Below are 144,179 nucleotides of genomic sequence, written 5' to 3'. Positions count from 1 at the left end.
CATACTGCTATCCGCCTCAGGCCCAGAAGCCACTGTATTTACCCAGTGTGCTGTTATGGAGATATAACGTCCCTGACCATGCTTACTGGTCCACGTATCCATAGTGAGGTGCATCTTGCCACAGATGGCGTTGCGCAGGTTGTGCTCAGGTTGGGTACGTTTATGCCTCGCTTCAGGCTCTGATTGCGCAGACCACTCGTGTCTTGTCGTCAGCACATTGTCTGAAAAACTGCCATGCCAAGGAACTCCTTGGAGCTGCATTTGGTGTGCTCGGTCCCTTGCTGCGGTGGGCAGCAGCAGGTGTACTGTCTAGGGGACAGCCACTCCGCTTTTGCACCCTGCTCCCTCATCTGCTGTGCTGGTGGCTCTGTGCGACCAGCGCCTCTTCCTTCGAACGACACAGGTCACTCGCATGACCTTGATTCCATGTGGGGGAGAGGACCTTATCGTCCACCACATCATCTTCCACACAGTCTTCACCCCTGCCCCCCTTGTCAGTCTGCACACTTTTGAAAGCCCCAGCAGTTGTCACCTGTGTTTCGTCATCATCCGAGACGTGCTGCGATGGTCCTCCCATGTACTCATCTTGAAACATAAGTGATTGGGCATCGGTGCACTCAATCTCTTCCACTTCTGAGGCAGGGATAGGTGGATGGCCCTGGGAAACCCTGCTAACAGAGTCATCAAAAAGCAGAAGAGACTGCGGCATGATTTGGGGCTCAGACTGCTTGGCTGATTTGCAAGGGAATGAGGTGAAAGACTGATTGACATCGGCTGCAGGTGCCAACTCTGATCTTTCAGCAGGAGACTGGGTTGGAGACAATGTGAAGGAACTGGAGGCACTGTCAGCAACCCAATCTACTATCGCCTGTACTTGTTCTGGCCTCACCATTCATAGAGCCGCATTAGGCCCGACAAAATACCGCTGAAGGTTCTGTCGCCTACTTGCACCTGAGGAAGGTGTTTCACTTGTGTGTGTAGCTGGCACAGATCAACCACGTCCTCTCCCTGCAACATGAACTCCACCAGCAGCACCACGACCAGGGCTACGTCCCTTATTTGATGCTCTCCTCATATTTCTTTAGGATCTTGCCCAAAATTGGTATGTTTTTAATAACAGAATAGTACAACAGTATCTAATGTGTGTATCTCACAATGACATATGCAGCAAAGGCTGCAAAATTAAGATTTTTGCCCTAAATTTAATAGCAGAATAGAACAACAGTATCTAAAGGGTGTATCTCACAATGACATATGCAGCAAAGGCTGCAAAATTAAGATTTTTGCCCTAAATGGGTGTTTTTTTATACCAGAATAGCACAGCAGCATCTAAAGCGTGTATCTCACACGTACAGATGCAGACAAGGCCGCAAATTAAGTTTTTGCCAAAAGTGGGTGTTTATTTAATACCAGAATAGCACAGCAGTATGTAAAGGGTGTATCTCACAATGACAGATGCAGCAAAGGCTGCAAAATTTAGATTTTTGACCTAAATGGGTGTTTTTTTAATACCAGAATATGACAGCAGTATATAACGTTTGAATTTCACACGTACAGATGCAGACAAGGCCGCAAATTAAGTATTTTGCCCTAAATGGGTGTTTTTTAAAAGCCAGAAAATTATAGCTGTATTTCTAGCTTAAATTGTACACTGACTAATGCTGCAGAGGCCCAAGATGGAGGTTATTGCCCAAAATGGGTGTTTTTTTAATAACAGAATATGACAGCAGTATATAGCGCTTGAATTGCACACGTACAGATGCAGCAAGGGCTGTAAAATTTAGTATTTTGGCCAAAAAGGGTGTTTTTTAAAACCCAGAAAATTATAGCTGTATTTCTAGCTTAAATTGCACACTGACTAATGCGGCAGAGGCCCCAGATGGAGGGTATTGCCAAAAAATGGGTGTTTCTTAAAACCCAGAAAATTATTCAAGTATTCTAAGCTGGTTTTAACAATAACAGATGCAGCAAAGGCTGCAATATTAAGTACTTTGCCAAAAAAGGGTGTTTTTTTTAATAACAGAAAATGACAGCAGTATACAACGCTTGAATTTCAAACGTACAGATGCAGCAAGGGCTGTAAAATTGAGTATTTTGCCCACAAAGGGTGTTTTTTAAAACCCAGAAAATTATAGTTGTATTTCTAGTTTAAATTGCACACTGACTAATGCGGCAGAGGCCCCAGATGGAGGTTATTGCCAAAAATGGGTGTTTTTTAAAACCAGATTATTATTGCAGTATTTCAAGCTTGGATTTCAATGTCACAAAAGTACATATGCAGTGCTGGTGCACTGAGCTTGCATAAAATGGCTGTCGCCGCCCACCTAACTAACAGATGGATATAAGTTATTTTTCTCTGTCACTGGGCTCAAGGCAGGGTAAAAAGATTGTGCACTGCACCCACACAACTAAATCTATGTAGATCACTGAGTTCAATTGCAGTTCTGATTAAAGTTTCTTTCCTATACTCTCCCTCACAGCAGCAGCATCCTCTCCCTACACTAGTAACAGCAGACTGACGTGCAGCGCTATTTGTGACTCCAGCTTATATAGAGGCTGGGTCACATGCTGCACTGGCCAATCACAGCCATGCCAAAAAATCGCTGAACACCGAACCCAAACTTTTACTGAAATGTTCGGGTTCGAGGTCCAAAAATCCAAAAGTTCAGTACGAACCCGAACTTTACAGTTCGGGTTCTCTCAACCCTAGTTATAACGGAAAATAACTGAATTCATAAGATGAAATTCAAAACGTAAATCTTTAGAGGCATTCCGTTTTGATCTGTAATAATATAAGTCTATGTACAAGCATAATGGATCCGTCTGGTTTCCGTTATGCAGGACAGAAAACAAAGTCCTAACATGGTGTAATGGTTCTGCGCCATCACCAAAATTTTATTCTGCTGTATGATATTCATACTTCTTCCCATCTGTCCATTTTTTTTAAACAATTGTTTAAACTGCAGTTTTCATTGTGTGACAAGGTGCACACCACCATGGACACCTGGAACACCTGTTACAGGCAAGGACAGTACATGTTTTTTATATTTTGTACCCCAGCACCACAGCAAGACAGCCAGGTCCTATTGACACTTTCACATTTGTGTCGGCTGGTTACCACCTTATTCACTTATCCATCTCTTCCACATCCTCCTCCATAGACATCCTCCTTTCCCCAACAGCAGCAGGGCAGAGTGTTCCCAAACCCCCTCACTTCTATCATATATGTAAAGTGAAGCCTTGCCATGATGTGTTAGAGCTGATGAGCCTGGACAAGAATAGCCACACAGCCGATCACTTGCTAAAGTGCATCAAGCAACAAATGTCATGCTGGCCGTCTCTCCCCCAACCTAACTCCAACTGGACAAGGTGGTCAGTAACAATGTAAGGAACATCGTGGAAGCGCTGCATTTGAGGAAAATAACATGTTCCCTGCACGGTCCTCGGAATAAATTAAGTTATGCAATGGTTTTTAGAAAAATTACCATGGCTTGCAAAGGGTGCTGACCATTTACAGGAGACTGTCCTCACATTTCAGCCATTCTTATGTGGTGAGAAACTCCCTCCTGGATTTTCAGCAGCAAAAGGTCTGCCATTGCATAACTTGATCCGCAACATTCCAACTCACTAAAATTCCACTTTGCATATGCTAGAGCATTTGTACGAGCAGCATAAAGCAGTGCATGATTTCATCATGCACCAGACCAACTCATCAGGGAGCATGTGTTGTTTCAAAATCAGCAGTGGCAGCTCATTAGAGACGTCTGTTGTGTACTCAGGCCCTTTGAAGAGGCCACCAGATTTGTCAGTAGGGAAAACTGCGGCATTAACCTGATATTTTTCTTATAGCAGACACTCACACTGATGCAACAAGGGATGGTGGAAGAAGAAAATCTTGCATATCTTGCTGGCCACCCGATAGCCTGTTGGGGATCCATACAGATAAAGTCCCATGGAGGATGACCCTGACTATCAAAGCAAAATGTGGGAATGTTTTCCTGTTGCCAAAAGAGATCAAATTGCTTTATTATCAGGATACACTGTGTACACAACTTGCCACAGCTTTTGGTGAGCAGGTGTCTGTCCCCCACCAGACCACCAACCTCCCACTGACTCCACTACCACAAGCAGTAGAAGCCGCAGAAGCAGCCAGTTCAATATCATCAACATGATGGAGAATTTTTTTCATATGCCACGACAGGTTGATGCAAATTAGGAAACAGAGATGTACGGCCTGAACACAGAGGTTTATTTCTACCTGAACTCAGTTTTTTCTCCAGTGTATACAATGTTCCCTAACCTCATGGACTTCTGGGCAGGGAGACTGGAATAGTAGCCTGAACTGGCCCAGCATGCTTTCTCTGTCAGCTTTCATTGTCATTTAAACAATAGTCATGGCAGGGGTCATCCTGACTAGCAAAGGGACTAAGTTGTCCTCCGCCAGTGTCCAAAGCATTACTTTTGTCAAAATGAATGAGGCATTGATCTGTGCAGATTTATATTGCTCCGACTGAGGTAGATGAACAGATCTGCCATTGATGATGTGCCCCATCATGCCTGCCTGCCTACCATCATGTTCTGTACCATGTGGCCTCTGCTTCTGCCACCATCATGCCTCTGCGGCTATATGTCTGCCTACCATCATATTTCATACCATATGGCTCCTACTGCTGTTGCCATCATGCTATTGTTGCTGTCTGCCTGCCTACCATCATATTTCATATCATATCACTAATGCTACTGCTGCCGACAACCGCCATCATGCCACTGCTGCTGTTGGTCTGCCTACCATCATGTTACATACCAAATGGCTGCTGCTATAGCTTCCATTTCAGCTGCTTCTGCCCCTAGTAGCCCTAATATTACCCCTACACAGTTATTTTTGGATTTTCTTCTATTATGCCACTGCTGCTGGGTGCTTGCCTACCATTATGTTTTTACCGCATGGCTGCTGCTGCCACAGTTGGGGCGGCTACTCCCTGCTAATCCTCCTACTACCACTTCCATTACCCTACTGCCAATACCGTTACCATTACATATCTGCCACTACCTTGTCTGTCCCTTGCTGTGCTGCTACTGCTGCCTCTATTATTGAGGCCATTAATACCCTAACCTTTTCAAATCAACACTGTACCTCTGCTGCTCCCAATTAAAATGAAGAATTTTTCCAGGCTCATTCAGATCAAGTAACTTTTTTATTAGTGCATTGTAGTCATTATGCGCTAAAAATCTTTTTTTTTAATTGGTCTTTATTAAAAATATGGAGTCCTTTTCTCTGTAAAGAGCTGAGATGCTCTACTAGCAGAATTTGAATTTTCTCTCTGCTCCATCAGGCAGGGAGCTAATGGGCTCCTTATCTTTGCTCTCAGACCTTATAAACACTCATCAAAGCTCAATCCTTTTCTTACTGATAGGAATGTGGCTTAGGCCTCATTCACACTTCAGTGTGTGGTCAGTGATTTCCATCAGTTTGTGAGCCAAAACCAGAAGTGAAGCCTACACAGAGACAAGGCATAATGAAAAGATCTGCACCTGTTCTTTGGTTTCTACCTGCACCTGTTTTGGCTCATCAATCACTGATGGAAATCACTGACCAAACACTGAACTGTGAACAAGGCCTTAAATAAGTGTTTATGACCTCTTACTAATTTAGAGTTAAGGGGTATTATTAACGGCACAAAGTGAAAATGAAAGTAGGATACACATAGCTAGAAAAACTGTTAACCTTTTGTGATAGAACAGCTCAATATTTTTAATAAAGACCAATTTAAAAAATTATTTTTAAGCCCCAAATGAGTAAAATGCAATCATCAAAAAATTGTCCCCAAAGGTGTACATAGCCTTTAGGTTTTGGACATTTCTGCAAAATAAGCCATTGTTTCTTATGACATTAATATACAGTCAGGTTCATAAATATTGGGACATCGACACAATTCTAACATTTTTGGCTGTATACACCACCACAATGGATTTTAAATGAAATGAACAAGATGTGCTTTAACTGCAGGCTGTCAGCTTTAATTTGAGGGTATTTACATCCAAATCAGGTGAACGGTGTAGGAATTACAACAGTTTGCATATGTGCCTCCCACTTGATATGGGACCAAAAGTAATGGGACAGAATAATAATCATAAATCAAACTTTCACTTTTTAATACTTGGTTGCAAATCCTTTTCAGTCATTTACAGCCTGAAGTCTAGAACACATAGGGCCAGATTTATCATGACTCTGACGGCTCACTCCACTTTCACATATGGCTAAAGTCAATTTTAGCTAAGTCAGATTTATGATCGGCCCTTTAAGACTGTAATAAATGTGGTTTGACGGTAGCAGTTTATCCGTCAGTATGCAGCTTTACAAAAGTCGCACATCTTTACAAAAAAGTTGCACGTTTTTATAAAAAAGTCGCATGTTCTATTAAAAAGTCTCATAAGCTAAGCATGGTCCTCACTGGAGTGAAATTGCGACTTTTGTGCGACTTTTTTGCGACTTTTTAAATAGTCCCAATAGTAAATCTGTCTAGAGATTCATTTACATAAGAAAACACGCCCACTTTCAGAAAACTGGCGAGCATAGTGCAGAGCAGAAAAAAGTCGCAAATTTGTGCGCAGTTTTAGCGTTTGGGACTTTTTTTGGGACTTTTTCACTCCATTATTCTGACCTGAGCTAATGATAAATCTGGCCCATAGACATCAGACGCTGGGTTTCATCCCTGGTGATGCTCTGCCAGGCCTCTACTGCAACTGTCTTCAGTTCCTGCTTGTTCTTGGGGCATTTTCTCTTCAGTTTTGTCTTCAGCAAGTAAAATGCATGCTCAATCGGATTCAGGTCAGGTGATTGACTTGGCCACTGCATAACATTCCACTTCTTTCCTTTAAAAAACTCTTTGGTTGCTTTTGCAGTATGCTTTGGGTCATTGTCCATCTGCACTGTGAAGCCCCATCCAATGAGTTCTGAAGCATTTGGCTGAATATGAGCAGATAATAATGCCAGAAACACTTCAGAATTCATCCTGCTGCTTTTGTCAGCAGTCACATCATCAATTAATACAAGAGAACCAGTTCCATTGGCAGCCATACATGCCCACGCCATGACACTACCACCACCATGCTTCACTGATGATGTGGTATGCTTAGGATCATGAGCAGTTCCTTTCCTTCTCCATTCTTTTCTCTTCCCATCACTCTGGTATAAGTTGATCTTGGTCTCATCTATCCATAGGATGTTGTTCCAGAACTGTGAAGGCTTTTTTAGATGTCATTTGGCAAACTTTAATCTGGCCTTCCTGTTTTTGAGGCTCACCAATGGTTTACATCTTGTGGGGAACCATCTGTATTCACTCTGGTGAAGTCTTCTCTTGTTTGTTGACTTTGACACACATACACCTAACTCCTGGACAGTGTTCTTGATCTGGCCATCTGTTGTGAAGGGTGTTTTCTTCACCAGGGAAAGAATTCTTCAGTCATCCACCACAGTTGTTTTCCGTGGTCTTCCGGGTCTTTTGATGTTACTGAGCTCACCGGTGCATTCCTTCTTTTTAAGAATCTTCCAAACAGTTGTTTTGGCCACGCCTAATGTTTTTGCTATCTATATGATGGGTTTGCTTTGTTTTTTCAGCCTAATGATGGCTTGCTTCACTGATAGTGACAGCTCTTTGGATCTCATCTTGACAGTTGACAGCTACAGATTCCAAATGCAAATAGCACACTTGAAATGAACTCTGGACCTTTTATCTGCTCATTATAATTGGGATAATGAGGGAATAACACCCACCTGGCCATGGAACAGCTGAGAAGCCAATTGTCCCATTTCTTTTGTTTCCTTAACAAGTGGGAAGCACATATGCAAACTGTTGTAATTCCTAAACCGTTCACCTGATTTGGATGTGAATACCCTCAAATTAAAGCTGACAGTCTGCAGTTAAAGCACATCTTGTTTGTTTCATTTCAAATCCATTGTGGTGGTGTATAGAGCCAAAAATGTTACAATGGTGTCGCTGTCCCAATATTTATGGACCTGACTGTATGTGTGTGTATAAAATGAATGCACAGTGTGGGCAGGCCGCAGGGAAAGCAAGTAGGATGTTTGGCTGTATAGCTAGATGTAAAAACAGTAGGAAGAGAGAGATTGTGATCACACTGTATAGACGCTAATCCGTCTACATCTGGAATACTATATCCAGTTCTGGAGACCCCACCTACAAAAAGACAAAGATAAAATGGAACGGATGCAGAACCAAGCTACGAACATGGTGGAGGGTCTTAAAGGGATTGTCGAAGTTATTTTTATTGATGACCTATCCTAAGGATAGGTATTCCAATCAAAGTTGACGGCAGCATATCCATTGAAAGTTCTTTATTCATAATGGGTCCATAGAAAAATGTACAAAAAAAGCCAAAGTGCAACGTTTCGACTACATAGTAGTCTTTTTCAAGCAAAATATAGAGTGAACATTGAAAGTTTATAAAGTATATATAGCACCTCCCCTAATATTCCTATACCAATGAAGCGTGCAAATTCATCACTATAACACCCACATTATTAAAAATCACCAATCCAACACATTCACAAGGTGATTGTCATTACTACTGACCAACCTTAAGCGGTGCATAGAGTGTGACACCATGGAGCATGGCAACAAATGGATCAATCGCATCAAGTACATGGGTCTGGCGTCTCATCCAAGCGACTGCTCATGTCAATTCACAATCTCCACCTCCTGTATCCCGTTCATCCTTAGCAAGTGACGTATTAACGTCATGTGACTTACTCCTAGTCATGTGGCTAAACAGATCACGTTCAACAGACCTTACCATGCACGCCCAGCACGGGGAGCGTCTCCATTACCATGGAGACTATCCCAGCTATCCAGTGCAACAGAGGAACAAACCACCAAAGGTAGGTTGATCTGCAGTGCAATCTGGTATCTATGCTATCACAAGACAGCTACTGGCAACCTATGGGGTATAAAGTCATAAACAAACCGATATTGGATTAATAAGAGGTTACCCGCTCTACAGTTGCCATCTAACCAAATATTCCCGTGCACGATGGAGATCCAATATAGTCCATCCTCCACCTCCCAAGAAAATTAATAAAATTAAAAACAGTATATTAAAAACAACTCCATACATAAATCTCTGGCCTTATACTGGTAAGACATATGTCACCATTATTTAATACTGCTCACATTAAATTCAATATTCATCCCATGGGGCTGCAGTGATCTTAAAGAGGACCTTTGACCCTGTAAAACATTATATGCGAGTGCCTACAGTTGAGCTGACCCTGTAAAACATTATATGCAAGGGCCTGCAGTTGAACTGACCCTGTAAAACATTATATGCGAGGGCCTGCAGTTGAGCTGACCCTGTAAAACATTATATACGAGGGCATGCAGTTGAGCTGACCCTGTAAAACATTTTATGCAAAGGCCTGCTGCTGAGCTGACCCTGTAAAACATTATATGCAAGGGCCTGCAGTTGAGCTGACCCTGTAAAACATTATATGCGAGGGCCTGCAGTTGAATTCACCCTGTAAAACATTATATGCGAGGGCATGCAGTTGAGCTGACCCTGTAAAACATTATATGCGAGGGCCTGCAGTTTAGCTGACCCTGTAAAACATTTTATGCAAAGGCCTGCTGTTGAGCTGACTTTGTAAAACAGTAGGGGCCAGGGCCTGCTGGTGAGCTGACACTCTAAAACCTTATATGCGAGTGCATGCTGTACAGCTGATGCTCTAAAACATTATTTGCGAGTGCCTTTAGGTGAGCTGACGCTCTAAAACATTATTTTCAAGTGCATCTTGTTCAGCTGATGCTCTAAAGCATTATTTGCGAGTGCCTTCAGGTAAGCTGATGCTCTAAAACATTATATGCGAGTGCATGCTGTACAGCTGACGCTCTATACAACCTTATATGTGAGTGCATGCTGTTCAGCTGACCCTAAAAAAATAATTGAGTTGAGGGCCTGCAGTTATGCAGACCCTATTAAAAAAACTTGAGTGTAGGGAATATATACAATCTGGAGGAGGAGGAGAAGGAAGAGGAGGAGGAGGAGGAGAAAACAAGATTCAACCATATACTCTTTTTTTGTGGTGGAAAAGGTGCATGGGAATACACTACAGTAGATTGAGTACATTATAAATGATTGATTGAAATTGCCTTTATGTTCATCATCAGCTCAGCTCTCCTCTGGTGGAGTTGAGAAGTCAGGGGCAATCCAGGCCTTGTTCATTTTCATCTGAGTCAACCTGTCAGCATTGCCAGTGGACAAGCGGATACGCTTATCTGGTATTATGCAACTAGCAGCACTAAATACTTGCTCAGACAAAATGCTGGCAGCAGGGCAAGCCAGCACCTCCAAGGCGTAGAGCGCAAGTTCGAGCCACGTACTATGTATTCCTTCACCATCTTCCAAAACTTTTCCCTCCTTGTACCACTAGGCCCCGCTTTAGGGTGAGGTTGCTGGCGGGGTGTCATGAAAGTATCCCATGCCTTGGAGAGTGTTGCACTGTCTTTGTTAGAACTGTTGTGTGTTCCCCTTGTCTCCCTTCGTCGGTTGCCTAAGGAAGTACAGACTCTGCCGCTAGGATTGTAAGATGGAAAATTTGCGCTTGCATTCAAATGACTATGTTATGGACGTTTGGACGCTGCGCTGGGACAGGGAAGTGAATGTTGTTGCTGATGGTTCATGAGAAGGTCCAGGTGCAGGGTGAGGGATATCTGGGCCTGCGCCTTCGACAGGGGATTTGCTAGCAGTGCGTAACACAGGGGAAGAGGAGGAAGTAGTGTGACCCGCAGACCCAGATTGTGGACCCAGGCGTTCGGCCCACTTATTAGGGTGCTTGGATGCCATGTGGTGGATCATGCTGGTGGTGGTGAGGTTGCTAGTGTTCACGCCCTGGCTCATTTTGATACGGCACAGGTTGCAAACTACCACTCTTTTGTCATCTGCACTTTCATCAAAAAAGCTCCATACTGCGGAACACCTACCCCTTGACAAGGTAGATTTACGCATAGGAGTGCTCGGTGTAACAGTTGCGGGCCTGTGTGGTGTGTGCCGACTTCTCCGTTTTGCAACCCCACTGCCTCTTCCAGCCTGTCATGGTGCTGCGGATCCCTCCCCCTCTGTACTGATGTCCTTGCTCAGCTTTTCACCTTCCCATATGGGTCAGTGACCTTATCGTCAACCACCTCCTCTTCCACTTCCTCACTCTGCTTATTAACTGTGTCTCATCATCATCCACCTCATGAATGAATGATTACCATTCACCATCGTCATCTTCTTGAGACTGTGAAGGCTCAAGAGGTTGGGAATCAGGGCACAATTTCTCAGGTCCCTCTTCAAGCGTGCTGGGCGCAAGGGCCAAATGTAATAGTGGCGCTGGAAAGAGCTCCTCGGAATATCTGAGTGTGGGATCACTAGTTTGGCAAGCCTCTTCATGGTGGGAGGAAGGATGATCAGAGAGAGGATTCGGTTGACCAGACTCTTGGCTACACACAGACTGGACTTGGTCAAATAGAGGGTGGTGCTTAACCGACTTGAAGCATTATCTTCAGCAATCCAACCGACCAACGGTTCGCACTTGTCCGACTTGGATAGTGTTGTCCTGGACCGCTCAGCTAAGTTGGACATGAAGCTGGGTATGGTGTATTTTTTTTTTCTAGTGCACCGGCAGCAGGCACAGTTTCATTGCACCCAGGGCCACGGCCTCTGCGTGCACCATCAGTATCACGCCCACTTCCCCTTCCCTTAGTGCTCGCCTTCTTCATATTAATGGTTTTGTCACTAGATGTGGCGCAGAATGTTTTACAGTCCGCTAAAGACACAGTTTTCAGATGCAGTACAGTATATGTCACAAAAACCCACAGAATATGGACACTATATTAGGCCCAGATTAGTTAAATTTGCCCTAAAGAAATAGTTTTTGGATGGCGTACTGTATATGTCACAGAAAACAACACACTATGGACACTAGATTAGGCCCAGATTATTTAAATTTATGGCTAAAGAAACTGTTTTCGGATGGCGTACTGTATATGTCACAGAAAGCCACACACTATGGACACTAGATTAGGCCTAGATTATTGGAATGTGCCCTAAAGAAACAGTTTTCGGATGGTGTACTGTATATGTCACAGAAAACAACACACTATGGACACTAGATTAGGCCCAGATTATTGGAATTTACGATAAAGAAACAGTTTTCGGATGGAGTACTGTATATGTCACGGATGTGTATTACACGCACACACTACAGAGACAGTAGATGAGGACTGGCCCCTGATTATTAAAATTTACGCTAAAGAAATAGTTTTTAGATGGCGTACTGTATATGTCACAGAAAACAACACACTATGGACACTAGATTATGCCCAAATTATTGTAATTTACGCTAAAGAAACAGTTTTCGGATGGAGTACTGTATAGGTCACGTATGTGTATTATAGGCACACACTTCAGAGACAGTAGATGAGGACTGGCTCATGAATTTTTTAATTTACGCTAAAGAAGCAGTTTTCGGATGGAGTACTGTATATGTCACGGATGTACAAACCGGATTCCAAAAAAGTTGGAACACTAAACAAATTGTGAATAAAAACTGAATGCAATGATGTGGAGATGGCAAATGTCAATATTTTATTTGTAATAGAACGTAGATGACAGATCAAACGTTTAATCCGAGTAAATGTATCATTTTAAAGGGAAAATACATTGATTCAAAATTTCACGGTGTCAACAAATCCCCAAAAAGTTGGGACAAGTAGCAATAAGAGGCTGGAAAAAGTAAATTTGAGCATAACGAAGAGCTGGAAGACCAATTAACACTAATTAGGTCAATTGGCAACATGATTGGGTATAAAAAGAGCTTCTCAGAGTGGCAGTGTCTCTCAGAAGCCAAGATGGGTAGAGGATCACCAATTCCCACAATGTTGCGCAGAAAGATAGTGGAGCAATATCAGAAAGGTGTTACCCAGCGAAAAATTGCAAAGACTTTGCATCTATCATCATCAACTGTGCATAACATCATCCGAAGATTCAGAGAATCTGGAACAATCTCTGTGCGTAAGGGTCAAGGCCGTAAAACCATACTGGATGCCCGTGATCTCCGGGCCCTTAAACGACACTGCACCACAAACAGGAATGCTACTGTAAAGGAAATCACAGAATGGGCTCAGGAATACTTCCAGAAACCATTGTCAGTGAACACAATCCACCGTGCCATCCGCCGTTGCCAGCTGAAACTCTACAGTGCAAAGAAGAAGCCATTTCTAAGCAAGATCCACAAGCTCAGGCGTTTTCACTGGGCCAGGGATCATTTAAAATGGAGTGTGGCAAAATGGAAGACTGTTCTGTGGTCAGACGAGTCACGATTCGAAGTTATTTTTGGAAATTTGGGACGCCATGTCATCCGGACCAAAGAGGACAAGGACAACCCAAGTTGTTATCAACGCTCAGTTCAGAAGCCTGCATCTCTGATGGTATGGGGTTGCATGAGTGTGTGTGGCATGGGCAGCTTGCATGTCTGGAAAGGCACCATCAATGCAGAAAAATATATTCAGGTTCTAGAACAACATATGCTCCCATCCAGACATCATCTCTTTCAGGGAAGACCCTGCATTTTTCAACAAGATAATGCCAGACCACATTCTGCATCAATCACAACATCATGGTTGCATAGGAGAAGGATCCGGGTACTGAAATGGCCAGTCTGCAGTCCAGATCTTTCACCTATAGAGAAAATTTGGTGCATCATAAAGAGAAAGGTGCAACAAAGAAGGCCCAAGACGATTGAACAGTTAGAGGCCTGTATTAGACAAGAATGGGAGAGCATTCCTATTTCTAAACTTGAGAAACTGGTCTCCTCGGTCCCCAGACTTCTGTTGAGTGTTGTAAGAAGAAGGGGAGATGCCACACAGTGGTGAAAATGGCCTTGTCCCAACTTTTTGGGGATTTGTTGACACCATGAAATTCTGATTCAACATATTTTTCCCTTACAATGGTACATTTTCTCAGTTTAAACTTTTGTTCCGTGATTTATGTTCTATTCTGAATAAAATATTAGAAGTTGGCACCTCCACATCATTGCATTCAGTTTTTATTCACGATTTGTATAGTGTCCCAACTTTTTTGGAATCCGGTTTGTATATGGCTACGAGTGGTTTGAAGTTTCCGGGAGCTCATGTTCGTTTGAATAAAGAACTTAAAGATTACGTTAGAGTTTGGGAGGAATTTTTGGTTAATTTTAATGGAGCTAGTATTTGGCAGGGTGATTTTGTGGTGGCAGCGGAGTTAGGTCTGTTTACAGACGCATCAGGTTCATGGGGATATGGGGCGTTTCTAAACGGACAGTGGTCAGCGGGGTCGTGGCCAGAGTCCTGGAGAACAGCTGGGCTCACAGAATTTGGTTTTATTGGAGTTATTTCCAGTTGTAGTGTCTTTAGTAATTTGGGGTTGCGAGTTGGCTAACAAGAGGGTTTTATTACATACTGATAATAAAGGTGTGTTGTTTGCCGTAAATTGCTTGTCATCTAATAATAAATTAGTAGTTAAGTTGTTACAGGTTTTGGTTAGATGTTGCCTTGCTAGAAATATTTGGTTGAAGGCTAAGTATTTACCAAGTAAAGAAAATGTTATAGCTGATTCTCTTTCTCTTGCACAGTGGAAGGATTTTCAAGCGCTGGTTCCAGACGGGAGGAAAGAAGGCATCCCTTGTCCGTTCTACTTGTGGGAAATAATTTGGCATTGATGAGTGAACTCATTCGGAATTCGTTGGCACCTAATACGTGGAGTGGGTATGATTTAGCTTGAAATAAATGGTTGTTTTTTTGTAATGATAGGATTTTAGGAGTTTTTGAGGGAGATATAGGATCAGTGTTAGATTTTAGCTGTAGTTTAGTTAGGATGGGTTTGGTGTATTCTGCTATTCAGAAGACATTGGCTGGTATATCTTTCTTTTTTAAGTTGGTAGGTCTTGCTCCGATTAATAGTTCATTTATTGTGAAGCAGTTGTTGAAGGGTGTGAGGAAGGATACGTTTGTTGCTGATACGCGTAGGCCTGTTACTTTTGAGCTGTTAGGGAGGTTGGTGTCGGTGTTAAATCAGGTAGCGTCTTCGTTTTTTGAGTTTCGGCTGTTTAAATTGGCGTTTGTTTTAGCATTCTTTGGTGCTTTCAGGTTGAGTGAGTTAGTAGCAGCAAATACGCGGTTAGTTTCTCAGTTGCGTTTATCGGACGTTAAGCTAGCTGTTGATTCAGTTTTAATTTCAGTTTCTAAGTCAAAAACGGATCAGTTGGGGAAGGGTTGGGTTATTTCCTTGAATAGGTTGTGGAATCCGGAAGTTTGTCCCGTCCAGGCAGTTAAAGAATTTTTAATGGTTCGCCCAGTAGGCAGTAATTCTTTTTTGGTTCATGAGAATGGTTCTTCTTTATCCAAATTTCAGTTTAATGCAGTTTTTAAGAAATGTTTATGTCTGCTGGGTTTAGGTTCAGAGCGTTATTCATCCCATTCTTTTCGTATTGGAGCAGCTACGGAAGCTTCGCAAATGGGTTTGGATAAAGCTCTGATAAAAAGAATTGGTAGGTGGGATTCGGACTGTTATAGATTATATGTTAGACCTAATTTAGTGTGATGATTATAATTCTTTTTCAGATTCTGAGGAGATTAGAGTCTGGATTATGGGACATTCGTTCATTTTCTGGGCTGAAAGGAGATCTTCGGTTCGTAATTATTCCCAACAAGTCTTTTTTAATATCCCGTCTGTTTATTTATATTGGTTTGGTTTTAGAGGAATGAAATGGAGGCAGGTAGTTCCTATTTTAAAAGGGGAGTTACATTCACATCTTCCTCCGCAGGTGATTATTTTCCATGTAGGTGGGAATGATTTAGGTAGAAATAAAACGTTAGATTTATTAGCAGAAATAAAAAAAGATTTAGTTTATATTAGTGAGCTCATCATCCCAGGGGTGGTATTGATTTTTTCAGAAATTATCCCTCGTTTTTTGTGGAATAATCCTCGGCTGAGATTTTTGGATAAGATTCGTAGGAGGATAAATCGAGGCTTGGAGAAATTTATGCCAGTTGTAAATGGCTGGTCTCATCGTCATTTGGAGTTGGAGGGGTCAATTCGGGGGTTATATAGAGAGGATTTGGTTCATCTCTCGGATATTGGGCTCGATATTTTTATTAATGGTTTACAAGTAATGATTGAAAGGGCTGCGGTTTTGTTGGTGGGGGGGGCAAGTTTGGATGAATCCTCACTTGCCTGTTGGGGTTAGTCGCTCAGAATTCTGGGTGGACTTAAATTAATTCAGTAAATGGACTTTAATATTATTAAATATGGTTTTATATTGGTTTAAAGTGGTTGAGTTATGTAACCCCCAAGAATTTAATAAAGACCGTGGCCTTTTCATCCATTTGAAGTTTGTGTTGTATTATTAATTATTTAAAAGGTTATTGTTGAATATGGCACCATGATAGGGGCATGGCCTGAATAGGCTTTGCACCTCATGGTGCCATTGAAACATATGGTACTATTGGTTTTGGTTTTTCTGCCCCCCCCCCCTCCCTTTTCTCTTCCCTTTGTGTCTCTGATTATTTTCCTCAGGTGAAGTAAGCCAGTTGGATACCGGGCAGCTTCAGGATTGGTCAGTTTGGCTGAGGGGTCAGTGAGTATTATTGGTTAAATCTGTTGCTGTCCGGTTGCTGGGCCTTGTTCTATTTTTATCTAGGACCTGCATTTGTTAGCGGTGCGGTACGGCGGGAAAGCTACCTATTTAAGAAGGTATCGTACCTGTGGAGATCAGTCGCCGTGTCAAGAACAGAGAAGAGGCTTGTCCCGCCCGCCCTGAATTTTGTCGCGGTCTTTGTTTCATTTTAGGGGGGGGGGGGTTAGTCGCTCAGAATTCTGGGTGGACTTAAATTAATTCAGTAAATGGACTTTAATATTATTAAATATGGTTTTATATTGGTTTAAAGTGGTTGAGTTATGTAACCCCCAAGAATTTAATAAAGACCGCGGCCTTTTCATCCATTTGAAGTTTGTGTTGTATTATTCATTATTTAAAAGGTTATTGTTGAATATGGCACCATAAGAGAATAACAGTGAAACTCGCTGACAAGGGGGGAGCTGTAGTCATAATGGACACTGAGAATTATATTAGAGAGATACACAGACAATTAGATGATGGGGAGTTCTATGAAGTGCTGAGGATGCATCTGAAATTTGAGATTATGGATACAATAAGGGATATAATAGAGAAAGCTATTAATGAATCAATTATAAATAATGAATTGGGTGAATCTAAGATTCAGAAGAGTTTGGAGGATCTCCCAGGTAGACCCATAGTCTCTGGTAGGGGCTCCATCTTCAGCACCGTAGCCAAATTTCTTGATCGATTGCTCTGTAAGAATGCAAGAATGTAATTTACTCTTAAAATTATGAGAGATTGAATTACCTGAGTCTTTCTATTTGGTTTCTTTTGATGTAGTGTCATTATATACCTCTGTTGAACATGATAATGGATTGAGGGCAGTAGGTGTGATGCTCGCTGGTGCAGGGTTCTCTCCGGATGGTGCACGGTTTGTCCTCCAGCTCTTGGAGGTTGTACTCATGAGGAATTATTTCCTTTTTGGGGGCATTTTCTATCAACAGAAGTGGGGTACGGCAATGGGGTCCAATGTGGCCCCGACTTATGCTAACATCTATATGGTCGAAGTGGAGGACAGACTTGTGTACCAGCCCACATTTATGGAGAGGATCCTGTGCTGGTGGCGCTACATTGATGATATTTTCTTGATTTGGAGAGGCACAGATGATGAGTAGTGTTGGGTGTGAATATTCGTAATTTTGAATATTCTAGATTTTTTTTTCATCAGTAACCTCCCTTTTTGCTTGTGAGCCAATGCAAAGGCTGCAATGTCTTTGTCTGAGCTTAGCAACATCCCTAGCAACCAATAGGAAAGTTGCCTACCCGTTACTATATAAGAACCTCCCCAGCAGCCCTTGTATGCAGTATTTTGCAGATCTGAGAGAGACAGCAGTGTTTTTGCCATGCTCTCTGCTTTCCTGTGTCATTACATTAGATTGTTAGTTAGTTAGTTAGTTAATATATATAATACAGCTAGTTAGTGGGAGTGTAGGGTGTAGGTTAGATAGTAATATAGTGTAGCTGATAGGTTCTGCTGTCCATACATACATGCTACATACATATTGCTATATGTATGCATGTATGTATGCTACATACATACATGGTGCTGTGATGTCACAAGTTCAGAACAATACTTAGTGCTCCAATCACTAATAAGTAGTCAGACCTGTTAAAATGTGAAGTTGCACGTATTGCGCCTAAATATTCGCATCATTAGTGCCGATTTCGCAATCACAAATATATTGGAGCAGTCTATCTGCATATAAAGCTATTGTAATGTTCTGCTGTGCCAACCATTTTCTCCAGTCTCAGGAAACTTCTACTTTCGCACGCATTACAGGAATATTACATTGACGATTTTTCGCGATCAAGACAATAATCTCGAATTCGTGAATTCGCAAATATATGATGAATATTCTACCAAATATTTGTGAAATATCGCAAATTTGAATATTGCTCCTGTGGCTCATCACTAATGATGAGTATGAACTTTTCCATCAACATCTTAATGCTGGAATTCCCTGTCTGCAGTTCACCAAGGACAGTATCAGATATGGAATTACAATTCTTAGATGGTATAGTGTATATAGAAGATTGATGTATTAAAACGGATTTGTATCAGAAATCCACAGATAGGAACAATCTATTGAGGTATGACAGTAGTCACCCTCGATGTATGATTGAATCACTCCCATGGAGTCAGTTACTCAGGGTTAGGAGAGTTGTATCAGACAATCGAGTTGAGTAGATGTGTGTGAAGTTTATCAACAGAGGTTATCAACAGAGGTTACTACAAAGATCATATAATAAGGTGAAGGTCGTGGACAGGGAGGTCACTTTACAGATGAGCCAGGTAAAAAAGAATGATGTACGGAGGATTCCGTTTGTGTCCACATATGGGAAATATAGTGGTAAAATATCAAAGATACTGAAAAAGGAATGGCATATTCTACAAATAGGTTTACCATCTATAGGGGAATTTAAAGTACCCCCACTTATGGCATATAGAAGGAACACCAATCTACGTGATAGACTTGTGAAAACAGATATAGGGGATACATACTGTAGATGGATAAACAGTAGTGTTGATTGAGCATGCTCGGCTGAACAGCAGTTCGGCTCGAGCATCTTGATGCTCGGCACATGGCGGTATTCGGCCGAATACCACATGTGCATGAGCGCAATCCTCAAGTCTCCTCCCCACACGTTTCTTGGCTGCTACGCAGCCAATAAACGTGCAGGTGAGTATTGCCCTCACTGTAATGCCGTAGCCATGTTGGTTACTGGCATTACAGTGAATGGCTGGCCGTAACGGGTCATCGGGTGCTATACAGTCAGGGAGAGCTGTGCTCAGGAAGGGACAGACACTGTAGGGAGTGATATACAAATATTTTTAGTAGAAAAACTTTTCAGAGACCCAAAAGTCATTTTAAGGACTATTGTTGTGTGTGGAAGCAGCAATATATATTTTTTAGCGCAACCTGTGCTAAATTGCTAAAACTTTACAGACCCAAAAGTCCTTTTAAGGACTGTTGTGTGTGGCAGCAATATCTATTTTTAGATCCTACGCTAAATAGAATGCAATAGTTATGCCGCTGCAGACAGCGACATTAGCTGAGCCACATCTCCAGTGTAAAGTGCGAGCATCAAAAAAATATCTGACATCCAGAGTACTTTTTCCGTAGACGGTTTCCACCGCGGACAGTGACATTAGCTGTGCCACATCTCCTGTGTAAAGTGTGCACATCCCAAAAATATCTGTGACATCCAGTGTACTTTTTCCGTAGACGGTGTCCATTGCGGACAGTGACATTAGCTGCGCCACATCTCCAGTGTAAAGTGTGAGTATTCAAAAAATATATGTCATCCAGTGTACTTTTTCCGTAGACTGTATCCGCTGCAAACAGTGACATTAGCTGCACCAAATCTCTAGTGTAAAGTGTGCGCCTCCAAAAAATATCTGACATCCAGTGTACTTTTTCCGTAGACGGTGTCCACTGCGGAAAGTGTCATTAGACGCGCCACATCTCCTGTGTAAAGTGTGTGCATCCAAAAAATATCTGTTGCATACAGTGTACTTTGAAAATAGACTGTGTCTGCTTCTGACAGTGACATAACCAGTGCCAGATCTGCAGTGTAACGTGTGCGCTTAAAAAAAGTATCTGTAACATACACTGTACTTTTTCCGTAGATGGTGTCTGCTGCAGACAGTGACATTACCAGCGCCACATCTGCAGTGTAACGCGTGCGCAAATAATTTTTTTATCTGTGACATACAGTGTACTTTTTTGCATAGACGCTGTGGACAGTGACATTACCGGTGGTACGAGTACCTCTCCCGTATAACGTTTCCTCATCCCAAATACCTTTGACATTCCCTGTAATTTTTTATTATCTGCTGGTGACAGCATTGACATCGTCTGCGGGATATCTGCTGTGTGACGTTTCCACATTTCAAATACTTTTTTAAATTTGTTTGCGCATACACTTCCAAATCATACGCTACTGTACATGTGGCAGACTTACAATCATACACTCACCTAAAGAATTATTAGGAACACCTGTTCTATTTCTCATTAATGCAATTATCTAGTCAACCAATCACATGGCAGTTGCTTTAATGCATTTAGGGTTGTGGTCCTGGTCAAGACAATCTCCTGAACTTCAAACTGAATGTCAGAATGGGAAAGAAAGGTGATTTAAGCAATTTTGAGCGTGGCATGGTTGTTGGTGCCAGACGGGCCGGTCTGAGTATTTCACAATCTGCTCAGTTACTGGGATTTTCACGCACAACCATTTCTAGAGTTTACAAAGAATGGTGTGAAAAGGGAAAAACATCCAGTATGCGGCAGTCCTGTGGGCAAAAATGCCTTGTGGATGCTAGAGGTCAGAGGAGAATGGGCCGACTGATTCAAGCTGATAGAAGAGCAACGTTGACTGAAATAACCACTCGTTACAACCGAGGTATGCAGCAAAGCATTGGTGAAGCCACAACACGCACAACCTTGAGGCGGATGGGCTACAACAGCAGAAGACCCCACCGGGTACCACTCATCTCCACTACAAATAGGAAAAAGAGGCTACAATTTGCACGAGCTCACCAATATTGGACTGTTGAAGACTGGAAAAATGTTGCCTGGTCTGATGAGTCTCGATTTCTGTTGAGACATTCAAATGGAAGAGTCCGAAATTGGTCTAAACAGAATGAGAACATGTATCCATCATGCCTTGTTACCACTGTGCAGGCTGGTGGTGGTGGTGTAATTGTGTGGGGGATGTTTTCTGGGCACACTTTAGGCCCCTTAGTGCCAATTGGGCATCGTTAAAATGCCACGGGCTACCTGAGCATTGTTTCTGACCATGTCCATCCCTTCATGACCACCATGTACCCATCCTCTGATGGCTACTTCCAGCAGGATAATGCACCATGTCACAAAGCTCGAATCATTTCAAATTGGTTTCTTGAACATGACAATGAGTTCACTGTACTAAAATGGTCCCCACAGTCACCAGATCTCAACCCAATAGAGCATCTTTGGGATGTGGTGGAACGGGAGCTTCGTGCACTGGATGTGCATCCCTCAAATCTCCATCAACTGCAAGATGCTATCCTATCAATATGGGCCAACATTTCTAAAGAATGCTATCAGCACCTTGTTGAATCAATGCCACGTAGAATTAAGGCAGTTCTGAAGGCAAAAGGGGGTCCAACACCATATTAGTATGGTGTTCCTAATAATTCTTTAGGTGAGTGTATATACCATTTAATATGCAGAAGGCGAGCAGTAAGGGATGGGGAAGTGGCCGTGATGATAATGGTGCATGCAGAGGCCGTGGCCCTGGGCGCGGTGAAACTGTGCCTGATGCCAGAGCACAAGAAAAACAATCATCCACTATACCTAGCTTCATCTCCCAGTTTGCAGGGAGGGGCAAGACACCACTCTTGAAGTCAGACCAGTGCGACCAGGTGGTCGGTTGGATTGCAGCAGATAATGCTTCCAGTCGGTTAAGCACCACCCTGTCTTCCACCAAGTCCAGACTCAGTAGCCAAGAGTCTGCTCAACCCAATCCTCACCCTGATCCTCCTTCCTCCCACCATGGAGAGTCTGGGCAAACAAGTGATCCCACACTCAGATTTATTGAGGAGCTCTTTTCAGTGCCATTAATTGATTTTGCCCTCTCGCCAAGCATGCTTGAAGAGGGACAGATTTTGTGCCCTGATTCCCAAACTCTTGAGCATCTACAATCACAAGAAGATGACGGTGGGGAACGGCAATTACTGTTTAATGAGGTGGATGATGATGAGACACAGTTGCCAATAACTTAACGGCAATTACTGTCTCAAGAGGTTGATGAAGAGGATGAGACACAGTTGTCATTCACTGAGGTTGTGGTTAGGTCAATAAGTCAGGAGGATGAGCAGAATGAGGAAGTGGAAGAGGAGGTGGTGGACGATAAAGTCACAGACCCAAATTGGGAATGTGGAAAGCCGAGCAAGGACAGCAGTACAGAGGGGGAGGGATCTGCTGCACCACAACAGGCTGGAAGAGGCAGTGGGTTGGCAAAAGGGAGAAGGCGGGACACAACAAACAGGCCCGCAACTGTTCCACGGAGCACCCCGTGCGTAAATCTACCTTGCCAAGGGGTAGGGGCGGACGACAAAAGAATAGTAGTTTGCAACCTGTGCCGTACCAAAATGAGTCGGGGCGTGAACACTAGCAACCTCACCACCACCAGCATGATCCGCCACATGGCATCCAAGCACCATAAGTAGGATAAAAGCCTGGGTCCACAATCTGTGTCTGTGGGTCACACCACTGCCTCCTCTTCCCCTGTTATGTGCTGGCCAATCCCCGCTCTGCACCTGGACCTTCGCAAGCACCATCAGCGACCACATCCACTTCTGTGTCCAATGCAGCATCCAAATGTCCTTACCCCAGTCTTTGAACACAAGCGCAAATACCCAGACACCCACCCACAGGCCATAGCACTAAATATGCAGCTTTCAAAATTACTGGCCCAGGAAATGTTGCCATTTAGGCTTGTGGACACTGAGGCCTTCCGCAGCCTGATGTCGGCGGCTGTCCCTCGTTGCGAAATACCCAGCCGCCACTATTTTTCAAGGGGTACCGTGCCAGCCTTACACCAACATGTGTCCCGTAACATCACCCGTGCCCTGACCAACGCAGTTACTGGGAAGGTCCACTTAACCACGGACACATGGACAAGTGCATTCGGCCAGGGATGCTACATTTCCCTGACGGCACACTGGATGAACATTGTGGAGGCCGGGAGTGAGTCGTACCCTGGTATGGCACAGGTGCTACCGACGCCAAGGATTTCTGGCCTTACGCCATCAGGGTTTCAGCCAGCACCTACATTAGTAGCTCCAACCCCCACATCTCCACCTCCACCTCCTCCTCCACTTCCATCTCCGAATTATCCGCATGCAGCACCAGTCAGCCATTAGTCAGTAGCTTGAAGCGGTGTAGCACTGCAGTGGGGAAGCTGCAACAGGCCGCGCTGAAGCTGATATGCTTAAGGGACAAACAGCACACCGCCGCAGAGCTGTGACTTAGGATAAGAGACCAGACTAAGCTATAGCTCTCGCCACTCAACCTACAACCAGGCATGGTTGTATCTGATAATGGCCGTAACTTGGTGGCGGATTTGGAGCTCGGCAAGCTCACACACTTCCCATGCCTAACCCACGTGTTCAACCTTGTGGTTCAGCGGTTTCTCAAAACCTACCCCAATTTGCCTGAGCTACTGGTGAAGGTGCGCCGCGTGTGTGCACATTTCCGCAAGTCATCGACAGCTTCAGATGGTCTGTCAACGCTGCAGCAGCGCTTGAAATTGCCAGCTCACCGGCTGTTGTGCGATGTGAGCATGCGCTGGAACTCGATGTTCCACATGTTGGCCAGGCTTTGTGAGCAGCAGAGGGCAGTAGTGGAATACCAGCTGCAACATGGTCGTCGCCTTTCCAGTCAGCTTCCTCTATTCACAAGTGAGGAGTGGGCATGGATGTCTGACCTCTGTGAGGTTTTAAGGAACTTTGAGGAATCAACACAGATGGTGAGCGGCTATAAAGCTAATATCAGCGTAACCATCCCACTTCTGCTCACAATTAAGGATGACACTTTGCATGTGGAAGAGGTGAAAATGGGGAAGACATTACACAGGGTAATAGCCAGACCACCCTCAGTTCGTCTTCTCAGCGCGAATTGGACAATGAAGAGGAGGAGGAGCAGGAGACGGTTGCCTCCGCTACAGAGGGTAGTACCCATGGAAATTTAGATCCATCTGTTCTGCGTGGGTGGGCAGAAGAGGAGGAAGAGGATGAGGAGATTGAGAGTCATCCTCCTGATGATGACAGCGAAGTCTTGCCTGTTGGTTCATTATATAGATTTTTTTATGGAACTTCTATGTAAATTGTCGGGTTGTAATCAACTGTAATACACTGCAGGACGAAGGGCCATTTTGGTTACTTGTATTATTACTTTTTAATTGGTTGAATGATAAAGTATTCACACTGTGCGGCTTTTTCTCGCAAGAGCAAACACTATGGTGATTGCAGGGTTAACATGTCCCAGGAATACCCTCACAGTGTGTTTCCAATTGTATGTGTAATTGATGAACCAAACGAAGAGGTGTGCCTTTGTTGTGGCAACCTATGGGATCGGAGTTTCCTCCCTGGATTTTTGAGGAGGTGCACTCCAATTCCTTTATATTGTGGGGTCACACTTAGCATGGTGCTACGACTAAGGGTACTCACCCGAAACGCGTCAGCGACCATGCTGTGGACCCAGTGACTATGTCGGTTTTATGAACAATACCAATAAAGAAGAGCTGTAAGAGGACCTCCATTGTCTCCAGAACCTTTTTCTATTTTGTCTGCAGCCTGCTACGGGAACACTCCCCCAGGGCCACTGGAGCCGGGATTATATACCACACCAGGAAGGTGAGCTGGATTAAAAGTTTTTCCTATTTTCTCAAGTGTCGATTTCCGTGCTACGCCTGTGGTCACCCGAAGAGATGATATTACCTCTGGCTCTATAATCTATTTCTCTATTACGGACTGTCACTGATTATACACGTGCATACTTCTTACAATGGCCTTTTGCATCCTGCCTGACCGACAATCGAAGGCGGATTTAGTTTTTTCTGTTGAAGACCGGACTGGTTCCGGTGATCTGGACTTTAAAAGTACAATGCTTAATTTGGAACGGTTATTGAATCAAGAAACCCGTGTTTGGTGGGACTGTACTACCCTTACGAAATATAAAGAAAAAAACATGATCCCACGGGGTTTAAGAATTAAAAAAGTACCCACTACGGTCTTTTCAAATGATTTTGTACACAGATGGAACAATATTTTGTCGGACTGTTCGATTGAACTGATGAAATTTATTATAGACTTTGAAAATGAAAAGCTGATAACTTTGCAGCAGGAGATTCAATCTGCTAGAGAGTCTCTAGCTAAATACAGCAGCAGCAAGGAATATACCGTAATGGACGAAGATATGAAGTTATCCATCACCAAACTAGAAGATACTATCATGGACTATAAACATTCCAAATACCAACGTGATTTATATGACTACACCCATAATCAGGTTTATGAATGGGGGAGGAGGGATAATGTGTATTCTACACCTAAATCCATCCTAAAACCCCAAAAAAACCGCAAGCAAAAGAGATTACCTAGAAGGGTGTCCAGAGTTAGTTTCTCCTCTGATGCGGAGGGGTCTGAAACTTCACATGTGGCCAGCGAGTTGGAGCCGGGATCCGATGTCTCCGCCCTCCTCCCTGTATCTGATGAGGCTAGTAATTTTGCTTCCTACTATAAAAGGTCAAGAATAGTAAAAGATAAGGGAGATATGGTAAATGCCTCAAAAAACGCAGAGCCAGGGGCGGACGGAGACACCGGTCAGCGGCATCAAAGATCGACTCGCTTGCAGACCAAACAAAAATAAATTGTGAACAGCTGAGTGTTGTAAATTTATCCAGTGTTGTCCTGAGCAGTGAACAGAGGAATGTACTTTCACTTGGTCTTAATTTTGCACCAACTGGTCATTTTGACATGTTTTCTACCTTACTTGACATAAATAAATTTGTACGCAATATCACTGTATCCCGACACTTTTATGACATTCCATCTTCTCCTGATCCCCCACAGGACAACATACAATCCTATGAAGTAAATTCATTTAAAGATCTCCTGTTCAATGAACAGGTAGCACTGTGTTGTCTTGAGGGTCTCCAGGATGAACAGGGAATTAGAGATTTGCCCAAACCGGCCAGCAAATTTCGTACACGCAATGCCAAGTTTTATCCCGTTATGTCACGTACGCGCAGTATGGATGTCTTCCAGGAGGTCCTGGAGAAAGAATTAAGGAGAATTGAATTAGATAGTAACAAAACTAATAATTATAACAACCTTAATGCATCCCAAGCCCTTGCTCTTCAGCAATTACAACAATGTGACACTTTAGTTATTAAAATGGCAGACAAAGGGGGGGCGGTGGTCGTTATGGATAAGGCAATTTATGGTAAACAACTACGGGAGATGTTAGCGGACACATCCACATATAAGAAATTATTGCGAGATCCGCTGCAAGAATATATGGTTAGCTATATGTCACTGCTATCGAAAGGAAAGGAGTGTGGTGCTTTCGGTGACAGTGAATATAGATACCTAAACGTGGAGGTCCCTGTTACCCCCATTATGCACGCTTTACCTAAAATCCATAAGGGCGTCCACCCCCCCCCCCCCCTTCGTCCTATAGTCTCTGGTATGGGTTCCCTGACTGAGCGCCTGGGCAGTTGGCTGGACAATATTCTCCAGCCACTGGTCAGGCGCACTCCAGGGTTCTTGAAAGATACTTCAGATGTACTACGGGCTATGTACAGATTTGTGTGGACTGAGAACTACAGGTGGATCACAGCGGATGTGGTTTCTCTCTATCCCTCTATTCCCCACGGGGTTGCTCTACTGGCGTTGGAATATCATCTTCATCGATATACTGGACTCAGTTCCGGTTTTATAGATTTTATTTGTGAAGTCACTAAATATCTATTGACCCACAATTATTTTGTGTTTGATGGTGTGCACTACCTGCAGACCCGCGGAGTGTCAATGGGGGCCAAGTTCTCACCGTCTTTGGCCAATCTGACTATGTCCTATTGGGAAGAAAAGTACATTTATAGCCTGGATAATCCGTTTGGGCCTGGTTTGGTCTGGTACAGCAGATACATCGACGACATACTTATGGTGTGGGCGGGTGGTGTGTCTGCCGTCCCAGACCTCCAGGCCTACTTAAATAATAATGACTATAACTTACAATTCATCTGTTCAGTACATGAATCCCATACCAGTTTTTGGATTTGACACTCCGCGGGTGTCCGGGGGAAACGGTGCACACCCTCACATACAGAAAAGAGGTGTCTGGCAATTCAATCCTCAATGCAAAAAGTCATCATCCAATGCATACCATTAGAGCAATCCCCGTGGGTGAATTTATGCGTACAGCAAGAAATTGTAGTGACAAAGAGAAATTAGATGACGAGTTTGACAAGGTAGCTCAAAGATTAACAGAAAGGAACTATCTAACTTGGATGATTAAAAGGGGGAGAACAATTGCATCACTTAAAGACAGAGAGGAGATGTTGTTTGGCAAGCCAAAGTATAGGAGAAATAAAGGGGCCTCTGCTGGCGGTGTAGGAGCTTGCGGAGATAGTGAGCAGGATAGTATTCCTACCTGATCTCTGACATATAGCAGTGAATTTAATGCAATCAGTACGTCTATAAAAAAATGTTTGCCAATATTATTTGATGATAATATTCTATACCAAGCACTCAAATCTGGTTGCAGAATTGTCTCCAGAAGAGCTGCTACTCTGTCCTGCTCGCTGTCTCCGTCTCTTTATACTGCCAGCAGTACCAGAAAAGACGTTAAATCTAGTTGGCTGGGTTACCAAGGCTTCACTAAATGTGGAGGTAATCCCTGCAAGACTTGCAACTATGTTTTACCTACTAAAACATTTGACAATTCAACACACACAGTCAAATTTCCCATCCGCAGCTATATCAATTGCAATACGGAGGGTGTTGTCTATGTCATCAGATGTACCCATTGTGATCTGATGTACATAGGCAGCACGGCCCGTAAATTTAAGAGTCGCATCCTTGAACATTTGAACTACATTGGCAACCCAAACATCCTCAATATCTCAAATATAGCGAGGCACTTTATTCAAAAACATGCCCGCCGAGTGTCGTTTTTCCAAGCATTTGCTATTGAAAGAGTCTTGGCACCCAAAAGGGGTGGCGACCATCGGAAGAAAATTCTTCTCCGGGAGGCCTACTGGATTTTTAGACTTGGATCTAGGATTCCAGTAGGTCTCAATTTGAGAAAAGAACTGATGTATATTTATCATTGATGTATGGAGTACATGAATCGAGTGGAGATATATACTCACTAATGGTTCAACATGAAGGCTCAGCTTATGCGCACTAGGATATATTCTCCTCTTCAGCAGATAAGTTGATGTGGGACTTATAGTGTCTGACAGGATCGTGCATATCGGCTGAACACTGCTCAGGTCACTGGCTACACGGTGCGGCTTGGTCTTTTCCAATATGAGTCATATATAGCATGAATTTATTTGATGAACGTGGTGTCAGTAGGAATTTATCTATTTTTCCATGCTTTCTACATATAGACCATATAGCCCAAGAACACTGGATATGTCAATCTGCAAAGAGCACCTTAACATTAACCTATTTCCGCAGTTATTTATATTTTTATTTTTATTTTCATTTTTATTTTTATTTCTGTTTCTGTTTTCATTATATAGATTTTTTTATGGAACTTCTATGTAAATTGTCGGGTTGTAATCAACTGTAATACACTGCAGGACGAAGGGCCATTTTGGTTACTTGTATTATTACTTTTTAATTGGTTGAATGATAAAGTATTCACACTGTGCGGCTTTTTCTCGCAAGAGCAAACACTATGGTGATTGCAGGGTTAACATGTCCCAGGAATACCCTCACAGTGTGTTTCCAATTGTATGTGTAATTGATGAACCAAACGAAGAGGTGTGCCTTTGTTGTGGCAACCTATGGGATCGGAGTTTCCTCCCTGGATTTTTGAGGAGGTGCACTCCAATTCCTTTATATTGTGGGGTCACACTTAGCATGGTGCTACGACTAAGGGTACTCACCCGAAACGCGTCAGCGACCATGCCGTGGACCCAGTGACTATGTCGGTTTTATGAACAATACCAATAAAGAAGAGCTGTAAGAGGACCTCCATTGTCTCCAGAACCTTTTTCTATTTCGTCTTGCCTGTTGGTACTCTGCCACACATGGCTGACTTCATGTTAGGCTGCCTATCCCGCGACCCGCGCGTTATACGCATTTTGTCCAACATGGATTACTGGTTGCTCACCCTTCTCGACCCCCGCTACAAAGAGAACTTCACATCTCTCATTCCTCTGGTGGAGAGGATGAGCAAAATGGTGCAATACCAGAAGGTCCATGTTAAAAAATAGCTCCAAAAATTTCTATCTGACAATGTTGGCAATAGAGTCTGTAGTTCCTTGGGCAACCGATGAGGGGAGACAAGGGCAACAAACAGCAGTTGCAACAGAGGTAGGGCAACGCTCTCCAAAGCCTGGGACAGTTTCATGACACCCCGCCTGCACCCTCACCCTGATACGCAGCCTACTGTCACAAGGAGGGAAACATTTTGGAAGATGGTGAAGGAGTACATAGCAGACCATGTCAGCGTCCTCAATGATCCCTCAGTGCCTTACAACTACTGGGTGTCCAAGCTGGACACGTGGCACGAACTGGTGCTCTACGCCTTGGAGGTGCTGGCCTGCCCTGCCGCCAGCGTTTTGTCTGAGCGGGTATTTAGTGCTGCTGGTGGCATTATAATAGATAAGCATATCCGCCTGTCAACTGAAAATGCTGACAGGTTGACCCTTATAAAAATGAACAAGGCCTGGATTGACCATGACTTCTTGACTTCACAAAGGAGGAAAACTGATGAACATAAAGGCACTTTAAATATATTGTTTATAATGTACTGAATACACTGTATTCCCATGCACCCCTTCCACCACAAACAAGGTTATATGGTTGAATCTTCCTCATCCTCTTTCATCATATCAACATGCTTATTTGTCACATATAATTCTCTCACATAAATGCCCTAGCATATAATGTTTTACAGGGTCAGCTCACCTGCAGGCCCTCGCATATAACGTTTTTCAGGGTCAGCTCAACTGCAGGCCCTCGCATATAATTTTTTAGAGGGAAGCTGACCAGCAGGCCCTCATCTACAATATTTCACAGGGTCAGCTCACCTACAGACCCTTGCATATAATTTTTGAATTTTTTTTTAGTCAAAGCTGTTTTTATTGACAAATAACAATCATAATGTACATAATGGAAGAGCGGAACATCAATCAGTACATATACAGTAATGCATATAACCAACTGCACCAATTCACAATAATAATCTGAAAAATCTGTACTCTTAGGGCATAACCCTGACAACACAAGTAGGTGAACAAGTACAGTCAACTCAAGCAGTTCCATTCATTCCTCTATGTATGTATACATTTGCTGAGTGAACAAAGAAATAATACAACAAAAAAACGGAAAAAATTACTTAAAAGAAATAAATAAATCCTGCATACTTGACTCTCTCCTGTATAAACAAAGCACCATCAACTCCTAGATCAAAGGCTAGGCTAGAGGGTTCACTCCAATTTTCAGTTATATTGCGTTACATTTAGTGCAGTTCTAATGGCCCATCTCACTCTACAGTAACTCATTAAGACTCTCTAAGGTACTGTTCCTACTTTTGGTGTTAACATTATCTAGTCCCCTTCAAGCCTCTTATCTTTGGTATATTTAATCCATGGTCCCCAGACTTGCAGATATTTGTCTCTGATATGACATGACCATCCCACTAACTCCTCCATCCTACATATGTCATCCATTTTATCATGCCACATTTTAATTGACAGTGGGTCTTTATCCTTCCATTTTATAGGAATCAATAGCTTAGCAGCCGCTATCATATGCGTGGGTAGGTTCATTCTGCCCGGTCTGAAGACGCCCGAGGGTAGCCACATTAGAACTAACTCTGGTGTAAGCTTAAAATTTGTTAAGCAAATCTGGTTAATCAGCTTTTCAATATCCTCCCAGAACCTCCTCAGACTCGGACAGAACCACCAAATATGAGAAAGAGATCCCCTACCCTCTCCACACCTCCAGCAAAGGTCATCTAACCCTAACCCCTTCTGGAATAGCCATTCAGGAGTTCTGTACCATCTAGTGAGTATCTTCAGGGAATTTTCCTGGATCAAAATGCATTTTGAGAATCTGTGTGAATGAGTTAGAACAAATCTTCTGTCACTGTCATCTAACACACAATTCAGTTCTTTCTCCCAGGCTCCAACATATGATGGTAGACTACTATTCTTGTCTCTCAACAATTGCGTGTATATGAGTGATATGCATTTCGGGGGTGTTTTGGGGAGCAATATATATGTTTCTAACCACGTAGGGTCTGCTAGTGGAACAAGTCTGGACTTTTTGAACTTAGCACACGTGATTTCAAAATCTCTTTCCTGCAGAAAATCCCATTCTGCATTCTTTCCGCTACTAAGGGAGGCATAAAATTCTGACTGGCTGGGCAATTTCGCAAGGTCTCCTACTATTACTCCAGGTAAGGACTTCCAAATGGGACTAGCTTCAACGCGAGCTGTGTTTAGTATTTGGGGTAACATTCTGAGTGGCATCAAAGGTGACAGCTTCCCCCTTCCCATATTAAGCGCCCTTGTCTTGTTGCAAGCAAGGACAGTACTCTTTGTGATAATACTAAGCAGAGTGTCTTTATCTGTCTTTTTGAAAGGGAACCACAGCATATAGTCTGCCGTATTTCCCAATAAGGCAAGTTCCATCTCTACGTGCATGGGTGGGGGTGTAGGCTTAGTCAGGGCAATCCATCTCTCTAAGTGAATGGCTTGTATATACTGTTCTACATCAGGGAGTGAGATCCCACCTTGTTTTCGTCTTCTAGTAAGCAGCCCAAAGGGGAGTCTAGCTTTTTTGTTTGCCCAAATATATCTCCCAATCAGCAATCTAATTTTAGATATGTAATTAGCCGGCAAATATAATGGGAGAGATCGAAGGGTATACAACAGTTGAGGGAGGATATAGGCCGTGATCACATTTTTCCTCCCTAGCCAGGAAAGGAATGGTAAAGAGCTTTTTGTTAGGAAGTTTTCAATCTTTTTCAGCAGAGGAGGGAAGTTTAGACTGAACAACAATTTAGGGTCACTAGGTATATTTATACCCAAGTACTTAATAGAAGTTGAGGGCCATTTAAAGGGAGTCATATCTCTAAGTTTAGATTGCTGTGCCTGTGAAAGGGAGATCCCTAATGCTTCTGATTTGTCCATATTGATCTTAAAGTTGTTTAAATCCCCAAACTTTTGGAAGGTAACCATAACCTCTGCCATGGCTTCAACTGGGTCAGTTAGCATAAGAAGCAAATCATCGGCAAACGCCGCCATTTTATGGGTGAATGCACCCAAATGCAATCCTTTAATCCCCGGGTTTTGTCTAAATTTTAATAGCAAGGTCTCTAAGGTAAGTATAAAGAGAGTGGGGGAAAGCGGGCACCCCTGGCGTGTGCCATTACGTATTGGGAAGGCGTCCGACAGAGTTCCATTTACCATGATACGTGCTGATGGTGAAGAGTACAGAGAAAATATAGCACTAATAAACTGTTCAGGAAAACCGAATGCTTCTAAAGCGCTACGCATGTAAAGCCAACTGACTCTGTCGAACGCCTTCTCCGCGTCGGTACCTAGTAGTACCAATGGGGTCTTATTCTTTTTAGCATAACATACAGCATGGACTGCCCTACTAACATTATGCCTCCCTTGCTCCTCCCCCACAATCCCAGGCAGAAGCTTGGAGATTCTAACACTCAGCAATTTAGCCCACCACTTTAAATCAGTGTTAAGCAGGGAGATTGGTCTATAACTACCACCTCTTGATCCTTCCCCTCCTTATGGATCACTGTGATATGCGCTGCCTGAGCTTGTGGGGGTAGGGTCCCACCTCCTAATAGAGAATTGCATAAACAGACAAATTGGGGAATAAGTATATCTCTAAACTTTTTATAATACGCGATAGGGAACCCATCTGGGCCAGGACTCTTCCCCGATGGTATTGTGTCTAGAACTTTCGTCACCTCCTCTGCTGTAAAGGGTCTAAGTAACTCCATACTGTTCGCTTCTGAGATAGAAGGGATCTTAATTGAGCTTAGAAATTCCTTAATTTGTAAAGCCATATCTTGACCTGAGTTTTTATCTTTTAAGTTACATAAGGATTCATAGAACTTACAAAATTCTCTGGCAATAGCGGGTGTGTTTGTAAGTTTATTCCCCTCTGAGGCTTTTATCGCTTGTATAAAGGACCTATCCCTTTGCTGTTTAAGGAGAGCTGACATCAACTTAGTGCTTTTATTACCGTGAAGGTAATGTTTAAAACTTAGGTTTTGGAGTATTTTGGCAGTTCTAACATTGAGGATATCTTTCACCTGATTACGTAGGAAAGCAAGGGAATTATACACCTCCTCAGTCTGCTACTTCTTATGCAAGCATTCAAGCGTTGATATCTGCAGCAACAGAGAGTTCAGCTCTTTTAACCTATTCCTCTTCAACCTGGTGCCCAAACTAATAAGCTCACCTCTAATTACCTCTTTATGAGCCTCCCATAAGATGGAATTTGACACCTGACCTATTATTCAAAAAGTAGTCGCTCAGCTTCTGCGAGATTACCTGTGCATGTAGTGCATCCTCTATTAGTGTGGTGTTTAATCGCCAAGTCCAGGTTCTATGTGGCAAGTCCGCAAGCTTCATCCCCACATTAATTGGAGCATGATCAGAAATGACCGCACTCTCTATCTTAGCTTCTGTGACTAATGGAAGCGCTTGGTTAGATAAGAATATATAGTCCAATCTCTGGTACGAATCATGTACTCTGGAATGGAATGTATAATCTCTATCTTCTGGATGCAAAATCCTCCAGACATCTGACACCCCTAAATCTGATAATGTAAGGTGAAGCCTGCGGAGCTGCTTAGCTGACAAGTTCCTGGACTTAGTCGTGGTATCTTTCATAGGGTCAAAAATCATGTTCAGATCTCCTCCTATAATCAACTATCCTTCCACAAAGGGCTTCAGGATCTCAAGCGTCCGCAGAATCCATCTAATCTGGTTACAGTTAGAGGCGTATAGGTTCGCCATAGTTACGGTTGAATTAAGGATTTTACCTTTAACCAAGAGGTATCTGCCCTCTGGATCCGCAATTTTTGCTGACATTTGAAACGGGATATTTTTCCCTATACCAATTGAAACGCCTCTCGAGGCTGATGAGTGGGACGCATGAAGCCATAAGGGGAATAGTCTGCTAATCATATTAGGAATATGCACATGCCTAAAATGAGTCTCCTGTATAAAGGCAATGTCAACATGCTCCTTCCTTAAAATGTGGTATAACTGACTCCTCTTTTGAGGTATATTAGCACCATTAACGTTAAGGGAGTAGTCCTTCATTTCAGCCATATTCAAACATACTTTTCTCTAGGTTGTCTGCATTATGTATGTCAAGCAAGTCAGGACATGAATAACAACAATCATATATAACTATGAACATAACAAGTGGGTTAAAGGGCCCAATGGCGTCCTTAGACGCTATAACTCACACGCTGGACAAAAATCAAGGCCAGCGGGGAGGGGGGGGGGTAATGTGTGAGTAAACCACATGACTCATCACCATCCTCTCGGCCTCTCAGGCTTACGAATAAAACCCCTTAATTACAATATTAAACTGTAGAAGAACAGAAGGGTTAAAACGTACATAATCATGTTAGTGTTAAACCCCTAACTGAGTAAGGTAGCTCTACAACTACAACAGTGAACGCAGGTCTGTAAAGTGGCTCACTATATATATCAACATATACAATAATAAGAACTAAAGAGGATTAATAGAGGAATAGACTTCTCTTATATTGTGAAAGTCCTGCACTTCAGGTGATCCTCTTCTTTGGCGAGCGGCTTTTACCAGACGATTGCCAATTCAGATTCGGCGGGAGCTGAGGAAGATCTGGCGGGAAAGCTGTCGGCAGCCATGATGGGATTTCCAGCGGCTCCATCTGTAATGCCTCCCATATCTTAGGTAAGTCCTCTGGCGCTCGCACCGTAAGTTGACGACCATTAATATTGGTTGTTAATCCAAAAGGGAAGAGCCATTTCACCGGAAACTTCTTCTCTCTCAAAGCATTCGTCAGTGGACGGAAGGCTCTCCTTTTAGCTAGCGTACTAGCCGCTAAGTCCTGGAACAGTAGAATCTTGTGTTCTTCCAGAAAAAGGTCTCCCGCTTCCCTTGCAGCCTTAAGCAGAGCTGCCGTGTCTAAATAATTCAGGAGAGCACATACCACATCTCTCGGTGGTTCCGTGGCCGGCGGTTTCGATCTCAAAGCCCTATGTGCTCTTTCAATAACGATTGCATCTGCACGTTCTTTGCCTATAAGTAATTCAAAAAGATGGCGCACTGTGGGTGTTATTTCCTCCGCAGGGATTGACTCAGGTATACCCCTCAGACGAATGTTCTTCCGACGGCCTCTGTTTTCCTGTTCCTCCAGGTATAAAAAGGCATTATTCACCTGCTTACAGACCGAGGCAAGTTGCGTTTGCATGCCTGCGCTGTGCTGCGTCATGAGAGAATGCGAATCTTCCAGCGCCTCTACTCTATGTCCCATGTGTAGGACTTTTGTCTTAATGTCCGACAGCTCCTTTAGGACTGGTGTCAGGGCTTTGTCCAGTGACTGGGCTAGCGACTGCTGCAGAAAGGCTCTAGTGATCGGCAGGGTGTCTCTTTCACTTAGAATCTCAGAGCCGGCATCAGAGCTTTCACCCTCTGAGTCCTCTTCCCGCGTCTCCACTGATGGCGTGTTCCGCGTTGCCTTCCCCCACTCCGGCAAAGAAGAAACCTTCTTACTGAGGTATTTATTCATATCGCTCTGCAAACTTTTTAGCTTCGGGGTACTCTCCACTTCCCCCCTTCTTTCTCTACCAGTTTTCCCCATGTTCTCGACGGGTAGCTTTGAATTAGGCTAAAAGACCGGGCTTATGGTGAGGAGCTCAGTCACACGCGTCCTCCACCATGCTCAGTCGGCTCCGCCCCCATCACTGGTGCAGTTGTGGCAATCCAACTGATGTGTCTGAAAATGTTTTTAGAGGGTCAGCTCAGCTGCAAGCCCTCACATATAATTTTTTAGAGGGTCAGCTCACCAGCAGAACCTCACCTACAATCTTTTACAGGGTCAGCTCACCTACAGGCCCTCACATATGATGTTTTACAGGGTCAGCTCACAGCAGAAGCGCACCTAAAATATTTTACAGGATCAGTTCACCAACAGGCCCGCACCTACAAACTTTTACAGGGTCAGCTCACCTACAGGGCCTCGTAAAAATTTTTTAGAGGGTCAGCTCAACAGCAGGCCCCCACCTACAATCTTTACAGGGTCAGCTCAGCTGCAGGCCTTTGCATATATTTTTTTAGAGGGTCAGCTCACCTGCAGGCCCTCGCATATAATTTTTTTAGAGGATCAGCTCACCAGCAGGCCCTCACCTACAATCTTTTACAAGCTCTCGCATATAATTTTCTAGATGGTCAGCTCACCAGCAGGTCCTCACCTATTGTCTTTTACACAGCTCACCTGCAGGCACTCGCATATAATTTTTTAGAGGGTCAGCTCACCAGCAGGCCCTCACCTACAATCTTTTACAGGGTCAACTCACCTACAGGCCCTCGCATATAATGTTTTACAGGGTCAGCTCACAGCAGAAGCGCACCTAAAATATTTTACAGGATCAGTTCACCAGCAGGCCCTTACCTATAATCTTTTATAGGGTTAGCTCACCTGCAGGCCCTGGCATATAAATTTTTAGAGGGTCAGCTCACCAGCATGCCCTCACCTACAATCTTTTACAGGGTTAGCTCACCTGCAAGCCCTCGCATATAATTTTTTAGAGGGTCAGCTCACCAGCAGGCTCTCACCTACAATCTTTTACAGGGTCAACTCACCTACAGGCCCTCGCATATAATGTTTTACAGGGTCAGCTCACCAGTAGGCGTGCACTTAAAATCTTTTACAGGGTCAGCTCACCAGCAGGCCCGCACCTAAAATCTTTTACAGGGTCAGCTCACCTACATGCCCTCACCTACAATCTTTTACAGGGTCAGCTCACCTACAGGCCCTCGCATATAATGTCTTACAGGGTCAGCTCACCAGCAGGCGCGCACCTCAAATCTTTTACAGGGTCAGCTCACCAGCAGGCCTGCACCTAAAATATTTTACATGGTCAGCTCACCTGCAGGCCCTCGCATATAATTTTTTAGAGGGTCAGCTGAGCTGTAGGCCCCCACCTAAAATCTTTTACAGGGTCAGCTCAGCTGCAGGCCCTCACATATAATTGTTAGAGGGTCAGCTCACCAGCAGGCCCTAGCATATAATTTTTTAGAGGGTCAGCTCACCTGCAGGCCCTCGCATATAATTTTTTACAAGCCCTCGCATATAATTTTCTAGATGGTCAGCTCACCAGTAGGTCCTCACCTATTATCTTTTACACAGCTCACCTGCAGGCACTCGCATATAATTTTTTAGAGGGTCAGCTCACCAGCAGGCCCTCACCTTCAATCTTTTACAGGGTCAACTCACCTACAGGCCCTCGCATATAATGTTTTACAGGGTCAGCTCACAGCAGAAGCGCACCTAAAATATTTTACAGGATCAGTTCACCAGCAGGCCCTCACCTATAATCTTTTATAGGGTTAGCTCACCTGCAGGCCCTCGCATATAAATTTTTAGAGGGTCAGCTCACCAGCAGGCCCTCACCTACAATCTTTTACAGGGTCAACTCACCTGCAGGCCCTCGCATATAATGTTTTACAGGGTCAACTCACCAGCAGGCCCGCACCTAAAATCTTTTACAGGGTCAGCTCACCAGCAGGCCCGCACCTAAAATCTTTTACAGGGTCAGCTCACCTACAGGCCCTCGCATATAATGTCTTACAGGGTCAGCTCACCAGCAGGCGCGCACATCAAATCTTTTACAGGGTCAGCTCACCAGCAGGCCTGCACCTAAAATATTTTACATGGTCAGCTCACCTGCAGGCCCTCGCATATAATTTTTTAGAGGGTCAGCTGAGCTGTAGGCCCCCACCTAAAATCTTTTACAGGGTCAGCTCAGCTGCAGGCCCTCACATATAATTGTTAGAGGGTCAGCTCACCAGCAGCCCCTAGCATATAATTTTTTAGAGGGTCAGCTCACCTGCAGGCCCTCGCATATAATTTTTTACAAGCCCTCGCATATAATTTTCTAGATGGTCAGCTCACCAGTAGGTCCTCACCTATTATCTTTTACACAGCTCACCTGCAGGCACTCGCATATAATTTTTTAGAGGGTCAGCTCACCAGCAGGCCCTCACCTTCAATCTTTTACAGGGTCAACTCACCTACAGGCCCTCGCATATAATGTTTTACAGGGTCAGCTCACAGCAGAAGCGCACCTAAAATATTTTACAGGATCAGTTCACCAGCAGGCCCTTACCTATAATCTTTTATAGGGTTAGCTCACCTGCAGGCCCTCGCATATACATTTTTAGAGGGTCAGCTCACCAGCATGCCCTCACCTACAATCTTTTACAGGGTTAGCTCACCTGCAAGCCCTCGCATATAATTTTTTAGAGGGTCAGCTCACCAGCAGGCTCTCACCTACAATCTTTTACACAGTCAGCTCACCTGCAGGCCCTCGCATATAATGTTTTACAGGGTCAGCTCACTAGCAGGCGTGCACCTAAAATCTTTTACAGGGTCAGCTCATCAGCAGGCCCGCACCTAAAATCTTTTACAGGGTCAGCTCACCTACATGCCCTCACCTACAATCTTTTACAGGGTCAGCCTACCTACAGGCCCTCGCATATAATGTCTTACAGGGTCAGCTCACCAGCAGGCGCGCACCTAAAATCTTTTACAGGGTCAGCTCACCAGCAGGCCTGCACCTAAAATCTTTTACATGGTCAGCTCACCTGCAGGCCCTCGCATATAATTTTTTAGAGGGTCAGCTGAGCTGTAGGCCCCCACCTAAAATCTTTTACAGGGTCAGCTCACCAGCAGGCCATCAATTATAATTTTTCATGGGTGTATGATGCCCTCTGTGTAATAAAGGGTGTATTGGAGCATTGTTTCCTTGTAATTTTTGGCAGCCCTTTCACTTAGTGCATAGGCTTTATGAGTATAGAAGTCCCACTACCTGAACAATTGTACCACAGTGTGAATTGCGCCCTACTTTATGTGATATATAGGTTGTATGCGAGTGCCTCTTCCTTGTAATTTTTGGCAGCACTTGCACTTTATATACAAGTAAATATATTGGAAAGAATGTTTCCTAACAATTTTTCCTTTTAAAATCGATTTTAACATTCGGTTTTGTGCGTATTATTGTCAGTCTGTAAAAGTGGCATACTACTCGGACAACATCGTTCCCCGCAGCTACCTGGGAGTCCAAAATGCATCCAGACATCCTCCCCATGCTCTTCCCGAACCATTTTGGTGGTGTTTCCATCAATTTCTGACCTTTTTCTATGAACCAGACACCCTTCACTCTTCAGAGCAGGGGGTTCCTAATTTAATCCTTGGGTTCTCCTATTGACTTCCATTATGCTCGGGTGCTCGAAACAACCCGAGGTGTTCGGCCCGAGCACCCGAGCACTTTGGTGCTTGATCAACACTAATAAACAGCTACATCATGCCCCTCGCAAGATGGGTAATTTCCCCTGCTTGAGTTACTGTAAATGTGGGAATATGATCAAAGGGGATACATCCATTTACGGGCCATATATACAACATTAAAGGGGTATTCCCATCTTGCTATTTCATCCTCACCTTCAGCCAAGCGCTGGAGTTCACTTCCTGGTTTGCTGCTTCTAAGGCTGGGCGGGCATAAGCAGTTTGAGTGAAGGCCGGCCACGCCTCTTTATGACATCACACTGAGAACTCAGTCTTTGCATGCTCGTTCATGTGGATATAATGAGTCATCAATCTGGCAGCCTGCAGTCAGGCCCGATGCTATAATAAGGCAATCCAAGCGGCTGCCTTAGGGCGCAGAGACACCGAGCAAGGGGGGGCGAAAAAATGAAACTTTATTTTTTTTTAAATAAATCACTTGCGCGCCTAACGCCCACCCGCCCACCTGCCCGTGCCTGTTCTCCTCTGTGTGGTCCTGGTATCTTCTCTCTGGGCTCCCGACAAGTTTGAGAACCTTTCCACTCAGCCAATCAGTGGCCGCAGCTGTGTCACGTGTCAGGCCACTGATTTCCCGCTGAACCAATCACTGGCCTGAAAGGTGACACAGCTGCAGCCACTGATTGGCTGAGTGGGAGAGGTCCTCAAACCAGAGAGAAGATACCAGGACCACACAGAGGAAAAGAGGAGCTGCTGCAGATGGGACCAGGGCCAGGTGAGCATAATGTTTTTTACACAACATTAATAGAGGGGGGGGTGACATGGGAGGAGGGAAATGTGCCATAGAGGAGGATAAATGTCACATGGGGGGTTATGTGACATGGAGGGGGAGAAATGTGAATTGGAGGGGGAGAAATGTGACATGGGGGGTTTATGCGACATGGAGGGGGAGAAATGTGACATGGGGGAGAAATGTCACATTTCTCCCCCTCCATGTCATATTTCTCCCCCTCAATGTCGCATAAACCCCCCATGTCACATTTCTCCCCCTCCATTTCACATTTCTCCTCCTCCATGTCACATAACCCCCATGTCACATTTATCCTCCTCTATGGCACATTTCCCTCCTCCCATGTCACCCCCCTCCTTTTTACATCACCCCTTTTGTGTCACATTTCTCCCTCCCCATGGCACATCATCCCCCATGTCACATTTCTCCCCCTCCATGTCACATCACCCCCCTATGTCACATTTCTCCCCCTCCATGTCACATCACCCTCCTATGTCACATTTCTCCCCCTCCATGTCACATTTCTTCCCCTCCATGTCACATTTCTCCCCCTCAATGCCACATTTCTCCCCCCTCCATGTCACATCACCCCCCACATTTCTCATCCCACCCATGTCACATCACCCCCTCCATGTCACATTTCTCCCCCTCCATGTCACATTTCTCCCCCTCCATGTCACATCACCCCCTGCATGTCACATCACACCCTCCATGTTACATCACCCCCTCCATGTTACATCACCCCCACCATGTTACATCACCCCTCCTTTTTACATCACCCCCACTGAGTTCTGGTGGGGGATGGGGGCGCCAAAATGTAGCTTCGCTTGTGTTGGCAAAAATCCTTGCACAGGCCCTGCCTGCAGTGTCTGTGAGGCCCCTCCCCCCCTGCTGGGGAATCCTCACTAAGAGAGCAGTGATAAGTGAGCTCAGTAAACAGTAACATGTCGCTGTCCTGCAGTCTAATACAGTTTTACACACAGAACCTGTTTTATCTTTTACAAACCCAATCTGTGTAGCAAAACAATAATTCACTAATATACTTTAGCCCAAAAGCATCTGTCTTCCCCAGTCCCCTACCAGCACTGTGGCTGAACCACTTCTGATACAACAGTGCAGCATCTGTCTTCCCTGAACCGCTTCATATACAGCTTAGCTACATCTGTCTTCCCCTCCCCCAATAGCACTGTGGCTGAACCGCTTCATATACAGCTCTGCTACATCTGTCTTCTTTGAACTGCTTCATATACAGCTCTGCTACATCTGTCTTTCCTGAACCTCTTCTTATACAGCTCTGCTACATCTGTCTTTCCTGAACCGCTTCTTATACAGCTCTGCTACATGTCTTCCCCAGTCCCCTACCAGCACTGTGGCTAAACCGCTTCTGATATAGCTCTGCTACATCTGTCTTCCCTGAACCACTTCACATATAGCTCTGCTACATCTATCTTTCTCTCCACTACCAGCACTGAGTTTCAATCACTTCAAATACAGCTTTACTACATCTGTCTTCCCTGACCGCTTCATATACAGCACTACTACATCTGTCCTCCTCTCCACTACCAGCATTGAGTTTCAATCACTTCAAATACAGCGCTTCTACATCTATCTTCCCGGAACCACTTCATATACAGCCCTGCTACATCAGTCTTCCCTGAACCGCTTAATATACAGCTTTGCTACATCTGTCTTCCCGGTACCACTTCATATACAGCCCTGCTACATCTGTCTTTTCTGAATCGGTTCTTATACAGCTCTGCTACATCTGTCTACCTCTCCACTACCAGCACTGTGTTTGAATCACCTCAGATATAGCTCTGCTAAATCTGTCTTCCTTGAACCACTTCATATACTGCTCTGCTACATCTGTCTTCCCTGAACCGCTTCATATACAGCTCTGGTACATCTGGCTTTCCTGAACCGCTTCTTATACAGCTCTGCTACATCTGTCTTCCCCAGTCCCCTACCAGCACTGTGGCTAATCCGCTTCTTATACAGCTCTGCTATATCTATCTTCCCTGAACCGCTTCATATACAGCTCTGCTACATCTGTCTTTCCTGAACCGCTTCTTATACAGCTCTGCTGCATCTCTCTACCTCTCCACTACCAGCACTGTGTTTGAATCACTTCAAATACAGCTCTGCTACATCTGTCTTCCCTGAACCGCTTCTTATACAACCCTGCTACATCTGTCTTCCTCTCTACTACCAGCACTGAGTTTGAATCACTTCAAATGCAGCTCTGCTACATCTGTCTTCCCTGAACTGCTTATGGGTTGCTAAAATGTCTGGGATTGTATGGAGGGGGGGGGGGGGGCTGCTGTGTGAGATTGTATAAAGGGGGGGGTGTCTTGTGGAATTATGCTGGGGGGGGGGGGTGTGTGTGGGATTGTATGCTGAGACTTATTTGCATATTAATAAAATGCTGGATTTCTGTGCCTCCGATCTGTGTAGTTAATTTACTATGGGTAAGGGTACATTCACACAGCAACCCCCCCAGCATACAATCCCACACATCCACCCCCCTCAGTATATAATCTCACATAGCTGCCCCCAGTATATAATCTCATACAGCAGCCCCCCAGTATATAATCTCACACAGCAGCCCCCCCAGTATATAATCTCACACAGCAGATCCCCAGTATATAATCTCACACAGCAGCCCCCCAGTATATATTCTCACACAGCACCCCCCCCCACAGCATACAATCCCACACAGAATCACCCCCTCAGTATATAATCTCACACAGCAGCCCCCCAGTATATAATCTCAAACAGCACCCCCAGTATATAATCTCACCCAGCAGATCCCCAGTATATAATCTCACACAGCCCCCTCCCTCCAGCATACAGTGCCACACAGAATCCCCCCTTCCTACATACAATTCTCAGCCCCCCCCCCCCCAGTAGTTACATCCACCTCTCCAGCACTGTCAGACTCTCTCCCCTCTCTGCTGCAGATCTTCCTACTCTGTAAAGATTCATCCAGTGCCTATAATAACAGAGTGCTCCGGCTGCCAACCCACGTGACCTAGGGATGTCACGTGATATTGTGACATCAGAAGGTCCTTACAGAGTCTCCGAAGTGTGCCCTGCTGTATGGGTCAGCCCCTAGAATACTGTTCTTTGCATAGATATCTGCAATATTGTGTTATATCGACTGTGATGACTTATTTCAGCCACTAGAGGCCGCAGAGGCTCTGAGTAAGACGGAGCTGAAGTTTTTCTGGCATACACAGAAGGTAGGAGGGGCCGGAAGTTCCCAGGGTTTGAGTCCTGGCTGAAGGGGGTGTGTGGGCCCTGGAAGCTGTGAGGCTTGCTGCCATGTCAGGGGCCAAGCTGAGAGACTAATGATGGGACATGGGCCCTTACTGATGGAGTCCTGAGAAACTGGCTATGTAAAGTACAGATCAAGATAAGCTCTGAAGTGCTGCAGCTGTAATCAAGAGAGAGAGAAGCAGGCCACGCGCTGGGACAAGCAAGCGATCAATTCAGGAGCCAGAGGACACGTGCCACCATGTTCTGGACAAGACAAGCATCCACCTCGTAAGAAAAGACTACATCACGGACCTCAACTCAGATAACTCCAGAACTGTGAGTGGCACCGGTGCTAATTTGCGATAGGTTATAGAGTAAGACAATTTAGTCAGTGCACTGTAGAAGCATCCCCTGAGTAGCAGGGCTAGATAGGAAGTTATTAGTGAGAGTAGCTTGTAAGCTTTCTGTTTGCTGTTTAGCTCATTCTGTTTTCTATGCAAAATTTCATTACCATTGTTGCTGATTTATGTACACCTGTTTATACCATTTCTGTCATTAACCCATTGTACCGATTTTCCGGCAGTTCCTTTTTGTGCTTTAATAAAGCCAGTGTATGTTTCAGCCTCCTTGTCTGCTGTACTGTATTTGAATCCTGCCTTGCGGTCTCTTCCGCTTCTGACCGCTACACTGCAAACAGAGTATGCGTGGCTCTGTTTCACACGGCGTGCTCGTTCATGAATGAAATGGGAGGCCGGCCACTGGATGGATGTGGTTCATCTGCGCAGGCCCGGCCCATGGAATCACCAGGCAGCTGTGGCCGTAACTATGGGAGACCAAAGGACAACAATGAGGTAAGAGGGAAAGAATTTGATCAAGAAGAGTGGGAATTTGCTTATACAATATATTTACAAAAATGATAACTGGCACCCTATTAACAGATTAAACTGTGATTATTGTGATGGGAATACCCCTTTAAGGGCTATTATACATGTAGATCAAGAGGAATGATCTACGTGATTTAATGTCCATGTAGCCTAATTTATATTGGTGAAATGACTGTGGCGGTCAGGGAAAGGATGAATAAGCACTAAAATACTATCAGAAAGAAGATGTTAGACAAAGCAGTAACTAAACCTTTTATAGAGAGTGGACACTCAATCAATCAATTAAGGTTTTGAGTTATTGATTCAGTTGGAGTACTAAGGAGAGGAGGTGATAGAGAAATGATTCTTAAGAACGAACTAAGGTGGATTTTTACTTTAAGATCACTGTAGCCCCATGGGATGAATATTGAATATTGATGTGAGTGGTATTAAATAATGTAGACATATGTCTTACCAGTATAAGGCCATAGATTTATGTATGGAGTTGTTTTTAATATACTGTTTTAAATTTTATTTATTTTCTTGACAGGTGGAGGATGGACTATATTGGATCTCCATTGTGCATGGAAACATTTGGTTAGATGGCAACTGTAGAGTGGCAGATCGGGTAACCTCTGATTAATCCAATATCGGTTTGTTTATGACTTTACACCCCATAGGTGGCCAGTGGAGATGAGCGAATCGAAGTTAACGAAGTTGAATTTGTTCCGAATTTCAGGAAAAGTTTGATTCTGAACGAATGCTCTTTGTGGTAATGAATCACAATTTTTCCTAACATGGCAGCTAGCCGGCTACAATGGCGGCTACACGTGTGAGGACATGGGGTAAGGAACTCTGGGAAGGCGAGATGACCCATAATGCCATGCATGCAGCCAATCAGCAGCCAGCCAGCCCTGTGATTTAACAGCCTATAAATACGGCAGCCATCTTAGAGTCTGCTATTCACTATCATACTTTGTTCAGGGCAGACATATATGCAGGCGCTAGGGAGAGTGAAAGAAAAACGAATTGTTAAAAAAAAAGGAAAGAAGCGATTTACTAGTGCCGGATAAGGATAGTGAGAGGAATCATTTCACATGCAGGGAGAGACGAGTGCAGATGCTAGGGAGAGTCATAGGAAAATCCTCATTGTGAAACAAAAGCGATTTACATAGTCTCATAATACAGCTCTGTCATTCCATCAATTATTTATTGGGGTGCAAATGCTATGTTGAAAAGCCTTTAGTGGCTTTTATCTGTGGAAAAACATAAACATATACGCAGGTCACTTTTTGCTGTAAACTGCGCTGATATCATTTAGTGGCCTATTTCAATACAATACGAGAAATATTTACTTAGGTCACTTTTGTTGTTATTTGCGCTAAAAGTGTTTATTGCCATATTTCTAGAGAAAAAAAGAAAAATAGACTAATTTATAGTACTATTTTAGTACAAAAAGAAAAATATATTAGTTGCTTTTAGGGGTGTTTTAATTTCCGTTTCATTTCTTTAGTTCAGTTACAAGTATGTCAGGCAAAGAAGTGACAGGCCATGCACAGAGGAGTGGCAGAGGCATGAATGTTTCTGGAGCAAGCAGAGGTCGCAGCAGAGTAAGGGGTCGTGGCAGCAGTAGTCGCAGTGAGAGGCCTTAGCTCCCAGTGTCATCTACCGGTCGTGTCTTGAGCAGCAACTCAGCGGTTCTTGATTGGTTAACTTGGTCATCCACGTCATCCCAAGTGACATCAGACACCCCCAGCCAAAAGTCAGTGGGTTCATCAGACACAACCCTTAGTTGTCATAGCCCGGGAGCAGTTCTTTTCTGTTCCCTCACCGTGAGAAGTACAGTAGTATATGCTGTAGGCTCTGCTCCACTTTTCAGTGAGGAACAGCTACTAGAGGACAGTCAGCAGCTACTGCCCAGCCAAGATCTGGAGGAGACATGATGAGAAGTGTTGATCGCAAATATTCTAATTGCAAATTTTTATTGCGAATATTGGCACTTCGAGAATTTGTGAATATCTAGAATATAGTGCTATATCTTCATAATCGAGAATATTCTAGAGTACCATTGATCCCTTACTGCTTCTTGCTTGTGGGCCAATGAGAAGGCTGCAATATATTTGACGTTAGGAGTAGTGTTGATCAAAAATTTTCATATTGCAAATTTTTATTGCAAATTTTCCGATTGTCGATTTTTGCAATCAAGAAAATAATGACTAGATCTCGAGTTCGCGAATATATAATGAATATTCGCCCAAATATTCATGAAATATCACATTCAAATATTACCCCTTCCGCTCATCACAGGTGATGAGGAGAGTGGCACGGGAACTTGTACTGCGGTCTATGACAGAAAACAATTGTTTATTGTCACCGGAAAATGTAAAATTAAAATTATTGAAATTTATTAAGCTGTCAACTAGGTAGAGAAGGGGTATATTACAGCCAAAAATTGGTGAATTTGACCCTAAAATGTAACTGCCATGTTTTTTTTTTTGTTTTTTTTTACCGGTCTAATAGGTATAGCAGTGGTAAATCACACCAAAAAATTGCTGAATTTCACTATAAAATGTAACTGCCATTTTATTTTATTTTTTACCGGTCTACTAGGTATAGCAGTGGTACTTCACACCAAAAAAAGGTTAATTTCACAAGAAAATGTTAATGACAATTTATTTATGTTTTTTAACCGGCCTACTAGGTATAGCAGTAGTACTATACACCCAAAAATTGGTGAATTTCACCATAAAATGTTAATGACAATTTTTTTTTTCTTAACCGTCATACTAAGTATAACAGTGGTACTATACACCAAAAAATTGGTGAATTTCACCAGAAAATGTTAATGACAATTTTATATTTTTTATTTTTAACCGTCATACTAGGTATAGCAGTGGTACTATACACCCAAAAATTAGTGAATTTCACCATAAAATGCAAGAGACCAATTTTTTTTATTGTTTAACCTGTCTACTAGGTATAGCAGTGGTACTTCACACCCAAAAATTTTTGAATTTCAACTGCAAATGTAACTGACAAATATATTTTTTTTGTTAAGCGGCCTACTAGGTATAGCATTGGGACTATACACCCAAAAATTGGTGAATTTCACCAGAAAATGTTAATGACAATATATTTATTTATTTTAACCGGCCTACTAGGTATAGCAGTGGTACTATAAACCCAAAAATTGGTTAATTTCACCAGAAAATGTTAATGACAATTTTTTATTTTTTTTTTAACCGGCCTACTAGGTATAGCAGTGGTACTATACACCCAAAAATGTGTAAATTTCACCAGAAAATGTAAATGACAAAGTAGTGAAATTATATAAAATAAAACACGTACAAAAAAAAAAAGGATTTATGAGGTGGAGTTCCATATGGAGTAGTAGTTTGAGGAGGCGATGGACGTAGCGGAGTAGGTGGAAGCGGCGGTGGAGGAGGACAATATAGCCAACACAGGTTTTTGGTTTTAATTTAATTTTGTGAAATTAAGGTACACTCCAAAAGAGTGTGAAATATCCAAAATACCCGTGCGTGCTGCAGCTGAAACTCGACTATCGCCTGCTGCTGCTCGCACAGTCTGGCCAGCATGTGCAAGGTGGAGTTCCACCTTGTGGGCACGTCGCATAAGAGGCGGTGAGCGGGAAGGCCGAAGTTACGCTGCAGTGCTGACAGGCGAGCAGCAGCAGGGTGAGAACGCCTAAAACGCACACAGACGGCCCGCACTTTATGCAGCAGCTCTCATATGTCGAGGGAATTTTTAAGGAATCTCTGCACCACCAAATTCAGCACATGCGCCAGGCAAGGGATGTGCGTGAAACCAGCTAGTCCCAGAGCTGCTACGAGATTTTGCCCATTATCGCACACTACCAGGCCGGGCTTGAGGCTGACTGGCACAAACCACTCATCAGTCTGTTGTTCAAGGCCCGTCCACAGCTCCTGCGCGGTGCGTGGTTTAAAACTGCCTGCTGTCGTTTACCCCTGGCTGTGCTGAAGTTGGTGGTGAAGGTGTTGCGCTGACCGTATAAGGAGCTGGTAGAGGATGAGGAAGCAGAGTAGGAGTAGGAAGCAACAGGAGGCAAACTGAAGCGCCCTGCAATCCTCGGTGGTGGAAGGACATGCGCCAAACTGCTATCCGCCTCAGGCCCAGCCGCCACTGCATTTACCCAGTGTGCTGTTATGGAGATATTATGGCCCTGACCGTGCTTACTGGTCCACGTATCCGTAGTCAGGTGCACCTTGCCACAGATGGCGTTGCGCAGTGCACACCTGATTTTGTCCCCTACTTGGTTGTTGTAAAGGGAGAATATTAATCACTAATATTTATGCAAATATCAATAATTAATATTCATAAATAGGAGGAGCCGTCTACTGATGACTCCGCCTAGTTATACCTTTATATAACAATAATAATATTACAATACTTTGCCTTTACCTTACACTAATCACTATGCTAGCTGCATGCGCCTTACTACACTAACTATCGCTAATAACCACACGTTACACGAATAGTTGTACATAAAACACAGTATTTATTATTACCTAATACATTAAGCACGCAATGCACTAACAATACAGCACTAAATATACAGTACTAAACTACCCTACACGTTCCCAAATTCCACCCACAATCTATTAATACAATACACACACTCAATATTAACAGCCCACCCACCTGGTTCTATATACTATCCCTATGGAGTGGACGAAGGTTAACGGTGGTCTTACAGGGGTGTAAGTAGACCACAAAGCACAAATACAGTGATAGGACCGCGGGAGGTGAATAGGGTAAATCAGGGATCAGGGACTAGGGTGTAGTGCCAGGGGTAATAGGGTTAACAAGGAGTGTACCACGGGTGTATAGGGTTACCAGGGGTGTCCAGGGGTAATAGGGTTAACAAGGAGTGTAGTATAGGGTTACCAGGGATGTAACAAGGGGTGTATAGGGTTAACAAGGGGTGTATAGGGTTAACAAGGGGTGTATAGGGTTAATAGGGCTAACAAGGGGTGTAGATCTCTCAGGGGATATAGGGTTGATATAGGTAGGGAGTCAGGGGATATAGATAAGGGGAGAAATCGTTGGTGGGATAGCAGTAGGGGGTCAGAGGATATATATATATATATATATTGATACTTAGTTGCTCGTTCGTCCAGGGGTTGCTCGTTCGTCCAGGGGGGTCTCCTTCAGTGGGGGGGGGGGGGCGGCACGGCTCTTCTCCCTAGTGCTGGGTCCGCCGGATATTTATATCCAGCGGCCCGCACTGCCGCACCGCCCACAGGGTGGCGCGTGCGCGCGCACCACCATTGGACACACGTGGGCCGGCGCAGTGAGATGATGTCACTGCGTCGGCCCGTGCGTCTCCTGAATGAGCGCATCGGGGCCGCGCTTCATGCCAACAGGCGGGGGAAGCCTTTGATCTCCCGCCTGTGGCACTCAGCATTCCGGCCAGCGAGATGTTAATTTCGCTGCCGCAATGCGCATAATAGAAGGAGGGGAGACTTCTCCCCTTCTTCTATCATGTATAATTGTCTCCAGCGGCGCTGGCGACAATTATATCAAAGGGATCAGATTCTGTGGAATCCGAGTCCTTTGTAGTTATCAGTGTGAATGCTTGGGGGACATTCACACCGATGCATCTGGTTTCAGATGGAGGGGGGGGGAATATTGTATAAGATATATGTGTATGGATGCATGGGGCACATCCATACACATGTATACAAGGGGCCACAGCCTTATATATATATTATAAAGGGGAATTATGGACATATACATAGAACAAGGGGCCACAGTCATATATATATACTAAGGGGGCACATATTTCCCACAGGGGCCACCATGAGCCCCTGTGGGTCACCATGGGCAGACGTGTGCAGATGCTGGGCACATCTGCACATATCCTCCCATAAAGTGACCATTAGTGCATGCATATACACTCACCTAAAGAATTATTAGGAACACCATACTAATACGGTGTTGGACCCCCTTTTGCCTTCAGAACTGCCTTAATTCTACGTGGCATTGATTCAACAAGGTGCTGATAACATTCTTTAGAAATGTTGGCCCATATTGATAGGATAGCATCTTGCAGTTGATGGAGATTTGAGGGATGCACATCCAGGGCACGAAGCTCCCGTTCCACCACATCCCAAAGATGCTCTATTGGGTTGAGATCTGGTGACTGTGGGGGCCATTTTAGTACAGTGAACTCATTGTCATGTTCAAGAAACCAATTTGAAATGATTCGAGCTTTGTGACATGGTGCATTATCCTGCTGGAAGTAGCCATCAGAGGATGGATACATGTTCTCATTCTGTTTACGCCAAATTCGGACTCTACCATTTGAATGTCTCAACAGAAATCGAGACTCATCAGACCAGGCAACATTTTTCCAGTCTTCAACAGTCCAATTTTGGTGAGCTCGTGCAAATTGTAGCCTCTTTTTTCTTTTTGTAGTGGAGATGAGTGGTACCCGGTGGGGTCTTCTGCTGTTGTAGCCCATCCGCCTCAAGGTTGTGCGTGTTGTGGCTTCACAAATGCTTTGCTGCATACCTCGGTTGTAACGAGTGGTTATTTCAGTCAACGTTGCTCTTCTATCAGCTTGAATCAGTCGGCCCATTCTCCTCTGACCTCTAGCATCCACAAGGCATTTTTGCCCACAGGACTGCCGCATACTGGATGTTTTTCACACCATTCTTTGTAAACCCTAGAAATGGTTGTGCGTGAAAATCCCAGTAACTGATCAGATTGTGAAATACTCAAACCGGCCCGTCTGGCACCAACAACCATGCCACGCTCAAAATTGCTTAAATCACCTTTCTTTCCCATTCTGACATTCAGTTTGGAGTTCAGGAGATTGTCTTGACCAGGACCACACCCCTAAATTCATTGAAGCAACTGCCTTGTGATTGGTTGACTAGATAATTGCATTAATGAGAAATAGAACAGGTGTTCCTAATAATTCTTTAGGTGAGTGTATATCATACATGCACACACGTGTTTGCATGCATGTATGTATATATATATATATATATATATGCATGCAAGCGTCTCAACCTTTCCTCAACAGTTGTGCAGGGAAGGGATGGCTCGCCTTGAAAAGTTGTGGCGGCTGGGCACGAGGTACTGTGGGACAGCCTTTAAAACTATCCGTCTCCACTAGACGGAATGTCAGCATTTCAAATGCCAGTAATTTAGAAATGCTTAAAATCAGGGCTAGGGATCGTGGGTGGGTAGGGGGTACTTCCTCTTCCTCTCCAGCGTTTGGGAAATGGAGAGCGTAACGCTTGCATGGGACATTGTGGAGATGCTTGGTGACCCAGGTGTTGGTGTTGCTGGCAGATCCTCTGTTTGTGGGGTGCCAGGTGGCACTGTCACTCCAGAGGTGGAGCCTGCTCCTTCTTCTGCTGTGCTGGTGGCTCTGTGCGACCACCGCCTCTTCCTGCAAACTACATAGGTCACATGACCTTGATTCCATGTATGGTCGGGGACCTCATCGTCCTCCACATCATCTTCCACCCAGTCTTCACCCCTGCCTTCCTTGTCGGTCTGCAGTTGGCACCTGTGTTTCGTCATCATCCGAGACGTACTGCGATGGTTCTCCCATGTACTCATTTTGATAGATAAGTGGTTGGGCATCGGTGCACTCAATCTCTTCCATTTCTGGGGCAGGGCTAGGTGGATGTCCCTGGGAAACCCTGATAACAGAGTCATCAAAAAGCAGAAGAGACTGCTGCATGACTTGGGGCTCAGACTGCTTGGCTGATTTGCAAGGGGGTGAGGTGAATGACTGATGGACATCGGCTGCAGGTGCCAACTGTGGTCTTTCAGCAGGAGACTGGGTGGGAGACAATGTGAAGGAACTAGATCAACTGTCAGCAACCCAATATACTATCGCCTGTACATGGTCAGGCCTCACCATTCGTAGAGCAGCATTAGGCCCGACCAAATACCGCTGTAGGTTTTGTCGCCTACTCGCACCTGAGGAAGTGGTTTCACTTGTGCGTGTAGCCGGCACAGATCGACCACGTCCTCTCCCTGCAACAGGAGCTCCACCAGCAGCACCACGACCTGCGGCACGTCCCTTATTTGCCGCTCTCCTCATATTTTTTTAATTTAGGCTCTTGCCCTAAATGGGTGTTTAATTAATAGTAGAATAGAACGACAGTATGTAAAGGGTGTATCTCACACGGCCTGAACCAGGCTAGGCCTCAATAAAATAATTATTTGTCAAAAATGGCTGTATTTCAAATGCCTAATTCAAACCCCTATATGTAGAGGTGGTATCTCAGAGGGCCTTAACCTCTGTAGGCCTGAAGTAAATATATCTTTGCACAAAATGGCTGTATTTAAAATGGCTGTATTTCAAATGCCTAATTCATACCCCTGTATGTAGGGGGGGGGTATCTCACACGGTCTGAACCAGTGTAGGCCTGCAGTAAATATATCTTTGCACAAAATGGCTATATTTCAAATGGCTGTATTTCAAATGCCTAATTCAAACCCCTGTTTGTAGAGGTGGTATCTCACACGGTCTGAACCAGTGTAGGCCTGAAGTAAATATATCTTTGCACAAATTGGCTGTATCTCAAATGGCTGTATTTCAAATGCCTGATTCAAACCCCTGTTTGTAGAGGTGGTATCTCACAGGGCCTGAACCTCTGTAGGCCTGAAGTAAATATATCTTTGCACAAAATGGCTGTATTTCAAATGCCTGATTCAAACACCTGTAAGTAGGGGGGTATCTCACACGGTCTGAACCAGTGTAGGCCTGAAGTAAATATATCTTTGCACAAAATGGCTGTATTTCAAATGCCTAATTCAAACCCCTGTTTGTAGAGGTGGGATCTCACAGGGCCTGAACCTCTGTAGGCCTGAAGTATATATATCTTTGCACAAAATGGCTGTATTTCAAATGGCTGTATTTCAAATGCCTAATTCAAACCCCTGTTTGTAGAGGTGGTATCTTACACGGTCTGAACCAGTGTAGGCCTGAAGTAAATATTTCTTTTCACAAAATGGCTGTATTTCAAATGGCTGTATTTCAAATGCCTAATTCAAACCCATATATGTAGAGGTGTTATCTCACAGGGCCTGAACCTCTGTAGGCCTGCAGTAAATATATCTTTGCACAAAATGGCAGTATTTCAAATGGCCGTATTTCAAATGCCTGATTCAAACCCCTGTATGTAGGGGGGTATCTCACACGGTCTGAACCAGTGTAGGCCTGAAGTAAATATTTCTTTGCACAAAATGGCTGTATTTCAAATGCCTAATTCAAACCCCTGTATGTAGAGGTGGTATCTCACAGGGCCTGAACCTTTGTAGGCCTGAAGTAAATATATATTTGCACAAAATGGCTGTATTTCAAATGGCTGTATTTCAAATGCCTGATTCAAACCCCTATATGTAGGGGGGTATCTCACACGGTCTGAACCAGTGTAGGCCTGAAGTAAATATATCTTTGCACAAAATGGCTGTATCTCAAATGGCTGTATTTCAAATGCCTGATTCAAACCCCTGTTTGTAGAGGTGGTATCTCACACGGTCTGAACCAGTGTAGGCCTGAAGTAAATATATCTTTGCACAAAATGGCTGTATCTCAAATGGCTGTATTTCAAATGCCTGATTCAAACCCCTGTTTGTAGAGGTGGTATCTCGCAGGGCCTGAACCTCTGTAGGCCTGCAGTAAATATATCTTTTCACAAAATGGCAGTATTTCAAATGGCCGTATTTCAAATGCCTGATTCAAACCCCTGTATGTAAGGGGGTATCTCAGACGGTCTGAACCAGTGTAGGCCTGAAGTAAATATTTCTTTGCACAAAATGGCTGTATTTCAAATGCCTAATTCAAACCCCTGTATGTAGAGGTGGTATCTCACAGGGCCTGAACCAGTGTAGGCCTGAAGTAAATATATATTTGCACAAAATGGCTGTATTTCAAATGGCTGTATTTCAAATGCCTGATTTAAACTCCTGTATGTAGGGGGGTATCTCACACGGTCTGAACCAGTGTAGGCCTGAAGTAAATATATCTTTGCACAAAATGGCTGTATTTCAAATGGCTGTATTTCAAATGGCTGTATTTCAAATGCCAGATTCAAACCCCTGTATGTAGAGGTGGTATCTCACAGGGCCTGAACCTCTGTAGGCCTGAAGTAAATTTATCTTTGCAAAAAATGGCTGTATTTCAAATGGCTGTATTTCAAATGCCTGATTCAAACCCCTGTTTGTAGAGGTGGTATCTCACAGGGCCTGAACCTCTGTAGGCCTGAAGTAAATATATCTTTGCACAAAATGGCTGTATTTCAAATGGCTGTATTTCAAATGCCTAATTCAAACCCCTGTATGTAGAGGTAGTATCTCAGAGGGCCTGAACCTCTGTAGGCCTGAATTCAATATTGGTGCACCAAATGGCGGTATTTAAAGTCTCTGAATGTAACCCAAATGTATTAAGGGTGTATCTCACAATGACATCTGCATCAAAGGCTGCCAACTAAATTTTTTGTGCCCAAATGAGTGTTTGTTTTAAAACTGAATTTGACAGCAGTATATATGCCTGTAATTTCACACGTGCTGATGCTGCAAGGCCTGAAAATAATGTTTTTTGTCAAAAGAGTGTGTTTTTCAAACCCCAGAAAATGATTGCACACTGACTAATACAGATTTTGTAGATTGCCAAAAAAGTCTTTTTTTGCTAACAGAATATGAAAGCTGTATATATTAAACTTGAATATAACACTTGCAGATCTGGAAAATACTGTTTTTTGTAAAAAAATAAAGTGTGTTTTTCAAACCCCAGAAAACGATGGGTGTATTTCTACCTAAAATTGCACACCGACTAATCCAGATGTTGTAGATTGACAAAAAAGTATTTTTTTCCCCGGCGCCTCCACAACGGCACTCCAGAAGGGTGTCCCCGCCTCCCCAGGACAGGAAACAACGTAGAAGCTTAAGTTTAAAAGGCCCCCTCCCCTTACCTGCTTCAGTTTGTTGTTTCCTGTCCTCGGGATCGCGTGGAAGCCGCTCCTGCTACGGCGGAGGGTAAAGCGCACGGCCTGGAGGATTCCCCTGTCTGGGAGGGCCGTGCAGAGGTGGGGGTATCGGACTGCCCTGCACCTTAGGCATAAGTCCATCTATGAAGGCAGCCACGGGCCTCCGTTTCTTCTGTTCGTTAAGGAACGAGGGATCAAGTGCGCATGCGCACGCACAGGCGGAAGTGAGCTCGCCAGTCCTCGGCGTCACTTCCGGTGGCGTGTGACGTCAGAGGACTGGCGGATATAGAGCGAGGAAGCGAGGAGTCGGCGTCCTGCTTCACTTGCTGTCATGTCGACTCCCGTGGAAGCTCCTGAGACTCGCAAACCTGTGGATCCTGCCGCCCAGAGCCCGGTAAGCCTCCTTCCCTTATGTTTTTATCCGGAGGGGGGGGGTGGAATATTACACACGTTTTCCCACGTTCCCTCACTAGTGGTGCTGGTGGTAGTGTAGCTATTATGGACATGCCCTAAAATACAGGGTGGGCCATTTATATGGATACACCTTAATAAAATGGGAATGGTTGGTGATATTAACTTCCTGTTTGTGGCACATTAGTATATGTGAGGGGGGAAACTTTTCAAGATGGGTGGTGACCATGGCGGCCATTTTGAAGTCGGACATTTTGAATCCAACTTTTGTTTTTTCAATAGGAAGAGGGTCATGTGACACATCAAACTTATTGGGAATTTCACAAGAAAAACAATGGTGTGCTTGGTTTTAACGTAACTTTATTCTTTCATGAGTTATTTACAAGTTTCTGACCACTTATAAAATGTGTTTAATGTGCTGCCCATTGTGTTGGATTGTCAATGCAACCCTCTTCTCCCACTCTTCACACACTGATAGCAACACCGCAGGAGAAATGCTAGCACAGGCTTCCAGTATCCGTAGTTTCAGGTGCTGCACATCTCGTATCTTCACAGCATAGACAATTGCCTTCAGATGACCCCAAAGATAAAAGTCTAAGGGGGTCAGATCGGGAGACCTTGGGGGCCATTCAACTGGCCCACGACGACCAATCCACTTTCCAGGAAACTGTTCATCTAGGAATGCTCGGACCTGACACCCATAATGTGGTGGTGCACCATCTTGCTGGAAAAACTCAGGGAACGTGCCAGCTTCAGTGCATAAAGAGGGAAGCACATCATCATGTAGCAATTTCGCATATCCAGTGACCCCCTTAGACTTTTATCTTTGGGGTCATCTGAAGGCAATTGTCTATGCTGTGAAGATACGAGATGTGCAGCACCTGAAACTACGGATACTGAAAGCCTGTGCTAGCATTTCTCCTGCGGTGTTGCTATCAGTGTGTGAAGAGTGGGAGAAGAGGGTTGCATTGACAATCCAACACAATGGGCAGCACATTAAACACATTTTATAAGTGGTCAGAAACTTGTAAATAACTCATGAAAGAATAAAGTTACGTTGAAACCAAGCACACCATTGTTTTTCTTGTGAAATTCCCAATAAGTTTGATGTGTCACATGACCCTCTTCCTATTGAAAAAGCAAAAGTTGGATTCAAAATGTCCGACTTCAAAATGGCCGCCATGGTCACCACCCATCTTGAAAAGTTTCCCCCCTCACATATACTAATGTGCCACAAACAGGAAGTTAATATCACCAACCATTCCCATTTTATTAAGGTGTATCCATATAAATGGCCCACCCTGTAGATTCAATTACCTTTCAGGGCCAAAATACCAGCACCAGAAGATCTGGGGACTCTTTGTCTAAAAAGAGATGTGCTGTGTGTAAAAAATCCCTACCCTCCAAAACTAAAAAATCACTATGTCCTAAGTGTACGGACAAGATAGTGTCGGATGAATCGCCCTCTCTTCTGGAATCCATCCGGGGTATGATAAAAGAGGAGGTGAATTCAGCAATTGCTGCCAGACTCCCTCCATGCTCTCCTCAGCCCTCCACCTCGCAAAAATCCCAGGTGTCGCATCAGCCTGAGCCTGACTCCGAAGAGGGAGAGGTAGCGTCTCTTGAGGAATCCGGATCCTCTGAGGAGGAATCAGGGAAACCCCTCTGTAGCCCAGAAGAGGTTATTAAGGACCATCAGGGCCACAATGAAAATTGAAGAGACCAAGGAGCCTCAGTCCGTGCAGGACAAGATGTTCCAGGGACTGGGGGAAAAAAAGAGGAAAGTTTTTTCCCATCCATAATAATATCAAAACATTAATTAAAAAGGAATGGAAAGATCCGGAGAAAAAGAATTTAATACCGGTCTCCTTTAAGAGGAAATACCCATTCCTAGAAGAGGATTCAGCTCTATGGGATAAAACACCTAGAATAGATGCGCCGGTCGCCAGAATTTCCAAGAAGACGTGTCTCCCCTTTGAGGACATGGGCCTGCTCAAGGACCCCATGGATAAAAAGTGTGAGGGGCTTTTAAAACGTACCTGGGAGACAAACACAGCCATGCTCAGGCCCAGTATAGCAGCTACCTGCACATCAAGATCCCTGTCAATATGGCTAGACCAATTGGAAGAACACCTGGCTGTGGGAACTTCTAGGGAAGAAATCCTAGCCTCAATTCCTACCCTTAAGCAGGCATGTAATTTTCTGTCAGACGCGTCAGCGGATCTGGTGAAACTATCAGCTAGATCCGCGGCCCTCTCCAATTCCACAATAAGAGCTGTATGGCTTAGATCTTGGACGGGGGACGCTAGCTCTAAAAGTAGGCTATGCGCCATTCCGTGTGAGGGGGATAAGCTTTTTGGTTCTGTTCTGGAGGACATTTTAGAGAAAGCGTCTGACAAAAAGAAAGGGTTTCCAGCAGAATCAAAATTCTACCAACAACGTCGGTCCTTTCGTAGCCAAAGGAGCAATAAAACAGACCAAAAGAGAAGAGGAAACTCTAATAGATGGCAATCCTCCAGGGGGAGAGGTAGAGGGTTTCTTTTTAACCCCGAGTCCACCTCTAAGGCCAGTCAATGACACCAGGCATCAAGTAGGGGGCAGGTTAAGGAAGTTTACCTCAGCTTGGGAGAAGATCTCGTCCGCCCCTTGGATTATAAACACCATATCCATGGGGTACAAGCTAGAATTCAATACCCCCCAGAGCATTTCTTCATCAACAAGCCAGTAAAAAAAACAGAAAGCCAACAAGCCTTAGAGTCGGAGATATCATCTCTCTTACAAAAAGAAGTCATTGTACCAGTCCCAGAAGGTCAGGAGAGGCAGGGGTTTTATTCCCCCATATTCCTTATTCAAAAGCCCAACAAGTCCTTCAGGTTGATAATCAATTTAAAAAAACTGAACAAACATATGACCTACAAAAAATTCAGAATGAAGTCGATCAGATCCACAGTAAATCTCCTACCCAAAGATTGTTACATGGTAACTATAGACCTTGCGGACGCATACTACCATGTGCCCATACACAGAGCCTACCAAAAATATCTCAGAATAGCCCTCCTTCTAGGAGATCGGGAGTTTCACTTCCAGTTTCAGGCCCTGCTCTTTGGGATATCATCCGCCCCAAGAATTTTCTCAAAAATCATGGCCGAAGTGACAGGGTTCCTACACCTTCAAGGTATCCTGGTAGTCCCATACCTAGACGACCTCCTAATAGCGGGCTCATCTCTTCAGGTTCTCCGGGATCATTTACAGCTGGTACAGGAGAAACTGACCGAGCTAGGCTGGCTAATAAATATTCAAAAATCCGACTTAGTTCCCAGTCAACTAAAAAAATTTCTAGGGATACTGTTAGATTCCCACAATCTCATGTCCTTCCTACCTACAGAAAAACAGATAAATATAGGTCAAAAAGTCTCCAATATTTGCGAAGCAAAAAAAGTAACCATAAGAGACATCATGAGTCTGTTAGGTCATCTAACATCCACTATTCCCGCAGTACAATGGGCACAACATCACACGAGAATCTTGCAAAAGTTCCTCCTAGAAACCTGGGACGGAGAACAAGGCTCTCTAAACAGGAAGGTAGAAATTCCACTAAAAGTAAAAATATCTCTCCTATGGTGGAAAATAAAAAGAAACCTCCAAAAAGGAGTCTTTTGGCGACCGATAAACCAAATCATTATAACTACCGACGCCAGCAGCCGAGGCTGGGGTGCCCATGCAGGGAATCATCTAATCCAGGGCTCCTGGAGTCCAGAGATGTCAGCAGCCTCTTCAAACGTAAGAGAACTGTCGGCAGTATGGGAGGCGCTAACACATCTTCCAGGCGTAAAAACCCATCATGTAAAGATACTGTCCGACAATGCTACTACCGTAGCCTACCTGAACCGACAAGGGGGTACCAGAAGCAAAAAGCTACAGGAATTGACAGGAGAAATTTTCAGCTGGGCAGAGAAGAATATAAATTCTCTGGTAGCAGTCCATCTAAAAGGAGAGGAAAACGAAATAGCAGACTATCTCAGCAGAGAAGTTCTAAAAGGGGGAGAGTGGTCTCTAGATCCCAACATGTTCAGGCAAATAACACTCAAATGGGGACAACCAAAAGTAGATCTCTTCGCAAACCAGAGAAACAGACAACTCAAGTTATTCGGTTCCCTCTCCAACAGGGACCACCCACTGATGGTGGACGCCCTGTCTTGTCCATGGCCAAAAGATCTCCTGTACGCTTTTCCCCCGTACAACTTAATTTCAAAAGTGCTAATGAAAATAATAGAAGAGAAAGCACAACTAATATTTATCGCTCCCTTTTGGCCCAAAAGGTCCTGGTTTCCCCTCCTCTACAATCTGTCGGCAGGTCAATACTGGTCTCTCCCATCATATCTGGGGCTACTACGGCAGGGGCCGGTACTTCATCCAGAGGTAGCAAACCTTCACTTAACAGCATGGAAAGTGAACGGGTCCACTTACAGCAAAGGGGTCTATCAGATTCTGTAATATCTACCTTACTATGCAGTAAAAAGGCCTCTACCTCTCAAATCTATAAGAGAACTTGGGAAACCTTCCTAAAGTTTGCAGGAGATAGAATATACTACAATCAGGAGACAAATATTCCACTCATACTGGACTTTTTACAAGCAGGCCTGGATAAGGGCCTCAGACCCAACACCATAAAAGTACAAGTCTCAGCATTAAGTAGCTTCCTTGATGTAAAATTGGCAGACCTTCCATTAATAAAGAGGTTCATAAAAGGAGCATTCAGAAAATGCCCATTCATTCATTCAACCATTCCCCCATGGGATTTGAACCTGGTGCTAGAAGTCCTAATGGAGGCCCCCTTTGAGCCGTTGGAAGAGATCTCACTTAAACTTCTGTCCTTAAAGACTGCCTTTCTGTTGGCCATAACATCAGCCAAGAGAGTAGGTGAGATCCAGGCATTCTCCTGTAAAGCACCTTATCTTACAGTCCTAGAAGACCGAATTATTCTTAAACATACCCCTATGTTTCTACCTAAACCAGTAAATGATGGGTGTATTTCTACCTTAAATTGCACACTGACTAATCCATATGTTGTAGTTTACTTCCTAAAAATTGTGATTTGCAATGTCCCAAAAGCTCAGATGCAGTGCTGGTGCACTGAGCATGCATAAAATGGCCATCGACGCCACCCACCTAACTAACAGAATTCTAAAAGTTAGTATATTTTGGTCAATGAGCTCAGGGCAGGGTAAAACGATAGTGCCCTGCACCCACACAACTATTTGTCTGTAGATCGCTGAGTTAGATTCTCTCCTATTCTCTCCCTGAAATCACAAGTCCAGCAGCATCCTCTCCCTACACTTGTAACAGCAGAGTGACGTTCATCGCTATGTGACTCAAGCTTATATAGTGCCTGGGTCACATGCTGCTCTGGCCAATCACAGCCATGCCATTAGTAGGCATAGCTGTGATGGCCTCTTGGAGCAAGTAGTATGAAGCTTGTTGATTGGCTGCTGTGCAGCCTTTCAAAAAGCGGCAAGAAAGCGGCAAACACCAAACCCAAACTTTTACGGAAATGTTCGGGTTCGGGTCCGGGGTCCAAAAATCCTAAAGTTCAGTACGAACCCGAACTTTACAGTTCGGGTTCGCTCAACCCTAGTAGCGCTCAGTCAGTGCGGACTGTTGGGGGGAAAATCACCTACTTGGCATTGTGGCAGTTTTTTTTTCAATCCGCCAGAGGAGGTGAACATGGCCATACTGTATGTCCCATCTGTGGGCAGAAGGTGATGCGTGGCCAGGGTGCCAATGTTGGCACTACGGCCCTGCGTCAACATATGCAGTATATGTGGTGGTTCAGCCTGCCGCAGCAACCGTTACATCACCCAGTGGGACTCACTCAGTTTCAGACAGTCAAGGCTTCACCACCACCACCTCAGCCGAAGAGAGCTGTCTGTCAATCCCATCTTCTGCTGGTCCAGATGCTCCTGCTCCTACTCCTCGTCACCGAAGCGATTGCCAAGAAACAACAGTATGCGTGCACACACCAATGGCGCAGAAGCTGAACGTGCTCCTGTCCAAGTTGCTGGTGCTTCAGTCCTTCCCTTTCCAAGTGGCAATTTTCAGAGAACTTATGGCTTGTGCCGAGCTGAAGTGGAGAGTCCCAAGCCGTTATTTCTTAGCAAAAAAGGCAGTACCATCCCTGAACACACACATGTAGAACAGAAGGTGGGCCAGTCCTTGAGCCTGTCGGTGTCTGCCAAAGTGCACGGCAGTGCCGATGTGTGGAACTACAGTCAGGGACAATACATGTCCTTTACAGCCCACTGGGTGAATGTGGTTCCTGCACAGCCACACCAGCAACTTGGACAGGTCACGCCGCTTCCTCCTCCATGTTGTCACGCCGTTGGTCCTGCGACAATGTCCGCCTCTGCCTCCTTATCCTCCACCATGTCCTCAGCCTCCACTGCAGGGACAAGTCACAGTGACCCTCCAGCATACCACATGTGCAGAGCTCGATGGTGTCACGCTGTTCTGCACCTGGCTTGCCTTGCCAAACGGAGTCAAACAGGGGTGGAACTGCTCTGTGTGATGCATCAAGAAATCGAATCCTGGCTTTCTCCCCGACAACTCAAAATCTGTACTATGGTGACCGACAACGGGAAGAACATTGTAACGGCGCTGCGTCAAGTAAGGCTGAGCCATGCACCCTGCATGGCACATGTGTTGAATCTGGTTGTCCAGCGGTTCCTGAAGTCTTCCACCCATCTGCAAGACATATTAAAAATGGCCAGGAAACTTTGCATGCACTTCAGCCACTCGTATACTGCAAAGCACACCCTCCTTGAGTTGCAGCGGCAGAATGGCATCCCCCAACATAGGCTGATCTGTGACGTTTCCACTGTATAACTTCGATGTCAGCCAGTGGCAGCCCATGCGTGACACCTGCCGATTGCTCAGGCCCTTTGAGGACGCCACGTTATTTGTCAGTCGCCAGGACTACAGGATGATCGTTGTCATTCCACTGCTTCATGTCCTGGAACAGATGGTGGTAACAATGGCTGGTCAGGGGACAAAAAACGTGCCGCCTCGATCTCATGGCCACATGAGCCCTGTGGGGGCTGAACTGGAAGAGGAGGGGGGGGAGGACATTGGAGCACAGGCAATGTGTAGCCAAATGGGTGGTTTTTCTACTCAGCTGACAGGACAGGAGGAGCAGGAGCAGCCAGAGTAGCTACAGGACTATGAGGAAGACGAGAAAGAGGACCCGGACACACTGTGGCAGTATGCAGTGGAGATGGAGACAGGGAGTCTCTCCGAGTCACTTGCACAAATGGCCTACTGCATGCTCACTTGCTTGAGTAGTGACAGACGAATTGTCACCATTCGGCAGAGGGATGACTGTTGGCTCTCCACCTTGTTGGACCCTCGCTACCGGTCCAGAATGGGGGCCTTTTTTACACCCACCAAGAGGGAGGACAAATTAAACTACTACAGAGACATCCTTTGTAGTCAGTTGGCCACTGCCTATCGGCCCCATCGTCCATCCTCTTGCAGGTCTGACCGGGGGGGCCTCTGCACTCACATTCCAATGCCATGGCTGCTGGGGAGGGGAGGGATGGCAGGAGCAGTACTAGCTCCCTCAGCAGCAGCCTGAGTGTAGAGTCGCTGATGAGTAGCTTTATTCACCCGCATAGTGAAGAAACTACTCACCAGCAGCAGCAGGAGCTAGAACTGGAGCAGGACCTGAACCAGCAGGTGGTGACATACTTGGACAGCACCCTGCCACCCCACATTGAAGATCCGCTGGACTACTGGGTAGCCAAACTGCATTTGTGGCCGCAACTAGCAGAGTTTGCCCTGGAAAAGCTGTCCTGCCTGGCCAGTAGTGTGGCATCAGAGCGGGTGTTTAGTGCTGTGGGGGCCATAATTACCCCAAGGAGGAACTCGTCTGTCCACCTAAAATGTGGAGAGACTGACCTTTTTCAAGATGAATCAGGCGTGGATCAGCCAGGATTTACAACCACCAATTCCTGATACATCAGACTTGATTATCCATGGTGCCACACCAACACTTTGATAAAAGAAACTGGTTTCTTCTGACTATCTGACTCAGCTACTACTTTGATGCTGCAACCCGCCTGATGCCACACATCTGATGCCAAGAGCTCCTTCTTTCACCCACCCACCCACCATTGTCAGCGGGTACTGGTATTGCCACCCACCGCCCCACTTTGTTACCGGGTCACTTTTAGGTCTCCTGATGCAGCTGCTGCTGCCAACTCCAAACTATGTCACCTTGCCACTCTGTGGTCACCTCCTGCTGCTGCCATCTCCACACTATGTCACCTTGCCACTCTGTGGTATCATCCTGATGCTGCTGCCATCTCCACACTTTGTCAACTTGCCACTCTGTGGTCTCCACATGCTGCTGCTGCCATCTACACACTATGTCAACTCTCCACTCTCTGGTTTCCTCATTAGTGTTGAGCGCGGATATTCGAAAAGCAAATTTTTATTGTAAATATCGGCACTTCGCGAATTTGCAAATATTTAGAATATAGTGCTATATATTCATAACGAATATTCATTTTTTGTTTTTTTCAACACAGTACACATCAGGTGATCATCCCTCCCTTCTTCTAGCTTGTGGGCCAATGAGAAGGCTTTGTCACAGCTTAGCAACATTTTGGTTGTGACTGCCCAAATTGGCCCCATGACTGCCCAAATAAGTGAAATGTGCAGTGTGATTCTAATAGCAATGCCTGTCATCTGCATGTCATACTGACTGACAGTATTATTTCACTACCCCAGAACACTCCCTATGCGTGTTACTGCAAGGCACAGTGTTCTACATACATATAAAGGCTCTATGCATCCCGGAAATAGCCATTTTTTATTGCGATTCGCCGCAAATATATTCAGATCATTTAGAATTGTTTTGGGAAAATTCGGCGAACCGGCCGAATCAAATTTTTGAGAAATTTGCTCTTCTCTAGCGGCCATTAGCTGTCTTGTGATGGCCGTGATACCAGATCACACTGCGGACCGTATTACATTTGGTGATTTGTTCCTCTGTTGCGCCGTGCAGCTGGGATAGTCTCCATGGTAATGGAGACACTACCCGTGCTCAGTGTGCATGGTAAGGTTAGGTGGACGCTAGCTGTTTGGCCACATGACTGGGAGTAAGTCACGTGACGTTAATATGTCACTTGCTAAGGATGAACAGGATATAGGAGGTGGAGATTGTTAATTGACATGCACAGTTCCTTGGAAAAGACGCCAGACCCATGTATACAATGCGATTGATCCATTTGTTGCCATCCTCCATAGTGTCACACTCTATGCATCGCTTAAGGTTGGTCAGTAGTAATGACAATCACCTTGTGAATGCGTTGGATTGGTGATTTTTAATAATGGGGGTGTTTTAAAGATGAATTTGCACTCTTCATTGGTACAGGAATATTAGGGGAGGTGCTATACTTTATAAACTTTCAATGTTCACTCTATATTATGCTTGACAAAGACTACTATGTAGTCGAAACATTGCACTTTTTTTGGCTTTTTTTGTACATTTTTCTATGGGCCCATTATGAATAAAGAACTTTCAATGGATATGTTGCCGTCAACTTTGATTGGAAGACTTATATAATGATCACTGTGGATCTGAGGTCACAAATGGGCTGATGCATTCCTGTGGAAGTCTGCATGGTACGTTGGTGCTTCTCTCAACTTGTGCTCTCAACAGCTCTACTTTTCACCAGTTTGAAAAATGACTACATTAATCTGTATAGCCTTGGGGAAAGAAAACAAAGGAGGTTACATGATTAAAGCCTTTAAATAGGTTAAAGGTTTAAATAAGGTTCAGGGTGGAAGTAACATAGTAACATACGGTAGTTTATACGGCTGAAAAAAAAGACATCTTTCCACCCAGTTCAGCCTATTATCCTGCTAGTTGATCCAGAGAAAGGCAAAAAAAAAAACTTTGAGGTAGAAGCGAATTTTCACCACTTTAGGGGAGAAAAATGTCTTCACGACTACAATCAGACAATCAGAATAACTGGATCAACGATAGTGATGTCCCGAATAGTTCGCCGGCGAATAGTTCCCGGCGAACATAGCTTGTTCACGTTCGCCGCGGCGGGCGAACATATGCGATGTTCGGTCCACCCCCTATTCGTCATCATTGTGTAAACTTTGACCCTGTACCTCATAGTTAGCAGACACATTCCAGCCAATCAGCAGCAGTCCCTCCCTCCCAGACCCTCCAACCTCCTGGACAGCATCCATTTTAGATTCATTCGGAAGCTGCATTCTTAGTGAGAGGAGGGACAGTGCTGCTGCTGATTAAATAGGGAAAGCGTTAGCTAGGGCAGTGTTCTGTGTCCACAGACTCATCTGCTGTAAGGACAGCGCCCTGACAGCACCCCAAAAAGCCCTTTTTAGGGCTGGTACATCAGTCTGCTTTATTTTATTTTTTATATATATATATATATATATATATATATTGCAGTTGCCTGCCCGTGTGTGAGAGGCTGCAGGCTCACAGACTGTACCGTGTCCACTGGCCAGGCCACCACTCATACCGTTACAGGGTGTCACACTCACAATACCTTGCAGATAAAAAAAAGCCAATTTATTTTTTCTCTGTGATATAATCGCAGTTGCCAGACAGTGAGAGGCTGCAGGCTCACAGACTATACTGTGTCCACTGGCCAGGCCACCACTCATACTATTACAGGGTGTCACACTCACAATACCTTGCAGATAAAAAAAAGCCAATTTATTTTTTCTCTGTGATATAATCGCAGTTGCCAGACAGTGAGAGGCTGCAGGCTCACAGATTGTACTGTGTCCACTGGCCGGGCCACCACTCATACCGTTACAGGGTGTCACAATATCTTGCAGATAAAACTAAAGTCAATTTATTATTTCTCTGTAATAAATATAATTGCAGTTGCAAGCCAGTGTGTGTCAGGCCCACACAGACTGTACTGTGCCCACTGCCCACCACTTATATAGGGTGGCACAGTACCTTGCACGCATAGTACCACTTATCTAAAAAAAAATGACAGGCAGAGGCAGGCCACCCCGCAGGGGCTGTCGTGGTGCTGTGATTTCCACTGGCCCTGGAATAATGCCCAGTTTCAGAGGACACGTACCCTGAACTCGAAAAATTCAGAGAAAAAAGTTGACTGGCTTACACAGGACACCCAATCTTCAACAGCTTCCGCTAAGAACCTTGACGCACCATCCTCCTCCAGCTCAGCTTCGGTCACCTGCTCTCAAGTTACCACTTTCCCGCCCGCCACCACCACCACCACTACCACCACAGCCACCACAGCCGCTTCACTTGATCCCTCAGAGGCGTTATTTACACATCAGTTGGATGAAATTAGTGATGCGCAACCATTATTGCCAGAGGATGTAGATAACAGGGATATGTCTCAGTCAGGCAGGATTACACACATGGACGTACAGTGTGATGATGATGATGATGTTGTACCCGCTGCTGCTTCCTTTGCTGAGGAGTCAGATACAAGTGAAGTGGTTGATGATGATGATGTGTCCGTGGATGTCACGTGGGTGCCTGCTCAAAGAGAAGAAGAAGAGGGGGAAAGTTCAGAAGGGCAGACAGAGAGAAGGAGGAGACAAGTTGGAAGCAGGGGGAGGTCGTCGCAAGGAGCTAGTGGCACAGTCAGACAGCATGTATCGGCACCCGGGGTCAGCCAGACAGCACGCCAATAAACGCATGCTGTTGCCACCACCAGAATGCTGTCATTGCAAAGCTCAGCAGTGTGGCATTTTTTTTGTGTGTCTGCCTCTGATAACAGCAATGCCATTTGCAACCTGTGCCAAAAGAAACTGAGTCGTGGGAAGTCCAACATCCACCTCGGTACAACTGCTTTGCAAAGGCACATGATCACACATCACAAATGCCTATGGGATCAACACATGAGTACAAGCAGCACACAAACTCAAAGCCGCCATCCTCCTCCTGGTCCAGCATCTTCAGCCACGTCAACCACTGCAGTCCTCCTTGCCCCCTCTCAACCATCCGCCTCTCCGTCTCTCGCCTTGAGCAGTTCCTGCTCATCTGCCCACAGTCAGGTGTCTGTCAAGGACATGTTTGAGCGTAAGAAGCCAATGTCACAAAGTCACCCCCTTGCCCGGCGTCTGACAGCTGGCTTGACGGAACTCTTAGCCCGCCAGCTTTTACCATACCAGCTGGTGGTGTCTGAGGCCTTCAAAAAAAAATTCGCTATTGGAACATCCACAGTGGAAGATACCCGGACATTTTTTTTTTCAAAAAAGTCAATCCCAAACCCCTACTCAGTTATTGAAAAGAAAGTCATGGCATCTCTGTCATACAGTGTTGGGGCAAGGGTCCATCTGACCACTGATATCTGGTCTGAAAAGCACGGTCAGGGCAGGTATATCACCTACACTGCGCATTAGGTCAACCTGCTGATGGCTGACAAGCATGGAATGCGTGGCTCTGCAGCGGAGTTGGTGACACCACCACGACTTGCAGGCAGGCCTACTTCCACCTCCTCTACTCCTCCTACTCCATCCTCTTCGATAACCTACTCGGCTGAGTCCTCTTCTGCTGCGGCATCTGGCTGCACATAAACTGAATCCCCCCAGCTCCCCAGGGGCTATTCCACATCCCGGATACGACAGTGTCACGCTGTCTTGGGGTTGACGTGCCTGAAAGCAGAGAGCCACATCGGACCAGCACTCCGGTCCGCCCTGAACGCACAGGTGGATCAGTGGCTGACCCCGCGCCAACTGGAGATTGGCAAAGTGGTGTGTGACAATGGAAGCAATTTGTTGTCACATGTGCCGAATCTGATCGTACAATGCTTTGTGTCAAAGTACCCAGGCTTACAGGACGTCCTCAAGCAGGCCAGGAACGTGTGTGGCCATTTCAGGCGTTCCTACACGGCCATGGCGCACTTTTCAGATATCCAGTGGCGAAACAACATGCCAGTGAGGCGCTTGATTTGCGACAGCCCGACACGTTGAAATTCAACACTCCTAATGTTCGACCGCCTGCTTCAACAAGAAAAAGCCGTCAACAAGTATTTGTATGACCGGGGTGCTAGGACAGCCTCTGCGGAGCTGGGAATTTTTTTGCCACGTTACTGGACGCTCATGCGCAATGCCTGTAGGCTCATGCGTCCTTTTGAGGAGGTGACAAACCTAGTCAGTCGCACCGAAGGCACCATCAGCGACCTCGTCCCATTTGTTTTCTTCTTGGAGCGTGCCCTGCAAAGAGTGCTGGATCAGGCTGTAGATGAGCGTGAAGAGGAAGAGTTGTGGTCACCATCACCACCAGAAACAGCCTTGTCATCATCGCTTGCCGGACCTGCGGCAACGCTGGAAGAGGAGTATGAGGAAGAGGAGTCAGAGGAGGAATGTGGCTTTGAGGAGGAGGAAGACCAACCACAGCAGGCATCCCAGGGTGCTCGTTGTTGTCACCTATCTCGGACCCGTGGTGTTGTACGTGGCTGGGGGGAAGAACAGACCGTCAATGACATCAGTGAGGACGAGGAACGGGAAATGAGTAGCTTGGCATCCAACCTTGTGCAAATGGGGTCTTTCATGCTGGCATGTCTGTTGAGGGACCCTCGTATAAAAAGGAGAACGACCTGTACTGGGTGGCCACGCTACTAGACCCCCGGTATAAGCAGAAAGTGGCGGAAATGTTACCAAATTACCGAAAGTCGGAAAGGATGCAGCAGTTCAAAACCAAACTAAAAAATATGCTTTACACAGCTTATAAGGGAGATGTCACAGCACAACGTGAATCTAACTGGGGAAGAGGTGAAAGTAATCCTCCTCTAACCACGACCACGGCGGCAAGGACAGGACGCTTTACAGATGTGTTGTTGATGGAGGACATGCGGAGCTTTCTCAGTCCTACACATCGCCACAGCCCTTTGTTATCCAGCCTTAGAGAACGACTCGACCGACAGGTAGCAGACTACCTCGCCTTAACTGCAGATATCGACACTCTGAGGAGCGATGAACCCCTTGACCTGTGGCCTGAGCTATCCCAGTTTGCGATAGAACTTCTGACCTGCCCCGCTTCAAGTGTCCTGTCAGAAAGGACCTTCAGTGCAGCAGGAGGCATTGTCACTGACAAGAGAAGTCGCCTCGGTCAAAAAAGTGTTGATTACCTCACCTTCATTAAGATGAATGAGGCATGGATCCTGAAGGGACTGACAGTGGGGGATACGTTTGACTAACAAAAGGCCTAATGACATGCCTAGGCCTCAAAATGGTCCCCACGCTGCTGTATTTAATGTCTGCATACCGGATGACTTTCGTGAATTCTCCGCCACCATCTAGGGTTCAAGCCGCAATGTTTTAGTCACCTTTCTGCCTGGAAAACATAAATTTTTCCGGTCGCTGCTACAACAGCGGCTGCAACAATTCCATTATTTTTCAGGCATGTGTACATGCCTAATTTTTCTGGCCTCTGGTGCTGCACTGTGGCTGCAAAAACAAAACAAAAAAAGGCACATACATGTGTCAATTCCCCTTCATGATCGTTACCTTGTCGTTGTGAAGGGGCTTGCATATCACAATGAAGCGATCATCACCTCTATAAGTGTGTTGGCAATGTTGCCACACCCCAGATGATAAGGCCGTTGCTTCATTATGATCAGACCAAAAGCGATCGGCTGGATAATTTTTCATATAAAAAACATTCATTTTTTTTTTTTTTTTTAAAGTTGTATGGGTTTTTAATACATAAAATAAAAAAATCATAATAAAGTCTCTTAATAGTTTATTAGAAATAATGCAGACAATTTAAAAAATCCCCATCAATTCCAATACAAAGCAAGTACAGAGCTCAGAACTAAATTATTTCAGGATGTCGTAATGGTTCGTTAATTCGACAATAGTTAATCAATTCGACACATGTCCCCGGATAGGGGACGTAACAGGGATTAAACTGATAGGAATAGTACTAGTTAAGACACCACTCATATAGGGTGTCACAGCACATTGCTCTGTCCACGCGCAGTGCCCCAACTTGGGAGTAAGAGGACCAACCAAGCTGCTTTTTCCATCTCCCGGTTCCTAAAATCAATTCAGTTTGGTGTATCAGAGTTTGGTCTGTCACTGTGAAGGCAGTCGAAGGTACCCGGCCTAAATTTTTTTTCACAAAAGGCAATCCCTGATATGGGACTGATGAGAATAGTACTACAGAAAATACCACTCATATCGGGTGTGACAGTAAATTGCACGGCGCAGACGCAGTGACCGTGGATTAAAACAAAGGGGAGGGAGCCAGCGTTTTTTTTAACCACCTCCCCGTTCGAAAAATCAATTCAATTAATGGACCCCAGATTGGGGACGTTACAGGGATTAAACTGATGAGAAGAGAACTACAGAAAATAACACTCATATCGGGTGTGAGAGTAAATTGCACGGCGCAGACGCAGTGACCGTGGATTCAAACAAAGGGGAAGGAGCCAGCGTTTTTTTAACCATCTCCCCGTTAGAAAAATCAATTCAATTCACCTTTCGGGGACCCTTGGTGTTGTAAGTGGCTTGGTGGAGGAAGAAACCTTCAATGACATCAATGGGACATGGCTAGCTTGGTATCCAACCTTGTGCAAATGGACTGTTTGCGGTTGTTTGCGGTGCATTAAAAGGGGAGTTTGGTCTGTCAATGTCTGCGATGCGGGCGTAACCCTTACACTACCTGATCGATACAACATCATACCTGATCGTATACACACACTGGATGTTTTAAACCACGTTGTTCAAAAACATTTAGGATTGTTAGGTGATTTATGCCCTTTATGGATTAAAACCCAACTCTGCGTCAACTATGTAATTTTCCATGGGAGTTTTGCCATGGATCCCCCTCCGGCATGCCACAGTCCAGGTGTTAGTCCCCTTGAAACAACTTTTCCATCACTACTGTGGCTAGAAAGAGTCCCTGTAAGTTTTAAAATTCGCCTGCCTATTGAAGTCAATGGTGGTTCGCCCAGTTCGCCCGTTCGCGAACATTTGCAAAAATTCGCGTTCGCCGTCCGCGAACGGAAAATTTTATGTTCGCGACATCTCTAATCAACGACCCCTCTCTAGTAGCTATAGCCTTTAATATTATTACACTTCAGAAATACATCCAGGTCCCTCTTGAACTCTTTTAGTGAATTTACCATCACCACCTCCTCATGCAGAGAGTTCCATAGTCTCACTTCTCTTACCGTAAAGAATCCTCTTCTATGTTTGTGTACAAACCTTCTTTCCTCCAGATGCAGAGGATGTCCCCTTATCACAGTCTCAGTACTGGGGATAAATAGATGATGGGAGAGATCTCTGTACTCACCCCTGATATATTTATACACCGTTATTAGATCTCCCCTCAGTCATCTTTTTCCTAAAGTGAATAACCCTAATTTTGATAATCTTTCAGGGTACTGTATTCCCCACATTCCAGTTATTAATTTAGTTGCCATCCTCTGAACAGTGATTTATAAAGTGGCAGGACTATGTTCTCATCACGGGCATCTATGCCCCTTTTAATGCAACCTTTTATCTTATTGGCCTGGGCAGCAGTGTTCTCAATAAGAAGCTAAACACAAGAACGAGGAGGTACTATCTGAAATTAGGAGCAATCTGAGAAAATATTATTTCACTGAAAGAGTGGTTGAAGCTTGAAACAAACTCTCATCAGATGTGGTTTGGAAATCTATAGTAAGTGAATTTAAACATGTCTGGGATAAACACGTCTACCTAATATAAGTGATAATATAAGAGCACACTAGATGGACCAGTTCTTGTCTTCTCAATCTGGTGCAGCTAGTATTTCCTTCTCTCTTACATTTATAAGGGTTTAAAGAGCGTAAATTTACTATAAAATTTGCAATTAGATCGGCCTTGTTAAATGTTACCTGGTAAATTTGGTAAATCTATTACTGAATATTTCCCATAGCCCTAAATATTTGCTTTAATTGTAAATATTAAAACCAAACATGTGACCATGAAATGCAGTGCAACTTGCAGGAAGCATGTTACAGAGCATGTTGTAATGTACATATTATACATTTCAATCACTGCTATAAACTTAGTTGTTCATAGTAAAGGTCTTAGCAGTGTGTGTGTGTTTAAAGAGATATTTTCCAGTTGTGCATGTGGAAGGGTTGTAAGGTTTGGAAGCATGATAGAGCCGCGTGGCGGTGACACAGACGCACCAGTCTGAGTAAAGTAACATAAAGCTTTATTTCAGCTCAGAGATATACACTCTGTCCAATACAATTCCTGCCATCTGCCTACACATCTCCCCCCCCCTTTTCTCTAGACTGGAGGTCTGGGCACTTTGAGCCATCATGCAAAGGACTCTTGACCACATGCCTGCATTGCCTTGTGATTTCCCTGATCTATGATCCAGGGAAAAATAAAAATTCTGTAGAGCGAGAAACTACCTGGTAACGCTGCCATTCTTTTCCTTATTATGCTACATCCAAACTAGTGGGGCATGGTCTGACATCAGTTTAAATTTTCTACCTAGCAGGTAGTACTTCAAGGATTCCAATGCCCACTTCATTGCTAAGCATTCACGTTATACAATTGTGTAGTTCTTTTCCACCGGCGTCAACTTCCTGCTTAAATACAAAACTGGGTGTTCTTCACCGTTTACCGTTTACGATAGGACTGGCCCCAGACCTGTGTCAGAGGTGTCTGTCTGGACCAAGAATTCCTTACTGAAGTCCAGTGGCAGTAATACCGGTTGTTCACACAGCGCCGATTTTAGACTGAGAAATGCTTTCTCGGCTTCTGGGGACCATGACACCATTACGGACTTTGTTCCTTTTGTCAAGTCCGTCAATGCGCTATTGCCGAAAAATTTGGTACATCCAAATTTGGTAGTATCCAGTGATCCCTATAAAGGCTGCCATTTGTTTATTCGCTGCTGGCCTCAGCCAATTTTGTATAGCCTCCACTTTCTCGACCTGAGGCTTAAATATACCCCTGACAATAACATATCCCAGGTATTTGGTCTCTTCCAGTCCTAAAGCACACTTTTCAGCATTTTTTGTTAGGCTTGCGTCACCTATAGCATCTAGTGCCACCTGTTCTTTATGGAGGTGACTTCCCTAGTCTGCAGAATCACATCGTCTAGGTAAGCTGCTGCGTAACTACTATGGGCTCTAAAAATGTAATCCATCAACCTCTGGAATGTTGCTGGCGCCCCATGTAACCCAAAATGCATGTTTTTGTACTGGAACAAACCTTCTGGGGTGGAAAACGCAGGTTTTTTCCTTGGCTCTATCCGTTAAAGGAATTTGCTAATATGTCATGTACCTGGACCCACCTAGTTTATCAATCAGTTCATCAACCCTGGGCATGGGATATGCATCAAATTTGGAGATTTCATTTAGCTTTCTAAAGTCATTGCAAAATCGCCATGTCCCATTTGGTTTGGGAATCAACACTATTGGGCTGGACCACTCACTTTGCGACACTTCAATTACTCCCAATTCCAGCATACACTTCACTTCGGCCGAGACTGCTCCCCGATGGGCTACCGGTATTCTATAGGGTTTCAGGCTTACTTTTTTCCTGGCTCTGTAACAATATCATGTTTTATCAGGTGGGTCGTCCCGGGCAGATCCGAGAACTTTCTTTTGTTCCTCCTACTTTAATTATGGGGGCTGGATGTGGTGACCTACTACTCTTGGGACTAGCAGCGACCAAGGCCTTCCTATCATTCCAACTTTTTATTAAGTTCATATGATACACCTCCGTCTTCCTGGTTTATGCACCTTATAATTTACTTCTCCGACCTTTTCTACTACTTCATAAGGGTCTTGCCATTTTGCTAGGAACTTACTTTCGACTGTTGGCACCAACACTAGTATCCGGTCGCCCGGGCTGAAGTGCATAATTTTCGCTGCCCGGTTATATACTCTACATTGGGCCTCCTGCGCCTTTTGCAGGTGTTCTTTAACAATGGGCAAAACCTTTTCGTTTCGCTCCAGCATTTGCACCATTTGTTCAATAACGCTTTTATATGGGGTGGCCTCGGCTTCCCAGGTTTACTTTAGCACATCTACAGGTGAGAAACCTGTAGACGCCTGCGGCACCTCCCTAATGGGGAACATCAGGTATGGAAGGAGACAGTCCCAGTCTCGACCGTCTTTTTCCACTACCTTTTTTAGCATATGTTTCAGGGTTTTATTAAATCGCTCGACCAACCCATCTGTCTGGGAATGATACACAGAGGTACGTATGTGAGCCACCTTCAACAACTGGCACAGCTCCTTCATTACCCTGGACATGAATGGGGAGCCTTGGTCCGTTAGGATTTCTTGTGGGATCCCCGTCCTAGAGAACATAAAGAACAACTCACGTGCAATATTTTTAGAATCCATATTTCTCAAGGGAACCGCTTCCTGATATCGTGAACCATAGTGTCACAGGGCGCCGGCGATGCGCTCACTCTCCGCAGCACGGATGGCGACCCTCCTCTGTGCAGGAGTGAAGACGCGTGCAGAATCTTCGTCTCCTAGGTGATACGGGGCGGGACAGACCCGGCCGTGCACGTCTCTTCAGCATGGCCGGCGTCCTTGGTTCCCCCAGCAACCAGAATAAGCCTGAGCACCGAGCTGGGCACTCGGTGCTCAGCCCTATGCAGCAGGGTGAGTCATGTGACGCTGAGCACGTCACATGACCCCTGCTAGTCACTATTTAAACAGGCAGCCTGCTGGCCACATGTTGCCTGTTATTTAGGTTCCACCTGCGATTTTGTCTTACCTGGCATACTTACCTTCTGCTGAATTCCTGACGATCCTCTGCCTGCTCCTTGTGTACTTTTGCTGCTCTCCTGGTATTCTGACCCCGGCTTCCTACTGACGATCCTCTGATGACTCCTTTGGTACTTCACGACTCTCCTGGTATTTATGACCCCGGCTTCTCCTGACTATTCTCTGCTTGCTCCATTGTACTTTGTTGCTCTCCTGGTATTGACTCGGTGTGTTCACGTTCTGTTGTTTGTCTGGTCTGTCCTCCCTGCACTTATTCCAAGCTAGAGACTGCCGTCCAGTTGTTCCCTGTCATTGGGACTTGCGAGGCAAATAGGCAGGGCCAGGGGTGAGGGTGGAGCGCAGTGGTCACTTCCCTCCCCCTGTGTGTGGTGTGTATGCGATCGTTACACATAGTCTACAACCACGAGGATGTACTGGAGTCCCCGGGCCGACTTTACAATAGGCCCTATTAAATCCATCCCTAACCTCTCGAAGGGTACCTTGATTATGGGGAGGGGTATCGGGGGACTGTGAAAATGCTTTACTGGTGCCGTTATCGGGCATATCGGGCAGGACTTACAGTACTCCTTAGCTTCCCGATAGATCCCCATCCAATAAAACCTCCGGAGAACCCTTTCTTGGGTCTTCTAAGTTCTCAGGTGTCCCCCTAAAACATGCATCGATAGGACTGGGGAACCAGCAACTGCTCAACAATTTCCAGATCTTTCTGGACCACTCTATATAGGAGATTATTATTCATAGCGAAATGAGGAAATTGCTGATTAGCCCCTGGACTTTGGGGAATGCCATTAACAACCCCTACATTTTCCCCGTCATGTCTAAGGGTATCATTCTTTAGCTGGGCTGTGCCAAAGTTATCTCGGTTTACTTCTAACTCGTGCATTTCTCGGGGGTTGGGGTCAACTTCATCTTCCCCCGCGAAGACCTTTAGCGGAGACGTCTCCTCCTCCCCTCTGAGGTCGACCTTAACACTATTGTCCGGAGGAGGCTCCTGTTCTTTCTTTTGCTACAGGCCCATTTTTCCACAGTTCCCCAAACAGAGGGAAATCCTGCCCCACAATTACACTATGCATTAGGGTTTTCACCACCTTCACTCCATATTCCACTATTTCCTGTGGAGTCTCTATTTTTGCAAGGGCCACAGGATACCTTTTGGTGTCACTATGAATACATATTACATTCACAAATCGATCGGATATACAGTACAGACCAAAAGTTTGGACACACCTTCTCATTCAAAGAGTTTTCTTTATTTTCATGACTATGAAAATTGTAGATTCACACTGAAGGCATCAAAACTATGAATTAACACATGTGGAATTATATACATAACAAACAAGTGTGATACAACTGAAAATATGTCATATTCTAGGTTCTTCAAAGTAGCCACCTTTTGCTTTGATTACTGCTTTGCACACTCTTGGCATTCTCTTGATGAGCTTCAAGAGGTAGTCCCCTGAAATGGTCTTCCAACAGTCTTGAAGGAGTTCCCAGAGATGCTTAGCACTTGTTGGCCCTTTTTTCTTCACTCTGCGGTCCAGCTCACCCCAAACCATCTCGATTGGGTTCAGGTACTTTGAAGAACCTAGAATATTACATATTTTCAGTTGTTTCACACTTGTTTGTTATCCACATGTGTTAATTCATAGTTTTGATGCCTTCATAGTCATGAAAATAAAGAAAACTCTTTGAATGAGAAGGTGTGTCCAAACTTTTGGTCTGTACTGTATATGTTCCAGGTACAAGACTGGCATGTACCAATGTGTAAGAGTGTTGTCACAATTGCTCACCTTGAAATGAGGATTTATCTAGGCCTGGAAGGTAGGTAAGGAGTCAATGGCTGAGACAATCTGGATCCCTGGAGTAGCAGAGGCAAGCAGTGTAGAAAAACAGTCCGGGTTGGTAACAGGTAAACACAGCAGTTAGGATGAGGCAGAAGCGGGGTCAGTTAACAATCCAAATTTGGTACACGAGTAAACACAGCAGTTTAGGATAAGGCAGAAGCGTGGTCAGGTAACAATCCAAATTCGGTACACGAGTAAACACAGCAGTTTAGGATAAGGCAGAAGCGTGGTCAGGTAACAATCCAAATTCGGTACACGAGTAAATACAGCAGTTTAGGATAAGGCACTGAAGCTAGATAGAGGCAGGAAGCACAATAGTCTGGTAAGTGACAAGGTCTGGTTTATATATTAAGTTCCAAGGTGTGACTGATTAGACTAAACAAGCAGAGATTGTCCAAGACTAGGAAACTATTCACTAGGTTTAGGAGCAGAGCTGTCCTAGGTAGCTGGTGGTACCTCAGTGAGCAAGGCTACCATCTGGGATACAGGAGTTTCCTGGTTCGATTACTGACACAATGGCATCAACTACCCGAGTCTAGCAACGACGTGACTGGGCAGCCATTCATACTTGTGACTCAGTCTCTAGGCCCACGGTAGTCAGACATGACGGGGATGCAAACAGCGACTGACGTCAGCTGTAGTTACATTCCATAGCTTCTGTGGTCAGTAGACACTGAGCCATGACTTGACCAAACTCCCGGCACCTCTGGACCTACCCCAGCTTCCGGAGCATGGAGTCTCTCCTGGGACCTGGGGTTTCTTTGTCATCCCCTTTTGCCACAGGACGATGTTTGCCCATTGTGGCCCTACCGTTCCAAGAGGTCCCAGGGTTGGTGAGCCCCTCTTGGAGATTTCCCTCTGTGGCAACAAACCTCTCCACTAGGTCCACTAGCTAGTCTGCCTCCTGGGGATCCCCCTGGCCAACCCACTGCTGCAGCTTACTGGGGAGAGCCTGGGAAAAAAGGCTGATGACCACCCTCTCAATAATCTGGGTTGGGGTGCAGACATCTGGTTCCAGCCATTTTTATACCAGATGAAACAAATCAAACATTTGTAAACGAGGAGGTCAGTCTGACTGATATACCCAAGCCCTGACTCTTCTGACCCATACCGTTGCGGTGACCCCCAAACGAGCAAGAATTTCGGCTCTCAGTTTTGCATAGTCTCGAACGTCTTGCTCACTGAGGTCATGATAGGCTTTCTAGGGTTCACCTATCATGTAGGGTGCAAGTACCGCTACTCACTCTTCTGGGGGAAGTTTCTCCCTTTGGGCTGCCCTCTCAAAAATAGTAAGGTAAGTCTCCACATCGTCCTCGGGAGTCATTTTCTGAAGGGAGCGTTGCACAACTTCCCTGGCACCCCAGCTCGCAGAACCCCTCCCTAGGTGGGACTCAGAACGTGCCAACACCACCTCTTTTAGCAATGCCATCTGTTCCAGCATTAGACGTGTGGTTTGTTCCTGAGACTGGCGCTGCTGCCCCAAGGCATGTTCTTGGTCCTGCACCAGAGTTTTTACTACTTCTTCCATAGGGTGGGTTTGTGACTGCATGGTAGATAGGTACTTCACCCAGGACATCAACAGTACACTATATAGTTCCTACCAGAATCTTCGTGAACCCGCCGATCCACAGGCAAAGCTCCCCAGAGTAACCGCAGAGTTTTTCATGGACCCGCCGATCCACAGACATTGTCCTTGCAGCTGTGAGGAGAATCTTTTAGCGTCTATATGTGTCACGCCATAGCTCTTAGTCACAGCTCCACTGCCCACATCCTCCACCACTTGTAAGGTTTGGAAGCATGATAGAGCCGCTTGGCGGTGATACAGGCGCACCAGTCCGAGTAAAGTAACGTAAAGCTTTATTTTAGCTCCAGACGAGCGTAACAAAAAAAAAACAGAAACAACACCAAACAGCGTTCACCTGGTTTGGCTCCTGTAGTAACTGAGCACTCCTGCCTCCCGCTCCCAGGGACGTCGGTAAGACTCAGACCTGTTACCAGCCTGCAGACTGCCTGTGTCTGTAAGCTAGGCTCTTCTCCCAGCAAGCCCTACTGGTTTACTCAGGCTTTTAAACACCTCTACTGAGAAACCCTTTCTTCCTCAGCTGAACATGCTGAGTTTCCCACACTCTCTGTAGTGGAGTGGGAGTGGTGAGTCCCACCACCGCCTCTTCACCACTCCAAAAAAGCCGGCCCAGATTTTATCATTTACCAACATTTCAGAAACTAAGCTCCTGAACAAAATAACACTATCTGGCTTTTAATATCTCACCCAGCTTAACTTTCCGAGCGAGATATACACTCCATCCAATACAATTCCTGCCATCTGCCTACAGGGTATACACATTGGGAAGAATAGTTCATGTGTGCTGGTCCTTTAAGAGGCAGGAAGATTGCTCTGCAGTGATGACAGTTTCTCTTTAAAATGTTAATCACCTTGTCAGCCAGAGAGTTTCTGGCCCAACTAGTTGTTAAATGCACCAAATCCAGTTTATTGTGTTATTTGGCTATATTCCCCATCCTGTAAAAATGAAGTAGTAGTTACTGTATAAAGCAAATATTAAAGGGCTAATTGTTACAAAGTCATGGAGAGAAGGGTCCTATGGTTGTTCCCCCTGGCCCAGTCTCCCAGGGGAACAGGATGTGACACACAAGAATCAAGTACGGTATTGTAACAGTGCGAATATCTTAGAGAAAATGTCATCACAGTAACAGATGGTAACAATTTTGGGGTGTACATATATGATTATCTGTTATATGGAGTATCAGAATTATTCTCATATAGTTATATAATGCAGCATTTGTCACTGTCAGCCAGGTATCCAGTTTACCTCATTGATATTCCTGAATTTGTCTCTCTGTTGAAGCACACTGTGTTTCCTTTGAATTTGCATAAACGAGGACATGAAAATGATACATGGTTATGTGAGGCAATTCATTTTACTGTCTTGACACAAGTGATGTTTTAGCAAACATTCAAAATGAATGGAATATGTAAATACCCTAGTGATTGTATTTTTTAAATAAATCAATAACTTAAAGGAAATGATAAGGAGGGTGAATCTTATTTCTCATAATCATCCCTAATGAATTCTAAACACAAGCGATGGAGAAAGGGAGGGTGAGGGAGCAATAAACCAGGTACCCCCTGCTCTGAAGAGGGGAGGGTGCCTGGTTCATAAAAAAATTTCAGAAATTGTTGGTAACACCACCGAAATGGTTCTGTAACAGCATGGGGAGGATGTATGGATGCATCTTGGACTTGTTGGTCGCTGCTTGGAACTATGTTGTCCGAATAGTACGCCACTTTTACATAATGACAATAATACGCACAAAACCAAGGGGGAAAAAATTATTTTAGAGGAAAAATTGATAGAAAACATTCTTTCCTGAATATTTACTTGTATATAAAGTGCAAGTGCTGCCAAAAATTAGAAGGGAGAGGTACTCCGATATACCCTTAGTTACACATAAAGGAGGGCATCATACACACCCTTTAAAAATTATGATTGATTGCCTGCTCGTGACCCTCAAAAACAGTAGGAGCAAGGGTCTGCTGATTTGACCAACTAAAACATTATGGGCGGTGGCCTGCTGCCGCTTTAGTGACTCTAGTTAACCTGGGGCCAATGGCACGTCCCCGTGACGGCAACGATCCATTCGGATGTCTGGCCTATCAACTTTCGATGTAATTGTCAGCTCAAAACCATTGTACTCTACGGGTAACGGGGAATCAGTGTTTGATTCCGGAGAGGTAAATTTGAGTTGCGGGCCTGCAGCTGAGCTGACCCTGTAAAAGATTTCAGTTGCGGGCCTGCAGGTGAGCTGATCCAGTAAAAGATTTTAGGTGCGGGCCTGCTGGTGAGCTGAGCTGGAACCGACAAACCCAACTTGATTTTGATGGCTGCATTAATCTGCAGGTGACCGTCATACAGCTCTACTGATTTGCTTCCACCTGCATCTTTCTCAACAATCTGTGGCCTTAGTCTTTTATCCAGACTCTTTCATTGTGCCACTATGTGGCCTCCTCATGCTGCCATCTCCACACCATGTCACCTTGCCACTCATTTTTATTATCATCCTGCTGCTGATGCTGCTTAAAAGGCCTTAAACTGATCACCAGGCCAACAATTTAATTAAGGTTTTGAAATCGATAAACCCAACTTGCTTTTGTGGGCTGCATCAGTGGCGTAGCTAGAAATGACTGGGCCCCACAGCAAATTTTTGAATGGGGCTATATTCCACAGTAATTTTTTAGCGACCCCTTCCTTTCATGCCGAAACCAATTCCTGTGGCTGGTAAAGACCGCTCTCTCAAACCAGGGCTGGCAGCTGTTCCATCCGTTTTATACACTGTCTATGCTGTCACTGTATATAATTTAATTGTGTAATACTGTTGAGGGGGCCTGACCAAATCCTTAGTCCTCCTCCTCCTGGATGGGCCCAGAAGGAGCCCATCCAGGAGGAGGGCTCCTTTTGGGTCAGGGCCCCAAAGCTTTAGCTTCCCCAGCTTCCCCTATAGCTACGCCCCTGGTCTGCATTAATCTGCAGGTGACCGTCATACAGCTCCACAGATTTCTTTCCATCTGCATCTTTCTAAACAATCTGTGGCCTTAGTCAATTATCCAGACTCAGTCATTGTGCCACTATGTGGCCTCCTCATACTGCCATCTCCACACCATGTCACCTTGCCACTCATTTTTATCACCATGCTGCTGCTGATGCTGCTTAAAAGGCCCTAAACTGATCAACAGGCCCACAATCTAAATAAGGTTTAACGCACAAAACCAAAGTAAAAAATAAATTTTATAGGAAAAATATATTGAAAACATTCTTTCCTGTATATTTACTTGTATATAAAGTGCAAGTGCTGCCAAAAATTACAAGGAAGAGGCACTCTGATACAACCTGTATATCACATAAAGAAGGGCCTCATTCACATTGAGTTGCAGGCCTGCAGGTGAGCTGACCCTGTAAAAGATTTGATTTGCGGGCATGCAGGTGAGCTGACCCTGTAAAAGATTTTAGGTTTGGGCCTACAGATGAGATGACCCTGTAAAAGATTTGAGTTGTGGGCCTGCAGGTGAGCGGACCCTCTAAAAAATTATATGTGAGGGCGTGCTGGTGAGCGGACCCTGTCTAACAATTATATGTGAGGGCCTGCTGGTGAGCGGACCCTCTAAAAAATTATATGTGAGGGCCTGCTGGTGAGCGGACCATCTAAAAAATATGTGAGGGCCTGTTGGTGAGCGGACCATGTAAAAAATTAGATGTGAGGGCCTGCTGGTGAGCGGACCCTCTAAAAAATTATATTCGAAGGCCATATATGCGAGGGCATTATATGTAATGAATAAGCAATGTATGTTGATATGATGGAAGAGGAGGATGAGAAAAGGAAGATTCAACCATATACCCTTGTTTGTGGTGGAAGGGGTGCATGGGAATACAGTCTATTACCTACATTAAAAACAACACATGTAAAGTGCCTTTATGTTCATCAGCTTCCTCTGGTGGAGTCAAGAAGTCATGGTCAATCCAGGCCTCGTTCATTTTTATATGAGTCAACCTGTCAGCATTTTCAGTTGACAGGCGGATATGCTTATCTGTTATAATGCCACCAGCAGCACTAAATACACGTTCAGACAAAACGATGGCGGCAGTGCAGGCAAGCACCTCCACAGCGTGGAGGGCCAGATCGTCCCACGTATCTAACTTGGACACCCAGTAGTTGTAAGGCACTGAGGTATAATTGATGATGCCGACACGGTCTGCTATGTACTCCTTTACCATCTTCCAAAATTTCTCTCTCCTTGTGGTAGTATGCAGCACATCAGGGTGAGGGTGCTGGTAGGGTGTCATGAAACTGTCCCAGGCTTTGGAGAGTGTTGCCCTGCCTCTGTTGGAACTGCTGTGTGTTCCCCTTGTCTCCCCTCCTCGGTTGGCCAAGGAAGTACGGACTCTGCCGCCAGCGTTGTCAGATGGAAAATTTTGGAGCAATTTTCCAACAAGGATCTTCTTTTATTACACCATTTTGCTCGTCCTCTCCACCAGAGGAATGAGAGATGAGAAGTTCTCTTTGTAGCGGGGGTCGAGAAGGGTGACCAACAAGTAATCCATGTTGTTTAAAATGTTGATTATAACGTGCGGGTCGTGGGAAAGATAGGCTAACATGAAGTCAGACATGTGTGCCAGAGTACCAACAGGCGAGACTTCGCTGTCATCATCAGGAGGATCACTCCCAATCTCCTCATCCTCTTCCTCCTCTTCTGCCCACCCACATAGAACAGATGGAATGAAACTTTCATGGGTACTACCCTCTGTAGCTGAGGCAACCGTCTCCTGTCCTCCTCCTCTTCTTCAGCCTCCAATTCGCGCTGAGAAGACGAACTGACAGTGGTCTGGCTATCATCAACCTGTGTAATGTCTTCCCCCATTTGCACCTCTTCCACATGCACAGCGTCATCCTTAATTGTGAGCAGCGAGCGTTTGAGAAGACGAAGAAGTGGGATTGTGACGCTGATAATAGTGTTATCACTAGGGTTGAGAGAACCGGAACTGTAAAGTTCGAGTTCGTACCGAACTTTAGGATTTTTGGACCCCAGACCCGAAACCAAACTTTTCAGTAAAAGTTTGGGTTCGGTGTTCAGTGATTTAATGGCGCTTTTTGAAAGGCTGCAGGGCAGGCAATCAACAAGCATTTAACTATTGCGCCCTTAGAAGCCATCACAGCCATGCCTACTAATGGCATGGCTGTGATTCGCTCTATATAAGCTGGAGTCACGTAGCGCTGCATGTCACTCTGCTCTTACTAGTGTAGGAATAGGATGCTGCTGCTGTGAGTTCAGGGACCCAGGGGGTGACATATTCCCTTTTTTTCTGTAAAGTACAATCCAAGTAAATCCATCTGTTAGATTCTGTGGGGACAAATAATATTTTTTTTTTTTTTGCTAAAAAGTAAATTTTCACCCTGCACTGCATTTGTTATAGTAAAAGAAAATCTGTTAAATCCATCTGTTTAACCACTTCAGCCCCCTTAGCTTAAACCCCCTTAATGACCAGGCCACTTATTACACTTCTGCACTACACTACTTTCACCGTTTATTTCTCGGTCATGCAACTTACCACCCAAATGAATTTTACCTCCTTTTCTTCTCACTAATAGAGCTTTCATTTGGTGGTATTTCATTGCTGCTGACATTTTTACTTTTTTTGTTATTAATCAAAATTTAACGATTTTTTTGCAAAAAAAACGACAGTTTTCACTTTCAGTTGTAAAATTTTGCAAAAAAAACGACATCCATATATAATTTTTCTCTAAATTTCTTGTTCTACATGTCCTTGATAAAAAAAAATGTTTGGGTAAAAAAAAAATGGTTTGGGTAAAAGTTATAGCGTTTACAAACTATGGTACAAAACTGTGAATTTCCGCTTTTTGAAGCAGCTCTGACTTTCTAAACACCTGTCATGTTTCCTGAGGTTCTACAATGCCCAGACAGTACAAACACCCCACAAATGACCCCATTTTGGAAAGTAGACACCCTAAGGTATTCGCTGATGGGCATAGTGAGTTCATAGAACTTTTTATTTTTTGTCACAAGTTAGCGGAAAATGATGATTTTTTTTTTTCCCCTTACAAAGTCTCATATTCCACTAACTTGACAAAAAATAAAAAATTCTAGGAACTCGCCATGCCCCTCACAGAATACCTTGGGGTGTCTTCTTTCCAAAATGGGGTCACTTGTGGGGTAGGTATACTGCCCTGGCAATTTAGGGGCCCTAATGTGTGGGAAGTATTTTGAAATCAAAATGTGTAAAAAATGACCTGTGAAATCCTAAAGGTGCTCTTTGGAATGTGGGCCCCTTTGCCCACCTAGGCTGCAAAAAAGTGTCACACATGTGGTATCGCCGTACTCAGGAGAAGTTGGGAAATGTGTTTTGGGGTGTCATTTTACATATACCCATGCTGGGTGAGAGAAATATCTCGGCAAAAGACGACTTTTCCCATTTTTTTTGACAAAGTTGGCATTTGACCAAGATATTTATCTCACCCAGCATGGGTATATGTAAAATGACACCCCAAAACACATTGCCCAACTTCTCCTGAGTACGGCGATACCACATGTGTGACACTTTTTTGCAGCCTAGATGCGCAAAGGGGCCCAAATTCCTTTTATGAGGGCATTTTTAGACATTTGGATTCAAGACTTCTTCTCACGCTTTAGGGCCCCTAAAAGGCCAGGGCAGTATAAATACCCCACATGTGACCCCATTTTGGAAAGAAGACACCCCAAGGTATTCAATGAGGGGCATGGCGAGTTCATAGAATTATTTTTTTTTTGGCACAAGTTGGCGGAAATTTCAATCTTTCATGGACTCAATATGCCCCTCAGCGAATACCTTGGGGTGTCTACTTTCCGAAATGGGGTCACATGTGGGGTATTTATACTGCCCTGGCATTTTAGGGGCCCTAAAGCGTGAGAAGAAGTCTGGAATATAAATGTCTTACAGGGGGGTGATCAATGACAGGGGGGTGATCAGGGAGTCTATATGGGGTGATCACCCCCCTGTCATTGATCACCCCCCTGTAAGGCTCCATTCAGATGTCCGTATGTGTTTTGCGGATCCGATCCATGTATCCGTGGATCCGTGAAAAACATACGGACGTCTGAATGGAGCCTTACAGGGGGGTGATCAATGACAGGGGGTGATCAGGGAGTCTATATGGAGTGATCACCCCCCTGTCATTGATCACCCCCCTGTAAAGCTCCATTCAGACGTCCGTATGTGTTTTGCGGATCCGTCCCATGTATCCGTGGATCCGTAAAAAACATACGGACGTCTGAATGGAGCCTTACAAGGGGGTGATCAATGACAGGTGGGTGATCAATGACAGGGGGGTGATCAGGGAGTCTATATGGGGTGATCAGGGGTTAATAAGGGGTTAATAAGTGACAGGGGGGGTGTAGTGTAGTGGTGTTTGGTGCTACTTATTACTGAGCTGCCTGTGTCCTCTGGTGGTCAATTCAAGCAAAGGGGACCACCAGAGGACCAGGTAGCAGGTATATTAGACGCTGTTATCAAAACAGCGTCTAATATACCTGTTAGGGGTTAAAGAAATCGCATCTCCAGCCTGCCAGCGAACGATCGCTGCTGGCAGGCTGGAGATCCACTCGCTTACCTTCCAAAACTGTGAACGCGCGCGCCTGTGTGCGCGCGTTCACAGGAAATCTCGAGTCTCGCGAGATGACGCATATATGCGTGACTGTGCGCAGGGCTGCCGCCTCCGGAACGCGATCCTGCGTTAGGCGGTCCGGAGGCAGTTAATTGTGGTTAAAAAAAATTATATATTTTTTCCATAAAGTACCTTTGCGACCTTTGCTGCATTTGTGACAGTCCAATACAAGCGTTAAATACCGCTGTTATATTCTGGTATTAAAAAAACACCCATTTTGTGCAAGACACTACATTTGGGGCCTTTGATGAATTTGTGACAGTTCAATACAAGCGTTAAATACTGCAATACAAGCGTTAAATACCGCTGTTATATTCTGGTATTAAAATTTTTTGTGCAAAGTACTAGATTTACTGCCTTTGCTGCATCATTGTGCGTAGCAGAGGGCAGTTGTGGAATAACAGCTGCAACATGGTCGTCGCCTTTCCAGTCAGCTTACGCCATTCACAAGCGAGGAGTGGGCATGAATGTCTGACCTCTGTGAAGTTTTACGCAACTTTGAGGAATCAACACAGATGGTAAGTGGCGATAACTAGAGTTAAGCGGACACCTGGATGTTCGGGTTCGACGGGTTCGGACGAACTTTTACAAAAAAGTTTGAGTTCGGGACCCGAACTTGACCTCGAACCCGAACCCCATTGAAGTCAATGGGGACCCAAACTTTGGAGCACTAAAATACCTCTAAAAAAGTCATCGAAAGGGCTAGAGGGCTGCAAAATGTGGTTAAGAGCATGGCAAGTGCTCTGCAAACAAATGTGGATAGGGAAATGATTTCAAATAACCTAAAATATGTAAAAATAAAAAATAATAATCTTGATCTAGGAGAAGGAGGTCCATATGGAGTAGGAGGTTAAGAAGGCGGTGGATGTGGCGGTGTAGGTGGAAGCGGCGGTGGAGGAGGAGGAGGTAGCCAACACTGGTGTTTAGTTTTGTTTTTTATTTTATTTTATTATTTTTGGGGTTCTAATTGCATGTTACATTGTTGGTTGACAAATTAACATGTTTTGTGGCCGTGAAGTAATTGCATAAAATTTGCCTGTCACTGTAACGACCGACGACACGCACAGGGAGGAAAACAGGGAAAGCCCTGCCCAAGGGAGAGGGAAAGGTGGTGACCCCTAACTCACCTTGCGGCTGGCACCTGACTGCCCTGACGTCCCTAGACGGGTTCCTCACCCGTGCGGCGATCGCGTGCCTAAACCCTGGCTTTCCCTAATATGAGCCCTGGATAGTGAACAGGCCGGTGGGATCGCTAGTCCACACCACTATCACTAAGAGGGAAACACCAGGGAGAGGACAGACAAAACAGACAAACACATACACTAAGGTGGGTGACCACAATAGACCAAAAAGGTCCAACAGGGATCCGGAGGGTAGCGTTCTGGACCAACTACCAGCGAACGCAGCAACACAGCTCCAGAAGGTCAGAATAGATGTCCAGGCAGGAAGCTCTATCTCTGGCAACCAGAGAAGTGTGAGAGAGAAATATAAGGAGGTCTGGGAGTGCTGGACAAGGAACAGCTGAGGAGAAGGAGCTACGGATCCCTGAGTGAGCCAAAAGGGTTTGCTAAGCAAACCCAGAAAGCTACCATAAGGAAAACAGCCCTATCTTAAATAGAGCGTGCAGCCAACCGCTGCGACTTCCTGACCCCGGGTATAACGGAGTCAGGCGTGGTCCTCGACACCCTCGTGACAGTCACACTGTTGTGTGACCTCAAGTAAATTTTCCTCTTTATGACACTGGCACTGCCTTACTGTCAGTGAACTTAATTGTTGTCTATTGGCGGTTACATTGTTGCCTGACATGAACCATCTGTTAGTTTGGTTGGTGAACGCAAATAATGAGGAGAGCGTCCAATAAGGGATGTGGCCCCGCTCATGGTGCTGCTGGTGGAGCTCCAGTTGCAGGGAGAGGACGTGGTCGATCTGTGCCAGCTACACACACAAGTGAAACACCTTCTTCAGGTGCGAGTAGGCGACAGAACCTACAGCGTTATTTGGTATGGCCGAATGCGGCTCTACGAATGGTGAGGCCAGAACAAGTACAGGCGATAGTAGATTGGGTGGCTGACAGTGCCTCCAGTTCCTTCACATTGTCTCCCACCCAGTCTCCTGCTGAAAGATTAGAGTTGGCACCTGCAGCCCATGGCCATCAGTCTTTCACCTCACCCCCTTGCAAATCAGCCAAGCAGTCTGAGCCCCAAGTCATGCAGAAGTCTCTTCTGTTTTTTGATGACTCTGCTAGCAGGGTTTCCCAGGGCCATCCACCTAGCCCTGCCCCAGAAGTGGAAGGGATTGAGTGCACCGATGCCCAACCACTTATGTTTCAGGATGAGTACATGGGAGGACTACCACAGCACGTCTCGGATGATGACGAAACACAAGTGACAACTGCTGTGGCTTTCTGCAGTATGCAAACCAACAAGGAGGGCAGGGATGAAGACTGGGTGGAAGATGATGTGGAGGACGATGAGGTTCTCGACCCCACATGGAATCAAGGTCATGCAAGTGACCTGTCTAGTTTGGAGGAAGAGGCGGTGGTCGCACAGAGGCACCAGCAGAGCAAAAGAGGGAGCAGGGTGCAAAAGCGTCTGTTACATTCTTGGGTGACATTTTACCATTTTTGCCGTGAATAAACCCCTGCTCTGCATAGTTGACAGGGACAGAAATTTTTTATAATTGTCTGTTCCATTGGTGGGTGACATTAACACATTTTTGCTGATGAAAAACCCCTGCTCTGCATAGGTGACAGTGACTTACATTTCTAAAATTCGTCTTTAATTGAAGCATGCCCCCTCCTTTTATTCTATCCTTCCGCTTTGATAACTTATCCCACATTTCCGCTCGATCACATTTCAGCCATTGACCTCCCTTGGATGTGGTATCCCTTTCTCAAGCTACCTCTCTGGCGTGGAACCCTGATTCCCCGCTACCCGTGATCACCATGTTAGGCCCAGAAAAGAACATCAAAAGTTGATAGAGAAGATATCCACTTGAATTTGTCCCACATTTCCGTTTGGATGTGGTATCCCTTTCTAAAGCTCCCTCTCCGGCATGGAACCCTGATTTCCCGTTACCCATGATCACCATGGTAGGTGCATAAAAGCAGGGCCGGCCCTATCATAAGGCAGCCCAAGCGGCTGCTTGAGGGCGCCGGCAAACAATTAACTTGCATTTACCCCACTGAGCCTGTGTGCCGAGCAGCCCGGCCGCCCCCCGGCCTCACTCACAGAGCGGCACACAGCTGCCAGGCTGAGGCAGCAACACACACTCTGAGCTATGAGACCCTGGTGTATTTAAATCTCATTTAGCATGTCTTTCAGAAAAGCTTCTCCTGGGATTCGAACTCGCAACCTTTCACATCAGAGGCAAGGCATTTACCCACACAGCTATGAGAGCTGTATAGCTAGTTAAAAAAAAAAAATATATATATATATATATATATATATATATATATATATATATATATATATATATATATATATATATATATATATATATATATATATATATATATATATATATATATATATATATATATATATATATATGTATATACTATATACTACAGTTGAAGTGTTATATATGTATGTATATATATATATATATATATATATATATAACACTTCTACTGTAGTTAACTTATTATTGATACTGGCACATGGAGGGGGGAGGGGGGAGGAGAGAGGCACTTGATACTGGCCCATTAGGGGGCAGGGGGAGAGGACATGGGGGGGCAAGAAATGGACATGAATCATGAGGGGCAGAAATGTGAAATGATGGGGGGGGGGCAAGAAATGGACATGAATCATGAGGGTCAGAAATGTGAAATGATGGGGGGGCTAGAAATGGACATGAATCATGAGGGGCGGAAATGTGAAATGATGGGGGGGCAAGAAATGGATATGAAGCATGAGGGGCAGAAATGTGAAATGATGGGTTGGGGGACAAGAAATGGATATGAAGCATGAGGGGCAGAAATGGACATGAATCATGAGGGGCAGAAATGTGAAATGATGGGGGGGGGCAAGAAATGGATATGAATCATGAGGGGCAGAAATGTGAAATGATGGGGGGGGTCAAGAAATGGATATGAATCATGAGGGGCAGAAATGTGAAATGATGGGGGGGCAAGAAATGGACATGAATCATGAGGGGCAGAAATGTGAAATGATGGGGGGGGGGAGAAATGGATATGAATCATGAGGGGCAGCAATGTGAAATGATGGGGGGGGGCAAGAAATGGACATGAATCATGAGGGGCAGAAATGTGAAATGATGGGAGGGGGAAGAAATGGATATGAATCATGAGGGGCAGAAATGTGAAATGATGGGAGGGGGAAGAAATAGATATGAATCATGAGGGGCAGAAATGTGAAATGATGGGGGGGCAAGAAATGGATATGAATCATGAGGGGCAGAAATGTGAAATGATGGGGGGAGGCAAGAAATGGATATGAATCATGAGGGGCAGAAATGTGAAATGATGGGGGGTCAAGAAATGGATATGAAGCATGAGGGGCAGAAATGTGAAATGATGGGGGCAAGAAATGGACATGAATCATGAGGGGCAGAAATGTGAAATGATGGGGGGGGGCAAGAAATGGATATGAATCATGAGGGGCAGCAATGTGAAATGTGGGAGGAGGGGGCAAGAAATGGACATGAATCATGAGGGGCAGAAATGTGAAATGATGGGGGCAAGAAATGGATATGAATCATGAGGGGCAGAAATGTGAAATGATGGGGGGGGCAAGAAATGGACATGAATCATGAGGGGCAGAAATGTGAAATGATGGGGGGGGGGCAAGAAATGGATATGAATCATGAGGGGCAGCAATGTGAAATGATGGGGGGGGCAAGAAATGGACATGAATCATTAGGGGCAGAAATGTGAAATGATGGGAGGGGGAAGAAATGGATATGAATCATGAGGGGCAGAAATGTGAAATGATGGGAAGGGGAAGAAATGGATATGAATCATGAGGGGCAGAAATGTGAAATGATGGGGGGGCAAGAAATGGATATGAATGATGAGGGGCAGAAATGTGAAATGATGGGGGGAGGCAAGAAATGGATATGAATCATGAGGGGCAGAAATGTAAAATGATGGGGCGGCAAGAAATGGACATGAATCATGAGGGGCAGAAATGTGAAATGAAGGGGGGGGGGGGTGCCAAAATGTAGATTCGGTTGTGTTGACAAAAATCCTTGCACCGGCCCTGCATAAAAGAACATTGAAAGTTGATGGGGAATATATCTAATTGGATCAAGGCCGTCACAGGGACGTGCGACATGGTTGAGTAGTATGTGTGCATACGCCTACACGTACTGACTTATTGGCCTGCCCCCTTCAACTTCCGGGTCTCCAAATTGGGCACATGGCCTGAGCTTGCCCTTTACGCCTTGGAGGTGCTGGCCTGTCCTGCAGCCAGTGTATTGTTTGAACGTTTATTTAGCATGGCAGGAGCGGGTTATCACAGACAAGCGCAGCCACCTGTCCACAGCCAATGTGGACAAGCTCCTGTTCATTAAAATTAACCAGGCAGGGATCCCACAGGACTGTCCGCACCTTGTGCAGAATAGACATGTATACCGGCCTCACCCAGCCATTTTTGTATTCCAGCAGACTTTCTCTTTGTTTTATTTTTTATATTTCCCAATGTTTTGAGGTCTACCCAAATTAGAACCAAAAAAATAATAAAATAAAATAAAAAACAAAACCAAACACCAGTGTTGGCTACCTCCTCCTCCTCCACCGCCGCTTCCACCTACACCGCCACATTTACCGCCTTCTCAACCTCCTACTCCATATGGACCTCCTCCTCCTAGATCAAGATTATTATTTTTACATATTTTATGTTATTTGAAATCATTTCCCTATCCACATTTGTTTGCAGAGCACTTGCCATGCTCTTAACCACATTTTGCAGCCCTCTAGCCCTTTCGATTACTTTTTTAGAGGTATTTTAGTGCTCCAAAGTTTGGGTCCCCATTGACTTCAATGGGGTTCGGATTCGAGGTCAAGTTCGGGTCCCGAACCCGTCGAACCCGAACATCCAGGTGTCCGCTTAACTCTAGTTATCGCCACTCACCTCAAAGTTGATTCCTCAAAGTTGCGTAAAACCTCACAGAGGTCAGACATTCATGCCCACTCCTCGCTTGTGAATAGCGTAAGCTGACTGGAAAGGTGACGACCATGTTGCAGCTGTTATTCCACAACTGCCCTCTGCTGCTCACAAAGCCTGGCCAACAAGTGGAACGTGGAGTTCCAGCGCGTGCTCACGTCGCACAACATCCGGTGAGCTGGCAATTCAAGTGCTGCTGCAGCATTGACAGACCGGCTAAAGCTGTCGGTGACTTGCGGAAATGTGCACACACGCGGTGCACCTTCACCAGTAGCTTAGGAAAATTGGGGTATGTTTTTAGAAACCGCTGAACCACAAGGTTGAATATGTGGACAAGGCATGCGATGTGTCTAAGGTTGCCCAGCTCCAAAGCCACCACCAAGTTACGGCCATTATCAGAGGCAACCATGCCTGGTTCTAGGTTGATGGGTGAGAGCCACAGCTCAGTCTGGTCTCTAACCCCCTTGCCACAGCACTGCGGCTGTTCGTCACCTTGTCAGATCTGCTTCAGCACGGTCTGTTGCCGCTTCCTCACTGCAGTGCTTCACTGCTTCCAGCTACTGACTGATGACTGACTGGTGGTGGTGCTGCACGCGGATACTTCGGAGGTGGAAGTAGAGGAGGAGGCAGAGGAGGAGATGTGGGGGTTGGAGCCACTAACGTAGGTGGTGGCGGGATACCCTGATGGAATTGGGGCCCACAAGTGGACCTTCCCTGTAACTGCGTTGGTCAGGGCACGTGTGATGTTAAGGGACACATATTGGTGTAAGGCTGGCACGGTACACCTTGAAAAATAGTGGCAGCTGGGGACTGCGTAACGAGGGACAGCTGCCGACATCAGGCTGCGGAAGGCATCATTGTCCACAAGCCTAAATGGCAACATTTCCAGGGCCAGTAATTTGGAAAGCTACACATTTAGTGCTATGGCCTGTGGCTGGTGGCTGGGTATTTGCGCTTGCGTTCAAATGCTTGGGGTAATGACATTTTGATGCTGTGCTGGGACAGGGAAGTGGATGTGGTCACTGATGGTGCTTGCGAAGGTCCAGGTGCAGGGCGAGGCATTCGGGCCTGCATCTTGGACAGGGGATTGGCCAGCACGTAACACAGGGGAAGAGGAGGCAGTGGTGTGACCCGCAGACACAGATTGTGGACCCAGGCATTCGGCCCACCTATTAGGGTGCTTTGATGACATGTGGCAGATTATGCTCATGGTGGTGAGGTTGCTAGTGTTCATGCCCCCGGCTCATTTTTGAGTGGCACAGGTTGCAAGCTACTATTCTTTTGTCGTCCGCACTTTCCTCAATAAAGCGCTATACTGCCGAACACCTACCCCTTGGCAAGGGAGATTTACGCAAGGGGGTGCTCCGTGGAACAGTTGCGGGCCTGTTCGAAGGTGCCTGTCTTCTACCTTTGGCCACCCCACTGCTTCTTCCAGCCTGTTGCAGTGCTGCAGATCCCTCCCCCTCTGTACTGCTCTCCTCGCTTGGCTTGTTGCCACCTTCCCAGGTTTGGTCAGTGACCTCGTTGTCTAGCACCTCCTCTTCCAGTTCCTCACTCTGATCATCCTCCTGATTTGTTGACCTAACCACAACCTCAGTGATTGACAACTGTGTGTCATCCTCTTCCTCAACCTCTTGAGACAGTAATTGCGGTTGAGTCATTGGCAACTGTATTTCATCATCATCCACCTCATTAAACACTAATTGCCGTTCCCCAGCATCATGCTCTTGAGAATGGATGCTCAAGAGGTTGGGAATCGGGGCACAAGTTCTCAGAGCCCTCTTCAAGCATGCTCTGCGAGAGGGACAAATTAATTAATGGCAATGCAGGGTGAGGATTTTGTGGACCACACTCCTGGCTACTGAGACTGGACTTGATGGAAGACTGGGTGGTGCTTAACCAACTGGAAGCACTATCTGCTGCAATCCAACCGACCACCTGCTCGCACTGGGCTGACTTAAAGAGTGGTCGCCTGCACCACCCTGCAAACTGGGACATGAAGCTAGGTATCTTGGATGATTGTTTTTCTTGTGCTCTGGCAGCAGGTACAGTTTTAATGCACCCAGGGCCACGGCTTCTGCGTGCACCATCAGCATCACGGCCACTTCCCCGTCCCTTAATGCTCTCCTTCTTCATATTAAATGTTATATGTTGTAAGGGACCGTTTATAGTAAAAATGTGGCTAAATTATGGAAAAAATATAATTGTTTTCGCTAATAGTTTTCCCAATATCTGGCCCGACACACACACGCTATTGCAGCGCAGATGTGACAATTCCCTACAGACCGTTCATAGGCAAAGTGTGGATAAATTATGGAAAAAATATAATTGTTTTCGCTAATATTTTTCCCCAAATCTGGGCCTGACACACACACACGCTATTGCAGCACAGATGTGACAATTCACTGCAGAGACTGTTTATAGGAAAATTATGGATACATTATTAAAAATATATATTTGTCAGTAATATTTTTCCCAATATCTGGCCCTGACACACAGACGATATTGCAGCGCAGATGTGACAATTGACTGCAGACACCGTTTATAGGCAAAGTGTGGATAAATTATGGAAAAAATATATTTGTTTTTGCTAATATTTTTCCCAATATCTGGCACTGACACACACACACGCTATTGCAGCGCAGATGTGATAATTCACTGCAGACACCGTTTATAGGCAAAGTGTGGATAAATTATGGAAAAAATATATTTGTCAGTAATATTTTTCCCAATATCTGGCCCTGACACACAGAAGGTGTCACAAGCCACTGCAGACACTACTTTTGCAAAGTATGGGAAAAACAATTGCTGGCTATATTATATTGCTGCCAGTCTGCCACCACACACAGTAGTCCTTAAAAGGACTTTTAGGTCTTTGAAATGTTTTTCTATTGAATATATTGTGATCACACTCTCTACACTATCTGTTACTTCCTAAGCGCAGCTCTCCCTGACTCACAGTGAGCCGAACCCGCGTCATCGGGTGCTATATAGCACCTGATGACGTGTTCCGTCCAGCCAATCACTGTAATGCCAGTAGCCAACATGGCTACTGGCATTACAGTGATGGCAGTACTTACCTGCATGTTTATTGGCTGCTTAGCAGCCGTGAAACGTGCGGGGAGGAGACTCGAGCATGGCGCTCGAGCACATGCGGCGCTCGGCCGAGTACCGCCATGTGCCGAGCATGCTCGCTCAACACTAGTAGTCATAAAAAAATAATAACTATAATAATAATAATAAATAATAATAATTAATAGTACAACACACCTTTGATAATTAAAAGGGTTCTCTGGGACTAAAATTCAAATATACAGATGACCTATCTATAGGGTAGACCGCCAATGTTTTATTCATGGGATCACTGTGTTTGGATAAAAAGGAGTAGCTGCACTACTGACTTGGCCCTTTTGTTCTGGAGATCAGCGGGGGACTCAAGTTGTTGGACCCCATCAACAAATAAGGGCTATGTTAATTGGAGACTTTTTGTAGTACACATTATTATTATTAGGGAACTGAAATATACTGAATTGCATACAAAGGTCTGTGTGAAGTCCAGGCCAAATGCTTACCATAAGGATTTACCATCACAATGTTTTAGCTGATACCTCCCAGTAGGGATGCACTTCAGTAGCCAAGGACATACTTAAGAATATATGTCAGTGTAGATTATGGATGGCTTCAGCCTTGGAATCTTGAATATAACACAAAGATGCAGGCTGAATTGGACTATATATTGTGGCTAAATGAGGCAGAGAACTGAGTGACCCCCCACACAGTTGTTTTTTCAGCTTCTCTGGAAGAGTTGATGGTGGGAGCTTGTGTGGGAGGTTCTGTAATGTGCTTTATTTGATATTTTTGTGTGTATGATCCCAGTGGGGGAGATTGCATGAACTTTTCTTCATGTTATCACACACACCCTTACCAATCAGAGTTTATACTTGCTAATTTATAGAGATGTTTATTTTTTTAAGAAACTGAGTTGGAAAATGAGCAGTTGCTCATCTAATTACTCCTCTGTACCTAACTATGCCATTTATTGACTTCACTCGCACCACACACTCAAACATCGATAAAGTTTATATGTTTACATTGTCCTCTCCTGTTCATACCCAGTCGTTAGTATAAAATCCATGGGCAACTTCTCTAATGAAACCTATTATGTACATACTACAGTCATAGTAAAATTATTATGCCTAGAGGACAATATCTAATATATCTCAGATTTCTATTACAAATTACATTTTTACCCAGTGACTGTCACCATTCAAATCAGTTCAATTTAGTTGCACAAAAATATCACCATAATTGATTGAACACATTCGATTTGGGATTATTGATTAGAGTTAGATTTCATATTGAGGGATGGGAACATTCAGGGTCTTTGATAACTTTTTCTATTCCTTTCCTTTTTTGCACACATCAGTAATTTCTTTTTGAACCATTCTCTTGACCATCTTCTCTTAGCTATGTTTCTAGCATGCAATCAAATTTCACAATCAACCAACCCCAAGCCAGTGTGTTTGCTGTGTTTTATTTCAAGCACACCTGATTCAGCTAATGAAGCCCTTCACATCAGCTTTATAGGAGCAGAAGATCAGAAAGGACGGATTTGGCACATAACTGAGCTGAATGGAGCCTACAGACCCTATAGACTATAATGGGGTCCGTTAGGTTTCCGCTCAGAGGAAGATTTTTTTAATGGAGACAAAAGCCCTGCATGCACGACTCTTGTCTCTGCTTCAATAATTATCAGTGAGGTCAGGGGTTTACCCCACTGGAGGAAACAGCATTTATTTGAGTGTAGGGCTAACTAGCCTGCGGCAATAACACCTGCAGTTACTCCGTTTAGGGGCAGATATCCCCTGTGTACCAAGCTTACAGTTGTTAGTAATCTGAAGGGGTGTGGAAATTATTCAATATTGCATGATTGGTTAACCGCTTGATTTGAGGAAAAGGTAAACCTTAGCAGACTACTGCTATACGTCCAGCTACTTCACATGCAGGAGTGCCTTCCCATTCAGGCATTAAAACCACAACCCCCGCTAAACTCTCAATTGAGGAGATTGCCATATAAAGTCGTGGCCAAATGTTTTGAGAATGACACAAATATTAATTTTCACAAAGTTTGCTGCTAAACTGCTTTTAGATCTTTGTTTCAGTTGTTTCTGTGATGTAGTGAAATATAATTACACGCACTTCATACGTTTCAAAGGCTTTTATCGACAATTACATGACATTTTTGCAAAGAGTCAGTATTTGCAGTGTTGGCCCTTCTTTTTCAGGACCTCTGCAATTCGACTGGGCATGCTCTCAATCAACTTCTGGGCCAATTCCTGACTGATAGCAACCCATTCTTTCATAATCACTTCTTGGAGTTTGTCAGAATTAGTGGGTTTTTGTTTGTCCACCCGCCTCTTGAGGATTGACCACAAGTTCTCAATGGGATTAAGATCTGGGGAGTTTCCAGGCCATGGACCCAAAATGTCAACGTTTTGGTCCCCGAGCCTCTTAATTATCACTTTTGCCTTATGGCACGGTGCTCCATCGTGCTGGAAAATGCATTGTTCTTCACCAAACTGTTGTTGGATTGTTGGAAGAAGTTGCTGTTGGAGGGTGTTTTGGTACCATTCTTTATTCATGGCTTATGTTTTTGGGCAAAATTGTGAGTGAGCCCACTCCCTTGGATGAGAAGCAACCCCACACATGAATGGTCTCAGGATGCTTTACTGTTGGCATGACACAGGACTGATGGTAGCGCTCACCTTTTCTTCTCCGGACAAGCCTTTTTCCAGATGCCCCAAACAATCTGAAAGATGCTTCATCAGAGAATATGACTTTGCCCCAGTCCTCAGCAGTCCATTCACCAAACTTTCTGCAGAAGATCAATCTGTCCCTGATTTTTTTTTGGAGAGAAGTGGCTTCTTTGCTGCCCTTCTTGACACCAGGCCATCTTCCAAAAGTCTTCGCCTCACTGTGCGTGCAGATGCGCTCACACCTGCCTGCTGCCATTCCTGAGCAAGCTCTGCACTGGTGGCACTCCGATCCCGCAGCTGAATCCTCTTTAGATGATCCTGGCGCTTGCTGGACTTTCTTGGACTCCCTGAAGCCTTCTTAACAAGAATTGAACCTCTTTCCTTGAAGTTCTTGATGATCCTATAAATTGTTGATTGAGGTGCAATCTTAGTAGCCACAATATCCTTGCCTGTGAAGCCATTTTTATGCAACGCACTGATGGCTGCATGCGTTTCTTTGCAGGTCACCATGGTTAAAAAATGGAAGAGCAATGATTTCAAGCATCAACCTCCTTTTAACATGTCAAGTCTGCCATTTTAACCCAATCAGCCTGACATAATGATCTCCAGACTTGTGCTCGTCAACATTCTCACCTGAGTTAACAAGACGATTACTGAAATGATCTCAGCAGGTCCTTTAATGACAGCAATGAAATGCAGTGGAAAGTTTTTTTGGGGATTAAGTTAAAGGGTTTCTATCACTTCATATGACATAATTAGCTGGCAGACACTAGCGATCTGCTAGTGTCTGCTCTGGCCAACCATCCTACTATAATCACTTGTGGGGCAGCGGTTTTGCTAAAAAACTAACTTTTATAAATATGCTAATGAGCCTCTAGGTGCTATGTGGGCGTCATTAGCACCTAGAGGCTCCGTCTACCTTCATACACAGCGGCCGCCCAGCACGTCCCTCCAGCCCGCCCATGTCTTCCTCCGTGTGACGCAGCTGCCGAATTCTCGCGCATGCGCCGTGCGCGGCTGTATTTAGCGCATTAGAGATGTCTGAGCTCGGAGCGGTCAGACATTCAATGCGCATGCGCCGAATACAGCCGCGCATGCGCATTGAATGTCTGACCGCTCCGAGCTCAGACATCTCTAATGCGCCGAATACAGCCGCGCACGGCGCATGCGCGAGAATTCGGCCGCTGCGTCACACGGAGGAGGACATGGGCGGGCTGGAGGGACGTGCTGGGCGGCCGCTGTGTATGAAGGTAGACGGAGCCTCTAGGTGCTAATGACGCCCACATAGCACCTAGAGGCTCATTAGCATATTTATAAAAGTTAGTTTTTTAGCAAAACCGTTGCCCCACAAGTGATTATAGTAGGATGGTTGGCCAGAGCAGACACTAGCAGATCGCTAGTGTCTGCCAGCTAATTATGTCATATGAAGTGATAGAAACCCTTTAATTTTCATGGCAAAGAAGGACTATACAATTCATCTGATCACTCTTCATAACATTCTGGAGTATATGCAAATTGCTATTATAAAAACTTAAGCAGCAACTTTTCCAATTTCCAATATTTATGTAATTCTCGAAACTTTTGGCCATGACTGTACATTAGACTATAGGCCAAACCCGCTGTTCTCAGCGGGTACAGCCAACTATACACTAATACTGTCCAAAAAGATAGGAATGCAAGCAGAAGAGCTCTGTGTCTGGACGCAGAAGTGCAATCTATGCAATAGCCTGCAGTACAGAAGTCTTATGCAGTGCCTCTGTGCAAAGCTCTGTTGGCTGGTGTATGCACTCTCAGGTTCTCTGCTCATGGCTTTCTGTAAAAAAGAAAAAAAACATTCCTACAACACAAAAGTACCAGTAAGCTATGAGAACTATTTTTTCTACTAGGCCGTTAAGAGTTTTCATATGACCCACTCTCCCAATACATTCTCCATATATTATCAGTTGTGATATAATGATCATCCTGAAATGACAACAGATATGATTTGTTTCCATTATTGCCTATGGCCAGCTTCCAGCTATATCGTTATCACCCAGCTACAACTGTTTTACTGTTCCCCATTACCAGCCTTTTGTTGCCAAAGAAATGAATGTGCATTTAGAATCTTTAGCCAATGAACCAACAACTGCAAATAACACTTAAGCAGCAGCCAGAAAAACAAAGTATCAGTGTAATGGCCCCAGAAAAATATCTAAATAGATTCTTAACACTGATTTGTTATCTGCCTGAAGCTGAAATATTCTGCGTATGGCTGGCACTGACGGCTTTGCCATGGCAACATTTAATTAGGGTAAACTATGACTCATATGTTCTTGTTAGAGGTCTGTTTTTCTTTCTAATTTTGTCTGTCTTTAACTCTATCAAGTACATTAAGTTACATATACTGTATCATCGCAGCTGCCTATCAAGCACTTCTCTTACAAGAAAACAACAACTTAGTTATAATAGTTTACTACACATGAGTAAATGAGAAAGCAGTGACATTTTGTGAAATTATTAAATAATCACACTTAGTAAATATAGAAAAAAGATTGCGGCACTCACCACTAAAAATCTTATTTATTTCAAAATAATGATTAAAAGGGTCATTGTGAAACAGGACGCAAAGTACATGGAAAGGTGATGGCCATTTCGCACACTTGCACTTTCTGGACCTTTAATATATATTTGTTCCAAGCGATGAAACATTAATTATACAGGTTTAAGAATAAACCACTTAGTAGCCACCTTAAATATATAACTATTATGATTACCTGCAGTCCCATCATTCAGAGTCCTATTCCAGGAATTGCAGTGTACAGGGTTAATAAAATGTATATGCTTTAAAGGGCTTCTGTCAACCCCCAAAACTCATTTTTTATTTTTGGGCATATTAAAATCCTTATTGGACGACTATTCCCTATATAGGGCTCTTACCTTGTTCTGTGGCTTCGTTTAATTAAAAATCGATCTTTTAAAATATGCAAATGACTTCACTACCAGCAAGTAGGGTGTCTACTTGCTGGTAGCCGCCGCATCCTCCTTTTAAAAAACCGCCCCCTCCTCCAGTTGATTGACAGGGCCAGTGAGCACTCTCCTCCTCCGGCTGGCCCTGTCAGCATTTCAAATCCGGCGCCTGCGCCTTATGTGTCTTCATTTGGCGCAGGCGCTCTGAGAGAAGGACACTTGCTTCCTCAGCACTTCCTCAGTGCGCCTGCGCCGATGACGTCTTCTCTTTCGGGTTTAGAGGTGACATCATCGGCGCAGGCGCACTGAGGGAGTGCTGAGGAAGCGAGCGTCCTTCTCTCAGAGCGCTTGCGCCGAATGAAGACACAAAAGGCGCAGGCGTGGGATTTGAAATGCTGACAGGGCCCGCCGGAGGAGGAGAGCGCTCGCTGGCCCTGTCAATCAACTGGAGGAGGGGGCGTTTTTTTAAAAGGAGGATGCGGCGGCTACCAGCAAGTAGACGCCCTACTTGCTGGTAGTGAAGTCATTTGCATATTTTAAAAGATCGATTTTTAATTAAACGAAGCCACAGAACAAGGTAAGAGCCCTATATAGGGAATAGTCGTCCAATAAGGATTTTAATATGCCCAAAAAATGAAAAATGAGTTTTTGGGGGGTGACAGAAGCCCCTTAAAATATAATGCCTGCATATGTATGTATGTATGTGCACAGTGACGGACTGGGGTACCTAGGGTCCATCAGTAAAATTTATTTTGGGGGCCCATCGTACAGATACACTCAAATATAATAAATAATCTAACAAGTTTGTTATATGACCATAGACCGGCTGAGGTTCTGTACATTGAATATATGAATGTAGTGCAGTAAGTTTAATGTGTTATGTGCCACTTGTGCAGGGGGTGGGAGACTACGGGCCCACCTTGCTCAGGGGCCCATCGAGGGATTTCCCTGTACCCCTGTGGGCCAGTCTGAGCTTGTATGTGCATAGGGTAACAAAAGGTCATATTCATAGCCCCATAGCTAGATGGGGCTGGTGTCACCCTCTACAGTTGCAAGAAAAAGTATGTGCACCCTTTGGAATGATATGGATTTCTGCACAAATTGGTCATAAAATGTGATCTGATCTTCATCTAAGTAACAACAATAGACAATCACAGTCTGCTTAAACTAATAACACACAAAGAATTAAATGTTACCATGTTTTTATTGAACACACCATGTAAACATTCACAGTGCAGGTGCAAAATGTATGTGAACCCCTAGACTAATGACATCTCCAAGAGCTAATTGGAGTGAGGTGTCAGGCAACTGGAGTTCAATCAATGAGATGAGATTGGAGGTGTTGCTTACAGCTGCCCTGCCCTATAAAAAACACACACCAGTTCTGGGTTTGCTTTTCACAAGAAGCATTGCCTGATGTGAATGATACCTCGCACAAAAGAGCAGAAGACCTACGATTAAGAATTGTTGACTTGCATAAAGCTGCAAAGGGTTATAAAAGTATCTCCAAAAGCCTTGCTGTTCATCAGTCCACGGTAAGACAAATTGTCTATAAATGGAGAAAGTTCAGCACTGCTGCTACTCTCCCTAGGAGTGGCTGTCCTGTAAAGATCATTGCAAGAGCACAGCGCAGACTGCTCAATGAGGTGAAGAAGAATCCTAGAGTGTCAGCTAAAGACTTACAAAAGTCTCTGGCATATGCTAACATCCCTGTTAGCGAATCTACGATACGTAAAACACTAAACAAGAATGGATTTCATGGGAGGATACCACAGAGGAAGCCACTGCTGTCCAAAAAAAACATTGCCTTAAGTTCTCCTGCAAAATGTCTTGATAAACTTGGGAATTAATTTTTCCTTTAATGATAGCAATCCATACAGAATATTTTGCCAGTACTGCTGTGGAACATCCAGGTGCTCTTGTGCAAACTGTAAACAGTTTGCACAAGAGCACCTGGATGTTCCACAGCAGTACTGGCAAAATATTCTGTAGACAGATGAAACCAAAGTTGATTTGTTTGGAAGAAACGCACAATACCATGTGTGGAGAAAAAGAGGCACAGCACACCAACATCAAAACCTCATCCCAACTGTGAAATATGGTGGTGGGGGCATCATGGTTTGGGGCTGCTTTGCTGCGTCAGGGCCTGGACGGATTGCTATCATCGAAGGAAATATGAATTCCCAAGTTTATCAAGACATTTTGCAGGAGACTTAAAGCCATCTGTCCACCAGCTGAAGCTCAACAGAAGATGGGTGTTGCAACAGGACAACGACCCAAAGCATAGAAGTAAATCAACAACAGAATGGCTTAAACAGAAGAAAATACACCTTCTAGAGTGGCCCAGTCAGAGTCCTGACCTCAAACCGATTGAGATGCTGTGGTGTGACCTCAAGAAAGCGATTGACACTAGACATCCCAAGAATATTGCTGAACTGAAACAGTTCGGTAAAGAGGAATGGTCAAGAATTACTCCTGACCGTTGTGCACGTCTGATCTGCAACTACAGGAAACGTTTGGTTGAAGTTATTGCTGCCAAAGGAGGTTCAACCAATTATTAAATCCAAGGGTTCACATATTTTTTCCACCTGCACTTTGAATGTTTACATGGTGTGTTTAATAAAAACATGGCAACATTTAATTCTGTGTGTGTTATTAGTTTAAGCAGACTGTGATTGTCTATTGTTATGACTTAGATGAAGATCAGATCACATTTTATGACCAATTTGTGCAGAAATCCAAATCATTCAAATGGGTTCACATACTTTTTCTTGCAACTGTATATAAATAGAGGAGATTCTAGTGAGTTGATTTGCAGTCTAGCCTAGCTAGGGCTAGGAGAAGGAAGCACATGTGGATTGCTGACACTTTAGCTGATTCTGTTTAAGCTGGCTGTCAGAATTTGGTTATGCAAATAAAACTTTTATTTTTTCAAAGGTTATCATTTTTTTTTAGATTAGTAAAACATAATAAAACTATAAAAGAACTACATATATTAATATGATATCTCAATAATCGTACCGACCCACAGAATAAGGTTGCCATGTCATTTTTGGCACACAATGAATGTTGCAAAAGCACAACACAAAACACCATGACAGCATTGTGTTTCTTTTTTCAGTCAGCCAACAAATATTTTTATAGTACCGTATTTTTCGCCCTATAAGACGCACTTTTTTCCTTCCAAAACTGGGAGGAAAATGGCAGTGCGTCTTATGGGGCGAATGCTTAAATTTTTTACACTGATACACCGCCGACCACATGCTGCACAGCGCGGTCGGCATGTGTATCAGCGAGGAGGGGCTGGGGGCTGGCCTCTAGTTTTGTAATGGCAGCGGGGCCCGGTGTAGTCACTGTATTCTATTGCACTGGGCCCCGCTCACTGTACAAATCATATCTACTGTAACTGCAGGCAGGCAATGTTTAACTATAGATATGTTCGATCCACCTTTTGGTTCAAAATATATTTTTTCTTATTTTCCTCCTCAAAAACCTAGGTGCGTCTTATGGGTCGGTGCGTCTTATAGGGCGAAAAATACGGTAAATTAAATGGTGTCATTTTTTTACATTTTTTATTTTATTTAATCTTTATTATTTTTTAACAACATACAAAAATTTTTAACAATCTTTTATCTTAATAACATTCTATAAACCCTACTCCACCCCCATTTATTAGATGCTCTAAAAAAAGAAATATATAAATAAAAAATATAATGCCCCCTCTTTCACCACTTTACCCCACTACTCCAGCTCATAATACCCATCTACTCCAAGAGATTTACTATATTAGCCATTTCTGCCATACTCAGACAAATCTATACTTTTTCTTAGTATTTGCCAGATGAAATTCCTCGCTAGTGTCACAGTCGTTACCTCTGGCTGTGACCTTCTGTCTATGCTCTCGCTGCAGCTCCGTTCCTGTGTGTTATTTGTGGTTCTTTATGGGTTAACTCCCCTGTGTGCCTATTAGGAGTTAATACTCTCTGTCTGCTCCATGGGTGTGGCCTCTCTGCTGCACCCATGGAACCTGTATTTAAGGCTGAGGTTTCCTCAGTTCTGTGTCAGCTCTCCTGGTGTGTGTTGTCTTGTCCTGCTCCTTGTTTCTACTCAATCTCCCATGCTGCTGACCCATGGGGTTTCCTACTTGTTCATTCCCATCCTCCTTCCTGTGTTTGTTATCTGTTCTGCCAGTTATGTTTGAGTCACCTTGTGTGTATTCATATGTCTCTGTTCAGCAAGCCCTTGCTGCAGCGTGCTATGGGCAAGGCCACACAGTATACCACTGGTGGAGCTAGTCCTTCTCTGCTCATTGCCACTCCTGTTTCCTTGCTATGTACTCCTGCTTGTGTTATTAGTTGCCCTGTTTGTATTTGCCTGTCTATGTTATGTTTGCCTATGTGCCGTTGATACCTTCTGGTACCTGTTGTCTGTTTGCTCATGTCATTGTCTAGTTCACGCTCCAGAGTGGACCCTGGCAACTCCCTGCGGCAAAGCCTAACCCTACCATCTGGGGCCCTAGTGAATACCAGGAGTTGCTTAGTCACGCCCCTCTGGAGTATTACTAGACAGTGGCGCAGTGGGGGTTTTCCTCGACCTGTGCGGATGTTACATAGAGCTCTCAATTTCCCTGTGTTTCCCTCCTTGGATTCTGTTTGTGCAATAAACTCTGTTGTGACTGTAACGTATTACTGTATGTTTTTGCTTGATGACGCAGAGGTCTCTCCTGGGACCTCCAACTCGTGACAGCTAGCCAGTGAGGTTCTAGTAAGTCTTTCCCATTCCCTGACCGTGGGAACAGCACTACTCCCCCAATACCCGACAATACATTTCCTGGCATAAAAAAGGAGTTTAGAAGCTATTTCTCTATATTGAGGGGTATCTACAGTCAGGTACATAAATATTAAGACATCAACACAATTCTAAATTTTTTGGCTCTATACACCACCACAATGGATTTGAAATGAAACAAACTAGATGTGCTTTAACTGCAGACTGTCAGCTTTAATTTGAGGGTATTTACATCCAAATCAGGTGAATGGTGTAGGAATTACAACAGTTTGCATATGTGCCTCCCACTTGTTAAGGGACCAAAAGTAATGGGACAATTGGCTTCTCAGCTGTTCCATGGCCCGGTGTGTGTTATTCCCTCATTATCTGAATTATAATGAGCAGATAAAAGGTCCAGAGTTAATTTCAAGTGTGCTATTTGCATTTGGAATCTGTTGCTGTCAACTCTCAAGATGAGATCCAAAGAGCTGTCACTATCAGTGAAGCAATCCATCATTAGGCTGAAAAAAACAAAACAAACCCTTCAGAGAGATAGCAAAAACATTAGGCGTGGCCAAAACAACTGTTTGGAACATTCTTAAAAAGAAGGAACGCCCGGAAGACCATGGAAAACAACTGTGGTGGATGACCGAAGAATTCTTTCCCTGGTGAAGAAAACACCCTTCACAACAGTTGGCCAGATCAAGAACACTCTCCAGGAGGTAGGTATATGTGTGTCAAAGTTAACAATCAAGAGAAGACTTCACCAGAGTGAATACAGAGGGTTCACCACAAGATGTAAACCAATGGTGAGCCTCAAAAACAGGAAGGCCAGATTAGAGTTTGCCAAACGACATTTAAAAAAGGCTTCACAGTTCTGAAACAACATCCTATGGACAGATGAGACCAAGATCAACTTGTACCAGAATGATGGGAAGACAAGAGTATGGAGAAGGAAAGGAATTGCTCATGATCCTAAATATACCACTTCATCAGTGAAGCATGGTGGTGGTAGTGTCATGACGTGGGCATGTATGGCTGCCAATGGAACTAGTTCTCTTGTATTTGTTGATTATGTGACTGCAGCAGGATGAATTCTGAAGTGTTTTGGGCAATATTATCTGCTCATATTCAGCCAAATGCTTTAGAACTCATTGGACGTCGCCTCACAGTGCACAATGACCCAAAACATACTGCAAAAGAAACCAAAGATATTTTTAAGGGAACGAAGTGGAATGTTATGCAATGGCAAAGTCAATCACCTGACCTGAATCAGATTGAGCATGCATTTCACATGCTGAAGACAAAACTGAAGAGAAAATGCCCCAAGAACAAGCAGGAACTGAAGACAGTTGCAGTAGAGGCCTGGCAGAGCACAGAGACCCAGCGTCTGGTGATGTCTATGCGTTCTAAACTTCCGGCTGTAATTGACTGCAAAGGATTTGCAACCAAGTATTAAAAAGTGAAAGTTTGATTTATGATTATTATTCTGTCCTATTACTTTTGGTCCCTTAACAAGTGGGAGGCACATATGCAAACTGTTGTAATTCCTACACCGTTCACCTGATTTGGATGTAAATACCCTCAAATTAAAGCTGACAGTCTGCAGTTAAAGCACATCTAGTTTGTTTCATTTCAAATCCATTGTGGTGGTGTATAGAGCAAAATATTTTAGAATTGTGTCGATGTCCCAATATTTATGGACCTGACTGTATTTTATCCATTACTCCCAATATGCATATCTCAAATTGCCTGGGAATTTTGAACCGATGGTATTGCTCTATTCTGTCATTTTCCTTTTCCCAGAACTCTTGAGTCTTTCTACATGTCCCCCCCCCCCCCGCATTTTAAACAATTTAAAACTTTAGGTTTATAGCATTTTATTAATATTTTAGGGGAGTAATAAAGTCGGTATAGTATATTAAATTGGGTATTCCTATAAGAAAAATTCTTTGAGACCCTGTTTTTTTCCTGTATCACCAATAGAGATGTCGCGAACATAAAATTTTCCGTTCGCGATCGGCGAACGCAAATTTCTCCAAATGTTCGCGAACGGGCGAACCGCCATAGACTTCAATAGGCAGGGGAATTTTAAAACCCACAGGGACTCTTTCTAGCCACAGTAGTGATGGTAAAATTGTTTCAAGGGGACTAACATTTGGACTGTGGCATGCCGGAGGGGGATCCATGGCAAAACTGCCATGGAAAATTACATAGTTGACGCAGAGTTGGATTTTAATCCATAAAGGGCATAAATCACCTAACAATCCAATTTTTTTTTGAACAACGTGGTTTAAAACATCCAGTGTGTGTATACGATCAGGTATGATGTTGTATCGATCAGGTAGTGTAAGGGTTACGCCTGCTTCACAGACATTGACAGACCAAACTCCCCTTTTAATGCACCACAAACAACCGCAAACAGTCCATTTGCCCAACCGCAAACTCCCCATTTGTACAAGGTTGGATACCAAGCTAGCCATGTCCCGTTGATGTCATTGAAGGTTTCTTCCTCCACCCAGCCACGTACAACACCAAGGGTCCCGGAAAGGTGAATTGAATTGATTTTTCGAACGGGGAAATGGTTAAAAAAAACGCTGTCTCCCTCCCCTTTGTTTGAATCCACGCCACGGTCACTGCGTCTGCGCCGTGCAATTTACTGTCCCACCCGATATGAGTGGTATTTTCTGTAGTTCTCCCTTCTCATCTGTTTAATCCCTGTTACGTCCCCATTCTGGGGTCCATTTATTAAATTGATTTTTCGAACGGGGAGATGGTTTAAAAAATGCTGTCTCCCTCCCCTTTGTTTGAATTTACGCCACGGTCACTGCGTCTGCGCCGTGCAATTTACTGTCACACCCGATATGAGTTGTATTTTCTGTAGTTCTCTCTTCTCATCAGTTTAATCCCTGTTACGTCCCCAATCTGGGGTCCATTTATTAAATTGATTTTTCGAACGGGGAGATGGTTAAAAAAAACGCTGTCTCCTTCCCCTTTGTTTGAATTTATGCCACGGTCACTGCGTCTGCGCCGTGCAATTTACTGTCACACCCGATATGAGTGGTATTTTTTGTAGTTCTCTCTTCTCATCAGTTTAATCCCTGTTACGTCCCCAATCTGGGGTCCATTTATTAAATAGATTTTTCGAACGGGGAGATGGTTAAAAAAAACGCCGGCTCCCTCCCCTTTGTTTGAATTTACGCCACGGTCACTGCGTCTGCGCCGTGCAATTTACTGTCACACCCAATATGAGTGGTATTTTCTGTAGTTCTCTCTTCTCATCAGTTTAATCCCTGTTACGTCCCATATCAGGGTGGGATTGCCTTTTGTGAAAAAAAAATTTAGGCCAGGTACCTTCGACTGCCTTCACAGTGACAGACCAAACTCTGATACACCAAACTGAATTGATTTTAGGAACCGGGAGATGGAAAAAGCAGCTTGGTCGGTCCTCTTACGCCCAAGTTGGGGCACTGCGCGTGCACGGAGCAATGTGCTGTGACACCCTATATGAGTGGTGTCTTAACTAGTACTATTCCTATCAGTTTAATCCCTGTTACGTCCCCTATCCGGGGACTTGTGTCGAATTGATTAACCATTGTCGAATTAACGAACCATTACGACATCCTGGAATAATTTAGTTCTGAGCTTTGTACTTGCTTTGTATTGGAATTGATGGGGATTTTTTTAATTGTCTGCATTATTTCTAATAAACTATTAAGAGACTTTATTATGATTTTTTTATTTTATGTATTAAAAACCCACCCATACAACTTAAAAAATAAAAATAAAAAATTTAAAGTTTTTTCTATGAAAAATTATCCAGCCGATCGCTTTTGGTCTGATCATAATGAAGCAACGGCCTTATCATCTGGGGTGTGGCAACATTGCCAACACACTCAGAGGTGATGATCGCTTCATTGTGATACGCAAGCCCCTTCACCACAACAAGGTAACGATCACGAAGGGGAATTGACACTTGTATGTGCCTTTTTTTTTTGTTTTGTTTATGCAGCCACAGTGCAGCACCAGAGGCCAGAAAAATTAGGCATGTACACATGCCTGAAAAATAATGTTATTGTTGCAGCCGCTGTTGTAGCAGCGGCCGGAAAAAAAGATGTTTTCAAGGCAGAAAGGTGACTAAAACATTGCGGCTTGAACCCTAGTTGGTGGCGGAGAATTCACGAAAGTCATCCGGTATGCAGACATTAAATACAGCAGCGTGGGGACCATTTTGAGGCCAAGGCATGTCATCAGGCCTTTTGTTAGTCAAACGTATCCCCCACTGTCAGTCCCTTCGGGATCCATGCCTCATTCATCTTAATGAAGGTGAGGTAATCAACACTTTTTTGACCGAAGCGACTTCTTTTGTCAGTAACAATGCCTCCTGCTGCACTGAAGGTCCTTTCTGACAGGACACTTGAAGCGGGGCAGGCCAGAAGTTCTATCGCAAACTGGGATAGCTCAGGCCACAGGTCAAGCCTGCACACCCAGTAGTCAAGGGGTTCATCGCTCCTCAGAGTGTCGATATCTGCAGTTAAGGCGAGGTAGCCTGCTGCCTGTCGGTCGAGTCGTTCTCTAAGGCTGGATCCCGAAGGGCTGTGGCGATGTGTAGGACTGAAAAAGCTCAGTATGTCCTCCATCAACAACACATCTGTAAAGCGTCCTGTCCTTGCCGCCGTGGTCATGGTAGGAGGAGGATTACTTTCACCTCTTCCCCTGTTAGATTCCCGTTGTGCTGTGACATCCCCCTTAGAAGCTGTGTAAAGCATATTTTTTAGTTTTGTTTTGAACTGCTGCATCCTTTCTGACTATCGGTAAGTTGGTAACATTTCCGCCACTTTCTGCTTATACCGGGGGTCTAGTAGCGTGGCCACCCAGTACATGTCGTTCTCCTTCATCCTTTTTATACGAGGGTCCCTCAACAGACATTACAGCATGAAAGACCCCATTTGCACAAGGTTGGATGCCGAGCTACTCATTTCCCGTTCCTTGTCCTCACTGATGTCATTGACGGTCTGTTCTTCACCCCAGCCACGTACAACTCCACGGGTCCCATATAGGTGACAACAACGAGCACCCTGGGATGCCTGCTGTGGTTGGTCTTCCTCCTCCTCAAAGCCACATTCCTCCTCTGACTCCTCTTCCTCATACTCCTCTTGCAGCGTTGCCGCAGGTCCGGCAAGCAATGATGAGAAGGCTGTTTCTGGTGGTGATGGTGACCACAACTCTTCCTCTTCACACTCATCTACAGCCTGATCCAGCACTCTTCGCAGGGCATGCTCCAGGAAGAAAACAAATGGGATGAGGTCGCTGATGGTGCCTTCGATGCGACTGACTAGGTTTGTCACCTCCTCAAAAGGACGCATGAGCCTACAGGCATTGCGCATGAGCGTCCAGTAACGTGGCAAAAAAATTCCCAGCTCCGCAGAGTCTGTCCTAGCACCCCGGTCATACAAATATTCGTTGACGGCTTTTTCTTGTTGGAGCAGGCGGTCGAACATTAGGAGTGTTGAATTCCAACGTGTCGGGCTGTCGCAAATCAAGCGCCTCACTGGCATGTTGTTCCGGCGCTGAATGTCTGAAAAGTGTGCCATGGCCGTGTAGGAACGCCTGAAATGGCCACACACCTTCCTGGCCTGCTTGAGGACGTCCTGTAAGCCTGGGTACTTAGACACAAAGCGTTGTACGATGGGATTCAACACATGTGCCATGCACAGAACATGTGACAACTTGCCCAAATTCAATGCCGCCAACAAATTGCTTCCATTGTCACACACCACTTTGCCAATCTCCAGTTGGTGCGGGGTCAGCCACTGATCCACCTGTGAGTTCAGGGCGGACAGGAGTGCTGGTCCGGTGTGGCTCTCTGCTTTCAGGCAAGTCAACCCCAAGACAGCGTGACACTGTCGTATCCGGGATGTGAAATAGCCCCTGGGAAGCTGGGGGGATTCAGTTGATGTGCAGCCAGACACCGCAGCAAAAGAGGACTCAGCCAAGGAGGTTATGGAAGAGGATGGAGTAGGAGGAGTAGAGGAGGTGGCAGTAGGCCTGCCTGCAAGTCGTGGCGGTGTCACCAACTCCGCTGCAGAGCCATGCATTCCATGCTTGTCAGCCGTCAGCAGGTTGACCTAATGCGCAGTGTAGGTGATATACCTGCCCTGACCGTGCTTTGCAGACCAGTTATACGTGGTCAGATGGACCCTTGCCCCCAACACTGTATGCCAGAGATGCCATTACTTCCTTTTCAATCACTGAGTAGAGGTTTGGGATTGCCTTTTTTGAAAAAAAAATTAATCTGGGTACCTTCCACTGTGGTGTCCCAATAGCGACAAGTTTTTTGAAGGCCTCAGACTCCACCAGCTGGTATGGTAAAAGCTGGCGGGCTAAGAGTTCCGTCAAGCCAGCTGTCAGACGCCGGGCAAGGGGGTGACTCTGTGACATTGGCTTCCTACGCTCAAACATTTCCTTTACAGACACCTGACTGTGGGCAGATAAGATGGAACTGCTGATGGTGAGAGGCGGAGTGGTGGGTGGTTGAGAGGGGGCAAGGAGGACAGCAGTGGATGACGTGGCTGAAGATGCTGGACCAGGAGGAGGATAGTGGCTTTGAGCTTGTGTGTTGCTTCTACTCGTCATCATATGTTGATCCCATAGGCGTTTGTGATGTGCGATCATGTGCCTTCGCAAAGCAGTTGTACCTAGGTGGGTGTTGGATTTCCCACGACTCAGTTTCTTTTGGCACAGGTTGCAAATGACATCGCTGTTGTCAGAGGCAGACAAACAAAAAAAATTCCACACTGCTGAGCTTTGCGATGACGGCATTCTGGTGGTGGTAACAGCATGTGTTGATTGGCGTGCTGTCTGGCTGACCCCGGGTGCCGATACATGCTGTCTGACTGTGCCACTAGCTCCTTGCGACGACCTCCCCCTGCTTCCAACTCGTCTCCTCCTTCTTTCTGTCTCCCCTTCTGAACTTTCCCCCTCTCCTTCTTCTCTTCGAGCAGGCACCCACGTGGCATCCACGGACACATCGTCATCATCAACCACTTCACTTGTATCTGACACCTCAGCAAAGGAAGCAGCAGCGGGTACAACATCATCATCATCATCACACTATACGTCCATGTGTGTAATGCTGCTTGACTGAGACATATCCCTGTTATCTCCATCCTCTGGCAATAATGGTTGCGCATCACTAATTTCATCCAACTGATGTGTAAATAACTCCTCTGAGGGATCAAGTGAAGCGGCTGTGGTGGCTGTGGTGGTAGTGGTGGTGGTGGCAGCGGGCGGGAGAGTGGTAACTTGAGAGCAGGTGACCAAAGCTGAGCTGGAGGAGGATGGTGCGTCAAGGTTCTTAGCGGAAGCTGTTGAAGATTGGGTGTCCTGTGTAAGCCAGTCAACTATTTTCTCAGAATTTTTGGGTTCAGGGTACGTGGCCTCTGAACACTGGGCATTATTCCAGGGCCAGTGGAAATCACAGCACCACGACCACGATGGCCCCTGCGGCGTAGTCTGCCTCTGCCTGTCATTTTTTATTAGATAAGTGTTACTATGCGTGCAAGGTACTGTGCCACCCTATATAAGTGGTGGGCAGTGGGCACAGTACAGTCTGTGTGGGCCTGACACACACTGGCTTGCAAATGTGATTATATCACAGAAAAATATTAAATAGAATTTTTATTTATCTGCGAGGTATTTGTGAGTGAGTGACACCCTGTAATGGTATAAGTGGAGGCCTAGCCACTAGCCAGTGGCCACAATACAGTCTGTGTGGGCCTGACACACACTGGCTTGCAACTGTGATTATATCACAGAAAAATATTAAATAGAATTTTTATTTATCTGCAAGGTATTTGTGAGTGAGTGTCACGGCCATGGCTATGACCGTGACTCCTGAATCGCATGCGGTTGTCAGCGGTTTAGTTTGGTTGTCAATCACAGGTGAGGGCTGTGGTATTGGCCTCATCTGTGGTTGCTGCTGGCAACAGTATGCATGTGGCAGCATAGCAGTCTGAGCTGTGTCGTGGCAGCTTGCTATGTTTTGCATGCGGTTTCGTGTGATGTGTGTATGTGTGCACTTGGTTTTATGTTATTGTGTGCACTTCCCCTTTTAGTGGTGTTTTCCCTTCCCTGGTGTTGGAAGGGTTAACCTCCTTCCTAGTGTGTGTGTGCACTGGGTGTGTCTGACTGTGGGTGTGGCTACTTGGCCCTATAAAGCCTCAGTGGAAGGCAGTAGTCAGAGAGGGTGCTTCAGCCATGCTGCTGGAGACATCCTCCTGCTGGTTACCATCCTTCCAGTAAGGGCCACCCTTCCGGTCATAAAATCCTTATCCCTGATGTTTAGTTTATGTCCTATGCGTTTGGTTGTTATTGCAGCTATGAATGTCCTGGTTCCTCTGTGTTCTTATGTGTGTGCTGTTTGTCTATGTTTGTGTGGACAGCGTTCCTGAGCACAGGTTCCAGTCAGCAAGGCTGTGGCAGGTTAGTGTGGAACAGTTAGGTTCCCCTGTCATATTCATAGGCTGTTCTTGTTCCCCTTCTCCCTGCTGCTTGGCCAGTGAGACCCCTGTTCCTCCGTGCCTAGGAGGAATAAGTAGTCTTACCCTCCTCCTAGTTCAGGGCCGTCCTGAGGGCTTCCAGGGACTATTAGGTTCCAGAGTATGAGTCCTCCCACCATCAGGGTCGGCTCATGCGGACAGGAGACAGAGTCAGTGCTAGGGACACAATAGGAGGTGACCTGCTCCCTAATGCTGTTGCCTTAGTAAGTGGAGGCCTAGCCACTAACCAGTGGCCACAATACAGTCTGTGTGGGCCTGACACACATGGGCTTGCAAATGTGATTATATTACAGAAAAATATTAAATCAAATTTTTATTTATCTGCGAGGTATTTGTGAGTGAGTGACACCCTGTAACGGTATAAGTGGAGGCCTAGCCAGTGGCCACAATACAGTCTGTGTGGGCCTGACACACACTGGCTTGCAACTGTGATAATATCACAGAAAAATATTAATTAGAATTTTTATTAATCTGCGAGGTATTTGTGAGTGAGTGACACCCTGTAACGGTATGAGTGGAGGCCTAGTTACTAGCCAGTGGCCACAATACAGTCTGTGTGGGCCTGACACACACAGGCTTGCAAATGTGATTAGATCGCAGAAAAATATTAAATAGAATTTTTTTTTTATCTGAAAGGTATTTGAGTGAGTGACACCCTGTAACGTTATAAGTGGAGGCCTAGCCACTAGCCAGTGGCCACAATACAGTCTGTGTGGGCCAGACACACACGGGCTTGCAACTGTGATTATATCACAAAAAAATATAAAATATATATTTTTTTTATCTGCAAGGTATTTTCTGTCACACCCTGTATGAATGGTGTGCACACTGTACTGTCTGTGACTGAGCCTGCAGCCTCTCACACACGGGCAGGCAACTGCAATATATATATGTATAAAAAAAAGCTGACGTACCAGCCCTGAAAAGGGCTTTTTGGGGTGCTGTCAGGACGCTGTCCTTACAGCAGATGAGTCTGTGGACACAGAACACTGCCCTAGCTAACGCTTTCCCTATTGAATCAGCAGCAGCAGCACTGTCCCTCCTCTCACTGAGAATGCAGATTCCGAATGAATCTAAAATGGATGCTGTCCAGGAGGTGGGAGTGTCTGCTGCTGATTGGCTGGAATGTGTCTGCTGACTGTGAGGTACAGGGTCAAAGTTTACTCAATGATGATGTATAGGGGGCGGACCGAACATCGCATATGTTCGCCCGCCGCGGCGAACGCGAAAAAGCTATGTTAGCCGGGGACTATTCACCGGCGAACTATTCGGGCCATGACTAATCGCCAACTCCCAAAACTCTTTAGACTGTGGGTTCATAGTATTTTGCCATTTATACATTAAACTGTTGACCGCTCTTTTCTTAGTCTTTTGATGTAGCAGACATTCATATATTTTAGAGACCAGTTTCCCCCCTACTGTTAGTTTGGAGATCATCATATTGTATTATATCCCCCTGTCTCCATACTTGGCCTAGTTTGTAGACACCATGTTGGCACCAAATTTTCTGTTCAATTGCTTTTAGTTCTGTAAGATGGCTATTTCCCCACAATATGGTGTCAACATGGAACTCAACCCGAGTCCACAATGCTCTTGCTTCCTTCCAGACCCTATCCATCAGCTCAAATAATGGTATCTTTCTACCTCCCTGTTGTGCCAAGACACCCGCTTCTATTATCTGAAATATAGTACACTTATCTAACCTAGCATTTATTCCTGCAATCATAGACTGATATCTTAGCGTATTGCTCCATGTTATCATGTTTTTTTATGTGACCAGAAATAAAATAGAGTTCCAAATCTGGAACTGATAATCCACCCTCCCTCTCGTGAAAGCACAATAATTGTGCTTTTATCCTTGGTTTCTTCCCTCGCCATATCAGATCGGTTAAAAGGCTGGCTATTGTTTTAAATATTTTTTGGGGGATTATTACTGGTGAATTCCACATAATATAGTTCAGGGAAGGTAATAGACACTATTTTGCCAGGGAAATACGACCTGCCATTGAAACGTGTAGTCTTTTCCATACGTTTATTTTCTTCCTAATTTCCTGTATTTTTGGGACCACATTCATCTGAATATAGTCCTTGGGATTTAGGGTTATTTGAATGCCCAGATATTTAACGGGTTCGTTGGGCTTCTTAATTTCCAATAGACCTGGTATAACATTGTTCAACGGATCAATCGGGACACAGACTGATTTAGACCAATTTATATTAAGCCCAGCATGTTTACCATACTGTTCAAATACCTGGAAAATCTTCATAAGTGATCTATGTGAGCCTACAAACAACATAATATCATCCGCATATAGAGCAATTTTTTCCTCGTGATCACCGAACTTGAACCCCACAATTTCTTCATCTTTCCTAATGATCTCAGCTAGCGGTTCCACAGCTATAGCAAAGAGCAAAGGGGAAAGAGGGCAACCCTGTCTAACCCCCCCGGCAAATCTTTATGTTATCAGAGTATTCTCCATTTAGTATCACTTTTGCTGAGATTTCAGTATATAGCAATTTTACCCATGATATAAATTTATCACCAATACCCATCTTCTTCAGTGTTGTAATCAAGAAAGGCCATTCTATGGTGTCAAACGCTTTTGAGGCGTCTATGGTAACAATCAGTCGTTCCCCAAAATTTGTGGGTTCAAGCTGGGTGCTCACAAAATAGCGCATAATATTATCAGTTGTAGTTCTGCCTGACATAAATCCCGTCTGATCCTCATGAACAAGCCCCGAAACCACACTTCTAAGTCTAGCTGCCAGAATCCTAGCCAATATTTTGTAGTCCGTATTAATTAGTGAGATAGGGCCATATGAGTCTGGAAAACTTGGATCTTTTCCTGGTTTTAAAATCAGTGTAATTAGGGCCTCTCTCACAGAGTCTGGCAGTTTCCCTGCCTTCCTCGAGTCCTCCCACATTATCAATAATTTTGGGATTAATATTCCTTTGTGTTGGACATAAACTTCAAATGGAATACCATCTATTCCTGGGGTCTTGTTCTTTGTAATCTTGGATAGTGTTTTATCCACTTCCATTGCATCTAAAGGAGCTTCCAAAATTTCACATTGATCTAGTGTTAACGTAGGGATTGTAATTTCCTCCAGAAATTGTTGTATTTGCGCCAGGTTCTCATTTATCTTGCTGCTATATATGTCTTCAAAGTATTCTTTGAGCAATTCTATTTTGGCCGCTTGGTCGGTTATTTTGTGTCCTAATTTATCTACTAGACGATGGATATAATTGTTTTTTTTTTATCTCGGTCGCTACCAGGGCAGCTAGCTTTTTGCCCGGTATGTGCGCATAAATATAGTTGTCCCTCACGTAATTTTCTTTTTGTTGTTCTGCCATCAGAAGCCTCTCTTCTTCCAATTTGGAAACTTTCTCTACCCAGTTCTCATAGCTTTTAGCTGTAGGATTTTCAATATAAATTTTTTCATATTTACCCGCCTCTTGTTCCAAATCCATTATTTTTTCCCTTATCCCTTTCTTGTATATTGCTGCATATTTTATAAAAAATCCCTCTAATATAAGCTTTTGCTGCCTCCCATACTATATTAGATACCGCTGAACCTTCATTCATCTCAAAAAAATCTGTTATCTCTTTCGAAATCCTATCTTGTATCCTCATTATATTTATCCACCCTATATTTATGTGCATCCTTCTTATGTTTTTTTTTTGTAGTTTTTATAGTAGTGATAATTGGATTGCGATCCGAAATCCCATGCTGTCCGTACCTAACCCATTCAATATCAAACGAACCTTTATTATTAGTGAAAAGGAAATCAATCCGTGATAAACTCCTATGAGTCTTTGAGAAACATGAGTATTTTTTTAATTTAGGGTGTATTACTCTCCAAATATCAATCCAACCCATTTCCTCTGTGATATTTTTTTATTTAGATCCCGTGCAAAAATTTTGAGTCCTGCCTACTCTACATCTATCTATATTACTTTCCATGACATTATTAAAGTCACCCATTACTAAAAGTGGTTTATCCCCTACCTTTAACACAAAATCGTGAATTTTTTAAATAGGACATCTACTTTAAAGGGTGGTGGTATATAGACATTTGCTATTATCCATGGTCTTACTTCCAGTAAACAATCAATCAGAATATAATGACCCTCGACATCTATAGCTGTTTCCCTTATTTTAATATCTATTTCACGATGTATTAATACACTCACACCTCTAGCGTATGATGAGTAAACTGAATGGAAAGAGCGCTGTATCCACGGTTTGAACAACCCATTTGTCGTTTCACCTGTCAGATGTGTCTCTTGTAGACAAACTATAGCAGGTAGGGTTCTATGTATTGCGTCAAAAACTGCCACTCTCTTTACACCTCTACTCAGACCCCTAATATTCCAAGAGATAAATCTCATAGAAGCCTATTTATATGTCTAACCATGTCCAAAATATACTAGAGACTCCGAGAGGAAGAAGAGAAGAAATGATGACCTTTACGTCGAGCGTGTGGACCTTAGAGGGCGCACTAACACAACCGGTCATAAGTAATATTTAGGTTTCAGCAATTTTCCGTTTTATTCATAGACAACGCGTTTCGGGGTACTGGAGACCCCTTTATCAAGTCTAGGCCGGGTCAGCAGAGCGGATGCCGCGGCTGAATCCAAGTTGCACGAGGAGGACGGGGACGGGGTCAGCGTCCTCCTCGTGCAACTTGGATTCAGCCGCGGCATCCGCTCTGCTGACCCGGCCTAGACTTGATAAAGGGGTCTCCAGTACCCCAAAACGCGTTGTCTAAGAAATAAACGGAAAATTGCTGAAACCTAAATATTGCTTATGACCAGTTGTGTTAGTGCGCCCTCTAAGGTCCACACGCTCGACGTAAAGTTCAGCATTTCTTCTCTTCTACCGTTACCCGAGCGGCAGGGTGGCTCCTGCCCAAGGCGAAAGGATGAATCTAGGCTGCACCAACCGTTGCAATTCTCTTCTTTTGGCCTTCATTGTGGTTGCGTCCAATTGGTGCAACCGCAATAGGTGAGCAAACCATCGCCTTTCTCTATCCTATTAGCCATCATTTGCTCCGAGAGGAAGAGGTACGAGGAGAAAAAAAATAAAAAGCAGCTAAAACCACCCCTATCCCACCCTTGCTGACTGACCCAGAATGGCATTTAGCCCTGGCTCTCTAACCTAGCATTACTGCCTCCCAGCCCTGCCCCAGGCCATTTTGCACCTCAACTTTTTATTTTCTCTCAAATCCAGTCTCCTGCCGCCTCTGCAGTATCAAAAAAACAAGTTCTATTTTCCGATTCAACCCGTAGCTTAGCTGGAAACATCATTGAATATTTTACATTATGTTGACACAACTTTTTCTTTACTTCAATGAACTGACTCCTTTCCCTTACTGTTTCCCTAGCATAATCAGGGAATAGCATAACTACTGTACCCACACACTCTAACCTCCCTTTCTTCCTAGACCTGCGTACTATCTCCTCCTTATCCCTTCCTGATAGTAAGTTAATAATTATTGATCTCGGTCTTGTTCCAGGAGGGGGTAGTTTCGCCGGCACTCTAAAGGCCCTTTCCACAAAATTCTTATGGTCTGAGATATCTTGGCCCAGTTGTTCCCTCAGCCAAGTTTGTATATAACCACATATATCTCGTCCCTCTGCCACCTCCGGGATCCCTATGCATCTCAGGTTGGCCCTTTCGGACCTATTTTCTAGATCCAGTAGTTTGATTTTTAATTCTCTATTCTCTTCATTTAAGATATTTTTCTCCTTGACCGTTGTCTGTAAAAGGTCTTCTGAATATGATATTCTTTTCTCTACCTCTGTCAACCTATCTTTATATTTTTGTAGATCCATTCTAAGGAGCCCGACCACCTCCGTAATATTTCGAGTTTGGAGAGAGAGGTCTATGTTGTACCAATATGCCTTAGACTTCTCCTGTCAGTCATTAGCGCAGGGCGCACCATGAACAGCACAGGCAGCGCAGTGAATGTAGGCAGGCTATTGTAAATAAATGATAAATTACATGGAAGATATTCTATATTGGACTGTAGTATTCAAGGTAAATTTCTGTGTTGGCACTTTGCGATAAATAAGTGGGTTTATGTTGCAGTTTGGGCACTCAGTCTGTAAAAGGTTCGCCATCACTGGCCTAGGGTATTTGGCACCCGGGGCGGGTACTTTCTCTAGCACCCCCCTTCCCCCCGCCGAAACCATAAGAAACTTTATTTTTACATTTAAATATAGCTAAATATTTATTTTGTTTGAAATAAAAAAAAATATCGCTAGTAAACTGAAAATTGCTGGTAAATGAAAATTTAAAGGGAATTTGTCACCATGAAAATGCAATGTAAGGCTACTTTCACACTGGCATTTTGAATTCCGTTTGTGAGATCCGTTTCAGGTATCTCACAAACGGTTCGAAACAGATCCATTCAGCTCCAATGCATTCTGAATGGATAAGGATCCGTTCAGAATGCATCAGTTTGGCTCCGTTCCGCCTCCATTCCGTTCTGGATGCGGACACCAAAACGCTGCTTGCTGACACAATATGGTGCAATTGAAAACGGATCCGTCCCCCATTAACTTTCAATGTAAGTCAGGATGGATCCGTTTTGACTTTGTTCTTCATAATGCAAACGGATCCGTTCTGAACGGATACAATCGTTTGCATTATAGGTGCGGATCCGTCTGTGCAGATACCAGACGGAGCCGCACCAAACACAGGTGTGAAAGTAGCATAAGCTTGGTATTACACATTTTGTGTGGGAAGGTGAAGAAAAAACTGCTGTTTTTGCACAGCTTTTATATATTTTTTTACAGAATCACCTGACGGGGCGGATTATGTTATATTTTTATAGAGCGGGCTGGAGTTTTCACTGATGCCGATTCACCCTGCCCTGATAGTAGGGGCTCAGCTGTCAGTGACAGCCAGACCTGTGCCGCTGATCGGATGGGCACAGCTCCTGCACCTGCCCGATCAGCCCGCCATACCTGTACAGCCTGGGACTCAAGTCACGTCCTGCAGTGCCGTATAGGTACGGCACTGGTATCCTATAGGTTATTAAGCCTGGTCCTTTCCCATCCAAATTTGGGCCCCTTGTAAATTTCCGCCCTGACACTGGCTGGCAGCAGCCTTGTGACTCCTCAACACCCTCCCCTCCCCATTGAAAATTCAAGGCAGCAAGGCCCTTAACTGAAAAAATACCTCTCTAGTCTGTCTAGTCTGCTGCCTCTTGCCTGCACACTGTTCTGCCACAGTGCCACTGTGACTGTCTGCACCACTCCTAACTACCACACACCACAGTGCTTTTTGCAGGTTCAGCTCGGCGGCAGGGTATCTGCAGACACACACTGACACACACAACACTGGTGAGGTGGTCACTTCACTAGAAGGCACAGCACAGCCGTTTTCTTGCTCAGGAGTAGGGATGAGCGAACCCGAACTGTATAGTTCGGGTTCGTACCGAATTTTGGGGTGTCCGTGACACGGACCCGAACCCGAACATTTTCGTAAAAGTCTGGGTTCGGTGTTCGGCGCTTTCTTGGCGCTTTTTGAAAGGCTGCAAAGCAGCCAATCAACAAACGTCATACTACTTGCCCCAAGAGGCCATCACAGCCATGCCTACTATTGGCATGGCTGTGATTGGCCAGTGCAGCATGTGACCCAGCCTCTATTTAAGCTTGGGTCACGTAGCGCTGCACGTCACTCTGCTGTTACAAGTGTAGGGAGAGGTTGCAGCTGCGACGTTAGGGCGAGATTAGGCAGTGATTAACTCCTCCAAAACACTTAAGACAGTGATCGATCTACAGCTGTGGATCATTGAACTGCTGCTATTCAATTGCTCACTGTTTTTAGGCTGCCCAGAGCGTTTTTCAGTCACTTTTTTCTGGGGTGATCGGCGGCCATTTTGTGGCTTGTGGTGCGCCAGCACAAGCTGCCACCAAGTCCATTTAACCATCAATAGTGTGGTTATTTTTTTGGCTATATCCTACATCAAGGGCAAGCTGCCACCAAGTCCATTTAACCATCAATAGTGTGGTTATTTTTTGGCTATATCCTACATCAGGGGCAAGCTGCCACCAAGTCCATTTAACCATCAATAGTGTGGTTATTTTTTGGCTATATCCTACATTAGGGGCAAGCTGCCACCAAGTCCATTTAACCATCAATAGTGTGGTTATTTAAATCTATCCCTAAAAGGGTATATTAGATTCAAGGTGCTGATAGGGTCATTCTCAATAACTTCACACACACGCTATTGTGCATATCCAAGTCTAATTCTGTCCGTAAACGTATACCTGTCACCCAGCGCCTAAATAATAGGCCTCAAATTTATATTCAGCTAAATCTGTGGCTATTGCTGTAGCTGCTCAAGTTATTTTGTGTCTGTCAAAGCACAGTTTTTGTTCTGGGTTGAAATACAATGCCCAACCTAGCAATTTTCTAAATTAGTGGTTTCTGCTGTATCAGGCCTACTTTAAATCTATCCCTAAAAGGGTATATTAGATTCAAGGTGCTGATAGGGTCATTCTCAATAACTTCACACACACGCTATTGTGCATATCCAAGTCTAATTCTGTCCGTAAACGTATACCTGTCACCCAGCGCCTAAATAATAGGCCTCAAATTTATATTCAGCTAAATCTGTCATTACTGCTGTGCCTGTATTAGTGTAATACGGTACCTAAATAGATAGCCAGATAGTGTTAGGTGTCTGTAAAAAAAGGCCTGAATTTGAATTCAATACATTGGGCCAAATAATATTTTTCTTATTGTGGTGAACGGTAACAATGAGGAAAACATCTAGTAAGGGACGCGGACATGGTCGTGGTGGTGTTAGTGGACCCTCTGGTGCTGGGAGAGGACGTGGCCGTTCTGCCACAGCCACACATCCTAGTGTACCAACTACCTCAGGTCCCAGTAGCTGCCAGAATTTACAGGGATATTTAGTGGGGCCCAATGACGTTTTAAGGATGGTAAGGCCTGAGCAGGTACAGGCATTAGTCAATTGGGTGGCCGACAGTGGATCCAGCACGTTCACATTATCTCCCACCCAGTCTTCTGCAGAAAGCGCACAGATGGTGCATGAAAACCAAGCCCATCAGTCTGTCACATCACCACATGCATATCAGGGAAACTGTCTGAGCCTCAAGTTATGCAGCAGTCTCTTATGCAGTTTGAAGACTCTGCTGGCAGGGTTTCCCAAGGGCATCCACCTAGCCCTTCCCCAGCGGTGGAAGACATAGAATGCACTAACGCACGTCCACTTATGTTTCCTGATGATGAGGACATGGGAATACCACCTCAGCACGTCTCTGATGATGACGAAACACAGGTTCCAACTGCTTCGTCTTTCTGCAGTGTGCAGACTGAACAGGAGGTCAGGGATGAAGACGATGCAGGGGACGATGAGGTCCTAGACCCCACATGGAATGAAGGTCATGCCACTGACTTTCACAGTTCGGAGGAAGAGGCAGTGGTGAGACCGAGCCAACAGCGTAGCAAAAGACAAAGAGGGAGCAGTGGGCAAAAGCAGAACACCCGCCGCCAAGAGACTCCGCCTGCTACTGACCGCCGCCATCTGGGACCGAGCCCCCCAAAGGCAGCTTCAAGGAGTTCCCTGGCATGGCTCTTCTTCACACAATGTGCTGACGACAAGACCCGAGTGGTTTGCACGCTGTGCCATCAGAGCCTAAAGCGAAGCATTAACGTTCTGAACCTTAGCACAACCTGCATGACCAGGCACCTGCATGCAAAGCATGAACTGCAGTGGAGTAAACACCTTAAAAACAAGGAAGTCACTCAGGCTCCCCCTGCTACCTCTTCTGCTGCTGCCGCCTCGGCCTCTTCTGCTGCTGCCGCCTCGGCCTCTTCCTCCGCCTCTGGAGGAACGTTGGCACCTGACGCCCAGCAAACATGGGATGTACCACCAACACCACCACCTGCGTCACCAAGCATCTCAACCATGTCACACGGCAGCGTTCAGCTCTCCATCTCACAAACATTTGAGAGAAAGCGTAAATTCCCACCTAGCCACCCTCGATCCCTGGCCCTGAATGCCAGCATTTCTAAACTACTGGCCTATGAAATGCTGTCATTTAGGCTGGAGGACACAGACAGCTTCAAACAGCTCATGTCGCTTGCTGTCCCACAGTATGTTGTTCCCAGACGGCACTACTTCTCCAAGAGAGCCGTGCCTTCCCTGCACAACCAAGTATCCGATAAAATCAAGTGTGCACTGCGCAACGCCATCTGTGGCAAGGTCCACCTAACCACAGATACGTGGACCAGTAAGCACGGCCAGGGACGCTATATCTCCCTAACTGCACACTGGGTAAATGTAGTGGCGGCTGGGCCCCAGGCGGAGAGCTGTTTGGCGCACGTCCTTTCGCCGCCAAGGATCGCAGGGCAACATTCTTTGCCTCCTGTCTCCTCCTCCTCCTACTCAGCTTCCTCCTCCTCTTCTTCCACCTGCTCATCCAGTCAGCCACACACCTTCACCACCAACTTCAGCACAGCCCGGGGTAAACGTCAGCAGGCCATTCTGAAACTCATATGTTTGGGGGACAGGCCCCACACCGCACAGGAGTTGTGGCGGGGTATAGAACAACAGACCGACGAGTGGTTGCTGCTGGTGAGCCTCAAGCCCGGCCTGGTGGTGTGCGATAATGGGCGAAATCTCGTTGCAGCTCTGGGACTAGCCGGTTTGACGCACATCCCTTGCTTGGCGCATGTGCTGAATTTGGTGGTACAGAAGTTCATTCGCAACTACCCCGACATGTCAGAGCTGCTGCATAAAGTGCTGCCCGTCTGTTCGCGCTTCCGGCGTTCACATCCTGCCGCTGCTCGCCTGTCTGCGCTACAGTGTAACTTCGGCCTTCCCGCTCACCGCCTCATATGCGACGTGCCCACCAGGTGGAACTCCACCTTGCACATGCTGGACAGACTGTGCGAGCAGCAGCAGGCCATAGTGGAGTTTCAGCTGCAGCACGCACCGGTCAGTCGCACTGCGGAACAGCACCACTTCACCACCAATGACTGGGCCTCCATGCGAGACCTGTGTGCCCTGTTGCGCTGTTTCGAGTACTCCACCAACATGGCCAGTGGCGATGACGCCGTTATCAGCGTTACAATACCACTTCTATGTCTCCTTGAGAAAACACTTAGGGCGATGATGGAAGAGGAGGTGGCCCAGGAGGTGGAGGAGGAAGAGGGGTCATTTTTAGCACTTTCAGGCCAGTCTCTTCGAAGTGACTCAGAGGGAGGTTTTTTGCAACAGCAGAGGCCAGGTACAAATGTGGCCAGACAGGGCCCACTACTGGAGGATGAGGAGGATGAGGAGGTGGTGGAGAAGGATGAGGATGAAGCATGTTCACAGCGGGGTGGCACCCAACGCAGCTCGGGCCCATCACTGGTGCGTGGCTGGGGGGAAACGCAGGACGATGACGATACGCCTCCCACAGAGGACAGCTTGTCCTTACATCTGGGCAGCCTGGCACACATGAGCGACTACATGCTGCAGTGCCTGCGCAACGACAGCAGAGTTGCCCACATTTTAACGTGTGCGGACTACTGGGTTGCCACCCTGCTGGATCCCCGGTACAAAGACAATGTGCCCACCTTACTTCCTACACTGGAGCGTGATAGGAAGATGCGCGAGTACAAGCGCACGTTGGTAGACGCGCTACTGAGAGCATTCCCAAATGTCACAGGGGAACAAGTGGAAGCTTAAGGCGAAGGCAGAGTAGGAGCAAGAGGTCACCAACGCAGCTGTGTCACGGCCAGCTCCTCTGAGGGCAGGGTTAGCATGGCAGAGATGTGGAAAAGATTTGTAAGATTTGTCACCACGCCACAGCTAACTGCACCACCACCTGATACGGAACGTGTTAGCAGGAGGCAACATTTTACTAACATGGTGGAACAGTACCTGTGCACACCCCTCCACGTACTGACTGATGGTTCAGCCCCATTCAACTTCTGGGTCTCCAAATTGTCCACCTGGCCAGAGCTAGCCTTTTATGCCTTGGAGGTGCTGGCCTGCCCGGCGGCCAGCGTTTTATCTGAACTTGTATTCAGCACGGCAGGGGGCGTCGTTACAGACAAACGCAGCCGCCTGTCTACAGCCAATGTGGACAAGCTGACGTTCATAAAAATGAACCAGGCATGGATCCCACACGACCTGTCAATCCCTTGTGCAGATTAGACATTAACTACCTCCCCTTAACCATATATTATTGCACTCCAGGGCACTTCCTCATTCAATCCTATTTTGATTTTCATTTTACCATTATATTGCGGGGCAACCCAAAGTTGAATGAACCTCTCCTCTGTCTGGGTGCCAGGGCCTAAAAATATCTGACAGTGGCCTGTTCCAGTGGTGGATGACATGAAGCCTGATTCTCTGCTATGACATGAAGACTGATTCTCTGCTGAGTCGCTGACATGAAGCCTGAAACTCTGTTATGGGACCTCTCTCCTCTGTCTGGGTGCCGGGGCCTAAATTATATCACAATGGACTGTTCCAATGTTGGGTGAGGTGAAGCATGATTCTCTGCTATGACATGAAGACTGATTCTCTGCTGACATGAAGCCTGAATCTCTGTTATGGGACCTCTCTCCTCTGCCTGGGTGCCGGGGCCTAAATATCTGACAATGGACTGTTCCAGTGTTGGGTGACGTGAAGCCTGATTCTCTGCTATGACATGAAGACTGATTCTCTGCTGACATGAAGCCAGATTCTCTGCTATGGGACCTCTCTCCTCTGCCTGGGTGCCTGGGCCTAAATATCTGACAATGGACTGTTCCAGTGGTGGGTGACGTGAAGCATGATTCTCTGCTATGACATGAAGACTGATTCTCTGCTGACATGAAGCCTGAATCTCTGTTATGGGACCTCTCTCCTCTGCCTGGGTGCCGGGGCCTAAATATCTGACAATGGACTGTTCCAGTGTTGGGTGACGTTAAGCCTGATTCTCTGCTATGACATGAAGACTGATTCTCTGCTGACATGAAGCCAGATTCTCTGCTATGGGACCTCTCTCTAATTGATATTGGTTAATTTTTATTTATTTTATTTTTATTTTTATTCATTTCCCTATCCACATTTGTTTGCAGGGGATTTAACTACATTTTGCTGCCTTTTGCAGCCCTCTAGCCCTTTCCTGGGCTGTTTTACAGCCTTTTTAGTGCCGAAAAGTTCGGGTCCCTTTTGACTTCAATGGGGTTCGGGTTCGGGACGAAGTTCGGGTCGGGTTCGGATCCCGAACCCGAACATTTCCGGGAAGTTCGGCCGAACTTCTCGAACCCGAACATCCAGGTGTTCGCTCAACTCTATTGTATTATTTTCTCTTATAACATGGTTATAAGGGAAAATAATAGCATTCTGAATACAGAATGCATAATACAATAGGGCTGGAGGGGTTAAAAAAAATAAAATAAAAATTGAACTCACCTTAATCCACTTGATCGCGCAGCCGCCATCTCTTCTGTCTTCTTCTTTGCTGTGCACAGGAATAGGACCTTTGATGACGTCACCGTGCTCATCACATGGTCCAATCACATGGTTCATCACCATGGTGAGGGAGCATGTGATTGGATCATGTGATGTGACGTCACCACAGGTCCTTAGCCGGCAGCTCAACATTACAGAAGAAGACAGAGATCCGCAACTAGACGATCAAGTGGACTCGGTGAGTTAATTTTTTTTTATTTTTAACCCCTCCATCACTATTTTACTTTGCATTCTGTATTCAGAATGCTATTATTTTCCCTTATAACCATGTTATAAGGGAAAATAATACAGATCGGGTCCCCAGCCCGATCGTCACCTAGCAACCGTGCGTGAAAATCGCACCGCATCCGCACTTGCTTGCGGATGCTTGTGATTTTCACGCAACCCCATTCATTTCTATGGGGCCTGCGTTACGTGAAAAACGCACAAAGAGGAGCATGCTGCGATTTTCACGCAATGCACAAGTGATGCGTGAAAATCACCGCTCGTGTGCACAGCGCCATAGAAATGAATGGATCAGGATTCAGGGAATGGATCAGGGAACCTGTCATGTGGATATTTGATTATAATCTAACTAATTATATACAATCATTAAGTACTAAAAAGTACCTTAGATGTATTCACTTACTAGTGTGACAGATGGTTACCTCATAATATACACACAAAGATGCCACATGCCGCATGCTAATGAGCTGATTTGAGTTCAGTGTGATGTCAGTGAGTCCAGCGTTTTTTTAAATTCACAGATATAGCCACTCCCCTGCCCACCTGCTGCTGATTCATATAGAAAAAAAATTGTCAATCAGCAGCAGGTAGGCGGGGATAGTCAGGAGCTCATAAATATTCAGGACTCCTCATTATCAGCTGGAGCTTTTCAATACAAGATGTTGGCAGATTGACTGGGTCAATTAAAGAAAGTGACCCAGCATTTTGCTAAGAGAATCAGTCACTTATTTATGTTGCCCTTAGTTGGGACACCATAAAACTGGTGACAGGTTCCCTTTAAAGAATATGGAAAAATCTGAAGCACTGAAATTATTACAGAAAAACAATCTGGTTTAAAGAGAGGCTTTTGCTTTGTGACCTTCAATTACCATGATCCTGTCAACAAAACAAAATTGTCTTGCAAAAAAATCACACCATAAATGGGCACAATCCAATAGTAAAGAAGGCTTTATCAAGAAATAAAAGTATGAGGTGCAGAAACAAGGAGAAGCAGCAGAGTTAGCTTTGGTTTCGGTGACTTGTGTGGTTGGTCCAGGACCTGGTAGCAACGTTATGAGAGGCTCTGATGTCTTTGGCGGTGGTCCTGTCTATGGTCATAAATACAAAGGATATTGTGGTGGTCAAAGGGCAGAAACTTTGGTGGAGGACAGGAGCAAAGAAAGGCCATATGGTAGTGGAAACTATGGTCCAGGATGGAGCATTGGATTCAATAGGTGGATACGGAGGAAGAAATCAATACTAATTTTCAGGCTCGGACTGGCCCACAGGGGAACAGGGGAATCCCATGGTGTGCCACTAAGCAAGGTGGGCACCTAGTTTCCCACCCCTGAACAAGTGGTACAAGATACAGTAGACTAACTGAACTACATATAGATGCAGCATACAGCAGATCAACCATAGGTTCATATAAAACTAGATCAATGATTTAGCAAACTACCCAGTTTATTATTATAGATGCATCAGGTGGCTGAGATTTCCTCTAGGCACAGAGGCAGGCCAGCCAGCATTCTTTTTGCCATGGAACTTGCCTTCTCAAAGTCACTGCAGGAACCCCCATAGTCAATCATTTTGTAACATTTTGCTGCTCTCTGCCTGTGTGTGTGCAGGAAATATTTGCATATAGCCATTTGGCACCAAAGTCCTAGACTTGGCCCTAGTCAAACACTTTTTTCTGAGCACCACTGGAGAGTAAAAAAATTACAAAAATAACTCATCTATAGGTTGCAAAGTTAACTTGCTATTATCTCTGTAAGACCTCATGCTCATGACCATATCCGTTTTGCGGCCCACAAATTGTGAATCCGCAATATATGGATGCTGTCTGTGTTGCTTCTTCCTAAGTGGTATAAGTGATCAATAACATTCACTGTGTAACTGTGTAAACAGAGAGAGCTCTCAGTCATTGATAGCTGTTCCCGAAGAATGGTCTTTAAGGCTATGTACACAATTGTTTTTTTAATTATTGCATAGTACTCATTTTGAGCTAAAAAAAAATCTTTTTTTTCAATTGGTCTTTATTAAGAATGTGTAGCCTTGAGTTTCTCTAGTTGTAGGATCTATATTTTCACTCTGTTCTGTCAGACAGCTCAGCTGACGGCTCCTTATCTTTGATCTCTGACCTCCTAAACACTAGTTATAGCTCAATTCTTTATACTGATAAGAATGTGGCTTAAATGAGTATTTATGACCCTTTAGTAATTTAGAGAGAAGGTCTATTAGATGACTGGCACAAAGTGAAAGTACCATTCATACAGCTAGACATTTAACCTTATGTGACAAAATGGCTCAATATTTAATTTATTCATTATATTTAAAAAAAAATGAGTAAAATGCACAATCCTAAAAATATTGTCCCCGAAGGTGTATATATCCTTTAACTACTTCCAGACTGGGCCATTTACCCCATTCCTGACCAGGCCATTTTTTTGCAAATCTGACATGTCACTTTATGTGGTAATAACTTTGGAACGCTTTTACTTATCCAAACCATTCTGAGATTGTTTTCTCGTGACACATTGTACTTCATGTTCATGGTAAACTTGGGTCAATTTTTTTTACCTTAATTTATAAAAAAAAAATCCAAAAGTTAACAAAAATTTTAGAAAATTCACTGTTTTCTAAATTTTAATCTCTCTGCTTTTAAGACAAATTGTGATGCCTTATAAAATATTCATAAATAGAGTTGAGCGAACACCTGGATGTTCGGGTTCGAGAAGTTCGGCCGAACTTCCCGGAAATGTTCAGGTTCGGGATCCGAACCCGACCCGAACTTCGTCCCGAACCCGAACCCCATTGAAGTAAATGGGGACCCGAACTTTTCGGCACTAAAAAGGCTGTAAAACAGCCCAGGAAAGAGCTAGAGGGCTGCAAAAGGCAGCAACATGTAGGCAAATCCCCTGCAAACAAATGTGGATAGGGAAATGAATTAAAATTAAACTAAAATATATAAAAATAAACCAATATCAATTGGAGAGAGGTCCCATAGCAGAGAATCTGGCTTCACGTCAGCAGAGAATCAGTCTTCATGCCAGTGCAGAGAATCTGGCTTCACGTCACCCACCACTGTAACAGTCCATTGTCATATATTTAGGCCTCGGCACCCAGGCAGAGGAGAGAGGTCCCGTAACAGAGAATCTGGCTTCATGTCATAGCAGAGAATCAGGCTTTACGTCACCCAACACTGGAACAGTCCATTGTCAGATATTTAGGCCCAGGCACCCAGGCAGAGGAGAGAGGTCCCGTAACAGAGAATCTGGCTTCATGTCAGCAGAGAATCAGTCTGCATGTTATAGCAGAAAATCAGGCTTCACGTCACCCACCACTGGAACAGGCCACTGTCACATATTTAGGCCCAGGCACCCAGGCAGAGGAGAGAGGTCCCATAAAAGAGATTCAGGCTTCATGTCAGCAGAGAATCAGTCTTCATGTCATAGCAGAGAATCAGGCTTCACGTCACCCACCACTGGAACAGGCCACTGTCACATATTTAGGCCCAGGCACCCAGGCAGAGGAGAGAGGTCCCATAACAGAGATTCAGGCTTCATGTCAGCAGAGAATCAGTCTTCATGTCATAGCAGAGAATCAGGCTTCACGTCACCCACCACTGGAACAGGCCACTGTCACATATTTAGGCCCAGGCACCCACGCAGAGGAGAGAGGTCCCATAACAGAGATTCAGGCTTCATGTCAGCAGAGAATCAGTCTTCATGTCATAGCAGAGAATCAGGCTTCACGTCACCCACCACTGGAACAGGCCACTGTCACATATTTAGGCCCAGGCACCCAGGCAGAGGAGAGAGGTCCCATAACAGAGATTCAGGCTTCATGTCAGCAGAGAATCAGTCTTCATGTCATAGCAGAGAATCAGGCTTCACGTCACCCACCACTGGAACAGGCCACTGTCACATATTTAGGCCCAGGCACCCAGGCTAGGGTTGCCACCCGTCCGGGATTCACCCGGACAGTCCGGGTTTGTAATCCTGTGCCCGGGTACAAGCCTTTCTTAGACCCGGGCACAGGATTATTCATTCAAACTGCAGTGTGGTCCGACCGAGACTCCGATTGCATATTTAAGCTGTCACTCCGGGTGATCAGCTGAGCGCAGCGCTCCCGAGCCTCCCCCCCTCCTCCCTCCCCCCCTCCTCCCTCCCCCCCTCCTCCCTCCTCCCTCCTCCAGTCTACACACTACATACAGTACAGTGATGCCAGGCAGCGCTGTGTTCACTCACTGTTCAGTCTCCTCCCCTCGCTCCTCCCCTGCCTCCTAGTCCCTCCCTCCCTCTCTCTGATAAGGAAGTGATGACATCAGAGAGAGAGGCAGGGAGCTCCATGGGAGAAATCATTCTTCTTCTCCTCTCCAGTCCAGCTCCAGCAGCCTGCCCATGTAGTGCCCAGCCCAGTGCCCACTGTGCCCTGCCTGCAGATAACCTGACCAAGACAGTCCTGAGTCCTGAGTCCTGACACCTGTCCTAGATCGTCACTCACTTCTAAAAAGGTATAAATATAAAACATTTGAATTGTGTAATTGTATGTAACAGTGTGGGCTTCTGTCCCCCCACTAAACTCTTTTTTTTTTTTTGGCTTCTTATAATCCCTATAATGTGATATATGAATACATAATGTTATTAGTCATTTTGGTTCAGTAGATAATGAATAAAACGTACTTTTAGAATATGTAAATTACCTGTCTACCAGCAGGCAGGGCGGCTACTTGCTGGTATCCGCCGCATCCTCCTATCATAATGACGCCCCCTCCTCATGTTGATTGACAGGGCCAGGGAACGCGATCGTCCTCTGGCTGGCCCTGTCTGCTATCAAGATCTCGCGCCTGCGCTGTAACGGTCTTCAGTCGGCGCAGGCGCACTGATAGGAGGACGCTCGCTCGGCCGCTCCATCCTCAGTGTGCCTGCGCCGGGTGTAGATGCGACGTCATCGGTGTAGGCGCACTGAGGAAGGAGCGGCCGAGCGAGCGTCCTCCTCTCAGTGCACCTGCGCCAACTGAAGACCGTTACGGCGAAGGCGCGAGATCTTGATAGCAGACAGGGCTAGCCAGAGAACGATCGCGTTCGCTGGCCCTGTCAATCAGCATGAGTAGGGGGTGTCATTATGAAAGGAGGATGCGGCTGCTACCAGCAAGTAACCGCCCTACTTGCTGGTAGACAGGTAATTTACATATGATAAAAATCTGTTTTATTCATTACCTACTGAACCAAAATGACTAATAACATTATGTATTCATATATCACAGTATAGGGATTATAAGAAGCCAAAAAAAAAAAAAAAGAGTTTAGTGGGGTGACAGAAGCCCTTTAAACAGGTTTCTGAATCTGTCAATCATCAGAAAAAACGTTATGTTATGTAGCTGACTGACACTAGTGATGTGCTAATGTCAGGAGTACATAACAGTGTGTTTTATAACTCCCTGCCCGCCGCTGCCGATGTTCTCTTAAAATAAAGACTTATAATATGCTAATGAGCCTCTAGGTGCTATGAGGGCGTTCCTGCAGCACCTAGAGGCTCCGTCTATTCACCCTTTGGCAGTGGCACACCCATGTCCAGTTGATTGACGTCCGAGTTCTCCTCTTCGTCCCGTAAATCCCGCGCCTGCGCGAATACTAAACGGGACGGCGCAGGCGTGGGATCAGGGGCGTAACGATCGCGGTGCGACAGCGACCAGGGGTGGAGACGGGACATGGGCGTGGCTGGAGGCGGGGCCTGGAAGGGGGCCCTCCCTTCTGTTCGGGTTTGGCTTGAAGAAAAGGTGGCAACGCTAACCCAGGCAGAGGAGAGAGGTCCCATAACAGAGATTCAGGCTTCATGTCAGCAGAGAATCAGTCTTCATGTCATAGCAGAGAATCAGGCTTCACGTCACCCACCACTGGAACATGCCACTGTCACATATTTAGGCCCCGGCACCCAGACAGAGGAGAGAGGTCCCGTAACAGAGAATCTGGCTTCATGTCAGCACAGAATCAGTCTTCATGTCATAGCAGAGAATCAGGCTTCACGTCACCCACCACTGGAACAGGCCACTGTCACATATTTAGGCCCAGGCACCCAGGCAGAGGAGAGAGGTCGCGTAACAGAGAATCTGGCTTCATGTCAGCACAGAATCAGTCTTCATGTCATAGCAGAGAATCAGGCTTCACGTCATCCACCACTGGAACAGGCCACTGTCACACATTTAGGCCCCTGCACCCAGACAGAGGAGAGGTTCATTCAACTTTGGGTTGCCCCGCAATATAATGGTAAAATGAAAATAAAAATAGGATTGAATGAGGAAGTGCCCTGGAGTACAATAATATATTGTTAAGGGGAGGTAGTTAATGTCTAATCTGCACAAGGGATGGACAGGTCGTGTGGGATCCATGCCTGGTTCATTTTTATGAACGTCAGCTTGTCCACATTGGCTGTAGACAGGCGGCTGCGTTTGTCTGTAATGACGCCCCCTGCCATGCTGAATACACGTTCAGACAAAACGCTGGCCGCCGGGCAGGCCAGCACCTCCAAGGCATAAAAGGCTAGCTCTGGCCACGTGGACAATTTGGAGACCCAGAAGTTGAATGGGGCCGAACCATCAGTCAGTACGTGGAGGGGTGTGCACAGGTACTGTTCCACCATGTTAGTGAAATGTTGCCTCCTGCTAACACGTTCCGTATCAGGTGGTGGTGCAGTTAGCTGTGGCGTGGTGACAAATCTTTTCCACATCTCTGCCATGCTAACCCTGCCCTCAGAGGAGCTGGCCGTGACACAGCTGCGTTGGCGAACTCTTGCTCCTCCTCTGCCTTCGCCTTGGGCTTCCACTGGTTCCCCTGTGACATTTGGGAATGCTCTCAGTAGCGCGTCTACCAACGTGCGCTTGTACTCGCGCATCTTCCTATCACGCTCCAGTGTAGGAAGTAAGGTGGGCACATTGTCTTTGTACCGGGGATCCAGCAGGGTGGCAACCCAGTAGTCCGCACACGTTAAAATGTGGACAACTCTGCTGTCATTGCGCAGGCACTGCAGCATGTAGTCGCTCATGTGTGCCAGGCTGCCCAGATGTAAGGACAAGCTGTCCTCTGTGGGAGGCGTATCGTCATCGTCCTGTGTTTCCCCCCAGCCACGCAACAGTGATGGGCCCGAGCTGCTTTGGGTGCCACCCCACTGTGAACATGCTTCATCCTCATCCTCCTTCACCTCCTCCTCATCCTCGTCCTCCAGTAGTGGCCCTGTCTGGCCACATTTGTACCTGGCCTCTGGTGTTGCAAAAAACCTCCCTCTGAGTCACTTCGAAGAGACTGGCCTGAAAGTGCTAAAAATGACCCCTCTTCCTCCTCTTCCTCCTGGGCCACCTCCTCTTCCATCATCGCCCTAAGTGTTTTCTCAAGGAGACATAGAAGTGGTATTGTAACGCTGATAACGGCGTCATCGCCACTGGCCATGTTGGTGGAGTACTCGAAACAGCGCAACAGGGCACACAGGTCTCGCATGGAGGCCCAGTCATTGGTGGTGAAGTGGTGCTGCTCCGCAGTGCGACTGACCCGTGCGTGCTGCAGCTGAAACTCCACTATGGCCTACTGCTGCTCGCACAGTCTGTCCAGCATGTGCAAGGTGGAGTTCCACCTGGTGGGCACATCGCATATGAGGCGGTGAGCGGGAAGGCCGAAGTTACGCTGTAGCGCAGACAGGCGAGCAGCAGCAGGATGTGAACGCCGGAAGCGCGAACAGACGGCCCGCACTTTATGCAGCAGCTCTAACATGTCGGGGTAGTTGCGAATGAACTTCTGCACCACCAAATTCAGCACATGCGCCAAGCAAGGGATGTGCGTCAAACCGGCTAGTCCCAGAGCTGCAACGAGATTTCGCCCATTATCGCACACCACCAGGCCGGGCTTGAGGCTCACCAGCAGCAACCACTCGTCGGTCTGTTGTTCTATACCCCGCCACAACTCCTGTGCGGTGTGGGGCCTGTCCCCCAAACATATGAGTTTCAGAACGGCCTGCTGACGTTTACCTTGGGCTGTGCTGAAGTTGGTGGTGAAGGTGTGTGGCTGACTGGATGAGCATGTGGAAGAAGAGGAGGAGGAAGCTGAGTAGGTGGAGGAGGAGACAGGAGGCAAAGAATGTTGCCCTGCGATCCTTGGCGGCGAAAGGACGTGCGCCAAACAGCTGTCCGCCTGGGGCCCAGCCGCCACTACATTTACCCAGTGTGCAGTTAGGGAGATATAGCGTCCCTGGCCGTGCTTACTGGTCCACGTATCTGTGGTTAGGTGGACCTTGCCACAGATGGCGTTGCGCAGTGCACACTTGATTTATCGGACACTTGGTTGTGCAGGGAAGGCACGGCTCTCTTGGAGAAGTAGTGGCGGCTGGGAACAACATACTGTGGGACAGCAAGCGACATGAGCTGTTTGAAGCTGTCTGTGTCCTCCAGCCTAAATGACAGCATTTCATAGGCCAGTAGTTTAGAAATGCTGGCATTCAGGTCCAGGGACCGAGGGTGGCTAGGTGGGAATTTACGCTTTCTCTCAAATGTTTGTGAGATGGAGAGCTGAACGCTGCCGTGTGACATGGTTGAGATGCTTGGTGACGCAGGTGGTGGTGTTGGTGGTACATCCCATGTTTGCTGGGCGGCAGGTGCCAACGTTCCTCCAGAGGCGGAGGAAGAGGCCGAGGCGGCAGCAGCAGAAGAGGCCGAGGCAGCAGCAGCAGAAGAGGTAGCAGGGGGAGCCTGAGTGACTACTTTGTATTTAAGGTGTTTACTCCACTGCAGTTCATGCTTTGCATGCAGGTGCCTGGTCATGCAGGTTGTGCTAAGGTTCAGAACGTTAATGCCTCGCTTCAGGCTCTGATGGCACAGCGTGCAAACCACTCGGGTCTTGTCGTCAGCACATTGTTTAAAGAAGTGCCATGCCAGGGAACTCCTTGAAGCTGCCTTTGGGGTGCTTGGTCCCAGATGGCGGCGGTCAGTAGCAGGCGGAGTCTCTTGGCGGCGGGTGTTCTGATTTTGCCCACTGCTCCCTCTTTGTCTTTTGCTACGCTGTTGGCTCGGTCTCACCACTGCCTCTTCCTCCGAATTCTGAAAGTCAGTGGCACGACCTTCATTCCATGTGGGGTCTAGGACCTCATCGTCCCCTGCATCGTCTTCCACCCAGTCTTCCTCCCTGACCTCCTGTTCAGTCTGCACACTGCAGAAAGACGCAGCAGTTGGCACCTGTGTTTCGTCATCATCAGAGACGTGCTGAGGTGGTATTCCCATGTCCTCATCATCAGGAAACATAAGTGGTTGTGCGTTAGTGCATTCTATCTCTTCCACCCCTGGGGAAGGGCTAGGTGGATGCCCTTGGGAAACCCTGGCAGCAGAGTCTTCAAACAGCATAAGAGACTGCTGCATATGTTGAGGCTCAGACAGTTTCCCTGATATGCATGGGGGTGATGTGACAGACTGATGGGCTTGGTTTTCATGCGCCATCTGTGCGCTTTCTGCAGAAGACTGGGTGGGAGATAATGTGAACGTGCTGGATGCACTGTCGGCCACCCAATTGACTAATGCCTGTACCTGCTCAGGCCTTACCATCCTTAGAACGGCATTGGGCCCCACCAAATATCCCTGTAAATTCTGGCGGCAACTGGGACCTGAGGTAGTTGGTACACTAGGACGTGTGGCTGTGGCAGAACGGCCACGTCCTCTCCCAACACCAGAGGGTCCACTAACACCACCACGACCATGTCCACGTCCGCGTCCCTTACTAGTTGCTTTCCTCATTGTTACCGTTCACCACAATAAGAAAAATATTATTTGGGCCAATGTATTGAATTAAAATTCAGGCCTTTTTTTACAGACACCTAACACTATCTGGCTATCTATTTAGGTACCGTATTACACTAATACAGGCACACAAGTAATGACAGATTTGGTTGAATATAAATGTGAGGCCTATTTTTTACGCGCTGTGTGACAGATATACCTTTAATCACAGAATTAGACTTGTATCTGCACGGTAGCGTGTGTGTTAAGTTTTTCAGAATGACACTATCAGCACCTTCAATCTAAGATATCCTTTTTGGGATAGATTTAAAGTAGGCCTGATATAGCAGAAACTACTAATTTTGAGAATGGCAAATTTGGGAATAGTTTTTCAACCCAGAACAAAAACAGTGCTTTTACGGTCACTACAAATAATTTGACCAGATAAAACAGTACAGATTTGGTTGAATATAAATGTGAGGCCTATTTTTTACGCGCTGTGTGACAGATATACCTTTAATCACAGAATTAGACTTGTATCTGCACGGTAGCGTGTGTGTTAAGTTTTTCAGAATGACACTATCAGCACCTTCAATCTAAGATATCCTTTTTGGGATAGATTTAAAGTAGGCCTGATATAGCAGAAACTACTAATTTTGAGAATGGCAAATTTGGGAATAGTTTTTCAACCCAGAACAAAAACTGTGCTTTTACGGTCACTACAAATAACTTGACCAGCTAAAACAGTACTGATTTGGAGGAATAGAAATGTCAGGTCTATTTTTTAGGCGCTGGGTGACAGGCTCAACTTGCCCCTGATGTAGTATATGGCCAAAAAATAACCACACTATTGATGGTTAAATGCACTTGGGTGACACAGGCTCAGCCTGCACCTGATGTAGTATATGGCCAAAAAATAACCACACTGTTGATGGTTAAATGCACTTGGGTGACACAGGCTCAGCCTGCACCTGATGTAGTATATGGCCAAAAAATAACCACACTGTTGATGGTTAAATGCACTTGGGTGACACAGGCTCAGCCTGCACCTGATGTAGTATATGGCCAAAAAATAACCACACTGTTGATGGTTAAATGCACTTGGGTGACACAGGCTCAGCCTGCACCTGATGTAGGATATAGCAAAAAATAACCACACTATTGATGGTTAAATGCACTTGGTGGTAGCACCACAAGCCACAAAATGGCCGCCGATCACCCCAGAAAAAAAGTGATATAAAAACGCTCTGGGCAGCCTAAAAAAAGTGAGCAATTCAATATCAGCACTTCAATGATCCACAGCTGGAGATCGATCACTGAATTAAGTCTTTTGGAGGAGTTAATCTGTCTAATCTCGCCCTAACGTCGCAGCAGCAACCTCTCCCTATGCTTGAATCAGCAGAGTGACGTGCAGCGCTACGTGACCCAAGCTTATATAGAGGCTGGGTCACATGCTGCACTGGCCAATCACAGCCATGCCAATAGTAGGCAAGGCTGTGATGGCCTCTTGGGGCAAGTAGTATGACGCTTGTTGATTGGCTGCTTTGCAGCCTTTCAAAAAGCGCCAAGAAAGCGCCGAACACCGAACCCGAACCAAGACTTTTACGAAAATGTTCGGGTTCGGGTCCGTGTCACGGACACCCCAAAGTTCGGTACGAACCCGAACTATACATTTCGGGTTCGCGCATCCCTATTCATAAATTAACATTCACCATATGTCTACTGTATGTAGGCATCATTTTGGTAATGCAAGGACATTAGAAGGTTTAGAATTTTAGAAGCAATTTTTTAACTCTATAATAAAATTTCCAAAGTTAACTTTTTTCAAGGGAATCTGTCACCTAGTTTGAGCATATTAAACTGTTAACATAGCAATGTTCAATAAAGTACCTTCATTCCAGCATGGGTCTTATTTCTTATATTCAAATTGTCATTTTGATAAAAAAGATTTTTCAGATATGCTAATTATCCTTCAAGGTGCCCAGAGGGGCGTTATAACTCTCCTCTAGTGCCCAGTAACGACCCCCCTGCAGTGCCCATCCCGCCTAAATTTCAAGCCCAGTAATAAAGTATTGAGGACATTTAGGTTGAGATTTTTTGCAATTCAAGTGAGGTTTATTTCATACTCTCTGCATCATCCATTTGCCCATGGCATATACAAGCGTCAACAAAATATTTCTGACCAGACGTTTCGGTCACGGTGGACCTTCATCAGTGGTCATGTTATCTGAGTAGTGGGTAGCGGTATTCTGGGGCGCTGGATGCAGCTGAGGTTTATTTCATACTCTCTGCATCATCCATTTGCCCATGGCATATATAAGCGTCAACAAAATATTTCTGACAAGACGTTTCGGTCACGGTGGACCTTCATCAGTGGTCATGTTATCTGGAATAATATCGGATACATGTTCAAATGGGTTGTTCGGATGGCAGAGATGGCATATCATAATCATAACAAAATTAATAAATATTAAATAATGTACAAGCCAGATTTGATATAATCATAGCAACAAAAACAAAAACAAAAAATGGTGTCCAGTAGTAAAAAAATTATATATCCAAATACATATAGGTACAAATGAGTGCAAATACGGCGGGTCCGTGACATACGGTTTACGAAATTGATAATGGTAAAGCGGCATACTGGTTATGATGGAATAGACCTTGTTACATGTATCGATAGTAGTGGGAGTATATGCGTGCCTAGGGGCAAAACGTACAGAGGACATAATGCACATGATTATATTGTTATAGCAGAGTTGAACATGATTGAATACTGTATACTACAGTCCACCCATATGTGTGCTGCTGGGTACTGCTGGTCTATGCCAGATCGAGGGCTGCTTATGGCGTTAGTCCATATGGGCGGGTATATCACACATGACCATATGTTTCATTTGCATACGACACATATATCATTTGCATATGTGTGAGGACTCAGGCGATAAAGCGTGTATCATTTGCATATATCACAGTATATCGATACATGTAATCATAAATGCAATCATAGTACATATCATATTGTATATATCAGCATACATCTTAATGCATTCGATAAGCTCAGTGACCCCCACGTATTATTCCTATACTTGAGATCCTGTATATATGGAGACATAGAGGGGTGAGGACCTACAGGAAGTTCCCATGGTTGAAAGGACTGGCATAATAAAGAAGTTTCTGTGGAAGAAAAAATAAAAGGTTAAGGTAAATTCTCTACCTGAGTAGTGGGTAGCGGTATTCTGGGGTGCTGGATGCAGACGTGACCCATGTTCTGCCGCGGTTTAAATCGTCTGAGGGATCGCAATTCCGGTCATCTGACCGGAAGTGACGCGGTATGTGGAACGCATGATTGCGTTCCAAAGGGCGGAAGTGCTAGTGGGCACTGTATGGAGCGCAGGTATTGGTCATGTGACCGGATGGGAGGAGGGCAAATGGAGCGCAAGTATGCGTTCCAAATGATATCACATGGTAATGTGTGCATACCGGAAGTGGAAAGATGTAATTCTTCCCACATATATTTCGATATAGTCCATATTTGTTATGGGATGTTTGATTGGGCAGCAAGTGGAGGAGGGTGGGTGTATTAGGGTGGTGACATAGAAGGATGGCTGTGCATGACAGTAGTGTCATTGTAAGTGTGAATAAAGATGTAAGGTACCTAGACTATATAGGGGAAACATTTAGACATATGGACAGTAGTCTATTTTAAACACGTATCAGATGGTGTCATAGTGGGCTGTGTCATTGTAATTATATGGCACTTTTTAAGTGGGACTATTTGGTCCTATACGTATGTAGTATATATCAGCCTGGCTGTGGGGATGGTGTAAAATCCCTTGGATATTTAGGGAAGATATTGAGCAAGTGAGTAATAGCCTATTTTGTAATAAGTGAGACTGTTTAGTCCTATGGGTATGTTGCGAAATATATCAAAATGGGATGTATATCTAATAACGGGGGGGGAAAGGAGGGGGGCAAGGGGGGGAGGAAGGGGGGAGGGAGGAAAAGGGGGTTTGGAAGGGGGAAAGCTAATACCTCACCCTCGCCCGCTTGTGGACAATTCAATGAGTCTGCAGAAAAAAGGAGAAATACATATATCAATATACGTCAGTAAATCACAGGTTTATAAAGAAATCACATTCGCGGTTTAATCCGTGTGGTGCCAGTGTTCCCAATTTATGTATCCAGAAGGCCTCTCTCTGTTTCAGAAGAAGCGTCCTGTTGCCACCTCTCCTTGGCTGATCAGTTTGTTCCAGGATTTGGAAGCGAAGCTGAGAGATTTGATGTTTTTTCTCAAGAAAATGTTTAGGTATCGGTAAAAAAGTGTGTCCTAATCTGATTGTGGATTTGTGCTTGCTTATCCGGTCCCTGATGTGCTGTGTTGTCTCACCGACGTATCCGAGGCCGCATGGGCATTTTAATAGATAGACGACGAAGCTCGAGTCGCAGGTGTAAAATCCCTTGATCGCAATGGCCTTTCCGGTACGTGGGTGTGTAGCATTCTCTCCCTTGATTACGCTGGAGCAGTGTGCACAATGTAAGCATGGGTATGTTCCTTGTCTCCTACTGCGTAGAAAGGTTTGTTTGTGAAGTCTAGTAAAGCTGGCTATATCTGCTTTGATTAATTTATCCCTTAAGTTGGATGGTCTTTTGTAGCAGGTTAGTGGTTGTTGTTGGAATTCTTTGATCTCCGGATACGCTTTTGAGAGTAGTGACCAGTTTTTTTTTGAGAGCTTGCTGTATTTCGGGCATGAGGGGATGATAAGTGGTTACACACGCTATTCTATTGGAATTATCTTGTTTAGCTTGAGGTGGTGTGGGTGGATTCTTTAGATCCTGGAGGGCTTTATTTAGAATGGTCTTTAGGTAACCTCTTTGTACAAATCTGTTGGTCATGTTGTCGAATCTCGTATTTTTGATGGTACTGTCTGTGACGATTCGGTCAACACGTGTGTATTGGGAGCGTGGTAGCGATTTTTTTTTGTGGCTCTAGGGTGGCAGCTATTGAAAAGGAGGAGATTGTTCCGGTCCGTGGGTTTGTGATATAGATCTATGTCTATAGATCCTGCTTGGTCGATCTTGACCAGGGTGTCTAGGAAACTAATTTCCTTTTTGCTAATGTGTGAGGTGAATCCCAGTTCGCTGTAGATATTGTTAAGGTCTGTAATGAAATCATCTATGGTGGATGTGGGACCCTTCCAGATACAGAAGATGTCGTCGATAAAGAGAAGCCATATATGGGCGTGTTGTTGGAACAGGGGATGGTGTAGACGTGATCGTCCTCAAATTTTACCATAAACGCGTTAGCGTAGGGTGGGGCCACGTTGGACCCCATAGCGGTACCCCTCTTCTGGCTGTAATAGGTGTCCCCAAATAAGAAAAAGTTTTTTGTAAGTATAATCTCTAGTA

This window comes from Bufo bufo, chromosome 7 (assembly GCF_905171765.1).
Source record: "Bufo bufo chromosome 7, aBufBuf1.1, whole genome shotgun sequence".
Classification (NCBI taxonomy): domain Eukaryota; kingdom Metazoa; phylum Chordata; class Amphibia; order Anura; family Bufonidae; genus Bufo; species Bufo bufo.
This window is presented reverse-complemented; position numbering follows the sequence as displayed.